The sequence below is a fragment of the Mytilus galloprovincialis genome, chromosome 5 (assembly GCF_965363235.1).
Source record: "Mytilus galloprovincialis chromosome 5, xbMytGall1.hap1.1, whole genome shotgun sequence".
Taxonomy (NCBI): domain Eukaryota; kingdom Metazoa; phylum Mollusca; class Bivalvia; order Mytilida; family Mytilidae; genus Mytilus; species Mytilus galloprovincialis.
The window spans coordinates 20,726,780-20,870,958 of NC_134842.1; the positions used below are offsets into that span (position 1 = coordinate 20,726,780).

A 144,179-nucleotide genomic window follows, 5' to 3' on the forward strand; every position below is an offset into this window, starting at 1 on the left:
TTTAATTTCCTTTCCATTAAATTATAAACACTCACTTTCATTTTTTCTGATCGAAGCGTGTCCATGAACAACACATGAAGAATGAAAAAGTTTAAAACGACACTATTTTCCAAGGTCAATGTTCTCACATTCTCTCTGTATTTTCCTAGTATGTGACTGTATTTAAACTCACAGAACGCCTGATCAAAATGTTTTTCGAGTTTATCTAGTTCACTATCCATCAAACATTCGTGTCTATGTTGTGATCCATGTTCCACTTTGCATCCCTGACAAAACTTCTTTGATAATTGTTGCACCATTTCATCCAATAATTCAGCAAAAGAAAACAGTAATATAGTTGAAAGCAGTTTTTTTTCCATACCAACTTTAATTGCCACCATTGTACTATCAGTGTTCGTCTATAAATGAATGAAGAAATAAGATGCTGTCCTTTAGATAACACAGTTTCGTCAATTTTCTTTAGTGATCAGAATCTTTTTCCCTTTAACAACAAGCTGTATTCGAGTATGTTTTCCTCTTTTCTTCACCACCACTTTTGTTGTTTCATCAATTAAACACTCGATCTGTTTCTTGAATAAATCAGTATGCAAGTGATCAAAGTCACAACCGTACACCTCTTTGGATAAATCAACCTGTGCCTGTGCCATTGATATAACTGTGTGCTTTTATAGTTGTGGTAGCGGCTTAAATTGTTCATGATGATTCATTAAGAGATAAACGAAACGTATGGTGAACGTTTCGGTCACGTGGTTAGAAGGAGGGTTACTCGAACATTTTTTTCCTCCCTTCTTTTTATGTGAATCTCATTTATATTTTATTTATAGAAGGGTTTGGTAAAATGTAACCGGTACAACCACTTAATAAACTAACCCATAGTTCTATACTCCCATTTTGTGTTGATAAATTAACAACTGCCGCAATAACAATTATGAAAACTATTATCATCTGACAAAAATACACGATCTCTGCTTTTGGTACATTCTGTCCGAAAAAACACCACTTTGTTTGAAGGTTTTCTGTGCTCATCCTCTCTAACATGTTAACTCAAAATGATTTTTTTTTAAATACACAAAATATATATATATGTCTATATTTTATAGTAGAATTTCATTAAGAAGATGTAATTTCCAATGTTCAATATGAAAACTTTTGTTATCCTATTGTTGTTTTAGTTGAAATAATGTATGTTTATCAATTGAAAGTAATAAAATGTACAATCTAGTTTTCCTTTCTTCGAAAATAAACAAGTTGTGAACCTTTTGTAGATATTTCATATTCGTTGGAGAGGAAAAACGAACTGATCATGTACAACAATAATAGACTCTTTTTGAATGATTTGTTGGTCCTTAAAAGGACCGTTGTACACATGTAAATGATATACATGGATTTTTTTCTTATTGGTAGTTGACAGGATCCATAAACTTGTAGTCTGCTAACACTGCATCAAAGTAACATCCACAAAAATATAGATCTTCAATAAACTCTGGGTGGTGTTCAAAGTTGTATAGAATACAAACAATGTAACCGTTTTTCAGAAGCCATGTTTCTACTGGACACCGAGATAGTTCTTCATGATGAAGTTTATCAACCCTGTTCCTTATCAAATTTGCAGTCTTTTTGGGATCTCTTCGTGATCGTCTGATCTTCCCTGTTAGTTCTCTTTCTCTTAAAAGTGTATACATATTAAAATTTTGGAGATTCATACTGTTTGTTCTTATGAAATTACTATAATGATGTATGCTATATAGTAAACGTTTTTCTTAGTTTATAAACTTTTTACATTTAGATTATACGTTTACAAGATTAAACTTTAGGATGTTAACGTGCATGTCTCAACGTGTATGCCACGTTTACAAGATAATACGTAGGAGGGTAGGGGGGATTAAAAAACATGTCCGTTAATTTTTTCCCCCACCGGATTTTAACCAGGATGTTAAGTACAAGTTAAGAAGATTAAGAGATTAATCCACTTCAGTTAAGAGGATTATAACCAGGATGTTAAGTACAAGTTAAGAAGATTAAGAGATTAATCCACTTCAGTTAAGAGGATTATAACCCGGATGTTAAGTAGCAGTTAAGAGGATTAAGAGATTAATCCACTTCAGTTAAGAGGATTATAACCAGGATGTTAAGTACCAGTTAAGGGGATTAAGAGATTATAGACCGGATACTACGTCATAGTTAAGAGGCTTAGCTGTGACGTGACTTCCGGTGGGGTTTTGGTGGGGGACTGACCCCATTTCATACTTCTATTACCTGTTGAAAATTTTCTGTACATCCAGCATGGCATGGTGAAAAGTAGTTGGTGTTAAGTGTCTCTGCACACACTGGGAGGTAATTATTACCACAACGGCATTGGTCCATGCAGAGCGAGGAATTAGTGTTCAGATGACTGTTAACAAATTAAAAGACGTTTCTTTAACGGAATGAACTTATGAAAACGAAGTGAGACAGGTTATTTGAAATGGAGAACATATGAAATCATCCTGGATGAAGCAACTAATTATGATTTTTTTTTGTCAATCGCTAATAGGATGAGACCGTTTGATATTCTGAATAGGATCATCAAAAATCAAATTTATGGATATTAATTGAAAAAGATACAAGATCAAAATAAAAAAAAAAAAATTCGTTCACAGCTTGTAGTGAGGGAGGCGATATATTTTGATAGATGCATACCTCATTTTGACTTACCGCGTAGGGGGAAACAGTTAAAGCGCTGTTCCGATGCTTTTGGGTATATTTTATGTCGTTCAATTAATTTTCAATCATGTATTGAGATTCCTTCTTGTCCATTAAATGCTAAGAGAACACCGGTTTGTGTAGGTGCTTTGTGATAATATGTTTTTTGAATTCACTAAATCTAAATAGTTTTTGTCTATATACTTGCATGTTATATCCAATAATGTCTGGCATTGGACAGCCTAGAGACATGTTTACCACATTAGAAATGATATCTAATAATGAAACTAGTATAAGGAACTTTATACAGGTTATAGGAGAAAACTTTTTCCTTGATGTGATAATACCTCCAAATAGTATACCCGCTGATATTGGTATTACTTGTAAAACACCTAAAAACAAATATTTGTTGGTTTAATTGGTTTTTTTTAGTATTTTATTTTTCAATCGTTGATAATTATATTAACACTAAATTTGACCTTAGGTGGACTTAGATATTTTAAGGAAATTTGTATTCATATAGCTCTACAACCGGTTTGGTTCTTATACATTCTCGGCTTTCAAATATTTCACGGTGAATAAGGATATAAGCGAATATCGTCATTTATTGCAAAATATTTTGAATAAAAACGTATTTGTAGTCACATTAATCGTTATATCTTGAAAAAGGAAGTAATCAATGAACTCATTTGGAACCCTATAATAAATATGAACATGACAAACTACAATAACAACATTGATAAAACTACTAAAATTGAGAATGGAAATGGGGAATGTGTCAAAGAGACAACAACCCGACCATATGCACCGAGAAATTCCCGCATCTGGAGGCGTCCTTCAGCTGGCCCCTAAACATATACATACACTAGTTCAGTGACAATGAACGCCATATTAAACTCCAAATTATACACAAGAAACTAAAATTAAAAATAACATCAGACCAAACAAAGGTCAGAGGCTCCTGACATGGGACAGGCGCAAAAATGCGGCGGGGTTATTATACCTCTCCCCCTATACCTCTAGCCATTGTAGAAAAGTAAATGCATAACAATAAGCACATTAAAATTCAGTTCAAGAGAAGTCCGAGTCTGATGTCAGAAGATGTAACTACAGCAAATAAACATAATGACGATAATACATAATGTTGGTTATTTGTGGGGTTCTTATTGCTCAGCCTTCAGTTTTCTATGTTGTGTTTTGTGTACTGTTTAATTTGTTTTTGTTTTTGTCTTGTTTTCCTTATTACACCATAGTGTTGTCGGTTTATTTTCGACTTATGAGTGTCAATGTCCCTTTGGTATATGTCTTCTCTCTTTTAAAGGCATTTTATGAGCAATATCCGATGACATGCACATTTTATGCTAAATTTCAATTCTAAATAGCAATATATAATCTACATATTACCTGTAAGAATACTGGACATCCAACGTTGTTGTCCAAACTGAGTTTCTATATACTTAGGTGTAAAAGCTAGTGCTCCGGCAATGGATAACAGGTCCAGTGAGCCAGACAGATTGATACTCATGTACAATTTGTTTTTCAGAAGACGCGTGATAGTCTTAGAGAACTCTTTAAAAACAATGAAAGAATTGAAATGTACATCAAGTTCAGAATTGCACAGATCGTAAACTCGAAAAAACGTACATTATTCGTACATCAAACATAATTATTCGCGATCTATCGTCACAGAGAAATTGAGCTCATATTATCTTTAAGTGCTTGTTTACACCTTGAGCAACCAATAACAAAACTATTACCGTATGCAAGATGATTGTGTAATATTTTCAACATTAACTTCCATTCTGATCATAGGTTTGAAGATGCCTGTACCAAGTCAGGAATATGACAGTTGTTGTCCATTCGTTTGATGTGTTTTATCATTTGATTATGACATTTGATTAGGGACATTCCGTTTTGGAATTTTCCTTTGAGTATTTTTTTGAAGTTACTTTTTATACCCTGTCAAGGGCACCGATCACATTGCACGTTCAGCCAGGGTAACTCACTCGAACATAATGTTGCAGCCAATTCCATTGGGTGTGTAGGCAAAAGTAATATCTTAGGTTAGCTTGCTTGCTAACTGAACCGTGAAGTTATTCTTAGGTTAGGTAAACTACCCCACTTTAAGAGTAGACTAGTCCGACAGCTAAGCATTCTATCTGTCTGTAGAACTAGCCTATTTCGAAAGGGGGGTAGTTAACCTGACCTAAAATTGACTTCACGGTTCAGCTAACAAACAAGCTAACCAAAGATATTACCTTTGCCTACACACTCAATGGAATCGACTGTAATAATTAATATCTTTAACGTTTTAATTTACCTTTGACGTACGTTGTAAGGATCATTTCAGTTTGGTTGCTTTTTTCGCTTTCATTTCGGAATATTGATTTCTTGTAGTGGTTTGGAAAGAACATAAGTGGTATTCCCGATACTATTGATAGCGTTCCAAACACTATAAAACCAAGCCACCAAGCACCAATCCATCGAGGATCTTTAGAAGACATACTAACTTCTGGCGGGAAAACAGTATTGTAAATATATTTAACGAGTATTGGTCAAGACTTTAAGAAGGCATTTTTGGACAGAGAATTCGTGATTGGTCATTTCTTTCAAAAATGTAAATACAGAAACCTCAAAAGTAAAAAAAGGTATTTACTTTGAAATTCCATCGTCATACCTGCCATCTGTCACTATTTGCTGGGGATTTCCCCCACGGAGGCTCCCAAATTTGAAATTTTTAAAGAGCAATTATGTCCACAATTTTAACAAAACAATTAGTTTTACAATGAATTGAGGCTTATAAAAGTATAAAGAAGCCAAAAAAAAAAAAAAAAAAAAACATTACATCGACGTTACGCACGGTATTGGGTCGCAAGACGTAACATGTACAATTGAAAAATGTGACGCCATATACTAACTTTGACGTTTTGTTATCAACAGCGGAGAGCCTACTGAATCGACGTTTATCAAATAAATACAATAAGCTGGAGAAATATTTCAAAATTTATCATGTATTAGGCAATTAGTAAGGATCGTTTTTATTTTCTGATCTGTAATGAGATGAAAACAAATGCAAATGTTTCCAATTTTATTATGGATAGGATACATAGCAACCTTTAAAAAAAATCTTGCTCCCGGAGGGACACATGAAAACAAAAATATAGCTGAACATTTTTTTGACCACTTATGGTATTTATTTCATAAAAATCGGTCATATATTCAACAATATTTCTTTTTATAAGGATTTTAGTTGAAATGGTTTTTTTTAAAGATTGAACTCACTTTTGTCCAGTATTTGTAATTGTCTGTGCGAGTTTTCAGACTATTTCTCTATCTTTTTAGCAATGATGGTTTTATTTTATAAATACGTATTTATTTAATTCTTTAAAAATTATAAGACCATTGTACCTCGGATTCTAATCGGTTTCTAATATATAAAGGTGTTTTAGATTTGCGTGAAAACTTTTGTCCATAAGAAATTATCCCTCGGCCCATCCCCCCTTTTCCCCATTGTCTATAAAGGGTTTATTCTTATGTTCGTGTGTTTTTTTAATCTGAGTGTTATTTTGATTCAGCAGACCATTTTGGAATGAACATTTCCCTGCATCATTTTAACTGCTTAAACAGTTCGTAAATAGGGGCGATATCTTTTTGCGCCAAAAAGTAACTCATTTGCGCCACAACCTAATCGCGCCAATACTTCTTTTCCGCCACCTAATTTTCAAAACTATAGGTATCATTTGCGCCAATAAAATAATCATTTTATACTGCCAAAATCTGCTTTAAATTTTAATAAATCGAAAATGTATTTTAAACCCATGATATTTGACTTGTATTTGTATTATGATTTTAAGAAAAATGTTTTATTGTCTCTCAAAACTCTTTATAGAGTGGCTCTTGTTGTTAACTTGTGTTTTAAAAAGCTGTATATTTTGTAAGACTTTAATAAAGCGTTGTCTTGTCTTGTCTTGTCTTGCCTTGTCATGATATAATTAAAACATGTACAGGTATGATATAGATAAAAAATATTAACAGGTAAATGTGGCGCAATTTCATTTCATTTATTGGCGCAAATAATACCATCAAAATAAAAGAGAGTGGCGCAATTAATACCTTTTCAAAACTGCAATTGGCGCAAATTGATTCTGCCCGTAAATAGTGTGTATTTGTATAAAAGACGCCACTGTGCAGAAACGTCAAAATGACGCCCTTGGACATAATGCCTAGACAAAGGGAATGCTTTCCGAAAAAAATTGTAAGGTCATCATGTTTGTGAAAACACCCGACTCATTTAGCCATTTGTATGAACTTATAGTTTGTATCTTATAAATATGTTAGTTTTGTATTATAAATGCACATTTAGTATTTATACAACATGTTTCACCTAAGGAATGGACAAACAATACGTTTGGACATAGTGGCTAGACATTCGATTTTTTAAAATTCTGCGCAAGAAAAAGTTTTTTTTTTACATTTGAAACTTTGGAAATGTTTATCTTTTTCAGAACTTTCTATTGAGTGTAGTTTAAATATGATTTTATTACTTTATAGGGATAATAATAAAACTGAAATGTTGATAAACTTTCCGCATAGCACATTAAGACAGGTTCCTCTGCTGAATATTTCGTTGAAGGCTTGCTTCAAATTTCAGCCAATACCAAAAAACGGGTATGATGTTATAATATAAACCTCGTAGGAAGCTGATATACTAAATTTCGCAGATTTTATGTGCAAAATTACAACAGAACATAGAGAAAAATGCATTTTATTTAATTTGAAATATTACGCAATTTTTAACGTAAAAGTAAGATTTGTGTGTTCAATAAAATAAATGTATGGTGCAAAAATTTATAGAATAAGCTTAAAATAAGAAGAACATGTCCGGGCCTTTCTGTGGATATATGAATGTTGGTGATTTCATTTTGTATAGGCAAATGGTTGCTGTTCTTAAATCATATAATAACGTAATTTTAATCGGAACGCAAATACCGTGCGTATAACGTCACTGAATTTAAAGGCCCCCTTGAAGGTTTTTTAGGAGTATGGCAGCCATCTTGCACACAAAAAACCCCATGGACATTTTGAAAACTTGGCAGGTATGTGATGTATGAGAAAAAAAAACAAGATGAATACTTAGTCTATTCAATTCGATTCAATATTCAATGGGAGAAAGAGCACATGAGAGGCGTGGTCCAAATACTAAGACGCCGAGGAACAATAAAAGAGAACACTATGAAAATATTAGAGATACCGATGAAAATTATTAGAGATATATATACCGATGCAAAATATTAGAGACAGGACTGCCAAAAAAAAAACAAAAAAAAAACCAAAGAAAATGTTAGAGTTACCGATTAAAATATTAGAGATATCGTTGAAAATAATCAAGATACCGACGAAAAAATATTATATATACCGTTGAAGAATATTAGATAAGAAATATACCAGAAATATACCAGAAATGTCGGAATGCTCTTGAAAATATTGTAAATATATTAATGTAGTAATACTAGTATGAATCCATTCTAAATTTCTAATATAAACAGTACAATGTAAGAGGGGTACAGTAAATATAAGAGGGGTATGGTATAATGTAAGAAGGGTAATATAGATACCTTGAAGTGTAACATGGATTTGGCTAAAATAACCTCCAAGACCATAACTAATAGCAGGTCCAAGAATAGCTACTGATGATACTACCCCTACAGAACAAGAGAGTAAATCTGATAAGTACTTTTGTTTTGTAAGATATTTTTGTTCTGTTTTGTTTGGGCTTTTTTGTATGATATATTTTCTTTTCTATGTGAATATAAAGATTTTAGTTTCTAAAAACTATGAAATGCCATATATATGAAGAATAGACACCAAGAGCATAACAATGTTTCATGTATATAGGGAATAAACCTAAAAGACACTAATTAATAAAGACAGCAGTAGTATACCGCTGTTAGAAATTCCAAAATCGATTGAGAGAAAACAAAATCCGGGTTATAAACTAAAAACTTATTAACTAGATGGCAAAAATGTTTTTAAACAAGAACTATCTTTAAAAAAGATATCCGACGTATTTAAATTTGAGTATATGTTTAAAACTATCATTTCAATAACCTTCAGAAGCACAAAGATACCATTTAAATAACGTTTTCTCTGTTTGTGTTCAGTATCGTTCAGTATTCCCGGTCCTCGTATCTTTCTGTTTACATTCACCAAAACCCCGCGGAAATCTCACATGCGTAGGTGCGTTCTAAAAGTCATGTACGTTCGTATAACAAAGTTTACATTAAAAATTATATAATTGTCCCGAATAAACAGCTGTCACGGATGCAAAGAGCTATTGGAGAAACAATTATTTTAATAAAAATATAAATCTTTGTAAGATCTAGTTCAAATATTTATAGTTTTTCACTTGCTTTCCATCACGATATAATTAACGAGACGTTTTTGAAAACACAACCAAATCACCCAAAATGACAGCATTTTGTCCAATCACAGAAAGGATTTTCGAGCATGCGTATTCTGTTGCCAGAGTTAAGCGTCCTTAAGTTCAAAGGACACAAACCGAAACTATATCGACTACGTCGGAAAAATTTGAAAATAGTCTTATTTAGAACGTGTTGTAGTCCAGTCAATCTAGCATAAATTTGACCCTAACCCGAAAGTAATTGCAACAAAAGATTTTTAAGTTTTAATCTTTAGCATTATACCCCAAATATACAAAGAAAAAAGTCCCATAAAATCTAACTTGTGGAAGACTTAAAAAATCACCATTTAAAACTCCTATGGAGATTTGCATTGAAAAGGGAGATAACTCTTGCAAAAAAGGCAGAAATATCAAGAAAAATTGATACAAAATTATAACTTTACTGCTTCTATTCATCAGAATATATTGATTCTTGATTTTTTAGCAATCTTTAGAGTATAACAAACAACTCTAAAGGTGTTTTCATATCTTTTATCAAGTTATAATCTAGATTTCGTAATTCATTAGTTGACCATTTATTGAATTTTTCAACATGCCAAGGTAAAGAATCTCAAATTTGATAAAAATAATTAAGCATGTATTCTTTTTTTTTTTTGTGGTTTAAAGTTTTGTTTAGATAAGTAAGTTGCTGAAAAAGTATAATATACAGATATAAACAATACCAAATTTTCACATTATTTTTTCAAAATGGTCACAAAGCTTCAAATTTGCAATTTCTTTAAAATGAAAAATGCATGAAAAAAATAAAACTACCCATAACATTTCGGTTTTGTACATTTCATGAGCAGAAGATTATATAGTTTAGTCAAATACAAACTTATAACCCGATCAAAGTATCATACTTTACATGTATGATGGACGTCAAGTTGGTTACCTATTCCCTATTCCCTATTCGTTACCTATTCCCTATTCCCTATTCGTTACCTATTCGTTACCTATTCCCTATTCCCTATTCGTTACCTATTCGTTACCTATTCCCTATTCCCTATTCGTTACCTATTCCCTATTCCCTATTCGTTACCTATTCGAACAAAGTTTGGAGACTTATTGTTTTTGCTCAGTTCTTATTATTTTTATTATTCTTCTTCTTCCTCTTCTTCCTCTTCTTCCTCTTCTTCTTCCGCCACTTTAAAAATGAACTTGTCCGCAGCATTTCTCCAAAACTACTTAATTGTCAGATTTACTTAGATTTCATAAAATGTTAGACTTATATGTCTAGGTGAGCCATCAATCGTTCATTTGTGCATTGGGGTCTATTAAGGGGTATTTTGAGGGGCATAAAGAAGGGAGGGGTTTACTATAGAACCGTATGGGATTTTATTTTCTAAAATTTTCAAATGAATATAACTCGAAAACTGTAAGTGATAGATACATACAGTCTTCAGAAATGATTAAAGAACAATAAAACAAATCACATGAAATATAGGGGAGTCCCTGGGGGTCATCCCTACCCCCTTCAATTCGAGAATATGCTTTTAACATGTAAACGGTCCAGATCCCCACCCCTAAACCATATATATTCTTGTATGGGACAATAAAACTAATCAAATAAAATTAAATAAAAGTTCCTGGGGGTCACCCCCACCCCGTTCAATTTGAGAATGTACTATTATCTTGTAAACGGTTCAGATCCCCACCCCTAAACCATATATATTCTTGAAAAGAACGATAAAACAAATCAAATGAAATTAAATGGAAGTCCCTGGGGGTCATCCCCACCCCGTTCAATTTTAGAATGTGCTATTATCTTGTAAACGGTCCAGATCTCCACCCATAAACCATATATATTCTTGTAGGGGACAAAAAAATAATCAAATGAAATTAAATGGAAGTTCCTGGGGGTCACCCCACCCCGTTCAATTTGAGAATGTACTATTATCTTGTAAATGGTCCAGATCCCCACCCCTAAACCATATATTGTCTTGTAGGGGACAATAAAACAAATGAAATGAAATAAAAGGAAAGTCCCTAGGGGGTCACCCCACCCCCTCTTGTTTGAAAACTTATAAACGGTCAACATCCCCACCCCTAAACTATATATATTCTTGTAAGGGACAATAAAACTAATCAAATGAAATTAAATGGAAGTTCCTGGGGGTCACCCCACCCCGTTCAATTTGAGAATGTACTATTATCTTGTAAATTGTCCAGATCCCCACCCCTAAACCATATATATTCTTGTAGGGGACAATAAAACAAATGAAATAAAATAAAAGGAAAGTCCCTAGGGAGTCACCCCACCCCCTCTTGTTTGAAAACTTGTAAACGGTCAACATCCCCACCCCTAAACTATATATATTCTTGTAGGGGACAATAAAACTAATCAAATGAAATTAAATGGAAGTTCCTTGGGGTCAACCCCACCCCGTTCAATTTGAGAATGTACTATTATCTTGTAAATGGTCCAGATCCCCACCCCTCAACCATATATGTTCTTGTAGGGGACAATAACACAAATAAAATGAGATAAAAGGGAAGTCCTGAGGGGGTCATCCCACCCCCTCTTGTTTGAAAACTTGTAAACGGTCAACATCTCCACCCCTAAACCATATATATTCTTGTAGGGGACAATAAAACAAATAAAATGAAATGTAGGTAAAGTCCCTGTGGGTCACCACCACCCCCTCCTGTTTGAATACTTGTAAATGGTGGAGATCCCCACCAGTAAGCCATCTATATTCTTGTATGGGACAAAAAATCAAATCAAATGAACATGGGACCATATGAATAGCGAGTTATGGGAGCTTTATTTGGGAGACTTCGTAACAGCATCCTGTTACAATTACTTCTTGTTGTTTATACTCTTATATCTGGTAATAGTTCTAAATTTGTTGAGGTAAAATGATCTTTTTATGACCTATTTATGTGTGTTTGTGCTCAACCGATCCTTTTACTTTATGTTCGATACTCATTTGTTCCTTATTTGATTTTTATACGTTCTACCTTTTAACTGCTTTATGTCCGTATGTTTGAAGATGGATCTTGGTTCGAAGGGATGAAATCACCGTGTTAGCGCTTGCATAAAAAAAGATGTGGTATGATTGCAAATGAGACAACAACCCACAATAGACCAAAATGACACAGAAACTATCAACTATAGGTCAATGTACGGCCTTCAACAATGAGCATAGCCCAAACCGTGTAGTCACCTATAAAAGGCCCAAATATGACAATTTCAAACAATTCAAACAACAAAACTAACGGCCGTATTTCATATACAAAAAAATAAACGGAAAACAAATATGTAACACAAAAACAAACGATAACTACTTAATTTCAGGCTCTTGTCTAGGGACAGGCACATACTAACATAATGTGGTGGGGTTAAACATGTTAGCAGGGTGTACATCGTTTCGGAGCATGCTATTACCTTGTTTAATTCGTTCCATCACTCGCTTATAATTCACTTATAATACGTGTATCATACGTTGCACCTTTTAAAACATGATTTTCAATTGTTTTGTTGTCTCTGGTGGTAGATGTGGGTTTTTAGAAGTGATATAACTCTATAAGCGCATATGTACCCGTTCCAGCGCTCGGATAATACCCTGTTAAATATTCGTTACTTATTCGCTTTTAATACGTTTGTTGTACGTTGCACCTTTTAGAAAAGGATTTTCAATTGTGTTCATATCTCTGGTGGTAATAATGTGTTCTTATAGATGAAATATCCCTATTAGCGCGTATGTACCCGTCCCAGCGCGCCGATAATACCCTGTTACTTATTCGTTCCTTATTCGCTTTTAATGCGCGGGGTAAGTATACGTTGCACCTTGAAATAAATCTTTTTTTAATTGTGTTCATGTCTCTGGTGGTAACAATGTGTTCTTAGAGAAGAAATGACCCTATTAGAGCGCATGTACCCGTCCCAGAGCTCGGTTAATACCCTGTTACCTATTCGTTACCTATTCGTTACCTATTCACTTATAATACGTTTGTTGTACGTTGCACCTTTTAGAAAAGGATTTTCAATTGTGTTCATGTCTCTGGTGGTAACAATGTGTAATTAGAGATGAAATGACCCTATTAGCGTGCATGTACCCGTTCCAGCGCTCGGTTAATACCCTGTTACCTATTCGTTATCTATTCGTTACCTATTCACTTATAATACGTTTGTTGTACGTTGCACCTTTTAGAAAAGGATTTTCAATTGTGTTCATGTCTCTGATGGTAACAATGTGTTCTTAGAGATGAAATGACCCTATAAGCGCATATGTACCCGTTCCAGCGCTCGGTTAATACCCGGTTACCTATTCATTAACTATTCGTTACTTATTCGCTTTAAATACGTTTGTTGTACGTTGCACCTTTTAGAAAAGGATTTTCACTTGTGTTCATGTCTCTGGTGGTAACAATGTGTAATTAGAGATGAAATGACCCTATTAGCGCGCATGTACTCGTTCCAGCGCTCGGTTAATACCCTGTTACCTATTCGTTACCTATTCGTTACCTATTCACTTATAATACGTTTGTTGTACGTTGCACCTTTTAGAAAATGATTCTCAATTGTGTTCATGTCTCTGGTAGTAACAATGTGTAATTAGAGATGAAATGACCCTATTAGCGTGCATGTACCCGTTCCAGCGCTCGGTTAATACCCTGTTACCTATTCGTTACCTATTCACTTATAATACGTTTGTTGTACGTTGCACCTTTTAGAAAAGGATTTTCAATTGTGTTCATGTCTCTGGTGGTAACAATGTGTAATTAGAGATGAAATGACCCTATTAGCGTGCATGTACCCGTTCCAGCGCTCGGTTAATATCCTGTTACCTAATCGTTACCTATTCACTTATAATACGTTTGTTGTACGTTGCACCTTTTAGAAAAGGATTTTCAATTGTGTTCATGTCTCTCGTGGTAACAATGTGTAATTAGAGATGAAATGACCCTATTAGCGTGCATGTACCCGTTCCAGCGCTCAGTTAATACCCTGTTACCTATTCGTTACCTATTCGTTATCTATTCACTTATAATACGTTTGTTGTACGTTGCACCTTTTAGAAAAGGATTTTCAATTGTGTACATGTCTCTGGTGGTAACAATGTGTTCTTAGAGATGAAATGACCTTCTTAGCGCGCATGGACCCGTTCCAGCGCTCGGTTAATACCCTGTTACCTATTCGTTACCTATTCGTTACCTATTCACTTATAATACGTTTGTTGTACGTTGCACCTTTTAGAAAAGGATTTTCAATTGTGTTCATGTCTCTGGTGGTAACAATGTGTTCTTAGAGATGAAATGACCCTATAAGCGCATATGTACCCGTTCCAGCGCTCGGTTAATACCCTGTTACCTATTCATTACCTATTCGTTACTTATTCGCTTTAAATACGTTTGTTGTACGTTGCACCTTTAAGAAAAGGATTTTCACTTGTGTTCATGTCTCTGGTGGTAACAATGTGTAATTAGAGATGAAATGACCCTATTAGCGCGCATGTACTCGTTCCAGCGCTCGGTTAATACCCTGTTACCTATACGTTACCTATTCGTTACCTATTCACTTATAATACGTTTGTTGTACGTTGCACCTTTTAGAAAAGGATTTTCAATTGTGTCCATGTCTCTGGTAGTAACAATGTGTAATTAGAGATGAAATGACCCTATTAGCGTGCATGTACCCGTTCCAGCGCTCGGTTAATACCCTGTTACCTATTCGTTACCTATTCACTTATAATACGTTTGTTGTACGTTGCACCTTTTAGAAAAGGATTTTCAATTGTGTTCATGTCTCTGGTGGTAACAATGTGTAATTAGAGATGAAATGACCCTATTAGCGCGCATGTACTCGTTCCAGCGCTCGGTTAATATCCTGTTACCTATTCGTTACCTATTCACTTATAATACGTTTGTTGTACGTTGCACCTTTTAGAAAAGGATTTTCAATTGTGTCCATGTCTCTGGTAGTAACAATGTGTTCTTAGAGATGAAATGACCTTATTAGCGCGCATGTACGCGTTCCAGCGCTCGGTTAATACCCTGTTACCTATTCGTTACCTATTCGTTACCTATTCACTTATAATACGTTTGTTGTACGTTGCACCTTTTAGAAAAGGATTTTCAATTGTGTTCATGTCTCTGGTGGTAACAATGTGTAATTAGAGATGAAATGACCCTATTAGCGCGCATGTACTCGTTCCAGCGCTCGGTTAATACCCTGTTACCTATTCGTTACCTATTCGTTACCTATTCACTTATAATACGTTTGTTGTACGTTGCACCTTTTAGAAAATGATTTTCAATTGTGTTCATGTCTCTGGTAGTAACAATGTGTAATTAGAGATGAAATGACCCTATTAGCGTGCATGTAGCCGTTCCAGCGCTCGGTTAATACCCTGTTACCTATTCGTTACCTATTCACTTATTATACGTTTGTTGTACGTTGCACCTTTTAGAAAAGGATTTTCAATTGTGTTCATGTCTCTGGTGGTAACAATGTGTAATTAGAGATGAAATGACCCTATTAGCGTGCATGTACCCGTTCCAGCGCTCGGTTAATATCCTGTTACCTATTCGTTTCCTATTCACTTATAATACGTTTGTTGTACGTTGCACCTTTTAGAAAAGGATTTTCAATTGTGTTCATGTCTCTGGTGGTAACAATGTGTTCTTAGAGATGAAATGACTCTATTAGCGCATATGTACCCGTTCCAGCGCTCGGTTAATACCCTGTTACCTATTCGTTACCTATTCGTTACTTATTCGCTGATAATACGTTTGTTGTACGTTGCACCATTTAGAAAAAGATTTTTATTTGTGTTCATGTCTCTGGTGGTAACTATGTGTTTTTAAAGATGAAATGACTCTATTAGCGCAAATGTACCCGTTCCAGCACTCGGCTAATACCTTGTTACCTATTCGTTACTTCTTATTTCAAGGTGCAACGCATAGCACGCGTATTTAAAGCGAATAAGTAACAGGGTATCAGTCGAGCGCTGAAACGGGTACATATGTTCGATTGAGGTTATTTCACCTCTAAGAACCGACAGTTACCACCAGAGACACAAAAATATTTTCTTTTAAAGTGCAACGGATTACACACGTTTTAAAAGCGAAAAAGGAACGAATAAGTAACAGGGTATCACTGAGCGGTGAAATGGGTACATATGCGCTAATAGGGTTTTTTTCAACTCAGATCAGAGAACACATAATTACCACCAGAGACGTGAAAGCAATCGATAATCGATTTATTTCAAGGTGCAAACGTATACAACGCGTATTTAAAGCGAATAAGAAACGAATAAGTAACAGGGTATCAGTCGAGCGCTGAAACGGGTACATATGTTCTATTAGGGTTATTTCACCTCTAAAAACCGACAGTTACCACCAAAGACACAAACATATTTCTTTTTTGTAAAGTGCAACGCATAACACACGTTTTATTTTTTAATTTAAACATATTTATTTATAGTGGATTGGGAAACAAGTTTTGCAACTTACATTTACCCCTTTCCACTTTTAGGGTGCGAGTGCTGCCTTGTAGCGTCATCAGCCTACTCTTTTTCGAAATCTACAAGGGTGTCTTCAACGTGCAAGAGATATGGCTCTCTCTTAACACGGGTCAGCCATTTATCATGCGTCCCCTTCCGACGGACTATCATCGTTTCCTGAAGACCATAGTCGCAAATGGTGTCAAGGGAGAGCCGAAAATTGAGTTCCTGAAATTTTCATCCCGAACGGGAATCGAACCAGGAACCATTGTGTTAGTAGTCCGATGCACTAACCGCTACAACACGTTTTATAAGCGAATAAGAAACGAATAAGTAACAGAGTATCAGTGTTGCGCTGAAACGGGTACATATGCGCTAATAGGGTCTTTTCACTTCAGAGAACACACAATTACCGCCAGAGACATAAAAGCAATAGATAATCGATTTATTCCAAGGTGCAACGTATACCACGCGTATTAAAAGCGAATAAGGAACGATTAAGTAACAAGTAATCAGTCGAGCGCTGAAACGGGTACATGTGTTCTATTAGGGTTATTTCACCTCTTAGAACCGACAGTTACCACCAGAGACACAAAAGTATTTCTTTTTAAAGTGCAACGCATAACACACGTTTTAAAAGCGAATAAGGAACGAATAAGTAACAGGGTATCAGTGTAGCGGTGAAATGAGTACATATGCGCTAATAGGTTTTTTCAACTCAGAGAACACATAATTACCACCATGAAACAACGTATACCACGCGTATTGAAAGCGATTAAGGAACGAATGAGTTACAGGGTATAAACCGAGCGCTGGAACGGGTACATACACGCTAATAGGGTTATTTCATATCCAAGAACACATAGTTACCGACAGAGACAAGAACACAATTGAAAATCATTTTCGAAAATGTTCATTTTTATACAAGCGCTCACCTCTTCGAACCAAGAACCAGATCTTCAAACATACGAATATAAAACATTTAAAAGGTAGAACGTATAAAAATCAAATAATAAACAAATAAGTATCTAACATAAAGCAACAGGATCGGTTGAGCACAAACACATATAAACAGGTCATAAGAAGGTCATTTTACCTCAACAAATTTAGATCTATAACAAGAGATAAGAATATAAACAAGAGTGCACACGCTGAAATGTCTCGTCTTCTTTACTAATCATTGAAAAGAAGTATAAAGTATTAAGTATAAAGTATTAAGTATAAAGCTTTATAACAACTGTCACATAACTTAACATTAACCAAGATAACAAAAACCAAATTGAATGAACCATGAAAATGAGGTTAAGGTCAGATGAAACATGCCAGACAGACATGTAGAGCTAATGTTGCTTTCATACAACAAATAAAGTTGACCTCTTACTTATAGTTTAAGAAAAAAAGACCAAACACAAAAACTTAACACTGGTCAAATAAAACCTGCGCGACTGACATACAGATCATATAATATTTCCATACACCAAATATAGTTGACTTATAGCATATAGTATCAGATAAAAAAAAAAAAACTCAAAAACTTAACTTTGACCACTCAACCATGAAAATGAGGTCAAGGTCAGATGACATCTGCACGCTAGACTTGTACACCTCACAATCATTCCATACAACAAATATAGTAGATCTATTATGTAAAGTATGAGAAAAAGAGACCAAAACACAAAAACTTCACTATAACCACTGAACCGTGAAAATAAGGTCAAGGTCAGATGACACCTGCCAGTTGGACATGGACACCTTACAGTCCTTCCATACACCGAATATACTTGCACTTTTGCTTATAGTATCTGAGATATGGACTTGACCACCAAAACCTAACCTTGTTCACTGATCCATGAAATGAGGTCGAGGTTAAGTGAAAACTGTCTGACGGGCATGAGGACCTTACAAGGTACGCACATACCAAATATAATTATCCTATTACTTAAAATAAGACAGAATTCAACATTACAAAAAATCTTAACTTTATTTTCAAGTGGTCACTATACCATGAAAATGAGATCAAGGACATTTGACATGTGACTGACAGAAACTTCTTAACATGAGGCATCCATATACAAAGTATGAAGCATCCAGTTCTTCCACCTTCTAAAATATAAAGTTTTTAGAAGTTAGCTAACACAGCCGCCGCCGTAGCCGCCGCCGCCGAATCACTATCCCTATGTCGAGCTTTCTGCAACAAAAGTTGCAGGCTCGACAAAAATTAAAAAGGGTGAGGATATCAAAAATTGAATAAGTAACGAATAGGTAACGAATAGGGAATAGAGAATAAATAACGAATAGGTAACGCATAGGGAATAGGGAATAAGTAACGAATAGGTAACAAATAGGGAATAAGTTACGAATAGGTAACGCATAGGGAATAGGGAATAAGTAACGAATAGGTAACAAATAAGTAACAGGGTATTAACCGAGCTCTGGAACGGGTAGATGCACGCTAATATGGTCATTTTATCTCTAAACACAATGTTACCACCAGAGACATAAACACAATTGAAAATCCTTTTCTAAAAGGTGCAACGTACAACAAACGTATTATAAGTGAATAGGTAACGAATAGGTAACGAATAGGTAACAGGGTATTAACCGAGCGCTGGAACGGGTACATGCGCGCTAATAGGGTCATTTCATCTCTAAGAACACATTGTTACCACCAGAGACATGGACACAATTGAAAATCCTTTTCTAAAAGGTGCAACGTACAACAAACGTATTATAAGTGAATAGGTAACAATTAGATAACGAATAGGTAACAGGGTATTAACCGAGCGCTGGAACGGGTACACGCGCGCTAATAGGGTCATTTCATCTCTAAGAAGACATTGTTACCACCAGAGACATGGACACAATTAAAAAAACGATTTATTTCAAGGTGCAACGTATACCCTGCGCATTAAAAGCGAATAAGGAACGAATAAGTAACCGGGTATTATCACAGCGCTGGAACGGGTAATATGCGCTAATAGAGGTATTTCATCTATAAGAACACATTATTACCACAAGAGATATGAACACAATTGAAAATCCGTTTCTTAAAGGTGCAACGTACAACAAACGTATTAAAAGCGAATACGTAACGAATAGGTAACAGGGTATTAACCGAGCGCTGGAACGGGTACATGCACGATAATAAGGTCATTTCATCTCTAATTACACCTTGTTACCACCAGAGACATGAACACAAGTGAAAATCCTTTTCTAAAAGGTGCAACGTACAACAAACGTATTATAAGTGAATAGGTAACGAATAGGTAACGAATAGGTAACAGGGTATTAACCGAGCTCTGGAACGGGTACATGCGCTCTAATAGGGTCATTTCTTCTCTAAGAACACATTGTTACCACCAGAGACATGGACACAATTAAAAAAAGGTTTATTTCAAGGTGCAACGTATACTTACCCCGCGCATTAAAAGCGAATAAGGAACGAATAAGTAACAGGATATTACCCGCGCGCTGGGACGGGTACATACGCGCTAATAGGGATATTTCATCTATAAGAACACATTATTACCACCAGAGATATGAACACAATTGAAAATCCTTTTCTAAAAGGTGCAACGTACAACAAACGTATTAAAAGCGAATAATTAAGTAACGAATATTTAACAGGGTATTATCCGAGCGCTGAAACGGGTACATATGCGCTTATGGAGTTATATCACCTCTAAGATCCCAAATCTACCACCAGAGACAACAAAACAATTGAAAATCATGTTTTAAAAGGTGCAACGTATGATACACGTATTATAAGCGAATTATAAGCGAGTGATGGAACGAATTAAACAAGGTAATAGCATGCTCCGAAACGATGTACACCCTGCTAACATGTTTAACCCCACCACATTATGTTAGTATGTGCCTGTCCCTAGACAAGAGCCTGAAATTAAGTAGTTTTCGTTTGTTTTTGTGTTACATATTTGTTTTCCGTTTATTTTTTTGTATATGAAATACGGCCGTTAGTTTTGTTGTTTGAATTGTTTGAAATTGTCATATCTGGGCCTTTTATAGGTGGCTACACGGTTTGGGCTATGCTCATTGTTGAAGGCCGTACATTGACCTATAGTTGATAGTTTCTGTGTCATTTTGGTCTATTGTGGGTTGTTGTCTCATTGGCAATCATACCTCATCTTTTTGTTTTTATGCAAGCGCTAACACGGTGATTTCATCCCTTCGAACCAAGATCCATCTTCAAACATACGGACATCAAGCAGTTAAAAGGTAGAACGTATAAAAATCAAATAAGGAACAAATGAGTATCGAACATAAAGTAAAAGGATCGGTTGAGCATAAACACATATAAATAGGTCATAAAAAGATCATTTTACCTCAACAAATTTAGAACTATTACCAGATATAAGAGTATAAACAACAAGAAGTAATTGTAACAGGATGCTGTTACGAAGTCTCCCAAATAAAGCTCATATAACTCGTTATTCATATGGTCCCATGTTCATTTGATTTGATTTTTTTGTCCCATACAAGAATATATATGGCTTACTGGTGGGGATCTCCACCTTTTACAAGTATTCAAACAGGAGGAGGTGGTGACCCCCAGGGACTTTACCTACATTTCATTTTATTTGTTTAATTGTCCCCTACAAGAATATATATGGTTTAGGGGTGGGGATCTGGACCATTTACAAGATAATAGTACATTCTCAAATTGAACGGGGTGGGGTGACCCCCAGGAACTTCCATTTAATTTCATTTGATTAGTTTTATTGTCCCTTACAAAAATATATATAGTTTAGGGGTGGGGATGTTGACCGTTTATAAGTTTTCAAACAAGAGGGGGTGGGGTGACCCCCTAGGGACTTTCCTTTTATTTCATTTCATTTGTTTTATTGTCCCCTACAAGACAATATATGGTTTAGGGGTGGGAATCTGGACCATTTACAAGATAATAGTACATTCTCAAATTGAACGGGGTGGGGGTGACCCCCAGGAACTTCCATTTAATTTCATTTGATTATTTTTATTGTCCCCTACAAGAATATATATGGTTTAGGGGTGGGGATCTGGACCGTTTACAAGATAATAGCACATTCTAAAATTGAACGGGGTGGGGATGACCCCCAGGGACTTCCATTTAATTTCATTTGATTTATTTTATCGTCCTTTACAAGAATATATATGGTTTAGGGGTGGGGATCTGAACCGTTTACAAGATAATAGTACATTCTCAAATTGAACGGGGTGGGGGTGACCCCCAGGAACTTTTATTGAATTTCATTTGATTAGTTTTATTGTCCCATACAAGAATATATATGGTTTAGGGGTGGGGATCTGGACCGTTTACAAGTTAAAAGCATATTCTCGAATTGAAGGGGGTAGGGATGACCCCCAGGGACTCCCCTATATTTCATGTGATTTGTTTTATTGTCCTTTAATCATTTCTGAAGACTGCATGTATCTATCACTTACAGTTTTCAAGTTATATTCATTTGAAAATTTTAGAAAATAAAATCCCATAGGGTTCTAAAGTAAACCCCTCCCTTCTTTATGCCCCTCAAAATACCCCTTGATGCACAAATGAACGATTGATGGCTCACCTAGACATATTAGTCTAACATTTTATGAAACCCTAAGTAAATCTGACCAGTAGTTTTGGAGAAATGCTGCGGACAAGTTCATTTTTAAAGTGGCGGAAGAAGAAGAGGAAGAAGAGGAAGAAGAATAATAATAAAAAATAATAAGAACTGAGCAAAAACAATAAGTCTCCAAACTTTGTTCGAATAGGTAACGAATAGGGAATAGGGAATAGGGAACGAATAGGTAACGAATAGGGAATAGGGAATAGGTAACGAATAGGGAATAGGGAATAGGTAACGAATAGGGAATAGGGAATAGGTAACGAATAGGGAATAGGGAATAGGTAACGAATAGGTAACGAATAGGGAATAGGGAATAGGTAACGAATAGGGAATAGGGAATAGGTAAACAACTTGACGTACATTACATAAATTTCGAGAAAAACAACCAAAACTGACCAAAAAAGTCTCATTTTTGCAAGAGTTATCTCCCCTTCCAATGTTAATTTCCATAGGAAATTAACAATGCAGATTTTGAGTTTTCCTCATGTTAGATTTTATGGGACTTTTTTCTGTGTATATAAAGGGCATAATGCTATAGATTAGAACTTAAAATGTTCTGTTGCAATTAGTTTGAGGTTATATCTTAGTTTGACTGGACTATTGTTTTCATACTTATTATTTAAACTGACTAATCACATACCTAAGTAAGCCGCAGTACTGGACTGTTTTACATTGGTGTCGATAAAATCAATTAGGTATGGTTCAACTGGTGATCTCACGATTCCTTGAAGTATCATCCCGGAAGCTATGATTGCCATAGCAACGACTGTATATGGTGTAGAACTTCCAACCCTTGTTATGTCTGAGGTATCCTCACACTGGTCCAGTATTTGGGGAGTTTCTGTACTTGATTGTGAACCCTCTAAGGCGTAAGTGTGGCACAGGTCTTCAGAATGACCATCAACCAAAGAAACATTTTCAAAGGATGTTTCGTTTGATAATTTGAATTCGTATTTTAATGGAGAGGCAAAATATGATATTGAACAAAGATAGGCTGCCAATCCAGCTAATACGTTGGAAATACATAAAGCACGTGGTTTGTGAACTCTCCCGGAAAAGAAACTAGCAAATAATATAAAGGAAAGAAATCCTATATCAAATGCACTTATCAATAATCCACTCTGAGTGCTAGAAAATCCAAATTGTTTCTCTAAAGTTGTTATTTGTGTCGAAACAAAAACTGTTAAAGTACTCGTAAACAAGTTAGATATGGCACAGAAGGCACAAAATACTTTCATACTGGCAAATCTTTGCATACATTGTGGTGAAAACCCGCCGACTCCACATCTAGTTGTAGGTATCATTATGGTTGCCTCAGTCTATAGCTGTCTGTTTCCAACCTGACTTTCTAGTGGAGAAATCGAAAGCAGTCCTAGTTCTTAGTTAATATATGTTGACATGAACAGGCTATTTGATATTGTATTTATATTGTGTCATATGTTGTCATGTTAATGTTATATTTAACATTGCCATAAAAGCGGGAGGTTTGGCATGCCACAAAACCAGGTTCAACCCACCATTTTTCTCTTAAATGTCTTGTACCAAGTCAGAAATGGCCATTGTTATATTATAGTTCGTTTCTGTGTGTGTTACATTTTAATGTTGTGTTTATGTTGTGTCGTTGTTCTCTTATATTTGATGCGTTTCCCTCAGTGTTAGTTTGTAACCCGGATTTGTTTTTTTCTCAATCGATTTATTTCAAACAGCGGTATACTACTGTTGCCTTTATTCATAGATCAAAAAACTTTTTCGTTTAATGTAAATGTATGTTTACTTGTTTTTGCCAAATGTCTTTTTGACTGATTTAAGCTTTTTCAATTGATATTTTATATTTTTGGTCTTTTTATGTTGAAATGTTACAGTACTGTCTAGGGTTAGGGACGGTTTTGTTTTATTATTACATTTAAACCCACTGCATTGTATGCACCTGTCCTAAGTCAGGAGCATGTTTAGTAGTTGTAGTGTGTTGATGTGGATCACACAATCACAAAAATAATGAACTCAGAGGGAAATCTAATCGGAAAGTCCTTAATCACATGGCAAAGTCAAATGACAAAACAAATCAATAACGAATGGACAAGAACTGTCATATTCCTGACTTGGTACAGGCATTTTCAAATGAAGAAAATGTGGATTAAACCTGGTTTTATAGCGCTAAACCTCTCACTTTGGTGACAGTCTCATCAAATTCCGCTATATTTACAATGATGCGTGAACTAAACAGACATAATAAATAAAATAAGTGTTTCTTGCTTCTCGTTTTTATACAGATTATACCATTGTCTGATCTCATTTAAAAAGAAGTATATTATTAAATTAACAATATTACTCACGTAGTTCCAAATATTTACCTCTTTTGACTAGGTATAAAATTGAAGTATATGATAAAGACTCAAAAGGATGATAATATATCATATACATAATGTAATCATGGTAAGAACGTGACGATTACAGCATTTCATTATTTTAAGTTATTATCTCATTATTTATTGACAAACACAACACTTAATTTGTAGTTGTAAATCATAAGAACTTATCAACGTCCACTCTGTTTTTGTAAATGTATTTCTGCTTGTATCAATCTGACGTCTAAACTAAAGAAAGTAGTCATAGACGGATCCAGGGGGGGGGGGGGGGTGCTGGGGGGCCCGGTCCCCCCTTTCGTGGGAAAAATTTGGTTGATTATATAGGGAATCACTGAAGCGTGACTGGAACGGCCCCCCCTTAGGTCAGTCAGCGGCCCTCCCCCCCCCCTTAGGAAAAGTTCTGGATCCGCCACTGGTAGTAATCGTTTGTTGATGAGGTTCGTAATTGTTTCTCAGTTGTCTTTTTAATACAGAACAGATTACGCCGTTGATTTTACCGTTTGAATCGTTGTAAACTAGTAATTTATGGGTCCCTTTATATCTTGTTGTTCAGTGTGAACCAATGATCCCTGTTGAAAGTACTTTGACCTATAATGGTTTACTTTTATAAATTTCGACTTGGATGGAGAGCTGTCTCATTAACACTCATGTACCATATATCTTCTTATATTTATTTTCCCGCCATCCATTTCAAGATAAAAGAAAAAAAGTATCTCGAAAAGGATTTGTTTGACCTATCAATATATTCAGCTTGTTTTGTTGCTACTAATGCCCCTACTTATATAAATAGTTTTGATTTTGAATTCTAGATTTTTTTCAATTTCACATTATAAGTAATTGGGCCTTTAACTGTTTAATATTTATTTAATCCTTAGAAAAAAATCTAAAAACAAATGTGCTACCTAGTATAAAAGGTAAACATCAAAATATATATCATTGCAGATTTTATTTTTATATGGTCCAATACAAATAAATACATAAGCACGTTTCATATGTTATATCCCTAAACCTTGATATAGCTCCATGCATATATATATATATATACACACAATACTTCTCCTTTAAACATAACAATGAATTTGTTCTATTCTCCTGTATGTAGTTTTTCATGTCGCTTCAGATATATTTTCTGCTTGAAGATTTTGTTACATACGGGACATTCTAAAGATTCTCCTTTGCCATGAGACCGTTCGTGTGTCTTCAAACTAGCATTAAACCGGAACGTTTTCTCACACGTAGAACATTTATACGGTTTACTGTCAGAGTGAATCATCAAATGTGTCCTTAGTGACGAATTGCCCACGAAGGCTTTCCCGCAAAACTCACAAACATATGGCTTCTCACCCGTATGTGACCGTTCGTGAATTTGAAAATTGGTCTTGAAATTAAATCCTCTCTGACAAACATTGCAATTAAAAGGTTTATTATCAGAATGGATGCGCTCATGCACGTGTAGGGATCCAACCAGGTAAAATCCTTTATTACAAATTGTACATTTGTGTGGTCTGTCACCCTTGTGAACTCTCATGTGAGTTTCAAATTCACTTTTAGTGCTAAATCCCTTTTTACAGAGAGAACAAATGAAAGGTTTCACTTTTCTGTGTGTAACCTCATGTAGTTTTAATTTATATTTTGTGCAAAATCCCTTTTCACAAACGCTACATTTAAGCGGTTTATTCTTTGTATGTACAAATTTATGATATTTCATTTCTATTTTGCTCTTAAAACCTTTATTACATACCGGACAGGTAAAAGGCCGTTCTCCGCTATGTATTCTCTCGTGAAGCTTACAACTAAAGCTGCTAGCAAACATTTTATGACATACAATGCACTCATGGCGTTTTTCTCCCATATGTATTTTTTCATGTCTTTTCCAGTTCGCTCTCCATGTGAATTCCTTATTACATATAGAACATTGGAAAGGTTTCGCACCAGTATGTAATTGTTCGTGTTGTAACAACGCATTCACAGAGGAATAGCTCTTGTCACAAAAGGAGCACTTTGTTGAAGTACGCGTGTGTACAACTTCATGTTTTGTTAATTGAATATTTGTAAGAAAACCCATACTACATGTCTTACATCGGAACGGAAGTTTACTATTGTGTATTTTTGTGTGCCTACGGAGACTGTCCTTTAATCTAAAACTTCTAGAACAAATAGAACAAGAATAAGGTTTTTCCCCCGAATGTATCCCTTGATGTAATAGCATTGTTCCAAGTCCGGCAAATGATTTATCACATACACTACAGTTATACGGCTTCTCACCAGTATGGATTCTGTCATGGTTTCTTAACTCACCTTTAGAACCAAAACTTTTGCTACATATTGCACAAGAATGTGGTTTCTCGCGAGAATGATCATGAATTTTGACGTGACTATTTAACTGTTCTTTCAATTTGAACGGTTTATGGCAGACGTGACATGGAAAAGGCCGGAGGTCAGAATGGGTTGTCTTGTGTCGAATTAATTTAGCTTTTGTTTTGAAACCTTTGTCACAATTCAAACACTGGAAAGGTCTTGCCTTGCTATGTGATAATTTGTGTGCCCTCAGGTTGGTCTTGCAACTGAAGGTTTTGTCGCAAACATTACACTCAAATGGCCTTTCACCTGTATGTGTTCTGCAGTGAATTTTTAAGCTAGATGCATTTGGAAACTTTTTATCGCAAATGGTACAACTATATACAGCTTCTCCAGAGCACATTCTTTCGTGGGATAAGCAATGGCTGTTATGGTTGAAACCCTTCTTACACACCTTGCAAGAAAACGGAAAGCTGTCAGAATGGATTATTGCATGAGTTTTCAGCTGACGTTTATCACGAAATGTCTTTTCACAGATTTGGCAATTAAACGGCCTAAGAGCCATGTGTGTTTTTTCGTGTATCTTGAATGCATTTCTTCTTGTAAACCGCTTAGAGCACGTGGAACATTCATAAGGTCGTTCGCCAGTATGAGTTCTTTGGTGGTCTCTTCTTTGTTCTTGTGTTTTGTATGCTTTATCACAGAAATCGCATATGAATGGCTTTTCACCGGAATGAATTCTTTCATGTGCTTCAAGTTTAGATGCACAAGTGAACATTTTACTGCATGTGGAACACTTTAAACCACCTTTTCCAGAACACATCAGTTCATGAGCTTTATGGTGACTTTTAACATTGAATGCTTTCTTGCATACCTTGCACACATACTGTAAACTTTTAGAATGCATACGTTCATGATTACCAATTGAAGATTTATCAAGTAACGTTTTATTACATATTGGACACGAAAAAGTTTTAGTTTCACTATGTGTCTTCTTTAGCTTTTTAGTTTCACTTTGTGTCTTCGTTTGCTTTTTAGTTTCACTTTGTGTCTTCTTTAGCTTTTTAGTTTCACTTTGTGTCTTCGTTTGCTTTTTAGTTTCACTTTGTGTCTTCGTTTGCTTTTTAGTTTCACTATGTGTCTTCGTTTGCTTTTTAGTTTCACTTTGTGTTTTCGTTTGCTTTTTAGTTTCACTTTGTGTCTTCGTTTGCTTTTTAGTTTCACTATATGTCGTCTTTTGTTTTTTAGTTTCACTTTGTGTCTTTGTTAGCTTTTTAGTTTCACCTCGTGTCTTCGTTTGCTTTTCAGTCTCACTCTGTGTCTTCTTTTGATTTTTAGTTTCACTATATGTTTCCTTGTGCCTATTGGTTTCATAATGCGTCTCTTTGTGCTCTTTATGTTCACTAAGTGCCTGTTTGCGTCTCTTAATTTCACTGTGTGTCGCCTTGTGCTTCGTAGTTTCACCATGTGTATCCATGTGTTTCTTCAAGTTTTCTTTTGAAGCAAACCATTTACCACAATCGGAACATTTGGCAAGGATTTTTCTACCATTGGCACATGTCTTTTCTTGATTAGACACAAGTAAGTGTGTTCCTTCCGTCATCTCTGTAACAAGACAATAAGAATTAGAATAATATGCAAGACTTGTGTGTGGTTTGCTAGCAATAAATAGTTTAGGCAAATTCAAAACCAGAAACAATGACATATTCAGAAAAGTATAAAGGCTTGGAGGATAGAATACATTTAATTGTGTTTCTTTCTAAAAAGTGAAGGAATGTTGATTATATATAGCATGTATAGTACGTAGCAGGTGCAACCATACATTTTCCCTTTCAACATTGAGTTTAACTAAAATAAGCTAACAACGTGCCACTTACAGCTAAACATAAGTTCATGCAAGGCATGACTTTTTTACTCTTTTATGCTGGATATCGAAAAAGATATGAGATATTCATCCAGGACACAAAATAAGTACAAATGTCCTGCACATTAAAACTACACAACAAGCAAAGGAACGTGCAGTGTTTTTATGGCTGTACTTCAACTAAAAGTCACTGCATGGTTTCAAAGAAATTCAAATGCTTCTCCACACTGTCGCTGTAGTATCTTGGAAACTAACTGGTATCCGTTTTTATTATGTTGCCCACTATAAGCAGGCATACCAAATGAAAGGATAATGTCATTTGGAAGCTTACGATTAACTGTACCAATGGACATGCACCGAATCTATATTGAACGGCTCAAATCTTGTTTTAAATAAAAAAAAACATAAATGGTGTGCTCGTGGTACAATGGTTCATTATTAAAAATCTTGAAAGTTTCCATACTAATAATTTACACAATATGCATGTTAGCATTTCATCTGAAATGTTGCATTTGTTTCTTAGTTGAAGATTTCAATATGTTTATTATGTACCAGCTAGAGCTCGACGTACTTTTGATTTATTTTTGCATGTGTATCCAATTCAACAAGGAGGTAATCTTAAATAGGCATATGTTGCTAGTTTCTGATTCCTTCAACAAGGAGGTAATCTTAAATAGGCATATGTTGCTAGTTTCTGATTCCTTCAGCCACAATGTGATTATAATATAGGGTGTTAATTATTGTAATGTATTGAATTTCATAATAAAGTATTATTATACTTCAGTGTGTTTTTTTCTATATAAAAAGTAATGAAATAGTTGTGCTATTTCATTCCACAGAACCAATTGCCAGTCAATAGTTTCAAAGACTATTACACCGGTTAATAGTTTCATAATCATCTTTCCCGTACTTTTCATGCTTATTTTTCATTGGACGATAATGATGTCATTGACTACTCTGCTTGGTTACGTATGCTTTGCAACGTCAAACTCCCGCTAATATTGTAAACGGTGGAATCTGTTTGTGTTGATTGTAATTTCACTTATAAGAAGCAATTATAAGAAAGAAAAAAAAATCTTCACTGGGAATTTTTTAAAGATCTAAAATATAGTACCTTATTCTTAATATGGGTTCGCTCTCCGTATATAAAAAGTGAATTTGCGTTTGGTGTATTTTAGCTAGAATTAGAATTTTTTTTAAGCACAGAAAGTTTAACATAAGTATTTCTTGTCTTGATTGAAATTAATGAAATATTTATTAATACAAAACGAATTATAAAAAAAAGTATAGTTCATCACGTGCATATAAAGTTATGTGACATTTTTGTTTTCTTTCAGATGATATATATATACACTTTTAGAAAATTATTTATTTGGTATATATATAAAATACTTAATGGCTGTGTTGTTCAGTATAATAAAACACCTAATGACTGGGTGTGCGGGTAATAGCAAGTTTGTTGTCCCTTCGCATACCAACTATTGCTCTCGGCTTTGCCTCGAGCAATAGTTGGTACCTCAGGGACAACAAACTTGCTATTACCCTCACACCCAGTCAATAGGTGTATATTGTTTACATTAACTTAAAAAAAAATATTATTAATGATAAATTGCATAAACGTTTTGATCTGTTCATTGTCGAAATATATTCGTGATTTTTTTAAATATATTTTTTGAAAAAGACTGTTTGCTTGCAGTCGCTTTCGTTCATACCAAAATAAACTTTGGTAACATTCGATTTACTAGAAATTTATATCATAACTTATTTGAATAATATATTACTGAAGATAAATTCACAAAACATGATATGACATTTTTTTTTTTAAATTTAATATACAAAGAAATGCAGACTTATTTGGAAACGTTTTTTAAATATATTTTGAACAACGTACAGGGTATTGTTTACTTACTTAATTCAAAGATATTCCAGATTGCTATAAACTTACATCTTCAAAGAGGATTCACAGTACAATAAACACAAAATAATTAGCGAATTTATCTAGGAAATATTTACTTAAAATGACACGTTAATATTTTTACTCACGGTAGTTAAATTAAAAAGACTTAAGGACCAATGGAACTGGTCTTATTAATAAAGAACTAATTACCTATTATTCTAATTATTTAAATCCATTGTTGAAAGCGTATGTAATTACTTTTTCGTTTTTCCATGTTGTTCAATTTCAAATTCTTAATTTAACCTCAGACACATTAAGTGTGAAGTGTACAAGAGGATAATAAACTAACATTATATAATTAATGATAGGTTGTGCCATCTTTGCGAATCAAGAGACGTAGGTGATGAATATCATTATGTTATGTCATGTAATGCTCTAAATCAAGAAAAAAGAGGTTGTTACCATACTATTGTACTCTTCGTCCAAATGTTTATAAATTTCAACAATTGATCAATGAGCTCTAATAATTATATTGTTCTAGAAAAATTATGTAGATTAATAAAAATTATAAATGTGAGGGTCACTCCTGGTTATTTTGTAATTTAATGGTGAGACTGACAAAATTCAAACAAAATAAAGTAAAATAAATTATCATGCTTCCACTCACAATTAAAATTCAATCTGATACATGTTTTTTTTTGTAAAAAAACGAGAGGCTCTAAAGAGCCTGCATGTCGCTCACCTTGGTCTTCGTGAATATTAAACAAAGGAAGCAGATGGATTCATGACAAAATTGTGTTTTGGTGATGGTGACGTGTTTGTACATCTTACTTTGCTGAACATTCTTGCTGCTTACAATTATCTCTATCTATAATGAACTTGGCCCAGTAGTTTCAGTGGAAAAAGTTAGTAAAAATTTACAAATTTTATGAAAATTGTTAAAAAATTGACTATAAAGGACAGTTACTCCTGAGGGGGTCAATTGACTATTCCGGTCATGTTGATTTCTTTGTAAATCTCATTTTGCTGAACATTATTGCTGTTTACAGTTTATCTTTATCTATAATAATATTAAAGATAATAACCAAAAACAACAAAATTTCCTTAAAATTACCAAATTCAGGGGCAGCAACCCAACAAAGGGATGTCCGATTCATCTGAAAATTTCAGGGTAGATAGATCTTGACCTGATACACAATTTTACGCCTTGTCAGATTTGCTCTAAATGCTTTTGTTTTTGAGTTATAGGCCAAAAACTGCATTTTACCCCTATGTTCTATTTTTAGCCATGGCGGCCATCTTGGTTAGATGGCCAGGTCACCGGACACATTTTTTAAACTAGATACCCCAAAGATGATTGTGGCCAAGTTTGGATTAATTTGGCCCAGTAGTTTCAGAGAAGATTTTTGTTAAAGATTACTAAGATTTACGAAAAATGGTTAAAAATTGACTATAAAGGGCAATAACTCCTAAAGTGGTCAACTGACCATTTCTGACATGTTGACTTGTTTGTAAATCTTACTTTGCTGAACATTATTGCTGTTTACAGTTTATCTCTATCTATAATAAATTCAAGATAATAACCAAAAACAGTAAAATTTCCTTAAAATTACCAATTTAGGGGCAGCAACCCATCAACGGGTTGTCCGATTCATCTGAATATTTCTGGGCAGATATAACTTGACCTGATAAACAATTTTACCCCCATGTCAGATTTGCTGTCAATGTTTTGGTTTTTGAGTTATAGGCCAAAAACTGCATTTTACCCCTATGTTCTATTTTTAGCCATGGCTGCCATCTTGGTTGGTTGGCCGGGTGACCGGACACATGTTTCAAACTAGATACCCCAGTGATGATTGTGGCCAAGTTTGGTTTAATTTGGCCAAGTAGTTTCAGAGGAGAAGATTTTTGTAAAAGTTAAATACGACGGACGCCGGACGCCGGACGCAAAGTGATGGGAAAAGCTCACTTGGCCCTTTGGGCCAGGTGAGCTAAAATACTGCGAGGTTTTTTTTTCAGGATCAATGGCAGGTTTGTTCAGTCGAACATGACATACAGATATAACATTTTTCCTAGTTATCTCACTTGTATTTGTACTATAGTAACTAGGTACAATGAATATATGTGTTTCTATGTTTTACGAATGGTGGAAATACACATTGGAATAAATGATGAAATTCGTTCCCGATTTCTTTTTTGCAAAGGTTACAAATTATTTTCTCTTTATGTATCAGAAAAGATCCATAATCTTAAACACAAGTCATTGTCTGGAAACCAAAAAATGCTTGTTTTTGGTCCCCTCTCTCTCTAATTCCTGCATGTTTGGGGGCAATTACCCCCAAACTCAATCTCAGCCTTCCCTTTGTGATACTGTATGGAACAGATCCATATACACTTACACACTTGTAAGTTATTTAATGTCCTGAAACTACAAAAAAATATGCTTGTTTATGTCGGGACCTTTTTGGTCCCTAATTCCCAACCAAATGCAAAATCAATCCCAACCTTCCTTTTGAGGTATTGAACCTTCTAGTAAAATTTCATTGAGATCCATTTACTTAAACTACAGGTATATTACGGAAACCAAATGTCAAGGTTGTCGGACGACGACGACGAAGACGACAACGCTGACGACGATGTCGTAGTGATAGCATTATACGAACCCTTAACAAAAATGTTTGCGGTCGTATAACATTTATAAATATTGGAGGAAATTTAAAACATGACTTTTCATTTACAACATGTAAATGTCATTGAAACTTTATTGACCATTTTATGTTTCTGATAGTTTTCCACATCTACATGTATGACATGTTTTAGCTGGAAAATGTTACCCATACTGCGACCAGCTGCACATTATAAGAAGTGCCTCCTACACGAGATTCAGAAGTAATTATAATACTTTGTTGGTTTTGTCTGGGTTTAGAAAAATAAGCATGATAAGGGGAAGTCTATATTCTGACACGTCGGCCATTTTTTTTTAAATTTATTTATTTATTTTTTTAATTTTTAGGACAAAGTTCAAATAGTTTAAAAGACTAAGAAAATAAATGGAGAATGTGTCACAGCTGATGTCCCCGTTTGCATGAAATTCTATAAAAGGATATTACTTAAAAACTGTAAACGTGACGCTATCCAAATTTGTATTGGCTTGATCTTTTTTTTGTGGTAGTTAGCATTGTTTATAAGTTTCGTAATATTAAGTTTGGGCCTAAAGTTAAAGAGTGGTAACACAAAATTCAGCATTTTTTTCCATTTGTAAAGATGAATATAAATCTAGACCAGTGAAAGATGCCGGCGCCATCCAAATTCAAAATTGATATGTGTTTTGTGGTAATAAGCATTGTGAATAAGCTTCATAACATTTGGTTGAGGCAAACAATTTTTTAGTTAGATAACAGAAACCATTTTTTTGGACGTACGTATGAACGGACGTACGTACAGACGATAAGGGTAAAATTTAATGTCCCCTCTACTATGGCACTGCCGCAGGGACATAAGACATAATGTTCCACACCAGTTTTAATCAGAATTGATATGGGCTCGATTTAAATTTTGATAATCAAAGTTTTCAAATTAAGATACTAATTAAGATAATTAGTATAGAAAGTCCCTGTGCTAACCGAGTACCTGTGACAAACTTCATTTGCCTTTGCATAAATTATAATGATTCTATAATGATAAACTTAAGGTAGCACTACAGTCAGAATTTTCTGACTCCAATCAACAGTCTTTAAAGATTAATTTCTCCAAAACTACTCAATGGATTTTGAAAATCTTTAACTCATTTTAAAGCTGAAATATAACTCTTTCTTAATTTATATATAAATTTATTGTTGGTTTGATTAATCTCAAAATATAGCTCATTAATTGCCAAAAAAGTGGTCTTCCAACTTGGATGAAAATGGCACATTCATGTCAAATGGTAGTAAACATTTGTTTTCATCTCTTTAATCAAGCATATACAATCTCCCAAACCGTGTCTCAGATTTTTGATATATGCCTTCAGTAAGAAGATATATTAATTTAACTGCTGGGTGCCAAACCTCATTTCACCTTTCATCTTTGGAGACCTATAAATTCATTTAGAAACAAATTATCCAAAAACTGGGACACGGTATTGTAGAAAATACACCTTTTAATCATATATATCAAAGTCAAGCCAAAGGGGGTACCCATAAAGTTTCTTTTTTCATTTTTTCCTTACAATTATCACGAAAAATTGTTCTGGATATGACCTAAAAACTGAATTTCCCCCTTAGAACCCCTATAATGTCAATGTAAATACAGACGTTCCACTGGGAACACCCCAGGAGTGTTCTGGTACCATTACTATATCAATAGAACCACACACTTTGTGTCTTTGATGCTCTAATGCAGTAAATTTTGTAAATAACTTTCTTTTCCTTGAAATGGACTATCATAAAAGGAGCTATTCTAAATATAGTATCCAAAATTAATCATGTTTTAATGTTTGACCCCAAAAACATAAATGGCAAATCTACTTTTACAGGTAAATTTTCATATTGAATGTAACGCAATCTTTGTTTTATTGTAAGACGTCTACTGTTATAATAATGAATAATCAATAAATAGAAATAAAATTAATTTTTAATAGACAGGGGAAAAAACAGACAACCTGTTATCTTTATTTACCTGATCTCTTGACCTAGCCGTTTAAACCAACCAAAGAAATTTATACACGTTTTGATCATACATATTTTTCGCGTCACCGCTTTCTTACACGTTTACACCGGTTCTGGATCCCTGTTTTAATACAATCGTTTGCTCACTTACAAAACGCACCTTTACTGGTATCTGTATACAAACATACATCGAAAATGGATTGGAAGCGAATGCTGGTGTTGCCGGCATTATTGCTAATTCTGAATATAGTTACCGCAGATGATGAAGTTGAACTTGAAGACAAAGTAGTAGTGAAAGCAGTTGTTGAAGTAAGTTTTATGTTTTTATTGAAAACCTCAGGGTGTTCAGGGCCAACAATGCCGGGCAACAGTAATAATCTGATAATTGACAGTATAAATAAGACTTTTAGCCAAAGGGGTGTCAGATCATTATGATTATTTCTATTTTATATATCTTTTTAATTTTTACTATTTCATTCCATTCTTTATTCAAATGACCATTGATTTCTATTATATCCGTCTTATACATCTTTGACACATTACCCATTTTCATTTTCAATTTTATGAAATATTTGCCACTGAACAGGCAACAAAAAATCATGCAATGGCCTGCATGTGCATTTGGTCGGTATGGGAAACCTCATGCCTTATGGGTATGAGTCATTAGTGTTTTTCTGTATGTGGCTGCCTATTGCAGTATGGGTAAATCCAGAACATTGTATACAAACATATTCATATTGTGTTTGTAAGGGATAATTTACTATGTTAACAATGTTTTTTTGTTTATTGTAGAGTTGTGGTGGATGACGTTTGAACCGACTTCCAGAGGTCAAGAGATTCATCTATGATGATATCCCTCTGTTGTATCCTTTACTTGTATTCACTAAACAGGGGTTCAAGTTTGATTTATATAAAGAAAGGTCCAGGACCATTTGAAATTCATAGTGAAACAGGGGTTAAAAAATCCACTATCCCGACGCCCGGGACTAGATCATTTACGCCTCGGGCAATTAAAATATGTAATTCGATATGCCTGACGGACTAGAAACAAAAATTCTTGACGTTTCCAAAATAGAAAGTGGAAAATCCCTTCATCACTATTCTACAAAATGTATGTTAGCCAATCCGATTCAATTAAGTCATCCGGGATTCCAAGAATTTGAACTGGTTTGTACAGATCATGTTGTACATATTTTAAAAATAGAACAAATAACTCTGGGTGGCCTGGTATCATGTGTTGATTGCAATTCTCGTACTTTAAATACCGATTTCTCATACAATGGCCTGGGGTATTTGGGGGTATGATGTATTGAATGGTATTGACCTGTCTTGTTGCACAGCTCTTGAGCACGAAACCATGCAACAAAGTATTTCTTAATATTTTAGTACGGGAACCCCAGGAACTTCGCCAGTTTCAAAACGAAAAAGGTAGATGAAGGGAGTAACGAGGGTGAAAATTCATCCCCCAAAAATGCCAAATACGACCGGGAAAAGCAGAAAACATTTTTATAGTGTCCAAGACAGCAAGCCTGCTAGCAGGTCAGTTTTGATGGACTAGCAGTTCTTCCAACAGGGCTAGTAAAATCCTGCTGCCAATAAGTCCTGGGCTATTTAAAAAAATGTAGCTGTAACAACATTTTTTAACCCCTGGTGAAAGGTCCTCCATAAGTTGATAAGAAATCAATTATGGTTGTGTACAAGGCATCAATGTAAAGAATGGTAGGTCCTTATTTTCTGAAATTTAAAATGAAAAGTTCTCTTCTAGAAAATACAGTTCCTGGATCTCAAATTTACACAAAGTAGAACTCCTTCATCATGTATTATGTAATGTCTTTAGCTCTTACTGGAAGATTCTACATGCTTTCTGTGTAAGTTGTTGCTGAACTCAATGTTTGACGTTAATTCTTTAAAAAGCAAAATAAATTTCCAAAGTATCTCAATCTCTTCTACAATGTATGTTTCCTTGTCAGCAATATTTGGTAAGATGTTTAACATGCAGATGTACACATCACTACTAGAAGCCAACAGTAGAGGGTAAATTATCTATTAGGAATCTTCAAACAAGCACCTGTTCGTCTAACATTAATTACCATTTGTAGAAAATGAATCCAACCTTTATATATATATATATATATTTGATCTAATAAATGACTATAAGATCTCACTTAAACTAATCAGAGTCAGATTTAGGGGTTGGGGATGGGGGACTGGGGGGGTGGGGGGGTCTTGGGTTTTTTCTGACAAATTTTGTTGCTTATACAGGGAATGACTGGAGCAGGCCCCCCCTTTTATGAAAATTTCTAGAACAGCCACTGCTATTTTATATTAACCTGTTTCTTTATTCTTATTGTCAAAACTATTATTATACAAATAACAAATTAATAAAATAAAATTATATATGATAAACTGATTTGAAAATTGATTTTTTTCGCTAAAAGATTCATAAGCAGATACACAATGAGTTCTTGTAACAGGTGGTTGACATATGGTGTATTTAGTGACACATGTTACCAAAGTAGACATAAGTTCTACAAAATCTGAAGTTAAAATTTTACGACAACTGTCATATATACAAAATAGTGAAAAAAAATAAATATCAGACTTATATTTTGTAAGCAACACATGAGTTTCATTTACAAAAGACTCATCAGTGACCCTCAAAGCAATACATCCTACAGTAATTAGTTTTTAGGACATTTATATACAACAAATATCTTTTTAAGTAATGTAACCAATAAATAACCTCTAATGTTTCATCATAACTTTTAGCAACTATGGCTGTGATTACACCTCAAAATTTATTATGAGTACGAACAAACCTCTTCCAACTGAAAATACACGACAGGACCTAGTTATTCAATTGAAAAGATGTATACATTTTTGTGTTTTAAAAAAAAAAATTGATTTTAAGATTTATTAATTATTCACCCCTACAGAAGATTATAACATATAAACACACATCTGAATTTTTTTTTTGAAACTATCTCATACTTATCTATTACCCGAGGGAAACATCTCAAATATTTTACCCAGATAATTTGTTATGTCAAATGTGTAGCAAAAAAAACAAACTTAACATTGTATATAATTTTCTGAAAATTAAAAGGCAGTTAATTTTATATAATATCTAGCTATAGGTTACTCATCAATGCTAGCCTAGTGTTGTGATTCATACCATTCTCATATCATTCTAAGCTAAGATGTAGGTTTCTTGTCTTGCCTTCAAACTTTAACAAGTTGCACAGTTTTTACTCAGACAGACTTAATGTAGTTGTCTTACCCTGACTATTTTTGCAAAAAAGGTTATGATATCTCTTAACATAATTGTTATTATGCTTTGATAAAACCAGTTTAGTCATATAGAATCCTTTATAAAATAAAAGATGTTAAGAACAACTGACGGGAGTCCTTTCAACCAATCATATCATTGTATTCCCTAATGTGCAAATCATATAAATTTATATAAGAATTATTATTATATTATGTTTCTCCATTGAATATTTTCCTTAACAAGTAACCAGTCACAATGTTGAATTTAAGAAGGTACCTGGTGCCCCTCCAATACTCTGCTTAAAGAATGCAGCAGACCAAGATGTGGAGGTAGGTACAATAGAATAGAATATTTTTATTTCCCAAATTACAGGGTCCATAAAGGGCATAAAATCAGATACAATTGATAAATTTACATAATTGGTAACAACAACAATAATAGCGGCATATAAATGTATATTTAGTATATAAGCAATTGGTAAGAATCGGAGCCAAAAACCACATATATACACGTACAAGGGTCTGGATGGGGTTTAATGAATAGAGAATAATGAGCATAATGTGAAGATAAAGGACAAACAATAATAAAGGAGGCAGAATTATTGGCCCAAATTATAAAAAATTATAGAGAAAATTGGTCTATAAGGCCACACCAATTTAATTTCTTGTTCTACGGATTTTTGGACTTCAAAAATTGGGGCGAGCGAGCGATTTGAAAATTTTAATAAAAAAATATTTGATTTGCAAATTTTTGAGGCGAAGCTTGAAAAGTAAAGGCGAGCGACTATATTTTTTTTTTGTAAACATAAAATAGTAGGTTTTGACTATTTTAAAACTTGATTTATCACTTGTACTTTGACCATGTTGACATTTTTTTAATTTATGAAGGATTTTTTCCCTGTTCACCAAGATATAATTACATAATTAGAATTACTATATGTATGTGTGCCAATTAATGAGACAATTCTTCATCCTAAAAACAATGTTATAAGTATCCCTTTTATGAGGGGTCAATATAAGTTATAATGTATTTTTTTGTAAATAACGCTTTTTAGTACAAAAGGGCTCATCTTTTCCCAAAGAACTATATATCTATCTGGTATTAAATGATAAAAACATGTCCAAGAATTTTGTGATATTCCTGGACCTTAGACATTTTAACACATTTTATTTAATATTATTTAAAACAAGTGGACACCTCTAGTTGTTTAATAAAATATGATGTATTTCACCTCTTTTTAAGTAATAAAATTGAAGTTTTTCAATTGATTTGTATAGAAGCACTATACAAATCCTTAGTATTTCTTTTCTACAACAGTAATATGATCCCATATGAGCTCTGTTAACACAGGGCATTGACCCAGACCAAACAGCAAGCTATAAGGGACACACAATTATAAGTAAAATTGAGAAAGGATATGGGGAATGTGTCAAAGCGACAACAACCCGACCATAGAGCAATCACAATTTGAACTGGAAAACCAACGATCTTATTTATATACATGTATACAAACGGGAAAATAACAAATAATTTTTATGAACATCAACAAACAATATCTACATTGTAACTGCTGAACGACAGGCCCCTGAAGCAATCAGGAAAGGTGCTTAAACATGCGGCGGGTATGGATTAGTTTTGTATTGCCAGCATACAATATAATTGCAGTTGAAGGCATTTCTTTCCGAAGTTCTTTGAAGTTTATTCTAACAACGAAAATTTCTTGATAGAAAATAAAAGTAAGGGGAAGGAAACCAATGTTTTGTTTTGACTGGTATTTTCCTCTGTTACACATTTCTATCGCAGCACTCCAACTTTAGTCTTGGGATAAATGTGTATCATGCTGAATCAAATATTATTTCAGATATTTACACAAATGGGGTGCTTATATGTTTAAAATCGTTATATACAGGTGAGACTGTATATATGTGTATATATATGCCTTCAAGGCCCTAGTGTCAAACCTCTAGAGCCTTGGAGGCTCCTACTGTTTTTAGCCAGTTTTTAAAGTTTAATTCAATTCACTGTATATAGTTAGTTCCACGGTTTTACTTCAACAATTTATTTACTTGGATGTCTTCTCCTGCAAACGGAACTCGTCAGAAACATATAGCAGAATCTTCAGTTTGTTGAAGGAGGCTATTACCCGACAGAAACAGAAACAGAATCTTTTTATATTTACAAAAAACGGTGCGGAAAATGGACACGATTACATTTCCCGATGCGGGAAGCGGGAATAAAAAAAAAAAAAAATCTGTTTTGAAAAAAATGGGTGTGGGCGGGTCCGTCAAACAAGGAATTAAATTGGTGTGGCCTATATTAAAAGAATACAGAAATGAAGGACCATCCATCCACACCCTCATGCATATCATCATGTATATGGTTGTTCCACATACTTTTAAGTTTTTTAATTAACATTGTATATGTTATACATTTGACAACCATTGCTATATATACATTTGTGTATATCAAATAATTTAAATGAAAGAAAATGTGGGTTCAACAGGTGATTAGCAATTCTTTAACACAAAACTTAAAAAAAAAACTTAAAAAAAATATCTACATGGAAACCTTGTCCTTGGTTTAAAAAAGTTTCAATGCAATTTGTCAAGATCAAAATCATCTTTGTTGACACATTAGTCACATTCTAATTTTTAACAGTCAATCATAAGTCTGTCTTTTAATCAACAAAAAAAAGGGGTGGATTTTCTTAGGGAGCTACCATTTGATTTTTATGGGGGAAGGGGGGGGGGGGGGGCTAGGATGAAATTTGAAAAAAATAGGCAGGACAGGAGTTTTGAGTAAAAAAAAAAGACAGGATGTGACACTTGCAAAAAAAAAAAGTCAGGACGACAATTTAGGTAAAAAAAAGTCAGGATAAACTAAAAAAAAAAGGCAGGACCGATTAGAGTGAAAAATAAAAATGCAGGACAGAGATTACAGCTAAAAAAAATGCAGGACAAAATTTTTCATCCTAGCCCCCCCTAAAAATCAAATGGTAGCTCCCTTAGTTTTTGGACAATAACTCTAAAATGCTTTGAGTAGTTTTCAGAAAAACTTTGGTGACTAATTGTCGTATTGACCTTTTATTTCATGGTAGGCATTTTTTATTTCAGTATTTGAATCTGACACGATGTATTTTTTTATGTTTTATGTTATTGTCATTGATATGTTTTAATTACCATGTGTATGTACAGCGCCTTAGAGTAATTTTTATTTTTTATATAGGGCGCTTTATAAATTTTCATTATTATTAGGTTAATTCCCGATTGTCCCACTTTTAAAAATTTTAGAGTTCTGATTGTCCCACATGAAAAGTTCTGATTGTCCCACATTATTTTATGATGTGAAATGTTCTTAAAAAAACAAAAGACTTGGTGTTTGCTTTGTTAAAATAACAAGGATTAATTACTGCCTGTTCAAAGTAGTATTTCAGGGTTATATCAATTTCATTTATATATAAATTTTGAATTTTTTTTTAAATCATGAAATTAATGCACTTTTCTATGATAAAAATATATAATTTCCGAGTGATTTTATCATCAGATTACTGTTCTTTTCATTTTAAATAATATAACATTTCCTATTTATAATATACATAAAAAATGTTACTTTTATTTATTAAACAAATACGAATACCTTTATTTATGATTTTTTTTTTATGACATTTTTTGTTTAAATCCTAAATAAATATTAAAATAATGCATACATTTAAAAAAAGAAGTTGCTTTAAATTCTTTAAAAAAAAAAGAAAAGCAATACGTAAACCTAAGATTGCTAGTCACCAAAAGATTGTTGCTGATTTTTTGTTTCCTTTTGAACTGAAATAATTGACTGTAAATAGCAGAAGATAATGGTGATGCTAAAAACTTACCTTTATTAAAACTAGCTAATTGTGTGTACATTCTTGCATACGTCAGTTAAAATTAAAAAAAGAAGATGTGATATGATTGTAATCAGATAACTCTCAACAGCGACCAAATAAACAGAAACTTACAACTATAGGTAACTGTAGGGCCTTCAACAAAGAGCAAAGCCAATACCACATAGTATGCTACGAAAGTCCCCGAAATGACGAATATTTCTACACAAAATATAAGCAGAGAGTTGTAAATAGTTATAAATACACTTAAACAGTATAAAATAATTAACATAATGATAGTTAATAAACATCTTTCTGTTTGATTATCTTTCTGCTTTTTGGACGCATTGTTTCTGACCTAAGATAACTATTTTAGACAGAATAATCATTTTTAAATTTTCTTTTTACTCTCCGACACATTCTCATGCTATGATCTAAATACACAATATCAAACGATAAACGTTAAATAATCCCAGTATTCCCAGGTTTTTTTTTGTCTAAATGCACAATTAACAGGCTATTTTTTAATATTATTTTATTTCTTTACATTATATTCTATGTTTGATGATATTTCATATTATTCAAAATAAAATATTTATTAAAATTTCAATTTATGTTCTTTTTTTTTTATATTTTACAAGAACAAATATTTGTTACCTGTAATTATCTACTGAACACTATAAAAACAGATTAATCACAATCAAAACAATTCCCGATTGTCCCACAATTAAACTTCCAAATTGTCCCACACAACTCTTCCCGATTGTCCCACAAAATTTCACTACCTTTTTACCTGTAATTTCAAAAAGTGGGACAATCGGGAAGACACCATTGTTTATACATCTATTGAAATATCTGACTTTTTTAAATTTTCTGATGTGACATTGCAAAATTTAAGAACTTCACTCTTTGGCATATTTGGAGGGGTTAAAATATGTTGTTCCTTAAAAAAAAAAGACATAGTTAAACTTGGGGTTATTTTGAGGACAGCCTAAAAATTCTAAAAACTATTAACTATTTTTTCTCTGATTATACAATCATAATTACTAACAAAATTACCTTCAGTTCTGTGTCTGAGTTTCAGTGTCAATATTTAATTCGGAGTCTTCTATTTCCTTATCTCTAGGAAACTTTTTTCAATTATCTCCACAAAGAACACAAGAGTTTATTTGGTTACAAGTACATGTTTTATGAATCTAAAAAACTTTTTTGAAGTAGAACATTCTGCCATTGGAAACTCTGACAATGATGTTATATTTGATCATATGTACATAAATAAGTCTTGACATTTATAAATCTCTAGTTAGTTATAAAATGAAAATAAATAAACTGTATTTGCAAATCTCTGGAATATCAAGTTTCACTTTCCTACAGTTATCTCAAATTCTTATCAATAAATGACAACAGTGGTCAAGCCTTAGGCAAAAGGCTACATACTGAAACAACTTAAGGAAACCTTAATAAGGAAGTATAATGTCAATTTAATACTTCTGTATAATGATCAGCTTAGAGGATTTTTTTCATTTTTAGCCAGGTGTTGTCAGTTTAATTTTGATTTATGAGTTTGACTGTCCCTCTGGTATCTTTCATCCCTCTTTTATAAACTAAGGGACAAACACTTATTTGACCACCTGTGTAGAAGTTACTGTTATCTAAACAATTAACAATTATAATCCTCTAAAAATGTCTAGGGTTGTTACCACATAATCTTCATCAACAGTAACTGGAATCCAGTCATTAAATTTCACTCACTTTGAATGATGCATTAACCTCTGGAGGACAATGACTGTAAGGGGGCTCTGTAATTATTTGAGTTACACATACCTACCAACTTTTCAAAAATGCCCATGGGGGTTTTGCGTGCAAAATGGCTGTCATAGTCCTAAACAAGAATGTGTCCATAGTACAGGGATGCCCCACTCCCATTATCATTTTCTATGTTCAGTGGACCGTGAAATTGGGATAAAACATATAATTTGGCATTTAATTTAGAAAGATCATAACCTAAGGAACATGTGTACAAAGTTTCAAGTTGATTGGACTTCAACTAAATCAAAAACTACCTTGACCAAAAACTTTAACCTGAAACTTGCACTATCATTTTCTATGTTCAGTGGACCGTGAAATTGGAGTCAAAAGTCTAATTTGGCAATTAAATTAGAAAGATCATATCATAATGAACATGTGTACTAAGTTTGAAGTTGATTGAACTTTAACTTCATCATAAACTACCTCGACCAAAAACTTTAACCTGAACGAACGGAAGGACGGACGGACGAACGCACAGACCAGAAAACATAATGCCCCCTCTACTATCGTAGGTGGGGCATAAAAACCTTCAAGGGGGCCTTTAAATACATTTCAATGATGTTTTTTGGCTTCTTCATACTTTTATAAGCCTAAAATCATTGTAAATTTAATTGTTATGTTTAAAATTGTGGACAAAATTGCTTTTAAGTGGAAGAAGACGTCAAGTCTTCTGAAGACTTAAGGGGCCGACCATTGGCTTTGAGTCTCCGTATGCCGCATTCATTTCGTGTATTACAATTTCAAAACAACTTTGATTCCTGACACCGATTTTAACACATGATTGGGCATCTGAATCATTTAATTTGTAAATTATGATTGTAAAACAATCACTATCGTAAATATGACCCTTTTATTTATGTAAATTATTAGATTTCATCTCATCTACATGAACGTAATTTGTTTACTTGTAACAGGATGTTTTAACTGTAGATATTTGTATTACGCATGCGTGAATTTGGTATCGGTACAACTCGCCCTGTTTACAAGTTCGCCCTTGAAGTTACGAATTTGCAATCCTGCAGACAAGAAGATTTTATTTTTGTATAAATAAAAAGGATATATAAAGTGTTATCTTTATTCATGGCTTTCCTTTGTCATGTGAATTAGATGCCCTTCGTAACATACATGTGAACCTCCCGTTTAGGAGAAAAAACTCCCGTGTATGAAATTTTTCAGACGCCATATTTGATCATTTCTTACTACTGTACGGGTGTAATTGACACCTGTGTTAAATTTTACCTGAACATCAAAGAAGATGTATAATTATATGGCTTCACTTTACAGCTTGGGTGTCAAACATACTGGTAATCAACGATGTTTACCTCCGGCTAACTGCCGTTGTGTTATCAAAACGATGTGTATTGGGAATATTGTAATACTTTTTTGTTACTTCCCTTTGTTTTATCCTGTTTTCAGTTATTTTGCTTTTAAAAATGTAAATGGTAAAAAGACTATAAATGATTAATATTTTCATCAAATAATCATAAAAGGATGTTGATTAAATGAATTTAAATGATTTTGGACAAATAAAAGAATTAAAATTTATAAATTATTTTATTAATTTAGACCTCCTTTCAAGGATTAAATTGAAGTTTATATATTAAATTTGTTTATAACTGATTAGAAGTCAACATACAATATGTGCAACTAGGCTAATAGTCTAGCTTCTGCTAGCTTCATGTATAATTTTTCTACCATTTAATATATATAACTAGAATTATGCAAACAGACTTAAGGAAAAGGCATGTAAGTCATGTAAGTTCATACAAATATGACACTTTTTCTAGACAATCCAGATCTTGCAAAATACATCGCTAAAAATTGTAACCTTTAATTTTGTTGTTGTGCAGTAAAAACCCATATGGGAACTTTCAAAAGTTGGCAGGTATGTAACAAGTCTTACTATTTTTATGCTCCATTTATGGGCAATATGTTTTCTAGTCTGTCCGTCCGTCCTGCTTCTGGTTATAAAGTTTATGGTCGAGGTAGTTTTTGATGAAGTTGAAATCCAATCAACTTGAAACTTAGTACACATGTGTTCCTCTTGATATGATCTTCTTAATTACTGCCAAATTAAAGATTTTACCTAATTTTCATAGTCAACTGAACATAGAAAATGATTGTACGGATGGGAAATCCATGTACTTATGACCTTTTCTTGTTTGCAGAAAAAAAAACATTTTAACGATAATGGAACAAAGCAGCCTGGGTAAGTGGGGCTGCTTTTATGGTAATTCAAGTTACCTTTTATTCACCTTCTTCCACTTCAGAGCTATCAGCTCTTTGATTTAAAATTTCAATTTTGGAGCCTCCATGGGGGAAATCCCCTGCAAATAGTGACAGTTGGCAGGAACTGGTATTTAACAGTCACTGAGTTATATCAAGGAAGTATTATAAGGACAAGTAGCAAGTTTATATTGTAACCTTCATATCTCAGTATGAAGAAAATGAAAATAAAAATTCAAAAATATCAAATACCAGGGCCCGGTTGTTCAAAAGTGTTGTTAGGTTATTGATGTTGTTAAACATTGTTTAAGTGTTGTCAGCCAGTCAATAAATTTAACATATGTTAAGTGTTGTTCAAAATTTTAAACGCTTTAAGCAGCCGTAAAATCTGTGTTAAATCTAATCATTTCATATACCTCGATTAAATCTATAACACAGTGTTAGAGATGGCCGTCTTAGCTTGGTTTAATGAACCAGTTCAAAGAAAAGAAATTATTATGACAGGTTTATTTGACAGATTGTCATTCTGTCAAAAGGGGCGTATGACATTTGCGCCGATTTTGAAAATTTTCATTCTTTCATTTGCGCCGATTTCATTTTTTCATTTGCGCCGATTTTATATTTTTTCCTAATTGGATTTACAGGTAAGTTACAGGTAAGTTTATACTTTTATATTGGCTGAGCACAGAGTATAAATACAAATCAAGTGACATTGCAATTGGTAAATGGCTATCCCAATGTTTCAGATTACCATTCCTTTCCCTAAATGAAATCGATGACTGCTTCACGTTTGATATTGTCTGACGCTCCGCTCCTTCTGATGACAAATGTCATACATTCTTAGACAACGTGCAAGTACACATTCCATAACGGTCAACTAATTCGCCAAATATAGAAGATGCGAAATCATAAGAAAGGAATATATTAGATGTGTTGCCTAAACATACTCGGCAAGAACAGATTTACGATTTGAATGTATTCCGATTTTATGGATTTGAATGCTGCACATATATTTTTAATTCGTCATTTAAGTATAAACAAAGGGCTTTTATCTTAGGTTTTTACTTCTTGATTTTAAGCAGGAAACAACAGTTTTATACATGTTATGATTGACAATTCATTACATATGTACAACTGGCTAACGGAAGAGGTCTTTTATGATAAATGAAAATAACATTACTGGGATGGAGAGTTGTCTCATTGGCACTTATACCACATCTTCTTATATCATTTCACCTGTAATTTACCTGTTATTTACCTGTAAAAAAAATCGGCGCAAATGAAAAAAAAAATCGGCGCAAATGAAAGAAAAAATCGGCGCAAATGCAAAACGCCGGTCAAAAGCTTTCGTCAGCTTTCAAATTTTCTTTTCAAGTTTACAGGTAACAGATTTAAAATTCTAAAAAATGATACATCTTCGTAGATATCTAATTTTTAATATAATTATTTTTTAACATGATGTGAATATTTCTTTTTCAGAGGATAGATATGGAACCACTAAAAAGAGATGAAATAAATGATTTATTAAAAAAATGGAATTTTTATAAAAAGAGTTCTGAAGATGAAGAGGTCCCAGAAGGAGCAGATGGACCATATGAACTTAAAGAAGAATTATAAAACTTTCATTTTATATTTTGTGCCATTATAAAATCACCATATCATGATATTTATCTTACAAAAGAATACAAACATATTTAAAATTACTGGTACTCATAGAAATTTTGGTTGTAATAATTATTTCATTAAGTCCAATTACTGTTTTACAGATGAAAAATGAATTAAGTACAACTTTTAAAGGATTTTTTTTTTAATTAACTTCATTAATGTTTTCATTTTCTTTCACCACGCAATTTTTCTATGCAAATGTACGACATATACATAATGTTATAATTGAGCTTTTGATATTTAATATAGTTGTAGACAATACATGTTTTTACTTAAGTAAATGAGCCAACCAAAATCATCGAAAATATTTTGAGGGTTTGTGAGTAGTCCACTGTTGGAAAATTCCCTGAACAATTTACATGTGGTACAAGTATGTGTGATGTTTATGGGTGCATTATTTCATATTTATGATTTTACATGTGATGTGAAAGTGTGTCAAACCAATTCAGTATGTCCTCGAAAAAATTATTGTTTATTGAAAAGATGATGTATTTTTTTTATTTTTAGAAACATCATTGAGAATATTAGCCGAAAAGTTTAACAATGACAGTATTTAAAAATCTTTTAAAAATGTTGATATGAACTGCTCTTTAAAATTACATTGAATTTCAGATGAAGTGTTTTAAATTTTCAAAATTTTATTAATGTTGTATCTTTTGTCTTCAAGTTAGTATCATTTTAAGTTTTTTTCCATGAGAATAGTAACAGTGATTATGTAAATGTGTGTGAAAGCTTAATGAAACATCGTGTAAATTTTGGTGAGAATTATAAAAAAAAAATCATGTCTAGTGTATGTCATTGATGAAATCCACAGAGATAATTGACTCTGACAAGTTAATATTTCATTTTTCTTTAAGAACCAGTGTATATGAAGTTTCTGGTCAAAACCTTTCGACCAAGAATGGATGCTTTTACTGAACTTATTGGAAAAAGAGATTTGTAATTTCTTAGAGTCATTATGTTGTGAAATATATTTCATAATAAATTATTCGCCTCATTTTTCGTTAAATGTTTTTCTTAAAGCCAAAATGATTAATTGTTGGTGTTTAACACTATTTTAAGCTCACTTGGATATATATCATGGCCGCCAGTCTTCATTGAAGGAGTTGTAAGCTCACTTGGATATATATCATGGCCGCCAGTCTTCATTTGAAGGAGTTAGCATACCAGGAAAGACTTTTTTAGTAGAAACTTCACAGAAATCCAAATACAGTGGATTTAAGCAAATATAGCTCTACCAATTTTCTATCAAAGCAAGGTGACTAATTGTTTATACATCTTTTGAAATATGTTCATTTTATATAATTTTCTGATGTGACATTTCAAAATTAAAGAACTTCACACTTTGGCATATTTAGAGGGTTATAAAATGTTGTTCCTTCAAAAAAAGACATAGTTAAACTTGGGGTTATTTTGAGGACAGCCTAAAAATTCTAAAAACTATTAACTATTTTTTCTCTGATTATACAATCATAATTCACTAACAAAATTACCTTGCTTAGCGTGCAAAACAAAACTTTGATTGACTTGCTTGCTATGTTTGTTTGCAAACAATAGGTAGGCGGAGTTTCAGTCTGTTTAATATATACTGGGATTTGATTGGACAATTAAAATTGATATATAATGTGGAACTTAACATTCAAATGAAGTTAATGTTTATTGTCCAATCAAATTCCAGTATATAGTAAACAGACTGAACTTTTAGACTACCTACCTGTTTTACAAACATCCAAACAAACATAGCCAGCAAGCTGATCAAAGGTTTGATTTGCATGCTTTTATATAAAAGCTGTTATACCCATTGCAACACAACATTATGAAGTTAAAAAACACGAGTATTTCCCATTCCAAACTAAAGGAAAAATTTTGAGACTTGGTCCTGCTTTGTTGCATAAAATAGAATGGCAAACATAGATACAAGTATCTTGTCCTAAGGAGGGATATGTTTGACACATATACCGTAATGTAAACAAGAGTGCACACACTGGAATGTGTCGCCTTCTTTACTAATCATTGATATTATGTTGATAGTCCTAAATATAAAGCTTTGTTACAACTGTCACATAAACTTTACATTCACCACTGAGCAACGAAAATGAGGTCAAGGTCAGATGAATTATGCCAGTCAAATATGTACAGCTAAAAATTCTTCCATAAAACAATTATAGTTGACCTTTTGCTTATAGTTTAAGAAAAAAAGACTAAAACACAAAATCTTAACACTTAGCAATGAACCTTGAAAATGAGGCCAAGGTCCAATTAAACCTGCGCAACTAACATATAGATCATACAATAAATCTATACACCAAATATGGTTGACCTATTGCATATATGAAAAAAAGACCAAAACTTAAAAACTTACCATGAAAATGAGGTCAAGGTCAGATGACTACTGCCAGCTAGACATGTACACCTTACAATCCTTCCATACACCAAATATAGTAGACCTACTGCATGCAGTACAAGAAAAACAGACAAAAAACACAAAAAACTTAACTGTAACCACTGAACCATGAAAATAAGGTCAAGATCAGATGACACCTGCCAGTTGGATATGTACACCTTACAGTCCTTCCATACACTAAATATACTAGACCTATTGCTTATAGTATCTGAAATATGGACTTGACCACCAAAACTTAACTTTGTTCACTGATCCATGAAATGAGGTACGCACATACTAAATATAGTTATCCTATTACTTATAATAGTAGAGAATTTATCATTTCAAAAAATCTTATTTTTTTTTCAAGTAGTCATGAACCATGAAAATGAGGTCAAGGACATTGGACATGTGACTGACAGAAACTTCGTTACATGAGGCACCTATATATGAAGTATGAAGCATCCAGGTCTTCCACCTTCTAAAATATAAGGCTTTTAAGAAGCTAATGCCACCAGATCACTATCCCTATGTTGAGCTTTCTGCGACAAAAATCACTCTGATTCAAACAAAATATTGACAACAATTGAGCTGCATTGAATAGAAATAGACCTTATGCAAGTGCATGTATACATGTATGAGACTTTAATTTTGGATCATTGAAATACAAAATAATGACTTTTCGTCTGTTTTGAAGGTTTCTCCTCACAACTCAATTTTCGAACAGTAACAGACGTTCTGTAGAGATTTTTCAACCTGAAATAGGTTAATAGAAGCTTTGATATTTATTTGCATAAGGTCATATTTGTGAGGTTTAGAGCACATGATTTTTTCAACAAAACAATTTGCATTCCCAGTTGATTCAATATTCCAGGACTTGCATTTCCCATCATGATTTACATCAGGGGTGGATCCAGCCATTTTAAAAAGGAGTGGGTGGGTTCCAACTACATGTCCCTATTCAAATGCATTGATAGTCCATAATAGGGGGGGGGGGGTTTCTAACCCCTGGAACCCCCTTGATTCGCCACTTATTTACATGTTAGGAGGATGCTACTCGCATTGGAAGCTATTGAACCAAGAGTTCCAAGTAGTTGAGTTGAAATCATCCCTTAAAAATTTAAGGACACCATCCCAATTTGGTTAACAGCTATGAACAGATATGTTCTGATTGTTGTAACCACAATCCTGTTGTCTTCCTACAATGTGACCTAAAGAATTAAGAATTGTTATTGGATTTGTACTTGCATGATCAACACGATCATGACGGACAAGAATAAAACTTCATGCTTCCTTGGCTATGGAGGGGGCATAAAAATTGACTAATTTTACAATTTATAAACTACAATTATCATTTGTTTAAGGAAGATCATGTACACAGTGCACCTCTTTCTAAATCCATGCCTGCCAGTGGCGGATCCAGAAATTTTCATAAGTGGGGGCCCACTGACTGCCAAAGAGGCGGCCTGCTTCAGTCATGCTTCAGTGATTTCCTATATAATCAACCAAATTTTTCCAAGAAAAGGCCCCCTCAGCCTGCATTAAGTCAATACGTTCAAGTGACAATTGTAGTTTCTGTCAAATAGATAAATATCAAGTAACATAACAAACAGTTCAAATCAATTTCTTTAATACAGAACATATCATGTTCTCATATAGATACATTATAACTCAAAACAATATCAAATAAACTATTTAGAAAGTAAAATATTGAATGATCAAGAGAAGTGTATAAGTATAGTTTCAATTTTGAAAAAAAACAAACTCACCAAATTTATATACTTAAGGTCAATTTTAAAAGCTGCACTGGTTTAACAAACTATATCTTAATAAACATTTTTGACTTGGTCTTTCTTATTATGTAATGTTTATAACAAATAAAATTAAATCAACTCCATGGTTAAAGTTACTTCAATTACTGGCACTAACATCTTGCTTTTTAAATTATAGTTTAATTTGTAGATATATGTATTTACATCCATGATAAATAAGCAGAAATAAATAACAGTTAGTCTGTATTGTTTTAAATTAAATTCAGTTTGATGAATATTCAACTGATTAAAATAAAATGTACAATGTATGGCGTATTTAACATCCTGTTAGTAATATGAAATCTTTCATTCAAAGTATATTTTGGTATTTGCAGTTCATGGTAAGACAAGGTTTTGTACATACAAGAATAATCAAAATTACTTATTTAAAACCTATAATACTGTTTAGATTTTTATGTTTAAATCATCAAAGGAGTATGTTCGGTAAGGTCCTAAAATGGCCCCCTTTTTGAGCGTAAATTTTAAATTCGGATTTATTGACCAATATCACAATAAATTATAGCTAATACAATGACTAGATAGGAAATAAGCCATTTTGTTGAAAATTTTACGTTTCTGCGTTTCATTATGACGTCACAAGTTGTACTCATATTGATTTTTCATGAAAAAATCAATGAAAATGGTTAAATTTCCATAGATTATTGGACAGGAAACATAGAGCGCATACGTCGACAACAAAGATCTTTTAAAATAGTGTTTGCGAAGACATTTCACATGTCTCATTTGAAAATTAAGTTTGTCGACGCCTGCGCTCTATGTTTCCTGGTCCTTGATTTGGTTGAAATCCAGCTGATTTTATCACATTTCACCAAAATCCCTTATCTTGACCTTTTTGGGAGTAAAAATCAACGTGTTAGAATTAAAATTTGACAAAAATAGTCCTGTTTAACTTTCTCACATGTCTTTAAGGCAACTTAAAAAGATTATTGTCTTATAACTATGAACTTTATAATTGGGGCCAAATATGGCCCTTTCCGAACTTACTCCTTTATACTTTCAAAGAGCAACAAAGTACTGTTATCAAAGACACCAAAACCACCTTCTGTGATTTCATCCAAATTTCAATAACTAGATGTTAATTTTTTTTAAATGTCATCGATACATGATCTTTATTGAAAAAAGAAATGTTTCAAACCTTTCAAATCATATCTGTAAAAATAAATAAATTCCAAAGACTCAACCAGGTGCTCCGCAGGGCGCAGCTTTATACGACCGCAGAGGTCGAACCCTGAACAGTTGGGGCAAGTATGGACAAAACATTCAAGCGTGATACAGCTCTGAATTTGGATTGTGATCAAATTTTTGACATTATATGTTTTTTTTTTACACAAAACAAATGTCAAGATTTTACAAATCAATTAAAGATTTCTTCAAACTTTTTAAATCTAAAATTAAATAGTTGACACAGCATAGGTTTCTGACACAGAATGAATGTGGTCTAATGAACTTAAAAAGTTGTTTTTTTGCCTTTGAGCAATTCACTATGCTGTTGAATATTAATCCTCTCAAAAAAATGTTTGAAGAAATTTTCTTTTTATTTATGAAATCTGAAATGAGAAAAATTTAAACCCCCCCCCCCTTTTTTTCACATCCCCGTTTCCCTTTTTCCAAAACTGATATCAATTCAAATTTCTAATGGAGTTTGCAACAATAACTACTCTTTTAAATACATCATAAGATATTAAAATGTAAAATAAAGTGCTTGTTATCACTGAATGGTAAAGATTGGTTGGTAGTAAAAGTGAATATACATTGTTTATTGTATAAAACAATAAAAAAAACTTCATCAGCAACATTTTATATTGGCAAATTTCCAATGAAGTTATTTACATAAAGTTATTGGCAAATAAAAATAGAAAATGACATCATAGTCATGTCTGGCAAATGTCCAACATACATTATCTAAAAACATTTTAGATAAGATAAGGAAAAAAAGCTTCATCAGCAACATTTTATATTGGCAAATTTCCAATGAAGTTATTTACATAAAGTTATTGGCAAATAAAAATAGAAAATGACATCATAGTCATGTCTGGTAAATTTCCAACATATATTATCAACTACTATTCTATACAAAGAAAGATAACTCCAATTAAAAATTAGTTGCTATTGCACAATATTGTGCAATTAGATATTTCTTGCTATTGTGCAATACTGTGCAATTGAAAATTTCTTGCTATTGCACAATACTTGATATGGAATCCTGATTTGGACCAACTTGAAAACTGGGCCCATAATCAAAAATCAAAGTACATATTTAGATAAAGCATATCAAATAAGCCCAAGAATTTAATTTTTGTTAAAATCAAACTTAGTTTAATTTTGGACCCTTTGGACGTTAATGTAAACCAATTTGAAAACGGGACCAAAAATTAAGAATCTACATACACAGTTAGATTTGGCATATCAAAGAACCCCAATTATTCAATTTTTGATGAAATCAAACAAAGTTTAATTTTGGACCCCGATTTGGACCAACTTGAAAACTGGGCCAATAATAAAAAATCTAAGTACATTTTTAGATTCAGCATATCAAAGAACCCCAAGGATTCAATTTTTGTTAAAATCAAACTAAGTTTAATTTTGGACCCTTTGGACCTTAATGTAGACCAATTAGAAAACGGGACCAAAAATTAAGAATCTACATACACAGTTAGATTCGGCATATCAAAGAACCCCAATTATTCAATTTTTGATAAAATCAAACAAAGTTTAAATCTGGACCCTTTGGGCCCTTTATTCCTAAACTGTTGGGACCAAAACTCCCAAAATCAATACCAACCTTCCTTTTATGGTCATAAACCTTGTGTTTAAATTTCATAGATTTCTATTTACTTATACTAAAGTTATGGTGCGAAAACCAAAAAAAATGCTTATTTGGGTCCCTTTTTGGCCCCTAATTCCTAAACTGTTGGGACCTAAACTCCCAAAATCAATACCAACCTTCCTTTTGTGGTCATAAACATTGTGTTTAAATTTCATTGATTTCTATTTACTTAAACTAAAGTTATTGTGCGAAAACCAAGAACAATGCTTATTTGGGCCCTTTTTTGGCCCCTAAGTCCTAAAACGTTGGAACCAAAACTCCCAAAATCAATCCCAACCTTTCTTTTGTGGTCATAAACCTTATGTCAAAATTTCATAGATTTCTATTTACTTAAACTAAAGTTATAGTGCGAAAACCAAGAATAATGCTTATTTGGGCCCTTTTTGGCCCCTAATTCCTAAAATGTTGGGACTAAAACTCCCAAAATCAATCCCAACCTTCCTTTTGTGGTCATAAACCTTGTGTTAAAATTTCATAGATTTCTATTCACTTTTACTAAAGTTAGAGTGCGAAAACTCAAAGTATTCGGACGACGACGACGACGACGACGACGACAACGACGACGACGACAACGACGACGCCAACGTGATAGCAATATACGACGAAAAAATTTTCAAATTTTGCGGTCGTATAAAAATACTATCTATGGAACACTGACACATCCAAACATAAAAAAACTTAACTTGTAAAATGATTTTTATTGTATAAATACACTGACACTCTGGTAATTTACTGTCTGTTTAGAAACCTTAAACAATATTAACAATGTATATATATAGCACTATTTAAATGTAAGGAGGCTTTAAGACTGTCATAAATGTACTCTCCAATTAGCTTTATAAACAAATCACGAGAACATTCTATTACACTTTTACTGGTAGTACTGACTTTAAACTATAGATTTGGGAGATCCTATAGTGTGTTATAATTAGGCAAACATTACATTGTTATCCAAGTAGAGTACACAATCTTTTCAATAAGTAAGTTGAAAAGTTCCATATTTTCTTTTTATTTAAGACCGTTGCTTAGGTCAGCAGTAGATTAACAGTCAAACATTGTAAAAGCTATCATTTTTTATTTATACCCAGATAGCACTAGAAAATTTTTGTCAATACACATATTTGCATTGGTAATGAAAGAGCTCTGTCTTACACAATTGGAAAAAGATACACATTGTATTAAGATAAAAGGTTTTATTTGAGTTAGAAGACCTCTGAATAAAGTATACTTATTCTGAAATATTTATTAACACATATTCTGAAAAAAGAATGACTTTTATCTCCAGATGACATCTTGTTGATTTGATTCTAAAGCATGCATAGTGAACTTTCCCCTAATTCTGTTAATTCATAATTAACTAATGCTTGGCCAAGGTGTGCAAAATTTCATATAACTTCAATTTTCATTATAAACTTTAAACAAATATGTTAGAAATAAACAATTTGTCAAATCACACAAATTTATAAAATTGTCAGTAATTAAACTGTAAATCACACTTCTATTTGAGGACTGTGTCGTCGATAGATTCCAGCGCAGATTCTGGTTGTTTACATAATTTAACAAGAGATTTATAAACCAGTTCATTTAGTGATTCTCTCATCCCTGCATCCAGGCTACCAGAAACACTCTGAAAGTAAAATTAATTCATTTTACAATTCAATTCAATTCAATATTTTATTATAGTCTCACTTCTTTCATTACATAAACATACAGTACATACAGACAAAATACAAATATAAAATACAAGTACCATTCTATTAAGAATTATGAGACTGTAAAATAATGTCTTAATAAAACTAGTCAAATACATACGATTACATTAAAACAGTAAAAAAACATTCAGTCAAGTGTTAAATAATTTCTAGAAACCAAGTAGTCTAGTTTTTAATTGGGAATATCCAAAACTAATCATATAGAGGGAAAAAGAGGTTTTTATATTTTACAGTGCTTCTTTCTATGTTTTAATGTTACACTATAGTTTCGGGTAAGGGTGAAGATTGGTACCTATTAAAACAGATAAACCCGTTGCCTTTTTTTTTTGCACCTGTCCTAAGTCAGAAACCTGATGTTCAGTGGTTGTCGTTTGTTGATGTGGTTCATAAGTGTTTCTCATTTCTCGTATTTTATATAGATTAGACTGTTGGTTTTTCAGTTTGAATAGTTTTACACTAGCCACTTTTGGGGTTCTGTAAAGCTTGCTGTTTGGTGTGAGCCAAGGCTCCATGTTGAAGACCATACTTTATTGCAGATAAAAAGGTACGATGAATTTAAACCTTATATAAATATAAATTAAAAATTATATTTGTAAATATCATTCTGCAGTTTCTAATCCTTTAATAAAGAAAGTTTATATTTAATTATTTTCTAAAATTAGGACCTTATATCATATACATGTACAGTATGTGTAATGTAGTAGGAATAACTATGTAATATATTTACCTTTAAAACTGTTTCATCTTTTCTAAGATGGAGCACAGCAACTACAGCAATTTCACTGTTAGTTTTGACAACAGTATTTTTTTCTTTAGTCCCCATGACTAATGGTGGAATCAACAGTTTGACGTGATCACCTGTGAGATTTCCCCCACTGGATAAGTGAGGGATTATCTGTGTCACTAACTGTTTTACATCATTGGAATCATTTTTCATTCCCTAAAATAAATAACAATTTTAACTTTATAAAGCATATATGTTAATCTAATTTGTGAGAGATTCAATGTTAGGATTAGTGTTCTTGTTCCATAATCTTTGTTTTTCTGTTCCTTCAATAGACTGAGTAACATGTTAAAATTCTATTTTTGTTTCACAGGTTAATTAGTAATACTAATGTAAAGACTGATTTTGTTGACTTGGGTGAATTGTATTACACAATGAAAGTGGAAGTTATATACAAATGTAATACGTTAATTTTAATTGTCACTAATATGTTAAACTTGGATTTTTCATTATATATATATCTACATGAATTAAATTTGAGGATCGCTGAATAAAATCCCTGTGAAATTTGCTAGAAAGGGACAAACTGAAAATAAAGTATCCGTGAAAATACGTTGGTTTACATTACTTTAACCGTATTACCTTGATGAGACTAGTTAGTAGTTCTGTTTTCAGTTGACCTTTGGACTGTTGGTATATCAGAAGGTATCCTAAACATCTATATCCACAGAGGCATAAAGGAATCTGTAATATGTAATAATAATTAAGACCAGTGTATGGCATCATTTTCAAATACCATACCTGCCAACTTTTATGTTGTAGTTGTGTGCTGCAGTATTTTGACCTTTTGTCTGAATTACACAATTGTGATCATGAAAATAGCCCCAAAGCACAATTTAGTGAAAATTTTATGAAAAAATATTTTTGTTCCCAATATTGAACTTTTCCCAAAGGAGACAAATCGTGATTACCTAATTTTATCAAAAGTTAGCAGGTATGAATACCTTTGATATGATAAAAAGACAAATTAATTTTTAAGGTAGCCATGGTGTCCAAATGTTTGACAATTGTTTTCTTCTTAAACTTCTGTAAAAGACTTCGGGTTCAATGTAATTTCAAATTCAATGTAAAAACTCAGGTCGCAAACCTTGTTTTAGTGTTCAAACACATTGAAAGACATTTGAATTAATGAAATCACAGTTCTTCTTTATGGGTTCTATAGGCAACATTTCTTTTATTATTATTCAGGAAACAATAAACAATAGTTGGTTAAATTTCCTTGAAAGAATTGCTTTTCATAAACACTTCTGAAATATCAAATAAAAATATGGGTCACAGACCTTATTTTCTAGAAAAATAAAACAAACCACAAATTGTCTCATCAACCTCAATTTTGTTATCTGCCCTGGATATAAATATTTTTTAAATGAAATTAGTGAATACATTTTAAGACACTCAATTATATGATGATCTAATCTCAAATTTCATGCCTTAAATGTTGTTTTTTTATATTTGAACGATACTTCAAAATTTTTTTTTGCATCATGCCAGGAAAGTATGTTAAGAATGAAACACCTGATATCCCCTAAGGCACATAATCTTAATATTGACCCATACAAATGATGATCACTGTCCTGAGTATGCATGGAATGATTAAAAAAAAATCAAAGATATTTGCTTATATTTTTGTAGGTCAGACACATGATTGTAACTGGATATCACACTGTTTAATGATAAGCTGTTTGTTCATTTTACTCTGACATCTAACCACTTTCCTGAACTCACAGAAATATTTTATCTTTATGAAGTTTATGGTCCATTTAAAACAGAAAGATTTACACCCCACTCACTGAGTTTGTATGTAAAAACCTTTGCACTAAGAGATAAGAAGGTTACTAAGAAATATCTTGTGAAGATCAGGACGTGTAAGGAAACTTATGACCATTTGAAATTTCTTGTACCTACCCTATCAGATGTTGTTAAATCTAGTACTGTTTTAGTTATACTATCTTCAAACTGTTTACATAATTTATCAGCTGATTCCCTTAAAGCTACACCTAATGCTATTCCTTGACCATGTTTTACCATCCAGTCTTGACTAGGATCAGAATCTAAAGGAAAAAAATAATAATTCATGTACACTCACTAGAATTCTTGTAGATTCAATGTTATTTGTAGTATACCAATTTCAGTGGATTTCATGGGTAAAGACTAACCAAAAAATCAAAATTTCAACTAAGTACAAAATGTATAAATTTTCTATGGATTTGTATGCACTCTTGCTAAACCACAAAATAAAAGAATTTTAGAAAAATCCATTTGTTCATAATCCACGAAAATTGGTATTAACAAAATAAACCAATCCACAGTATAAAGAACACTGAATATAAGCTCTTTCTGATTTAAAAAAAAATTCTAAAAATAGATGATAATTGTGGGATTGTTTCTTTACATAAATGTCAACATATTTTTCAACAACAATTTTATTTTACATAAGAGAAAAACAAGATATAATGTTGGCAAGTAATTATATCCCTTCAATGCATGTTTTAAGAAATTATGATTTGTAGGCCATTGTTATAAATGCAACCAATATGCAAAAAAAAGTTAAATTTAAAAATAATTGTTTTATTCAAGAACCATATATTCATATACTCTTCAAATTAAAGAAATCTTGCAATGTTTTATTAAAGAACCATATATTCATAAACTCTTCAAACCAAACATTTTTATGCAAAAAAAAAATCATTTCATTTTTAGGTCTAATTTTGTCCTATATGAAACTTTCTCTTCAATACAATATATCAGAACGATGACTTTTATAATACAGACATAAAAGACACTTGTAAATAATAATAATTCCATACCTAACAAATGGCTAATCATAACATCAGTAAGATCTACATCAGAGAGGGACCCACACATGGCCCCTAAACAAGCAGATGCTGCACTTCTGGTAGTCTCTTCCTGGCTACCAAGCATGCTCAGTAAAGAAGAGGATGCTTGTTTCTTTAAAGGTTCAGCCATCTTAGAACCAGCACCAGTTAAACAAAATCTTAATGCCTGAAGCATTGTGTCTCTAAAAAACAAATATTGCTATTAATAATCTCTAATTGTTTATTTTCTTTGTTAGAAACCTGTGTAAATTCATTGCCACAAAAGCAGATGAGTTCAGCTTTTTGCCCTGTAAATATATGCCTCTAGTCTAGAATATAGAAGTATTTTTCTGTGAATTTCAACTTTTTATGTTTATTGCTTATTTTGATCAGTGTCTTCTGTCTGAGTACAAGTTTTGCAGGTTTTTTTTTTTAAATGAAATAATTGATTTTAAATTCTTTTTCAATTATCTCATGGATTGTGAGGTTTTCAGTTGCAAAAAAGTTTTCTCATTTGCAATAGGATGACTTTTTGTCTGTGGATGAGTGAACAGAAGGATATTAATATGACATAATTTTATCCTGTTCCTGCAAGGGTCATAATATCTGTAGAAAAAAATTACCTTACACCAGTTTCTGTAGCATTCTTTATACCATTGAGTAGTTCTGTAAATAATGGATCAACTCGTACATGTATGATTATAAGTTGTCCTAAAGCTGAAGCAGCCTTCAGCCTTACTGATCGCTGAGGATCATTAAGTGCTTTTAAGAATGTTGTCTGCAATTGTGGCAAAAATGGCTTCAACATCACACCAACCTGCCAAAATATAAAAAGCTTTAACTTTATATCAAACTACAAAAATATAAATGGATGTAAATTTGTTTAAACTATCCAGATAAAAATGGCCTCAAGATCTTATCAACCTTATGAGGAAAAAATTATACAATAAAAAAAAAATTTAGAACTAAACCAGAAAACACACTGTGTTAATAAAAAGATATAACTACTTTGCATCAGAAAATTTGTTAGTTCTACAAGTGTCTTTAATTGCAAGGATAAATTTCAAAATATAATTTTGAAATTGGAACTTTTTTTATCAGACCCAGATATGGTTATTGTTCAAATAAATGGCACCAATTTCAATAAATCAGACAAATTTTTAACCAAAAATAATACAGAATACTTTTAAGATTTACCTATAATAAGACTTATTTTATAACTTTCTAAACACCTACCTTAGTCAGTAATTTAGTTAATGTGTCCAATACAGCAACTTTCAAACTCCATACAAATCTGTCACCAAGGATACGAATCAAGGGACCAGTAATATTTAAAACAGAAACTTTGAGAGCTTCAGCATTGGTAACATCAATTAATTCTCCCAGGCCTACAGCAGCTTGTTCCTTCAGTTCCTGTGTACCACTTAGGATTCCTTCCCTAAATATCGGCAAGACTGGAGTGATTCCCTGTAAATATAGCACGTCATTAAGAAGTTCATAAAATGAATGACTGTCAATACTATTAATAATTCAATCTTTTACATGAATAATTTCATTCCATTTGGAATGTGCCTGAACATATTTATTTTTAAAGAACAAGTAACATTAATAAACTGCAAGAATATTCATGCATTTCTTTACAAGTAATTAGTTTTAAAGAATTTTTTTGTTATATAATGTATTTTATCACATTTTAACTTGTATTTTATCTATCTTCTGCAAAATTCACATTAAATTAAACATGAATGGATGAAACTTCATACATTATCATAGTCCAAGAATACTTTTACAAAATTATATTTAGCCCCAATACAACACACAAGACGTCTGTTTACCTTTTTAGGAATACTGAATCCTGGTAGTTCTTTACCCTCCATATCAGACACAGCATATTTAACTGCTTGTCTCACATCTGCTATGTACTGTAACATCTCTGTAGCTTCTATTTTCTGTAATTAAGTATAAATATATACTTAATAAACTGTCAGAAATGTGCTCCTCATCATTAATGAGTTATGTAAAGAGTTTCACTTGGGATGATATAATGGCATCTCAATCATATACTCTTGGTTCTCAAACCATAATTCAGGGCTAATTTGAATTCTAATTTTAAAATGTTTTTTTTATTTTGGAAACTCCTTAATTAAAATAAATTCTTACTTCTGTACATCTTCATTTCACTGATTGTTAGATCAGAAGAGGCAAGTTTTTCTAATTAAAGACAGACTATATCAATTCCTTAAAAAAATATACTTTTTTCATAAAATCTCTTTATATGGAGAAACATAAAAATCAAAATTGAAAATTGTATGTCAGATAAGTCACTTTATATGAATCATTTAGATGTTATATTTTTGTACAATGAATAAGTCACTTAGGACAGACATAACCATGTCATGATTCTATTCACAAAGATCAGTACATATCTCACCTTTAATAGTCACTGCAGAAAGACACTCACATGAGGCTACTAACAAATGATCAATATAGAAATCTTACCTTAGTCACTGCAGACAGACACTCCCATGATGCCAGTAATATTTTATTATTTTTTCTAATAAACAGTGCAATAAGTCCTCTGAATAATTGCACCATGTAATCTGAATAATCAACATCTGTGTGTTCACAAAACTGATGAAGCACTGTAATGGCTGCCCAACACAGGTCTTCTTGTTTCTGACTGGAGGCTGACAAAAGCTCTGTAATTATGATTCTCACACCTGTGTCATCCTTCACTGATAACACCACCCTTTTACAGTACTCCATCTCCTGTAAAATGACACCATACAAGATACAGTGAAAACTGCCACAATGAAACCATCAAAGATACAGTGACAACTGCCTCAATGAAACCTTGTAAACCAAAAATCATGCTGTTTATCAAATTATCATTTCTCTGGAATATTTAATGTGTTTAATCCTTTTTAGTCCACTTTGTGATGATTTATTAACTTTGTTGATGTATTTATGTGAGAAAGATAGAAGATAAGACATTTTGCAATGAATTATATTTATTGAGAAGTTTAAAATAATTTAATTCAAAAGAAGAAAAGTTGTGTTTCAGTTTTAATAACACACGACAAAACATTCATAAATTAAAAGAATATAATAAAATGTAGTGTTTTCCCAAAATGCAAAATCTTGATCTTTATTTGTACATATTACAACTGATCATTAACTGTTTAAATCACCACTTAAACTTTCATGACATTGTTTCAGTCTATTTTTAGGCATTACAATTTTTGATGACTAACACAAGGAAAAAACATTTTCTATTATCAGTATAAAAATAACAATCACAATATTACCTAAAATAAAATTGGTATTTGCACAAGAAATGGAATATGAAAAAATAAACAAATATGACCTACTGAGGGTTCATGATCATGAAACATATTATTTTTGTTGTTTATAAACCTTACATTAATTTGTGATTCACAATCTAATGCGTTTTGGATAATACTTTCAAAAGATTACACCGAATCATTGTGATTCAACTGTTAAAAATGTTGTAAACAATGGAAATCGACCAATGATGTAATGTTATTTTCTTTTTGGTGTATGAACAATGAGATTACCTTTAGATTTTGAAAATGCTTACTGTAAACCAACTTATTTTCGCGGATACTTTATTTCACGTTTTACGATTTCTCGTCCACTTCGCGGCTATTTAATTTGGCGATTTTCTTATCTACTTGATGTAGTTTGATAAGTATAGATCCAAGTTATACATATTCGTGACGATTTATATTCGCGTTATTTTTCTACTCGCGAATGTCACGAAAATAAGTTGGTTTACAGTATTCTGAAATGACATAAACAAACCTGAGCTTCCTCTGGTGTATCCCATTTCTTACTCAATGATGACAGCAAAGCAGGAAGTATTTTAATCAGGTATTTAGTTAATGTTTCTCCCGCTACAGACGACAAAAATGACAAAGCTTTTGTGTTCACTGGTGTTGCTGTTAGCTGTAAAATAAGAGTTATTCTTATCGATTATTAAGTTGACTAACTGATTAAATTTACAGATAAGATGTGTGTAAGATGAATTCAAATTGTGTTGGAAAGTTTAAAGAAACAAATGCAAACACTTTGTGTAGAGCACTTGTATTTGAAATGCTTTCAATTTCATTGACTTCCTTTCCCTGGTGCCTGTACATTTAATCCAAAAAATAATAATTTCATCTTTTATTTTAATTGATAAAAATAGCAATTTTAACAGTTTCTGTACATATCTGACAGCTAAAATATTATTTCTAAATTTGAAGACTAATTTTCAAAAGTGATGTATATTCAATATGATTCCAATCATCTAGAATAGATGATACTGTGCAGGTAATGAATGCAAAACAATACGAAAGTCTTAGTAATTGCGAAGCGATACTAATAAAATCTCTTAATAGTATCGTTGCACAAATCTAGAGATTTCAAATGTTAATATATATAACAGTGCCTCATAGTTTTCTTAACAATTATCAACAGTCATAAAATATATTTTACAAATGCAGGTTTATACAAAACAATTTTTTTTTTACAAAAGTATTTTAATGTTTATATCAATTATTTTTTCTATAATTTTGAGTTATCTCCCCTTTTAATAACTATTGACCGTAAATGTTAATATTGCACCATTAATCCAACGATCTTGACTGCTACATTGAAGATCTGTTCAAAATCTTGTTTTAAAATTAAGAGTAGAGAATCATTGTACTTATATGTAATCTGTGATTTATTTTGCATTTGCTAACATTATTACAACACCTGATTTTATGACGCTACTCAAATTTAAAGATATATAAGCAATTAAAACCCTACATTAGTTAAGGTGTGATGACAATGCTTGCTTTAGGGGTAACATACAAGGCATGTGTTGCTAGTAGCACCCTTGGGAAGGTCTGAGACATAGGTAATCAACCCTCTTGCAGGGGGTTCTCCTAATGGAGGAGTGAGTCAATAGAAACCAGGCTAAGCTGGAAGTTACAGCATGTGATGTCTATAGACTGATGCAAAGCTTCTAGTTCTAGTTGAAAGGGACTCATTACCAGCAAAAGTAGTACAATTCGCAAGATGGTCCAAGGACCATAACTCAATTCAGACTACTCTGCCATCGCACCAATAACTTTTTGAAATGATAGAGGCATTGTTAGGAAAACTGGTATTTCAGTGTCAAATCATTCAAATTTAAACTATTGTCTGATGTTTTATCACAATACAAGAAACTAAAACTTTCATACTTAATATATTCAAATTTATAAAGGGGACAGTCCACAAGTTTCATCAATATAAAATCTAAGTCTGTCTTGCTTTATAACTTAAAACTTAGTTTGTCAGATATTTGATTCAATTTTTTTTTACAATCCTTGATAATAGTTCATTAGTGCTAAAAATGTATTTATTGGTACCTGTGGAATGTTCAATGGTAGAGATGTGTGAATTTTGGAGAAAAGGAGTCTAAATTCACACAAGTTAAATCAAATTAAAGGCATTTATTTGGAATTTCATATGTGACTGAGAGGCTTAGCTCTCTTTAAAAGCAGGTTTAATCCACCAATTTCTACATAATAAAATGCCAAGCCCAAGTCGGGAATCAGACAGCTGTTATCAGTATTTTTAATATTTTAATTTTTAGACAATACTGTAATAAATTTCAAATTCAAGTCAGTCTAGCAATGAGGAAGCCTATTCCAACAAGTAAGTCATTCCGTTCAGGGGCAGACAATTGATCTCAGAATTGGAGGTTGGGTTGGATGGTTGAATGGTTGGTTGGTGAGCGTAATTATTAAGGACATATGCTAAAATATTTTTTACTTGAAAGTAATGGGGGAAATCTTACTTTCATCTGATCAATGAATCATCAATAATTACATGATAATACTCTGCAAGAAGTTACTTTGATATTAAATTTTACCTGTGGTATCAAATATGGTAACACAACATAACTTTTGACTGTCATGACTTGTCGTAATCCATCCAATGCTCGCTCTGCTAAATCATCATCATCCTGTTAATACAATAACAAATATTGAAGTTAATATATTTAACACAGAATAAACCAGGTACTCCACAGGGCTCAGCTTTATACAACCGCAGATCAGGAACCCTGAACAATTGGGGCAAGTATAGACACAACATTCAAGCTTGATACAGCTCTAAATTTGGATTGTGATAAAATTTTTGACATAATATGAGTTTCTGACACAAAACAAATGTGAAGATCTTACAAATCTATTGTGCAATATTGTGCAATTAAAGATTTCTTCAAACTTTTCAAAAAATTTGAAATTTGAGAAATTTGAGGGAAAAAAATTGAAAACTACTACCACTCCCCTTTTTTGGCAATTAGTCAAAAACCTGACATTCCTTTATACACAAGTGTAAGAGAGGTATATCTGAACATACCCAACATTGTTATGTTAAAAAAGTTTGTGAATTACCTCCCTTACACTGCTTTTAACTTGTCTTAATTGTCCATTGACCAGAAAAATAGTTTTCCCCCTTTTTGCCCCTAATTCCAAAACATTTTGAGCCATAACCCCCAAAGTCAATACTAACCATCCCTTCATGGTATGGAAACTTGTGGATCAATTTCAGAGAGAATCATATGCTTAAACACAAGTTATTGTTTGAAAACTGCAAAAATGCTCATTTTAGTCCCCTAATTACTTCACTATTTGGACTATAACCCCCAAAATCAATCCCAACCTTCCTTTAGTGGTATTAAACCTTCTGGTAATAAATTATAGAGATCCATTCACTAAAACTATAATTATTGTCTGGAAACTAAATGTGTCTTCGGACAACGAAGACGACGACGACAACGACATGATAGCATTATACAATGCAAAATTTTTTTGCGGTTGTATAAAAATTAAAAATAAAAATACACGAAAGATTGTTATGATGTACTTTAAATAGATTTCATTTATAGCTATCTCCTTTTTCCAAACTAACAAACATTTCTATGTTGTTTTTTAATCCTTTTAGTCAAGAAATGCACAACAGCTGTAGAATTATTTTGATGCAGAAATGATTAACATTATACAGCCTAATCAAAATATTTTGCAGACAATTGTTAAATCTCATATGTTAAAATGGGTTCCAAATTTATTCAAATTTTGCATCATGTATTAGATCTAGGATTTGCGAGCATTTCCTATCAGTTCTGACAAAGTCATATTCTTATCTTTCCTAGTATAAAGGTCCTGTTTCACAAATGAGATTTATTTGTTTAAAGTATGATTTATACTTACCAGTTTTGACAATAGATAAGGTAAAATCTCATCAAGTGCTCTAGGACCTATATTAGCATGGAGATTTTCAAATGTATGAGCTGCTGCATCTCTGACTGCAGGTAACGGATCAATCAAGGCTTTCCTCACGGTAGGAATCAAACTTTCAGCATACACAGCTACCTGTAAGACAGTCAAAAAGATCCAAAAGATAAATACAAAATAAAGGATCTACATACATGACCATCAAACAGAAGGGGATCTTTAGATGTATCCACTTACCTATCGAAGACAATTATAAAGCTATGACATGCTTTTAACTTTTTAGACCAACTCACGAATTGCAAAACTGAAATATGATTTTTCAAGGCCACTCACTTATTCCTTTTGATGACATAGAGTATAAACCAAGAAAATTTGTTCATTCTCTGCCAAAAAAAAATTGAGTATAACGTTGATATGACCACAACATAATGGTAAATTGTCTTCAACTAAAACTTATAAAATACAGGACTGACAGATAGACGCACAGACAGGAAAACCATATGGATCCTACAAAAAAGTAAAATCACAAAAATACTGAACTCAGAGGAAAATCTAATCGGAAAGTCCATAATCATATATATGGCAAAATCAAATGACAAAACTGTCATATTCCTGACTTGGTACAGGCATTTTCAAATGTAGAAAATGGTGGATTAAACCTGGTTTTAAAGCGCTTAACCTCTCACTTTGATGACAGTCTCACCAAGTTCCGTTATATTTACAATGATGCATGAACTAAACAGACATAATAAATGAAATAGTCAAAATATGGGTACAGCAGTCATCATCGTGTAACAATTTTAAAAGGAACAATTTAACAGAACAGAAAAACATCTGTCTACAAACACATTCATTTATTCGTGTGTCTGACTTCAGAACATTTTATACGTCACATATATTTGTCGTTCAATGTATATACAAACAATTTTAAAATTTCACATGGGCAATGTCAGCATACAGGGTTAAAAAATCAAAAGTATGTAAGAATTACTATCAGAAATAGACTGAGTTTTAAAATAGTCCAAAAGTTATATAGAATTTATAAGAATCCACAAATAGTTCATTCCACTACACGATTGAATAATTTTGACGTTTGTGGTTCAACGTATTTTCTAATTTATAATAGAAATATCATAATGACATATAATAGAACAATATCATACTGACTGGATCTTTTAAAGTACAGAGTCACATTATAAGAACCAAAGAAACACAAAAATTTGCAAAAAGTAAACAATTGTTTAAAGCAGCTTATAAAAAAAATCTCTCAAATTAAGAACTAAACAGCCCTTGCTCAAATCAAAACTAACATATATCAATCAAATATCAAATACTTGTTTCTGACAGCTGATGGATTGCCTGATCTGGTCAAGTTTTAAGTTTTATTACATATATTTTAAGCAACACACAATACCACTATTCAATTGAATTAAAAATTAAGTCTTGACTGGCATTCTGCAATAGTTTCAGATTAAAATATTGTTGTGGTTATTGAACTCTTTTATAGACAATTCATTTTTATACAACATCTTTCAACCATTCACCAAACAATAGATAAATGGGACATTGTTAAACAATCCTGAATAATGAGTTCCAAATTATAAAATAAGTCCTCAATTAAGAGACCTTACAGATTGATCTAAGACTAAGAAATAACCTACATGATCTCTGCTGGTAGATGCCATGATTTCTGTCAGACCAATACAGACACCTTGTCTCTGGTCAGCTTGGTCAGAGTCCAAACCATGTTCTAGGATGGGTATGATCTCTGGTAATACTCTCTCTCCTAACTTCTTTACCAAGTCTCCTAACGTTCTGGCTGCCACCTACAAAGAATTATAAAATAATACATACCACATATTTCAACGATTATTTACCCCTTTTTGAAATATAGGGTGAAATAAATAAAAGAGATAAAATATTCCCTCACCATGTTAATTCTTCATGAAAACAGTTCTCTGTTAGAGGCCTAGGTATATTGATATTTGTAATTTACAAAATAAAGGGGGCAGAAGGGCAAGGGTCAAGTCAATATTTGTCCTTTTAGGATTTAATCAATAATTGATTTTTTGTTTTGACCATTGATCTTGTTTTATAGGTTGAAATAATGTCAAATAAACAAAAATGAACAGTTATAAATCTGTAAGACATAAGTTCAATTTTTTTTATAAGCAAGTAAGCTGCATATTATGTTCTCCAGCATATTTACTTTTCACGAAAATATACCATCTGCAAAATAAGTGAAAACAAGAACGTGTCCATAGTAGTTAGTAAACACATGCCCCATCCGCACTATAATTTTCAATGTTCAGTTGACCGTGAAAATGGGGTAAAATCTCTAATTTGGCATTAAAATAAGAAAGATCATATCATAAGGAACATGTGAACCAAGTTTCAAGTTGATTGGACTTCAACTTCATCAAAAACTACCTTGACCAATAACTTTAACCTGAAGTGGGACAGACAGACGGACGGACGAACAAACGTATGCACGGACCAGAAAACATAATGCCCATAAATGGGGCTTAATAAAAAATGTAAACAGCACTCATCCCTTTGAGAGTAATTTTCATACAGATTTATAAAGCCAGATAACAATCCTAAAGTCACCATAATGATATGAAATATTACTATTGATTTGAAAGTAGGAAGTGATTTCCCAAAGTAGACAATCTATGTACCTGTCTCTTGTCATGACTGGTACTTGCTAAACATCCAAGTAACAGAGTGAACAATGTTCCCAGGATCTCTCTCAATGTCTGTGGAGTGTGAGCTACAATGATCTTCCAGACATGAAGTGCTGACTGTCGGACAAGTAATGCTGTGTCAGATCGACCCATGTATAATCCAGCCAGGACACGAGCTCGTCTTTCTTTTCCTAAAGCCTTCAAAATTGCCTGAAAAAAAGTAATTTCTCCACTGAATTACATGATTGACAAATGTTTATAGCTATATGTACATCACATAAGATAAAACTTTCAATTTATGTGCAAACCAATTATTTATTCTAATTTTCTGAGTTTCAATAGATTTTAGTATGTAGATTTTTGATTTAAAAAAAAAGCTGTGTTCATACTCATATTGAATTACTTGTTTTTGCCCTGAATATGATTTTAATTTATCACTGGACATCAAACAGCCATCCGCCTCTATCCCTTTCTTTTTAATATATATCTTAAGTCATGTTGTACCAAAAAGTACTTGTAAATTACTTTGCAAAATCAAAATTTCATGATATTTTGGAAGAATATTTAACCAAAATTGCACACTAAAAAATGTTCACATTTCCATAGAATAGTTAGCTCTATAAAGCTTCTGTATGAAAAGGTATTGCACAAATGACAGTACATGTATATCATAAGCAATCTCATGCATTATATATAAAGCTTTGGACTTTTTTTCATGAGTACCGGTGAACCATGAAATTAGGAATTTAACAAATTACAAATTTTATATATCTAAAAACATGCAAGTTTTTCTCAATCCAGGAAAATTGGTTCCCAGGAAAATGAATGAATCCACAGTATTTAAATACAATTTGATCTATAGCTAAGGCTACAACTTTAAACTACTTGAATAAGTAGCAGTCTACAAAATAGAAGTTTAAGTTTTACCTTTCCTGAAGTTTCTGTTCCAAAGTTGTCATCGTCATGAGCTGTTTCTGTCGTCATCTTACCAGTGACACCTATATAATGTTAAATAAATGTAAAAATATTAACACTTTAACAATTTAATTAATTCTAACTGGGTTGATATTTCATTTTATTCTTTTTTTTCAGAACTTTTCAAATATTTAGCATCATTGAAAGCCTATTCCAATCCACAAGCCTTGTCAGTGGTTGCCTTTGTCGTATCTTTTTGGTAATTTGGATATTTTGGGAGATCTTTAATAAACTAGTGTTAATTCAGAATTATTGCTTGCTTTTATTATTGCGATTTTGTAATTTCAGAGTAAAATGCGATTTTATTTTTTTCGATATTGAGAAAAATCCTGTTTTATTCATATAAAATATTTCAAAATGAGAGTTTAAATTATTGCGATTATAACACTGCACATTTTTCGCAATAGTAAAAAACATTGCAATAATTTCTGAATGTACAGTATGTTAAATTCATTCACAATATCTTAAGACCTACACACTTATCTATATACAATCTATATAAAACGTACCTGAAATACGATATAACAGATCGCCCAACAACTGTACAGAACTATATCTAATTCTCCAATTATCATCAAATAATCCTTTCTCTAATTCTGGTAAGAGTAATTCTATAGATTGATCTGCATACAAGTTTATAATTCTCTGTCCAGCCAGAAGGGCAGTCTCTCTTACATATTCTGATTCATCTGCTAAAGCCTACAAGTAACAGTTGTAAAATAGGGTTAAAGTAAATTTTGGCCACATGTTTAATTCACACCACATTTTTTGTACAAGGCCTAAATAAAAGACCTTTTTTAATGACAGTGTTTTACATAAACAGATAACCAGGCATTATTTTCTATCTTCGTTTATATCAAATTTGGACAAATATACATATTTTAAGTATCTGGTTTTTTAAAAAATTATTGAAACCTTCATTAATGTACCCTATAAAGTCAAAAGGTTGTAAGTTTCATTTGACATCTGGGTAAAATTAAAGGCTTGTCATTGGTATTTTCTGCTTCTCCCAAAAGCCTATGACATTAAAGTCCGCTCAGTGTATGTATAATGTGTTTGGGTAGGATGACATGTGGAATGCCACCGTAATAACAATCACAGTAAAAAACATAGAAAATGTAGCTTTTTGATTTAAAAAAAAAGCTGTGTTCATACTCATATTGAATTACTTGTTTTTGCCCTGAATATGATTTTAATTTATCACTGGACATCAAACAGCCATCACCTTCACATTTGACAGCCGATTTCAATATGTGTGTAGCTAAAGGCAATATCTTTGGTTAGCTTGCTTGCTAGCTTAACCGTGAAGTCATTGTCAGGTTAGATAGACTATCCTCCTTTCAAAGTAGCCTAGTCCTACAGACAAATAGTTTGGTTATATGTCGGACTTGTCTACTCTTGAAGGAGGGTAGTTTATCTAACCTAACAATGACTTCATGTTTAGGCTAGAAAACAAGCTAACCAAAGATATTACCTTTGCCTACAAACTCAATGAAATCGGCTGTAATGTATATCAACCAATACTTGGATGTATAGATTAAGAACCTGATCTCACCTGTAGAATGGAAGGAATAATAGGTCCAATGTACTCCATGAAATCATCTTTGAAGACAGAAGGTAAATATATGTACAACATAATGTAACCATCCCTGACAAACGGAGGGATGTCTACCCTCTCAGCTGTCTGTATAATACCAGGCATCAAACGGTTCAACTCCTTCTGTCCTAATCCACCAATAACTTCAGCCAAACCTATCAATAAAAATAAATATTTTAGTGTCTGGTTGCCTTATCAACAAAGTAATTGGGTAAAACAGTTAAAAAAACACAACCAACCAGGTGCTCCGCAGGGCGCAGCTTTATACGACCGCAGAGGTCGAACCCTGAACAGTTGGGGCAAGTATGGACAAAACATTCAAGCATGATACAGCTCTGAATTTGGATTGTGATCAAATTTTTGACATTACATGGTTTTTTTTTTACACAAAACAAATGCCAAGATTTTACAAATCAATTAAAGATTTCTTCTTCAAACTTTTTAAATCTAAAATTAAATAGTTGACACAGCATAGGTTTCTGACACAGAATGAATGTGGTCTAATGAACTTAAAAGGTTTTTTTTGCCTTTGAGCAATTCACTATGCTGTTGAATATTAATCCTCTCAAAAAAATGTTTGAAGAAATTTTCTTTTTATTTATGAAATCTGAAATGAGAAAAATTTAACCCCCCCCCCCTTTTTTTTCACATCCCCGTTTCCCTTTTTCAAAACTGATATCAATTCAAATTTCTAATGGAGTTTGCAACAATAACTACTCATTTAAATACATCATAAAATATTAAGATGTAAAAAAACTGCTTGTTATCACTGAATGGTAAAGATTAATCAAATTTATCAGTTGGTAGTAAAAAGTGTATATACATTGTATATTGTATATAACAAAGATTTAAGTTGATTCTGGACAAAGAAAGATAACTCCAATTAAAAAAAATTCTTGCTATTGCACAATATTGTGCAATAGGATATTTCTTGCTTACTATTCTGGACAAAGAAAGATAACTCTAATTAAAAAAAAATTTGCTATTTCACAATATTGTGCAATTAGATATTTCTTGCCATTGCACAATACTGTGCAATTGAAAAGACTTGCTATTGCACAATACTTAATATAATAATTTTAGATCCTGATTTGGACCAACTTGAAAACTGGGCCCATAATCAAAAATCTAAGTACATGTTTAGATTCAGCATATCAAAGAGGCCCAAGAATTCAATTTTTGTTAAAATCAAACTTAGTTTAATTTTGGACCCTTTGGACTTTAATGTAGAATTTGAAATTTGAAAACAGGACCAAAAATGAAGAATCTACATACACAGTTAGATTTGGCATGTCAAAGAACCCCAAGGATTCAATTTTTGATGAAATCAAACAAAGTTTAATTTTGGACCCTTTGGACCTTAATGTAGACCAATTTGAAAACTGGACCAAAAAACTTCAATAATCAAGAATCTAAGTACATTTTTAGATTCAACATATCAAAGAACCCAACCGATTCATTTTTTGTCAAAATCAAACTAAGTTTAATTTCGGACCCTTTGGACCTTAATGTAGACCAATTTGAAAACGGGACCAAAAGTTGAGAATCTACATATACAGTTAGATTCGGCATATCAAAGAACCCCAATTATTCAATTTTGATGAAATCAAACAAAGTTTAATTTTGGACCCTTTGGGCCCCTTTTTCCTAAACTGTTGGGACCAAAACTCCCAAAATCAATACCAACCTTCCTTTTATGGTCATAAGCCTTGTGTTTAAATTTCATAGATTTGTATTTACTTATACTAACGTTATGGTGCGAAAACCAAGAAAAATGCTTATTTGGGTCCCTTTTTGGCCCCTAATTCCTAAACTGTTGGGTCCTAAACTCCCAAAATCAATACCAACCTTCCTTTTGTGGTCATAAACATTGTGTTTAAATTTCATAGATTTCTATTTACTTAAACTAAAGTTATTGTGCAAAAACCAAGAAAAATGCTTATTTGGGCCCTTTATTGGCCCCTTATTCCTAAACTATTGAAACCAAAACTCCCAAAATCAATCCCAATCTTTCTTTTGTGGTCATAAACCTTGTGTCAAAATTTCATAGATTTCTATTAACTTAAACTAAAGTTATGGTGCGAAAACCAAGAAAATGCTTATTTGGGCCCTTTTTGGCCCCTAATTCCTAAAATGTTGGGACCAAAACTCCCAAAATCAATACCAACCTTCCTTTTATGGTCATAAACCTTGTGTTAAAATTTCATAGATTTCTATTCACTTTTACTAAAGTTAGAGTGCGAAAACTAAAAGTATTCGGACGACGACGACGATGACGACGCCAACGTGATAGCAATATACGACGAAATTTTTTTCAAAATTTGCGGTCGTATAAAAACCAGAAGTACTGTGAGCAAAGCTAAAAAAATCAATGTACCCCCAGCCTAAAGCAAGGTCATTGTTTATAAGGGAACCTTACCTTGTTTAAATAATACAATATGAAAAAAATTATTACAGACACTACTAGAATTTTACTCTTTTGTTGTATTTTAAGCATTGACAGTCATAATGGTTGGCAAGTGAGATCATTAGACAATATTAAATTAGATACTATAAGCCTTAGGGTGGCTCTGGTAAAAATTTGGTTGGGTAATTTTAGAAAAGATTTTTTGTAAAACTATTACAGGCAATGAACAACTAATGCCATCTACTGAGAAAAGCTCACTTGTTCCATTGGATGATCAATACTGGGGTTGTTACTATACCTTGAGCAGCACCAGATCTGTCAACAGAATTAGCCTCAGATTTCAGTGTGTCCATCAGCCATTTCAGTAGTTCATCAAACTTAGCCCCACCAATACCTCGTACCATAGCACCAAGGGCCTTTGCCGATACAGTCCTTACTTCAGGGACAGGGTCCAATAAGGACTGCTTCAATCCTGGAATCAGTTTCTCTATATAGGGATCCAAATCCTAGCAAATAAACAAAATACATTTGTTTGTTGTACAAATATACATAAGTATATTGATTAAATGATTTTTTTTCAAGAAAAGATAAATAACAGATTGACTCATCCTTGACAAAAATCCTTCAATACAGTCGTTATTGACTGGAATTGTTTTTCTTGAAATTAATACAGTGAAACCTTGATAAACCTAATCCTGCATAAACCAAAGACCTGTATAAACCAAACATATTCTCAAGCCCTGTCATATCAAATTGAATATGTTGTGAAACTAATAAAACCTAACATCGTCCAAAACAGAACAAAATCTTAAGTCGCAAATAGGTTTGGTTTAAACAGGTTTCACTGTAGTATACAACTGACTGTTGATTTACTCTTTGTAAACTGTCTCATATTCTTGTATCCCAAATCCTTTTCAAACTTACTTTTTGGGATTCGCTTATTTTCGTGGGTGCCAATTTTCATGGATTAAGGAATATTGCATGTTTGTGGATATTTAATTTCATTGTTTTGACGAAGTGTAGCCTACAGAAAATTTGTTGTTCAATAAACATTTAATTTTGTGGATCACCTTTACCAACAAAATCTATAATTACTGGTATCCAACAAATGATTATAAATTCAAAGTGAATACAGTATAAGTTTTGATCATTGTTTAAGGCTGTATTGTGACTTGTAGTTATTTGAACCTTGTACTTCGATTGATAGTTTTCTCATTGACAAATGAACCAAATCTCCTTATTTTCAAATACTGTAAATTCAGAAAGTTTTGCAATATTTTTATTTTTGAGAAATATGCGACAGTGTTATAATTGCAATTCTTTATCAGAAGTACACAGGATTTTTCTCAATATCACAAAAAATTAAAATCGCATTTTAGTCTAAAATGACCAAATCAAAATAATAAAGGCATGCAAAAATTTCTGAATTTACGGTAATCAAAAACCAAGATTTTTATTGACCTTTTGATCAGTAAGGGATGACATATTCCCTATAATCTGAGCAGCCATTTTCCTTGTTTCTGTCTGTCTGTCCTGGAAAGCTCTCTCCACTACGGGCATGATCAAAGCAAGAGAAGGAGCATCAATAAAATGTACAAACTTTGTCTCTAGTAGTGACCTCAGACATCTCAGTGTCTTCTTAGCAGGATCTTGTAAAGCATCAAGTAGTACTGGTACAATTACTGAAAATATAGGAAAATGTTTTACAAAATGTACTTTTTCTTTGAAGGTCTATTTCAAAAATATGAAAATCCTTTGGCTATTATCTTTGGTCTAATTAACAAGTGGTACTGTGAAGTTTGATTTTTATTTTCATTTCAGTAAGTAGTAATTACAAACATTCAGACTTCAAATAGAGTTAGCACTAATTTTTTTAATTATTTTCTGAAAAATTGTCTTCAGATATAGTTCTCTCTTGCCTTTAGCCATTTTTAAAATAAGTTGACAACGATGACTAGAATACATGAGAAATTGATGTGTTGTCGATGGTAGATCTTTGATAATTTCTGTCAGATTTATTTAGAGCTTTTCTCAGAGCAATGTATAATTGACAAAGTGTGTATAAACACATGTCTTATGTTGAAGATTGTATATATTGACATCTTACTGTGGAGTCATTATTATTCGTTGGATACCAATTTTTGTGGGTTTCATGGGAACAGGTGAACCAAGAATTCAAATGTTTAACAAATATCATATTTTCAATAGGCTTTGTATACAGAGACTGGCAAAACCACGAAATGAAATATCCACAAATATGCAAGTTTTCCTCAATCCACAAAAAATTAATACCCATGAAAAATAAATGAATCCACAGTAAGCATCAATGGTAACACCAACAATTCCTTCTGTTTAAATGATATTGGTTACTATAGTTACATGATACCTTGAATTTCAGGATTTTTTATGACATCACCAATCTGTCGGAGAGCCTGAGCTCCTGCCTTCTGAACTTTAACATGAGAATCTGTCAATACTTCTGTTAACTTTGGTACAATATTGGGTAAACAGGCTGACAGTTGTTTGGGTGCACAGTATGCCATAGCTCCCAGTAACTCTACAGCACCTAGATTTATAAAAGTACATTAGGAATTGCATGACTTTTCTTAAAAGTTTTTACTACAGGTAAGAATAACAGTCAATATCAGGATAAATGATCATATGTTCAATACACCTTATCGCTATTTAGAAATCTGTCCAATTGACCAGAGAATCTGTCCCGCTTGAACTTTTGATGTCATACAACAATGACTTTTCCATTGTGGAGCTAGATATTTTCTATTATGACTTCAAAATTTTATCTAAACTTTTGTGATATCCAGTAATGGCGGTCAAATAGTGATAAGGTGTATTGCAGGTTCTAATTTGCTTTGAAAGCTATTAATGGCATGTTTCAAAATAAGAACATGTAATTGTGCAAATATATATGTTAATGTGGTTGTAGTTAAATTATCTTTTTGTGTGATTCTTTTCACTGCTGTGAGTCAAGTACATTTTTACTTGTACAATTAACATAACATACTTATAAGATACATCCTTATCATTCGTTTCTTCATAATCATCTGTTTCGATATTTTTCTGGTCTATTCAAAATAATATGTATGTATATGCTCTGTGTAAGCATCTCTTTTAAGGAGCACCACCATGATATACAGTGTAAAGCAGGACATTCTAGACCCTGTATTAGCACAGTTTAATGTAAACATTTGCTTATCAAGTTCACAAGCCTGGGTCCTACTTTCAGAAAAGTATATATATGCAATGAATCATATGTTTTATAATTAATTTTTTCCATACCACCTGGATAAGTACACAGTATTTCCTGAAATCTTACCTGCTTTTGTTCTCCATGCATCTTCCTCCAATCCTTTAAGTAAAGATGGTAGTACTAATTTTACACCATGTGCAGTGAGCATGCCCATTACACCTCTAGCTGTATCATCGGCTGCCTAAAAACAAATAAAAAATAAATAATAATCCTGAATCTATAGCAACAGTAAAGATTAGTATATTCACAATACAGATGTTTCATCTGTTGAATTTTACAAGTAGACAATTGAAAGTCCTATCAAAGAGTTTCAACATTTGTAGATCTACATAAGGTTTATATTCTTTACTTAGTAATTTTTCTATACATCAGTTTAATGAAATGAAAATAAGTATTGCTATTCGGTGTGAGCCAAGGCTCTGTGTTGAAGACTGTTCTTTGACCTATAATTGTTAACTATTTACATGTTATGATTTGGATGGAAAGTTGTCTCATTGGCACTCATTCAACAACGTCTTATTTCTTATGTATAAGTGGACGGCCTTACCTCTCTCACATACTGGCTACTATCTCCGAAACACAACAGTAAATGTGGCAGTATGTGGACAACATAAGGTTCAAATAACTTGCCTAACATAGTACATAACATCTCATAGGCAAACAAAGCACCTGCAAGTATATCAAAGGTAAATTGACAAATATTTTTTACTATTTTGTCCAGTAAACTCATAGGAAAATATTTAACCAAGTTTGCAAACAAAGGACATATCATTCATTTTCTTGTTATCATTCAGCTGTCCTACCTGTGCTTGTATTACTAGGTGAAGCACATAATAAATTTTTTCAGATAGTGCCATCAAATATGAAATTTATGCTGTGAAGAGATATCTCATTGGCAATCAATAATACTACAGCTTCTTATTTCATATTTACTGCAGAGTTTGTTACTCATGCTGTTTGGATGCAGTAGAATGTAGTGCCTGAAGTGTATGCTTTTATATTCTAAAGTTGGGGTTTTTTGGCTTATGAGAGCTGTATACATATTCCGTTATAGTTTAATATTTGTTTTACATGTGTCATTTTTTATGCATTTTAAAGCTGACTATGTGGCATAGGTTAAGCTCATTGTTGCAGGCTGTACCACGACGTAAAGTTGTTAATTTTTTTAAGTCATTTGGTATCTTCTGGAGAATAGTCTCAACGTCTATCATACCACTTCTTCTTACTTTTATAATTACTTGTCATGTTTGACCAGAACTGATCTTTTGTTGTTGCTTTTTTAAAATAAGGAAAACTATTGTTTTAAGATAAAAAAAACCAAAAAAAACAAGAATGTGTCCTCAGTACATGAATGCCCCACTCGCACTATCATTTTCTATGTTCAGTGGACCGTGAAATTGGGGTAAAATCTCTAATTTGGCATTAAAATTAGAAAGATCATATCATAGGGAACATGTGTACCAAGTTTGAAGTCGATTGGACTTCAACTTCATCAAAAACTACCTCGACCAAAAACTTTAACCTGAAGCGGGACAAACGGACGAACGAACGGACGGACGGACGGACGAACAAACGGACGCACAGACCAGAAAACATAATGCCCCTCTACTATCGTAGGTGGGGCATAAAAATCCAACCAAAACCTGCAAGCAAAATGTGATAAATTGTAACAAAATCAGAGCAGCATATTTCTTACCTTCTCGTTTTCTTGGATTCTTTTTATCCTTAACAGCATCTTCAAGCCTGGACATGATTTCTTGTTGTTTCAGAGCTGTTATACCTAAACCTCTGACCAGACCAGCCAAACCATACGCAGCACCTTTCCTTTCTCCATAATTATCAGAGTCTAGCAATAACTGCATCAGTCTCTGTACCAGTTCTGGAGCATCACTTCTGATACCAGGAATAAGGGGAGGTAAACAGTTAGCAACAGATTGTTGTACCTAGAAACATATGAACACATGTTTATATTTCATGAAAAGGAATTACAGAAGTAAGGCAGAAAGTCTTCAAAATTGTTTAAAGTGAAAGTAGCTATTAAATCTTAGGGTAATGAGGTAACATGATTATTTTTAATAAACAAATCACTTTGCACACAACAAATTTATGTATTAAGGATGAATCATTTATATATTATATAAAAAAGATAGATATGTACAATAGAACTAGCTTTTACATGTACAAGATCACATTTATATAACGTTTTGTCAATTTTTTAAAGGCGAAGTATTATTTATATGTTTCTGCAATCTAATAACATGTACCATTTGAAAAAACAAATTGAATTGAACTTATAATAAATACTAAGCTCTAAAAAAACAATGACTTTTAGGCTTAAAGGAAAGATGAGTAAGTAATTTCAAATATTTAAAGCTGGACTTTTTAACGTAACAATAACCAATTTGTAATCATCTTCTCATCCGAACTAAAATGGTCACTTATTTAATGAAAAGCCATAATAAGACTTCTAACACTTACCTCTTGTGAGGGGGTTGATAAAGCACCAATTAGCTGAGCCACGATAGGTTTGATTTTAGGATTATCTTTATCTAAATGTTTAGCTAGACATCCCATCAGGATGACTATACTCTGTCTGACAGCATCATTACTGGCTGTATCTGGTGCGCTACTTAGGAAATCTTCAAATACGGGTAAAAGTATGTTCACATTCTCCTACAAATACAAATACTGATAATAAATATCTTAATATTCTCCTACAAATACAAATGATGTAAAATATGCATTCAAAATTTTGACAACAGGTAACAAATTATTTTAACATCATCACATGTACATCTTTATATGACTGTATAAGATCAGAAAGTTCATCCATTCTTGTTTTTTGTTTTGTCCATTTGGTTATAAAAGCTTTATTCACTTGAAATTCATTAGCTACTTGTTGAGTGAAGGTTATTGTAAAATTGCAGTAAGATGTGGACACTATAGAAAATATTACCTTAAATGTCTGTTTTTGGTAGTTACATATGTAGCTAGGTTCTTGTATAACTGCTATTGTACCTGTGTCTCCATTTATTCCAATATATAAAAACTTTCCTTTGTCTAAGTTTTTAATTAAGGACATTATTTTTCCATAAAATAAATGAAATTCAACCCCAAAATTTCTGACATATTTTTTGGTATATCTGTTAATCTTACCTTTCCATGAGTATTTATAACAGCTAGTGCAGCCTCCCTCATACGGGACCTTACTTCTGGTGCCCTGTCTGATAAGGCATCTGGTACATAGAAAGAAAACAACTCTTCTATCTGATCCTGGGGTACCAGTGGAGCTATACTTTCCATGGCATAAGCAATACCACTTCTGGACTGATAATTATCTGGTGGTGGCTCTCCTATTACACGACCAAATGTGTCCAGTTCTGGTGGGGGAAGCTGTTTGAAAATAAATACAAACATAATTGTACATAAAAACAATTAGAATCTCTGAAAGGATTTTTTTTAATTTGCTGTAATTTTTGTTTAAGTTCTGCTATGACAGCAATAAGAAGAGCAAATATTGAGTTTACATTTAACATGACATTTATACCCATTGAGCCAGCCTACAGAAGCAGTTATTTAATACTAAAAATTTTACTGTTTCTTACAGTTATCCTTCATAGATTGCTTCCAAAATGCCTGACTAAGACATTTAATTTGTGTTCTCATAGCTATGATGTATACAGGACAGTTAATTGAATATCATTTAGGCTTATATTGACTTAAGTTTAACTACACTGTGATTTACTTGGTACAGTGGCTCAGAATTTTATGACTCATATAAATTATCCTGCCACTAAAAAAAAAACAAACTCTATTGATATTTATCTTGCAGAGTTTTGCTGCACTGTGATTTACTCAGGCTGTGACTCGGCTCTTTCATATAATATATCTATTGACTTGCATACTATTTTCATTATATTTCTCTTTGAGTTCTGCTGTTGTAGTTTTTATGTACTCGGAGTAAGGACTCTTAGTTGAATGACTATTATTTATTTTTGTGATTTGCATATGTAATTTTTCATATCTTTGAGTTCAACTATGGTTCATGTAACTTTTTTGTGACTTAGTGTTACGACTCTTAGTTTAATGACTAATTCATTCTTGTGACTTGCATATAATTTTTCATATCTTTGACTATTGTAGCTGTTTAATATGCACTCCAAGTTAGAACTCCTGGCTTAATGGCTTTAATTTATTCTTGTGACTTACATATAATTTTTCATTATATTTCTCTTTAAGTTCTGCTATTGTAGCTGTGATGTACTCAGGGTGGTGACTCAGGGTTTTATGTAGTGCTTTAGCTGCTGCCTTCTGGATAGTTTCCTCAGGATAAACAACATCAGAAGCCAGGGGAGTACACATGTCTTCATAGGGTTCCTCTAAATTCAGTTTCTCTCTCAGTCTACAAAATGTCAATAATAAACTTACAATTGAAGGAATCACTGGAAGATAAAAGTCAACTGTCATTTGTTTTACAATATAAATTGCCTAAACATTAATATGTAACTAGCCTGTTACCTATACTGTAAACTTGTATTTTTTTTACAGAATCAAAACAGATAACTTATATTATTGGTAAATAATGTGTGGTATATATCATCTTCACCAATTTATTCACTAAAATATATATCACATGTTTCAAAATTCCCATATTTTTCTCTTTTAAATTTAAATAAAATCTTCAGACTTTAAAAAATCTAAGTCTGATGCTAATGACTGCTAAAAAAGCTATCATTTTCAGAAATGAAACTACCTATGATTTATTTCATGTGAAAAACTCTGACACTAAAATATAATATATCTATCTATTTTCCCCCCAAGACAATCCTCCTACTTACTCCACGGCCAGTTTCTGTACATTTTCATCATTATCAAAACATGCCACCCAAACTCTCTGTGCCACTTTCAATCCTAGTTCATAATTATCATCAATATTTGGCAGTGTGCCAGATAAACATTTCAGACTTTGAACGGCAGCATCCCTTCCAGCTGTACACGGGGACATCAGTGCATCAAGTAATATATTAATTTCCTCCGAGGTAGCCTTGGCGCACCCCTCCTCTCCAGAAATACTCTCAGCAACTTCTGTTAGACCTACACTGGCCATTTGTTGTAATTTTGATACACTTGTTGTAATGACTTGTAATAATAATTTCAACATTTGTTCTTGTGGTAGCAAAGATGGATCACTCTGAAATTAAAATGTCTCAAAATTTCTTAATGGTTCCAAAATATATGTAGCTTGTTATTTTCTTCTGTAAATACTACAATTAAAGTAACATTTCAATTAGGACTTCTAAATTCTCCAGTTTGCTAAAAATAATTGATTTGTGTTTTTTTTCAATTTTGTCCGATAACAAAGCATTTGTGTCTGTGTCATCAAAGAATTTCCAAAATGAAATTTTCTGCATTTACAGTAGTTCTTACAGTATCTGCAATAATATTTAAATATGTATGCTACTTTTAACACCTTTGTCTAGCTGGATTGAATGACAAAGTGACATGCAGAATAAGTTTTTCGGACATTAAGAAACTCTCTGAACACTATAACTTGCTAACATTAGGATACCAGCTTTAAACCTATACTTACATCAGAGTCATCTGTGCTTCTCATTTCTGAGTGTGCTGAGATCAATACTATTGCTTTAGACTGTGGTTCTATGTCCTTTGCAACCACTTCACCGCCACATTTTAAAACACAACTTAATAAATAGTAAAAGAATGTAAAAGTGAATGCTGGGAAAAGTTTGTTTTCATCGTCATTATCAGAAATGGACAAGGAATACAAACAATTGACCACTCTGGTTCCCTGTTCTGCTGGTGATTCTTTTCTCCATTCAGAGTTTACTTCAGTTTCTGGGTTCTGTAAGCGCAAGGTAACATTACTGACCAAATTTCCTGAAATTTAAATAGGTTTCTTTATTTAATAATAAGTTTTAAACAGAATTTAACTTCTAAATTCAAAGACTAAAGTTTACAAATGAAATTCTGACTTAAATGTTTTTCTCATGTTCTATTTGTGAAATAAATCTAAAATTCATGCAGTGTTTCCCTTTAATTTTCTATTCATGATCCTAATATTCATTGTTACATCATCTGTACATGTCTCAGATTTTTATAATCTACAGATATCTATTTGATGTGTAGCATGAACACATCTTTTGTAGTATATATCATATAAACTGATGACATGCATACTGCTGCACTAATAACTATTCAGAATACATTTTGTTTTTCAACTTTAGCTGTATAACTATTTTTGTTTTGTTTCTTTAATATCTGCATACAGTTACAAATTATATATACTTATATGCATATTCATTATAACTACATGTACTTAGATATATAAATAATATGAATTCATTGATTCTCTCCCCCACTAGTCTTCGTAAAGAGCTTTTCTGACAACACATGCTTAAAGTAAGTATCTTACCTAGCTGTACATCATCAAATGAGGCCTGACCCAAGTCAAGGAACACCTGGCTGACCTGGGGAGCAGATAGGGGGATTGTTACAAGGTATCTTACCTAACTGTACATCATCAAATGAGGCCTGACCCAAGTCAAGGAACACCTGGCTGACCTGGGGAGCAGCTAGGGGGGATTGTTACAAGGTATTTTATCTTACCTAACTGTGCATCATCAAATGAGGCCTGACCCAAGTCAAGGAACACTTGGCTGACCTGGGGAGCAGCTAGGGGGGATTGTAACAATGATACAATGAGTTTACACAAGTCTTTCATGTATCTACATAATGACTGTTTGTCCCCTGCCAAAGCAGCCTCTAATATCTGACATCCACAGCACAATTCTTGGTTCAGCTAAAATGAGAAATGATTATAATATAGTCCAAACATCATCAATACAGCTTTACCATATTCATATTTTGATAAGTACACCTGATTCCATGGACAAAATATAATCTAAATTTTTCTCATTCTTAATAAAATTATCTTAACAGAAAAACTTAAACTGATCACTACACTATGACTAAACAACTAAACAATCAATAGTATCCCTACCTCTGTTAGTCTAGATCTGATCTTTGATTCCTTTTCTCTCTGAGCCTCCAACATTTCTTCTTGCTTCTTAGTCAACTTTGGTTTAGTTTCCTTGACAGATCTTCCTTTCTTCTTGTCAAGTTCCTATAAATTAAAAATTCAGAAATAAAATTATTTCATATCAAAGTTCATTAAATAAATTATCAGAAAGACATCATGAATATAAACTCCTTGAGAGTAAAACTAAAACATATGGTTGTCTCAATCTAAATCTTAGCGTTTTAGGTTCTTGAGTAATTTAAAAGTGATAATGCCAGGGTTTTGGTTATTGCTGTTATTTTGAAATCAATTTGCAATTTTTAGCGATTTACACCATATGTAGTATACATTTGGCTTTTGTGGAGAACCATATATTGACACCTAGATGTCACTTTTGGTTATATTGTGTTGTTTTATGGGTAGCTTTCTCACTGATATAAACAAAGTATCTCCTTCTATCCATGAACAATATTGCATAAAGCAACCTGGGTATATAAACGAATGTTATACAGTGTGCACCTACTTTTATTCTCTGAAAGTATTAAATGAATTTGTTCATATTATTAATTTATTTTGACTTACTTTTCTTAATTCTATTTCAGCCATTTGTTCAGCATAGGAGTACGCTTTATTTTCTCTTTTAATATTTGCCTGTTTGCTATCGTCATTTTTCTCAAATCTATAAAACAAATTGTACAATATGACGAAGATTTATAACAGAGTCCATTTTGTTTAACTTACTGTGAATACATTACTATTATATACCAATTTTCTTGGGTTTCGTGGGTACAGGTGAACCACAAATTTAAATATTCAATGATTACAAATTTTCTATAGGCTTTGAAAGCAGAGATTTGCAAATATCCACAAAAAAATGATACCCACGAAAATAAATGAATCCACAGTACATATAATTTGATGATGATTTAATGCTACAGTGGATAAAAATAGTTGGTGCTCTATTTTATTCTATTATTTGTAGAAACTTATAAGACAAACAGGCAAATGAGTTTGAATGTCAATTTGTCATCTTTCGCCTCTTCTACATGTTCTATACAGTACAACTCTTTGACAAAACACTATCTCCCTTGGAACAGGGCCTAGACTTCAAAAAGTCTTAGTCACTTCTTTCTTTTTCTCTCTAAAATCCAAGTTTACATGCTGCTTTGAAGATGATTTGAACTTTTACTTTTTCACAAATATTCATGGTTACGCTATTTTAGCTAGATCTTGATGTGTTACTTTTCAATTCTTATAGTAGGATATATTTTGTTTATATGTTATATGTATGTTTCAATTTAACAGCCCTTCAAAATTTACAGTATTGAAATTGGATATTTAATATATATAACAAGTCATTTCTTGTTTGAATTGTTTTAAATTTATCATTTTGTAGTCTTTTGTATCTGACTATAGAGTACGGGCTGTGCTCATTGTTGTAGGCAGTACAATGACCTATTGTTGTTAATTTTATGTGTCAATTGGTCTCTTGTGAAGAGTAATCTTATTGGCAATCACACCACAACTTCTATTTTATATTCAACATATATCAGACTTACTTTTCTAACATAGATTTATCAAATAGCTCTCCACTAGGAGTTAAAAAGATACCATATTCCTCTCTTGTGATTACTGTCAGTTCTGCGTTGCCTAACAACCGTGATACATACTGAATCATAGGTGGCAGCACTATATCTGGAGCTATTCTTACTAAGCAGGAGAAGGCATTTTTGCTACTCTGAAATATAACAAAACTATAATACGTCTTTTGATTTTTTTTTATAGGAGAATAATATATATGTTCATTAATAAATGATATAACGTGTCATGAATTTAACCTTGAAAACTTTAAGGTGATTCTATGATTAAGGTGAATCTGAGTTTTAATGTATTTCAGTAAGTGCCAATGATACATATCAGATTAATTAAAGGTGCAAGTTATGATTTTTTTAAAACTTGGTGTTTTTGTCATTTGGTCTTTGATGGAGATTTCTCTCATTGGCAATCATACCACATCTTCTTACTTAAACATTAAAACAATTATGTACTTTGGCTTTCTCAAGTCAGTTTGAAACATTGCTGTTTCCATAAAACATATATTCTATGAATAAAAAAAATAATTTTACAGATGTACATCTTTTGATCTTTACAAAGTTGCTTGAATTTTTGTATACAAAATAAAATCTTTATATCTTTTTGATCACAACATTACACAAAGACTTATAATATGTATATAAACATCATTGTGTTGTTATATGTGAAATCTGTTGATATCCTTAAAAATACTTATAGGATTTTACCCTTTCCCAAGGGCCTGAAATCAAGCATTTCATGTTTTTGGTAGAGTTGGTTCAATTTTAATGTGAACTTTATTTTACTTGTTATCTTTAATTAGTTTTTTGCCAAGGCTTGTCAGTTTTTCTCAACTAAGAGTTTTAACTATCCCTTTGGTGTCTTCTTCCTCTTTGATAAAAAGTTTACGTGTAAAAAGTTCATTTGTCTCTGATTTTCCAGTCAGACTAAACAATCTTATTCATCCAAATTTTCAAGAATTACTTTACCTCTGATAGGTCCTTTCCAGTCATCACAAATTTAAGACATTCTGACAAATGTTTTCTAACAAAATTCTTGCAATCTAATTTTAATTTGGCTACAATCTCTGTCCATGTGTCTTTGTTTTCGTAAACTGAAATAGGAAGAAAAAGATATCAATTTATGTAAACAATACAACTTCTGTGAATTAAGAAATTATTGGGAGGTTTTTATTAAGGTGAATAATGCAACTGAATGACTTTGGTAATAATAACCAGGTGCTCCGCAGGGCGCAGCTTTATACGACCGCAGAGGTCGAACACTGACCAGTTGGGGCAAGTATGGACAAAACATTCAAGCGTGATACAGCTCTGAATTTGGATTGTGATCAAATTTTTGACATTACATGGGTTTTTTTTACACAAAACAAATGTCAAGATTTTACAAATCAATTAAAGATTTCTTCTTCAAACTTTTTAAATCTAAAATTAAATAGTTGACACAGCATAGGTTTCTGACACAGAATGAATGTGGTCTAATGAACTTAAAAGTTTTGTTTTGCCTTTGAGCAATTCACTATGCTGTTGAATATTAATCCTCTCAAAAAAATGTTTGAAGAAATTTTCTTTTTATTTATGAAATCTGAAATGAGAAAAATTTAACCCCCCCCCCTTTTTTTCACATCCCCGTTTCCCTTTTTCCAAAACTGATATCAATTCAAATTTCTAATGGAGTTTGCAACAATAACTACTCTTTTAAATACATCATAAAATATTAAAATGTAAAATAAAGTGCTTGTTATCACTGAATGGTAAAGATTGGTTGGTAGTAAAAGTGAATATACATTGTTTATTGTATAAAACAATAAAAAAAACTTCATCAGCAACATTTTATATTGGCAAATTTCCAATGAAGTTATTTACATAAAGTTATTGGCAAATAAAAATAGAAAATGACATCATAGTCATGTCTGGCAAATGTCCAACATACATTATCTAAAAACATTTTAGATAAGATAAGGAAAAAAAGCTTCATCAGCAACATTTTATATTGGCAAATTTCCAATGAAGTTATTTACATAAAGTTATTGGCAAATAAAAATAGAAAATGACATCATAGTCATGCCTGGCAAATTTCCAACATATATTATCAACTACTATTCTATACAAAGAAAGATAACTCCAATTGAAAATTAATTGCTATTGCACAATATTGTGCAATTAGATATTTCTTGCTATTGTGCAATACTGTGCAATTGAAAATTTCTTGCTATTGCACAATACTTGATATGGAATCCTGAATTGGACCAACTTGAAAACTGGGCCCATAATCAAAAATCAAGTACATATTTAGATAAAGCATATCAAATAAGCCCAAAAATTTAATTTTTGTTAAAATCAAACTTAGTTTAATTTTGGACCCTTTGGACCTTAATGTAGACCAATTTGAAAACTGGACCAAAAATTAAGAATCTACATACACAGTTAGATTTGGCATATCAAAGAACTCATTTATTCAATTTTTGATGAAATCAAACAAAGTTTAATTTTGGACCCCCATTTGGACCAACTTGAAAACTAGGCCAATAATTAAAAATCTAAGTACATTTTTAAATTCAGCATATCAAAGAACCCTAAGGATTCAATTTTTGTTAAAATCAAACTAAGTTTAATTTTGGACCCTTTGGACCTTAATGTAGACCAATTTGAAAACGGGACCAAAAATTAAGAATCTACATACATAGTTAGATTCGGCATATCAAAGAACCCCAATTATTCAATTTTTGATGAAATCACACGAAGTTCAATTTTGGACCCTTTGGGCCCCTTATTCCTAAACTGTTAGGACCAAAACTCCCAAAATCAAACCCAACCTTCCTTTTATGGTCATAAACCTTGGGTTTAAATTTCATAGATTTCTATTTACTTATATTAAAGTTATGGTGCAAAAACCAAAAATAATGCTTATTTGGGCCCCTTTTTGGCCCCTAATTCATAAACTGTTGTGACCTCAACTCCAAAAATCAATCCCAACCTTCCTTTTGTCGTCATAAACCTTGTGTTAAAATTTCATTGATTTCTATTTACTTATACTAAAGTATTTGTGCGAAAACCAAGAATAATGCTTATTTGGGCCCTTTTTTGGCCCTTAATTCCTAAACTGTTGGAACCAAAACTCCCAAAATCAATCCCAACCTTCCTTTTGTGGTCATAAACCTTGTGTCAAAATTTCATAGATTTCTATTCACTTAAACTAAAGTTATAGTGCGAAAACCAAGAAAATGCTTATTTGGGCCCTTTTTGGCCCCTAATTCCTAAAATGTTGGGACCAAAACTCCCAAAATCAATCCCAACCTTCCTTTTGTGGTCATAAACCTTGTGTTAAAATTTCATTGATTTCTATTCACTTTTACTAAAGTTAGAGTGCGAAAACTAAAAGTATTCGGACGACGACGACGCCAACGTGATAGCAATATACGACCAAAAAATTAAAATTTTTGCGGTCGTATAAAAACTGGCATTATGATATCTGATACATATCTGTATGTAGAGTTACCTGAAATCACAATGATTATTTTCAATTTAGTCCCTTCAACATTTCCACAATAAAGGCACAGAAACATTTTAGAAATTACAGTAAATGGTAGACTAGAAAACTTTAACATAAACTTTTTCTGAAAAATTTGACTAGCATTTATACTGTCTTGAAATGGGAAATAAAAATTTCACATTTGAAATCTTAGGATATGCTATACAAAACATGGAATAGCACTGGTACCTAGAAAAAACTTTGTTCATACTATTAATTATTACCTATACATGGATGATGTGCAGGGACCAGAGAAGCCTTAGCTATAGCTTCTGCATCTTTTACATCTGCCTTCTCCACATAACTAACAGTCATGATGGCTCTAGCTAGTATGATTGGTTTAATATACTTCAGTTGTTCAACAGTGCTTTCTTTCTCTGTATCAAATAATTCTGGTTCTATGAACTAAAAAAAAACAAAATAAGACAGCTGAAATTTTACCTCTGGGGTAGAGTTAAGATAGCACCCAATTGTTCAAAAAAGAAATTAATATAAAAAAATAAAGTAGTTCTTAATGCTAGAAATAAACTCATCATAGATACCAGGACTAAATTTAGTGTATACGCCAGACGCCCGTTTCGTCTACGAAAGACTCATCAGTGACGCTCGAATCCAAAAAAGTTTAAAAGGCCAAATAAAGTACGAAGTTGAAGATGCCAGAACTTTTAAGACATTATAGTGGAAATCTAAATATTTAATATGAGCTCAAGCTTTTTGACTAAAATTTTTCCAATTTCTTTTTTTTCATTTACACGTACATGATTTATGAAGATGGAGTTGACTATTTTCAGCTGGAGTATTGAATGAATATCAAAAGATCATGTCAAACAGGTTAGAAGTTCATATTAAAGTAATTCTTCGTAGTTTCTATTTAACAAGATCAATACAGACTGCATTCAATCTAAATAAATTTGACCTACCTTTTGATTGGATAATAATTCTTCACATTCTGATATGAGAGCCAATGAGATAGAAGTTCCTCCCAGAAGAGACAGCAGACGTTTGATTGTTAATTCTGTATGGTGTCTTACCGATCGTGATTTGTGGGTCAGACAGTAGATGATAGCTCCATAATATGGTCTGAAAAAGAAGATTTGTATGTTAGGAAACCTTTGAAAGTTACTGTTCACAAGAAATATAATAAAATAATCTTAAAATTAAGGTCTATAAATTCAAAGATTTTTTCCCCCTATAAAATCTACTCAAAAGAGCAATTTTAGTATCTTTGCAATTACAATTGTTTTCTAATTTTCTACAATAAAAGATATTCTAACATAAGATTGTTTTTAAAACTAATTTTTAGTCAAGGTCTTTAAATTTGAAGAATAAAAAAATGTTCAAAATATTTATGTACATTACACTGAAATAAAAGTGGAGCATAACTTTTAAATTACAGATACTTTCCATATGGCAGTGTTATATAATACAATCATTGGAAGGAACTTTATTTAAAATTTGATGGGTGGTGGTTATTTTAAGAAAACATTTAAAGGAAACATCTAATTATCATTTATGCATGGTAGGGTCAAATAAAAAGAGTCTGACGAAACCCCCCCCCCCCCCCCCACAAATACATTTGGGAACAGCTCTAACCGTGAAAAGAATTAATTTTGAAAATAAGTTGGTTTACAGCAGTAACCCAAGCAATGAAGCCTCAACAACAGATAACTTAAGACAGCACACTTATTTATTATTTAACCCAAACAATTCTGTTACCTTCTTTAACATATCAAGTTTGAATAATATGGGTGATGGGGTAGAAAAGTTTACTGTAAACCAACTAATTTTTGTAAGCGATTTATTTTAGTGACTTTCAAGAAAAGAAAAAAAAATCGCAAATATAAATCACTGTGAATATGTAAAACTTGGATCTTACCTACATTAAATATATTTGAAAATCACGAAATTAAATTGCTGTAAAAATGGATTAGACAGGGCTAAAGGTAAAATAAGTATCTACGAAAATAAGTTGTATTATAGTATCCATAACCACCACCTCTCTGACATTTTCTGGAATAGCTCAAACAATAATAAACATACTTTGATATTTTTTCTGTCATTTTCTGTGGGTATTCCAAGATCAGTCTCTCAGACAAAGTTACAACATTCATCAATACTGAAATACATAATTGTCTCAAGTTAAAAATATTAGAGCAAACCTGGTATACACAGGCAAATTTCATTCACACCAATTTCACATGAATTTCATTTATAAGCTAGTTGGAGAATCTCTTGCGAAACTTTTTACGTGAATTTCGTGTGAAATTCATGTGAAATATATGTGAGCAAATTTCGCCTGTATACCAAATTCTATTGGGACTGAAACAGTGTTCAAATTCACATGTATTGTTATGCAGGCCAATTTTGCACCAAATCTTACCTTCTTTTAACTTAAAGTCTATTATTATACTATAATTGTGATTTATCATTTTTACTCATAGAAAACAAATAAGAGATAAAAATCATGAATTGACTTTTCTAAAAGTACTAAGATTTATTGAAAACAATTAATAAATTGTTTCGCTGAGTGCAACCTGATAGGATTGCAGAAGTCAAACCCTTAACAATTGAGGCAAGTTTAGACACAATATTCAAGCTTGATACTATGTGAAATAAGATTGTGATCAAATTTTTGACACAATATAGGTCTCTGACACAAAATAAATGTGGTCCAATCAAGCATCGATTTTTTTCTAGGATAAACTTTTGTTTAATACAAAATAAAATTAAAACATATTTTTCTTCTTTAAATAATAGCATACCATCATCTCCAACCTGAGACAGGAATTTGTCATTAATGAACAGCTGTTTTTGTGCATCTAACACTACGCTCCAAAATGGACCCATTTTAGATTCTGAAAAAAAGCAACATCTTAGAGAGCTATTAACTTTATCATTTAATTTAAATCAAATTTAATATGAATATTTGATAATGGAGAATACTTAAACTATTAAATATAAACATAAAGAAATAAGACAAATCAAATGTTCAATGAGTATATTTTAAGTTATAATGAAATATTCCTTAATAAAGCATCATAATCATTTCCTGATAAAATCACTTGGTAAGCATACTACTGTTAAATACACATTTTTTTTTTACACTTATAAAGTTTATTTGTATCTTTAGTAAAATCAAGATTGAAAAGTCACCAAGATTATCAAGGGATCATGTCTTTAAATTACAAGAAAATTGAAAAGAACTAATATCTTGCTTTGTCCAGAGTATGAAAATATTTACCAGCTTGAATATCCACCAATGAGAGCTTGACTAACAAACATGATGCTGTTACACCTTCAGCTACTATGTTTGATTGGTTAGCTTGTCCACTGGCCTTGGTTACAGTCTGGATTAACATTGGAATCAAATCTACAGCCTGGGGAATTGTATCTCCTAAAAAAACAATCAAGTTTAATGTGAAAAAGTACATTTTTTACTTTTCATTTTGAGTTCTTCCACATTTTGACATCCCAGGAGCTTTATTAACTTATTGTATAATCATCGTTGAAGGTCATACAGTGATCCTTAGTTTTTCACATGAAAAAATGCATATCACTTTATAAATTTGCTTTGTCTGAAGCGATTTTCTGAGTTTACCTTCACCAGATCTAGAAAAGCTCTAATCAAAATCTCTTCAAGGCAAGGGTCAACTTTTACTGTAATAGCAAGGTTTAGTTATTAAAGGCATGCAACTTATTATATGAGACACTTAGGAATTACTGGGAAGCCTACACAGAATGTAATTACATGCTTTGATATTTCTTAAATAAATTAAAATACACTGTGATTAAGCATGATATATGTCTGAGCCAAGACTTTTAAGTTATGTACATGATGTAGAGAACCTGTAATGACACACTTAAGTTTTAACAGGCATATTTTCCTGTAATAACATAAGGAATGATGCTATCATGTATACAGGCCCTTTGAAACATGTAACATACATATTTAATCACAATTTTTTGATTTTTTTGTCCACAATAACAAATGTATGTTATTTTTCTCTCATAACTCTATAGATTTTGAACCTTGACTGTATGATGATAATGGAATTAAGTGTTGATACAGTGTTGATATTGGAAAAGTTGTAAAGTATTTGTTATTTAATGTTGAGGATTATCTCGTCTGTATATGATTACCTTGGAAAGCAGCATTCATACACTGTAGATAGGCATTCCTCACAGCTGATGTTGATGTCTTCAAGGATAATGCTTTCTGTAAAAAAAAAAAGAAGCATATATTTATGAAGCATTTAACACTTTGTCAAAAAATGCAGATATGAATGCTCATTTTGAAAGATATCATTTTTTTTAAACAATTTGAGTAGAATTAATGCTTTTAATTTTGCAATGTTTTTATTGAAAAAATCAAATATCACAAATTAAATTATGGTGCCATTACATAATAGTTCATTTCACATATTCATCTCATATTCCCCAACAGCAATAATAAATGCACACAGGAATATCTAATTCAACATTTTTAGTAAATGATCAAAGCTGTTCAAATACCAACTAGTACTTAACCTCTGTTCTGTTCACCATTTTTATTTCTGACTATTTTCAATATATTTTTTTAAAACTAACTTATGCTGTTTGGTTTTTCTTTTGAAATATTTTTTACATTTTTACCTGCCTGTACTATTTATAGCTTTTATACTATATTGCATACATTTTGATCATTACTGAATGCCATTTGATGACTGATAATTGTTACATCCTCATCCTTTGGACTCAGTAGATATTTGTCTCATAGACAATCGTACCACATCTTCTTATTTTTATAAAAACTTTGTCTGTATCATGTACTAACTTTAAACCACAGGATGAGTTTATCTGGTACACATGTGTAGAACTTTGTACACCATAGAGATAGCATCTGTAGAGCATGGACCAGTGTACCTTCATGGACTGTAAAGTAAAATAAAACATCATACATTTAATAACATCTGTAATCCATGGACCAATGTACCTTCATGGACAGTAAAGGAAAATAAAATATCATACAATATTTCACACTTGTCAATGCTTGTAATTGTTATTTTGTTTTATAAATCTAACTTTTGAAATTTTCCCTATCAAAAACTTCCCTTGTATTTATTTTTGTGCTCTAATTTTACTGTACTACTGTGCATGAAACATTAAAAATTACCCAAATCCTAACATATGAATCATTGGTAGCTAGTCATTAATCAAATTTGAATATTCTTCTTTAATAGAGAAAAAATTATTATGTTTGTTCCAATTTAAGTTCAAAAGTCACTTCTGTGTGAACTTGAAAAGGTCATTTACTTTTACCAATGAAATCGATAGGATTGATTGATTGCTTGTTGGTGTTTGACACATTTTTCACACCCTTTGCTAAATTGTAGTGGTCAGTTTTAAATGGTACAGGAATCCAGAGTGCCAAGAGAGAACCACTAACCTTCCAAAGAAAAACAGCCAATCCTAGTGAATCAAGATTAATAGAGTTGAATGTACCTGCCACAATTCTCAGTGTAGACAGGCTAGCAATATAGTTGATGAACTATCCAATGAAATCCATAGGAAAGTATTGGGAGAAAATTAAGGAATCTACAGTTTTAACAGCAGTGAATATATGATACATTAACCTACCTTCTGCCTGAAGTAAGGTAAGAAAATTCTCTGATACATTGGTACTCAGGTTCTGTAGAGTATTAGCACCACTGACTGCATTCTTGCTGACATTACCAATGGCTTGGAGAACATTGATTCTCTGGTCAGCCATGCTTAGTTTTCCTTCTGAACCTGCATCATAAGAATATAATGTGTATCAATACCACACTATGTGTCTTTAACTAATATGCTTTGTCTGTATGCCATTTGTGCTTCTTTGTTCATGTTTGTATGTTTTTTAAGTGATTAGGATTATAGCACAATGTTGACTGCTGTATTTTTGACAATTTTACGTATAGTGTCTGTTTGTTTTGTTTTTACATCTTTGTCAATATAATGGAATTTGATGTGTCTGTCATACAAGTGAGCTACACAAAGGTTCCTGGTTCCATTCCCGTTATGGGATGAAAATTTCAGGGACTGAACTTTTTGGCTCTACCTTGACACCATTTGTGAGGATGGTCTTAGGGAATGATGATAGTCCGTCAGAAGGGGACGATAAATTGATGACCCGTGTTAAGAGAGAGCAATATCTCTTGCACGCAAAAGACACCCTTGTAGATTTGGAAAAAGAGCAGGCTAATGCTGCTACAAGGCAGCACTCGCACCAGCAAAGTGGGAAAGGATTAATATAAGTTACAATAACTTGTTTCCCAATCCACTATAAATAAATATGTTTAAAAATTCAAGTGAGAGGTTTAGCTAGCTATAAAATCAGGTTCAATTCACCATTTTCTACATAAGAAAATGCCTGTACCGAGTCAGGAATATAACATTTGTTATTCATTAGTTGATGTGTTTGAGCTTTTTATTTTACATTACGGACTTTCCATATTGAATTTTTCTCCAAGTTCTGTATTTTTGTGATTTTACTATTTTTGAACACCAAAAAATTATACGACTGCCTTAAAACTATGTCATTCTATATAATAACAATACGAAGTACATATTTCTTATTATAATATCTTGATTGGTTTAATGGTTTTCTGTTTCAGGCTTATTTTTAAAATGAGATTAATTTTCAACATTATTGCAATTTCCACAAAGATTCTGTAAATAAGTTTCTAACAAGCAACGGTAACCTACCATTCAAGACAGCAAACAAATGTGTAACAATTTTTTCTACTGCTTCGTGATCACTACATTGTTCAGCTAAGCTCTTAAATGCATGTGCAGCCTCTTGTCTGGTATTCTCCTCCTTAGATCCAAATTGTGCTGCAAAAGAAAAAGGTTTTGCTGTTATTATCAACATTTGTCCTTTATACTTATCTTTCTGAAATAGAAAAAAAAAACTTCTACATTTCAAACATATCTGGTAAAATTAAATTTATACTAATTTAAAATTGTGTTTCTCCACAATTCAAACAATTAATGTTATATGTTATACCGCTTAAACTCATAAACCTTGTTTCCTTTATCTTCAAATGCTAATTTTTCAAATCATATTATCTAATAAAACTTTTGTGATCAGACATTATGTCAGCTGCAAATATATAGTCAATAGCTAGGTCTGTAAATCTCTTTACATGTTTAAGTTCACTATGCATTTATTGTATTTGTGGAGAACCAAAATATGTCTGTAGTTTCTGTGGGTATAGTTAACATTAATTAGACTACAAACTTAAATATCCAATGAAAGTGTAAATTAGATGCTGTCTTGAGAGGTATAGGGGGAGGGTTGAGATCTCACAAACATGTTTAACCCCGCCACATTTTTGCGCCTGTCCCAAGTCAGGAGCCTCTGGCCTTTGTTAGTCTTGTATTATTTTAATTTTAGTTTCTTGTGTACAATTTGGAAATTAGTATGGCGTTCATTATCACTGAACTAGTATATATTTGTTTAGGGGCCAGCTGAAGGACACCTCCGGGTGCGGGAATTTTTCGCTACATTGAAGACCTGTTGGTGACCTTCTGCTGTTGTTTTTTTCTATGGTCGGGCTGTTGTCTCTTTGGCACATTACCCATTTCCATTCTCAATTTTATTGAACTTAAGCACAGTTTGGCAATTCCACAAAACCAAATATCATAGAAAATACAATTTGAAATTTGGTACCCATGAAAATAGATGTATTCCCTGAAAGTTTAACTAATATAAGATCTAGATCTATTTATAAACAACTTACAACCAATAATCTTGGACAGATCAGTAACATATTGACCTAAATCTAGAGATAGCCCTGACATCAGGTAATCCACACCTATAAAGTATAATCAATCATATATAAACAAGATAACTAAGAATTTCTAAATGATCTATCTAACTAGAAATACACAATCAAATATCATGCTTGCCTTTCCTTAGAGATATTCTTGCCTATTCTTATATTTCTACATGTTCTATGTAGCACAAAATAGGTTATTTAATGGATGTGTGTTTTTTGTTCAATTACTTCCTGGCTGAAGGTACAATTTCTATCTGATATATGATAAACATTACCTTGCAAAATGATATATATCGACTGTTTTCTATTCAGTTGGTCATAATCTTGGACCTCTATCAAATCAGTCTTTGAAATGACCTTTTGGAGGCGTTTTCAAACAAGTAATTTAAAAAAAAAAATCAAACTGATTACTAGCAAATTACATTTTATGCAATCAAAAATATTATTTTCTGAATCAATTTTTATACATTCTTGTTTTTTTATAAGATAATAAAGAGATACTATTAAAACAAATATACAAACTTTCTAATATGACTTCTGGATTCCTCAACATAGATTTCTGTGCCGCTGGTAAAATCTGTCCTTTCATGTCGTCATGACTACAGTGTCTTAGAATATCCTTACAACTGACCTATAAAAGAAAAAAGGTTTTGATAAACATTGCAAAATATGCGAGTCTTAAGCTTCTAAGGAAGATGTGTGTTGTCTGCTGTCTCCAAATAATATAAGATCAAAAATTAAAATAAAACGGTAGAACTTCCTATTCTGTAGAAGCTGTGCAAGTTCATGAAGTTCGGATCAATTACTCAAAAGTCATTTGAAGGAGTTGTAGTTTAACAAAGTTTAAAGATGATTACAATGAAAGAAGATAAAAAAGGTCATTACTATCCTCACGATCCTCCCACCTGTTATATTTATATATACATGATATATGACACACTAGTTATTATCCAGTTGAATTTTTATCTTCACATTCTAGGTTTAACAAATAATGATGGCAAATTATATGTGAACATTCATTCTGGTGCAGAAGTATATGAAGACAAGAGGCTCTCAAGAGCCTGAATCGCTCACCTGGTAAACAATGCCTTATTGAACATATTGAACCATGCCAGGCAAACATGTACAGCTAACAATTCTTCAATATTACAAATATATATGACTTACTGTTTATAAATAAAGAAAATGAGACCAAAACACAAACACTTAAAACTTAGCAATGGACTGTGAAAATGAGGTCAAGTTCAAATAAAACCTGCGTAACCGACATATAGATCATAAAATATTTTCATACACCAAATATAGTTGACCTAATGCATAAAGTATTAAAAAAATAGACCAAAACTAAAAAAGTTAACTTTGACCACTGAATTATGAAAATGAGGTCAAGGTTAGATGACACCTGTCAGCTAGACATGTACACCTTACAATCATTATATACACCAATTTTAGTAGACCTATTGCATATAGTATAAGAAAAACAGACCAAAACACAAAAACTTACCCCTATGTTCTATTTAAAGTAAGGGCGGCCATGTTTTTTGACGGATCAAAAATCCAAGCACACACTTTGTGCAGGATAATCTAAGGAACTATCATGCTAAGTTTCATCCAAATCCATTCAGTAGTTTCAGAGGAGAAGATTTTTTAAAGTTAGCAAATATGATGAACAAATTGTGAAAAATTGTCATTAAAGGACATTTACCCCTTAAGGGGTCAATTGACAATTTTGGTCATATTAACCTATTTGTAGATCTTACTTTGCTGATCATTTTTGCTGTTTACAGTTTATCTTTATCTATAATGATATTCAAGATAATGACCAAAAACTGCAAAATTTCCTTAAAATTACCAATTAAGTGGCAGCAACCCAACAATGGTTTGTTTGATTCGTCTGCAAATTTGAGGGCTGATAGATCTTGACCTAATGAACATTTTTACCCCATGTCAGATTTGCTCTAAATGCTTTCGTTTTTGAGATATAAGCCAAAAACTGCATTTGACCCCTATGTTCTATTTAAAGTAAGGGCGGCCATGTTTTTTGACGGATCAAAAATCCAAGCACACACTTTGTGCAGGATAATCTAAGGAACTATCATGCTAAGTTTCATCCAAATCCATTCAGTAGTTTCAGAGGAGAAGATTTTTTAAAGTTAGCAAATATGATGAACAAATTGTGAAAAATTGTCATTAAAGGACATTTACCCCTTAAGGGGTCAATTGACAATTTTGGTCATATTAACCTATTTGTAGATCTTACTTTGATGATCATTTTTGCTGTTTACAGTTTATCTTCATCTATAATAATATTCAAGATAATGACCAAAAACTGCAAAATTTCCTTAAAATTACCAATTAAGTGGCAGCAACCCAACAATGGTTTGTTTGATTCATCTGAAAATTTCTGATAGATCTTGACCTAATGAACATTTTTACCCCATGTCAGATTTGCTCTAAATGCTTCCGTTTTTGAGATATAAGCCAAAAACTGCATTTGACCCCTATGTTCTATTTTAAGTAACGGCGGCCATGTTTTTTGACGGATCAAAAATCGAAGCACACACTTTGTGCAGGATAATCTAAGGAACAATCATTTTAAGTTTCATTCAAATCCATTCAGTAGTTTCAGAGGAGAAGATGTTTGAAAAATTGTTAACGACGACAGACGACGACGACGGCGGACGCCAAGTGATGAGAAAAGCTCACATGGCCTTTTAGGCCAGGTGAGCTAAAAAGGGGGAAAAAATCAGGTAACTTACAAGTAACTGTATTTGTGGCTTAGTTCTACTTCCAAGTAAATGCTTCACAAATATCTCCAAGAATGGAGCCTACAATGCAATAAAAATGTAACAATCTTAATGTTATAAAAAGTCTAAAGATATGTTCAAACTGTTCATATTTGAATGGTAAAAGTAAAAAATTTAGTCATATACAATTGAAAAGAACTTTGTCATGTTTTCTGGCAAGAAGGTTTCAATAAAACAAAGAAAGAGATTGTTTTTATACTCAAATTCAGTGGAAACAGAAATCCAGTTAATTTACCAGTCAAGACTTTAAATCAGTCATTCATAAGTGGGTTTTATTTATTTTGTAAGCATAGATGACCAACCTTGACTTAACAGCTAACTGTCAATCAAATATCATCCCAAATGCTTACCTTTAACTTAGTAATCAAGTCCTGATTTCTCTTGTTGTAGAGATATTTCATGAGTACACTGGCAGCAGACAGAACAAACATAGAGGGTTCAACATTCTGTAACATCTGTCCATACTCTTCTGGTACCTTGTCACCCTGAATAAAATAAGTATAAATTATGTGAAAAGTTCTTAATTTTAAAAATCCTAAACAAGAATGTGTCCATAGTACACGGATGCACCAATTGCACTATCATTTTCTATGTTTAGTGGACTGTGAAATTGGGGTCGAAACTCTAATTCAGCATTAAAATTAGAAAGATCATTTTATAAGAGACATGTGAACTAAAGAGCCTTCCTTCTGTAATATATCTACTACCAGCTGAAGCTTGCCTTTGGGTGCGGGATTTTCTTGCTGTGTTGAAGACCCATTGAGGCCTTCCGTTGGTTTATGCTCTTCCGGAGTGCTATTGTCTCTTTGACACATTTCCCATTTCAATTCTCAATTTTATATGTATTTTATTATACCCATCCTTAAATCTTATTTCACAAAGAAATACAGTTCTCATACAAATGTGTCGAAGACCGTACTTTGACCTACATAAAGGTTTAATTTTATAAATAGTGACTTCGATGGAGAGTTGTCTCATCTGCACTCTTACCTCATCCTTTTATATGTACTTACACTTTTGAACACATGAACCATCTTTTTGTACACAGCTTTACTAATGTACTTATTTCCTGCTGCTAGAGCTCCATATACAAATCCACACTGAACTGAAACCTAAAATCAAATGTCTCCTAATTATACGTGTATTTTGGTAATTCATGATTATCCCCCACACAACCAACTTGCAAAGCAGAATTAATATGATCAAATAATATGCTGGATTTTTTTTAAAGTTTAGCTACAAATATAATTACGTAATTTAAGGCACTGTAAGCAAATTACAGAAAAGGGTAATTTAAAAAAAAATAACAGACTGAAGAACTGACAACATTAAATGTGAACGAAAGAACCATGGAAATGACACAAATTAAGTTGACTTGAAACTTTAAAATGTTGATCATTTTAATGTAACATTGACAATATAAATCAAAAAAGTCAAATGAACTTCAAATCAAGTTGACTATTTTATCTTATACATATCCACGTACAAGTTGTTTAATGTCATCTGATGGTACTTGAGCTTTGTTTCGGTATATTTCTTTCAACACAACACAGATCCATGCCAAAGCGTACAAGGACTCTCCTGACAAACTGTGACTACAATTAAAATACTGTCTTTATATATATAGAAAACAAATACATGTGCATGTAGTGTTTGCAAACAACATAATATTCTTACAATTTTTCTTCCATCTGAAAACAAATACTGTTAATCATGTTAATTCAGAAATTATTGCATGCATTTATTATCGCGAATTTTGAAGAATGAACAAAAATGCAAGATGAAATCATGATCATTGCGAATTCCAGAAAAACTGCATACATAAACAAGAAGATGTGGTATGATGACAATAAAACAAATTTTATACCTAGCATTTACAACATTAGTCTGGAGAGAAGACTTTGAACTAAGAACAATAGCTGTATTCTTTACAACTACTGCAGGAAAGGCCTTTGTTAATATCTGTATTATCTTCAGAACAGCTCTCCTAGACTTGGCATCTTGATATGCTCCAACTGACTGGACAAGATATTTCAGAATTCCTTTAACTGCATTCTCTGGTAAATCTGAAAATACATTTTAACAAGTTTAAAATTACTAATAATTGTTAGTTTTTAACTTTTGAAAGAAACTATATATTGCATGAAGATGGTCAGTCAAATAAAAAATAAATGGGCAATGTGTCCATGATGCCCCTGCTTGCATATCATATAAAGTTATAAAGCGACTTAACTTAGGAACAATTACAGTCATGACAGTGACGCTACCCAAATTTGTATTTGATCTTAGTTTAGTGTATAAGTTTCATAACATATGGTTGTGGTATACTTAAGTTGGGGAATAGAAATGAAAAAAATCAGCAATTTTTCCATTTGAATAACTCTGGAATTTGTTTACGTGACACCACCAAAAGTCAAAATTGAACTGTTATGATAAACATTTTGTTTACGTTACATAACATTTGGTAGAGGTGAACTAATCTAAGAGTGAAGAAACCATCTTTGCGACAAAATATGGAGAACCGAAACAAAAATTCAGCATTTTTACCATTTGAGAAGTGACAAAACTCTGGAATGGTTTTAGTGACACCACCAAAATTCAAACTTGAACTGGAGTGATAAACATTTTTTTTAAGTTACATAACAATTGGTTGAGGCAAACTTACTGGCTTCCGAAGCTGCACAAAAAACCTTACAAATATAGATTTATTTCATCTTCCAGCCATTGTTCAACTACTAAATTGTCTGTTTTACTTACTAGTACACTTGGTACAATAAAAAACCTGATAATAAATTGTTCAAATAAGGCCTTTGAAAATAGTGGAATTAATTACTTTTGGAGTGTCAAAAACTCGTTGGAAGTACTTGATAAATTGCATGCATATATTGGTGATTTTGAATCTGTTCAAAGTTTTGATTTTTCTACCCTATATACCACTTTGCCTCATATTCTTATTAAGAAAAAATTCACATCCCTAATTAACTGGGCATTTAAAAAGTCGGAATGCGAGTACATATGTTCAAACTCTTTTAGATCATTTTTTAGTAGCAATAAACAAAAGAACTATGTCAATTGGACATGCTTTGATACTATTTATGCACTTGAATTTTTACTTGATAACATTTTTGTTCGCTTTGGAGATTCCGTATATCGTCAAGTTATTGGAATTCCAATGGGGACTAACTGTGCACCACTTATTGCGGACCTGTTTTTGTATTGTTATGAGTTACAATTTATGACTAAAATTAGCAAAGACCCATCAAAACAACATTTGATACAAAAATTTAACAATACTTTTAGATATTTGGATGATATATTGGCTCTAAATAATGACGACTTCAGTATGTATACTAAAGAAATTTATCCTGTAGAACTTACTTTAAATAAAGCTAATGATAACAATGACCACTGCCCTTTCCTCGATCTTGATATCTATATCATAAACGGGAAGCTTAATACAAAAATTTATGATAAAAGAGAAGATTTTTCATTTCCTATTGTTAATTATCCATTTTTAGATGGTGACGTTCCCTTGTCACCATCTTATGGTGTTTATATATCTCAACTTGTACGATTCGCTCGTGTATGTAACAATGTATTAGATTTTAGCGAGAGAAATTTATGTATTACTGAAAAATTATTACACCAGGGTTTTCGATATCACAAACTGGTCAAAACATTTACTAAATTTTATCACCGGTATAAGGAAATAATTCGTAAATATAACTCAACATGCAGACATCTTATACGTTCAGGTATTTCACATCCAAAATTTTATGGAAATATTCTTTATAAAGCACAAAAATGTCAGTATTCTCCTCAGAAACTAACAAAACCTTTAAATAGACTTATTAAAAGGGGATATAGTTACGATACTGTTGTCAGGTCATTAAAGATTGCATATTTTGGCTTTAACATTGATTCACTGATAGGGTCTTTGCATCGGAACTAAACACATTTATTTCTAAGAAAACAGTTGTTGGCATGACACGGGTTATGTTCTTCTCATATATTTTATGATAGTATGATACTAAACCCCTAACGGGAGGGATTGTACCTGATATTCATATGATGAAGACATAATCTTTCAATCAGTTTAATTGAGGTCTGGAGCTGGCATGTCAGTTAACTGCTAGTAGTCTGTTGTTATTTATGTATTATTGTCATTTTATTTATTTTCTTTTGTTACATCTTTTGACATCAGACTCGGACTTCTCTTGAACTGAATTTTAATGTGCGTATTGTTATTCTTTTACTTTTCTACATTGGCTAGAGGTATAGGGGGAGGGTTGAGATCTCATAAACATGTTTAACCCCGCCGCAATTTTGCGCCTGTCCCAAGTCAGGAGCCTCTGGCCTTTGTTAGTCTTGTATGATTTTAAATTTTAGTTTCTTGTGTATAATTCGGAGTTTAGTATGACGTCCATTATCACTGTACTATTATGCATATTTTAGGGGCCAGCTGAAGGACACCTACGGGTGCGGGAATTCTCGCTACATTGAAGACCCATTGGTTGCCTTCGGCTGTTGTTTGCTCTATGGTCGGGTGGTTGTCGCTTTGACATATTCACCATTTCCTTTCTCAATTTTAAAGTTGGATAAGGGACATGAAAAATTCAGTAATTTTCCATTTGTACAGGGGCATAACTCAAGAACAGTTAAATAGACCCTATCGAAATTCAAACTTGAACTGTTATGAGAAACATTTTGTTTAAGTAACATAACATTTGGTAGAGGTGAACTTAATTAAGAGCAAAGAAACCATCTTTGAAACAAAACATGCAATCTGAAACGACCTGACAACAGTATCGTAAATATATCCCTTTTTAAGAAGTCTGTTTCAAGGTTTTATTAACTTTTGAGGTGAATACTGACACTTTTGTGCTTTGTAAAGAATATTACCATAAAAGATTGAATGTGAAATACATGAACGTATGAGATGTCTGCATTTTAAGTTAAAATGTATATTTACGAATGATGTCCTTGTACCGATGATATAATTTAGTAAATGTTTAGACTAGTTTTTGATAACGAAAACCCTGGAGTAATAATTTTTCAGTAAAACATGAATTTCTCTCACTAAAACCTACTGTTACATACACATATACACGAATTGTGCAAGTTGAGATATATAAACACCATAAGATTGTGACTGCACAACTTTATATCATCTGTGACAACAGGACAATTGCTAACTTTGCGACCTGAAACATGCAAAATCAACTTGTAATAACCCTTGAGCTCCAATGTAAACATATCACTTGATATTATACTCTCATCTGACTGTAGAAAAGGGGGGAGGATGTCATAAACATGTCTGGATCATGAAGGTGAATTGTTTTCAAGATAAACATATGTGAAAATGGGATGACATAAATGTTAATTCCTTTCTACTTCACATAATACATGCCTAACTTATTACCTTGTTTGCTTGAACATAGTGCCACATCATTCAGACTCTCCAATCTCTCTTTAGTGCTCGGATTTGTCACATTTTGAGCAAACTTCTTTAAAATATCAGCACTCTGCAAAAAAGTAAAATATAATTTATTGGATGGCAAATATGCAATAACTGTGAATCAAATAAATGTTTTGCTAGTTTAATATATTTACCGAAATCGCCGCATGTTCCGCCATGCTGGATGGTTGTGCAATGCCCGGTACGGCAAATTCGGTGGTCAATTGAATATATGATAAGATGTTGGAAGTTGATTCTAGGGTAAATGTTGTCGTAAAGACTTATTTTTCAGGAAATATTTCAATTTATATCTTGTTTCTTTGTGGAAATCATTTTTTTCATAACATCGTGTAAGGAACTCTTTTAAATTAAAGACATAAAAGTGTAATCGAAAAATAAGAAAAAAAAACAATATCGGATTATTATCCGGAAAACCTATGGAAATCTGGCAAAAAACAGTCATGATCAGTCATAAAAGCTTTTAATTTGGAATGGCACATCATATGATTTCATCAAAGAAACAAAATTCTATGCTTTCATCAAAGAAACAAAATTCTATGCTTTCATCTGATATATTGAGAGTCATTGAAGATCTTTAATACACAAAAATATCGATTTATATAGAGTTCTAACAAGGATTTGTATATACTATACAAATCCTTGGTTCTAATGCTATTTTACCAGTCTTATTATAAAATTACTAAGAAGTATACAGATTAAGAATAGAACTATAAAATATAGAAACATACACTTGAACCAGAAATCTTTCAGCAAATAAATTTTTTAAAACATTTTTTAAGCAATCATATTGAAATTGATACAGTATTTTTTTTCTTTAACAGGAAGTCTGTAAAAATTATGTATTAAAAATTTGAAGATATAATACTTATTTAGCTATAGCAAAGCATGCAAACCCATATTAAAAAAAAATCGACATTCTAATTAATTTCATAAAAATATCCTATTAGGGACCGTTCAATATTTATCAGATGGATGGGCCGGTGCAAAATGGGGCGGGGCAAGCACTTTTTTTGTGGAAATATTTGGATGGGCGAGAACTTTTTTTAATATATATAGTGGATGGGCTAGAACTAATTTTATTGGAAAAAAATTGCTATCAATTTTATCAGTGTGTAGGAAATTCCTTTTGCAGGCACAAAAAACATAAGGGACATGGTCTCAACAATAATTTTCAGTTTAGGCCAAATCCAGATAGTCATCTTTAAATTTTTTTATAACTTTTTCAAATCAACTTGGATTTTCATTTATATATTGATCTTACAGAATGTCAGGTTGTTTGGTAGTTTGGTGAATTGCTGTCATTCTATGAATTTAATAAATAGGAAAAAATAATCTAAAATTTTCAGTCTTGGCTAAATCCAGTTAGTCATCTTTAATTTTTTTTGTAACTTTTTCACATAAACTGGCATTTTCATAAAACTCTACAATTATTTCATTTATATATTGATCTTACAGAATGTCAGGTTGTTTGGTAGTTTGGTGAATTGCTGTCATTCTATGGATTTAATAAATAGGTTTAATAAAAGCTAAAGTTTTCAGTTTTGGCTAAATCCAGATAGTCATCTTTAATTTTTTTTATAACTTTTTCAAATCAACATGGATTTTCATAAAACTCTATAGCTATTTCATTTATATATTGATCTTACAGAATACCAGGTTGTTTGGTAGTTTGGTGAATTGGTGTCATTCTAATGGATTTAATAAAAAGGTTAAAAAAGCTTAAATTTTCAGTTTAGGCTAAATCATTGGATAGTCATCTTTAAACTTTTTTATAACTTTTTCAAATCAATTTAGATCTTCAAATAACTCTACAGCTATCTCATTTATATATTGATCTTACAGAATGCCAGGTTGTTTAGTAGTTTTACTGTCAAATTTACGGAATTAATTAATAGGTGAAAAAGGGTGCATCAAAAGCAATAATATGTCTGCCTAAATTGCTTTAAAAAAACATAATTTCTTTTTTGAAAAGTAGATTAGATAAAGGGACATTGGTATTTGAACTATACTTAACATGCTGTTTTATTAAGACAATAATTAGTAATTCAGCATATGATAATATTTTTACTAGTCCAAGAGTTATTGTCCTTTAGTTTAAATTATTTCCTTTATTTAAATCAATATTGTATCTTAGGCTGCAAATATAAAATCAAATATATACATGTATATTCATACTGGTTTTAAAAAACAATAAAATGTATGGTTCTGATACACACATTAATATTTATATATAAATGGAATTAACTAGCACAATTTAAATTTTGTATTAACATCAAAGTCTATTCTTTGATTTGAAGACATAAACTTGCAAACTTTAATTGTTTAAGTTTTAGAGGGGCAAGGACTTTTTTTATAGATTTTTTTAGATGGGCGAGGACTTTTTTTCAGAATTTAAAAGGATGGGTATTAACTTTTTTAATGAATCAATATTAAGAATGCACCGGCCCATCCATCTGATAAATATTGAACGGTCCCTTAGTTTTGATAAATGAAAAAAAAAGTAACATTCAACAACCTCGAAATGCTTTACAAGCCTTACAAAAGCAGTGCCTGGCTTTTGGTGTATTTTTTTTTTAATTTGAAACAAGAAAGAGACATGAGCTGCACATAACATTTGTTTCAGTCTTCTGCGTCAGAGTGTATCAGTTTTGCAAAAATTGCAAATATACATATTATATATACATGTATTATGTTTATCTTTCATAGAATACATGCTGACAATAGATGTCCATACATCTTCTGTACAATATCAAAGTTAATACTTTAGACTAGATTATTATTTTTAAAGTTTTATTTGGTGCTCTGGTTTTCATGAATTTTATAGTCCTTACTTCGAATCAGTTTTTAACAGTTGCACATAGTTGTCGTTTTCTGCTGTAAATAACAATTGGTAAGAAACCTTGCCAAGTGGAAAGACAGTACAATTTGAGGATGGAAAAAGGATACAGACACTCTGTTTTGAACCTGTAGTAAATATGTGAAGTAATTAAAGTAATCAATAATTATATGAAAATATTCAAATAGCAGTCATTTGTGTATGTGTTGCTAAAAAGCTTACAAGGAAGGAGAACGTGAAATTGACAAGATCACAAAGGACTGCCTTCATAATTACATACAGACATATTGAAGCTCATTAACAAACAGATAAAAGTGTTTAATCTAAACATCAACACTTAGACATATTTTCATTAAATTTTTCTAACAAATATTTTTGAATATTTTATTGTTCACATGAAGTCACGTTCTAATTAATTCTCTGCAAATGCTAAAGTGCCGAAGCACTTGTTTATACAAAACAAGGAAAAAGATTGTAAAAATCATTTTATATTTCTGTTATTGGAACTAGAAATATAAAGAGAATTAATTAGATGCAACACTAAATGACAATAGTTTACTTAAAGTACTTTTCTTTTTTTTTTTAATTGCTATATTGTCCTTTAATTGAAGAATTACACTAGCAATTAAATATACATTTTTTTTTAACGTTAAAACGAATAATAAATAAATTCTAATCATCAGCGACAAAATCACCTGTCATAAATTTATATAATATGAACACGGACACAGATAAGGAGTATTGTGAATTCATTGAAAAGGAAATGAATATTCGAAATTGTATCACCGTCTAATTATTTCCGGTTTGGTTAATTTAAAATCAAAATCACGTCAAAAAGTGAAGTTGACGAATGTTTATTGAAAAAATAACTGAATAATACCGGCAAGTAAGTTTTTCGTTCAATTATCATTTTCGAAAACAAATATAATTCAAAATGTAACAACAATGACGTTGTTTAATAGCATTGAAGGACTTAAAAAATTGCATGCGTTAATGATCGACGTTTCTTCTTTAAAAGTCATATTACACTAGTTTCTTGTAATTATAATTCTACCGACATTATTAAACCAATGCATGCATATACTATATAGTTACTAAACGTAGTAATGTATGCATGTATTTTATAATTATTACGAATCTTTAACGTATCAGCGACAAAGAATATTTCATTCAATGATTGTTGAGCGTAAGTCTATCAAAGGGGCATTAACTACGAGATTAAAAACTATGTAATATGATATTTTTGTTCAATCATTAATGGAAGAGGGACGAAAGATACCAAAGGGACAGTCAAACTCATAGATTGAAAATAAACTGACGACGTCATGGCTAAAAATATAAAGACAAGCAGACAAATAACAGTACAGAAGACACAACATAAAAAACTTAAAACTTAAGACTAAGCTACACGAACCCCACCAAAAACTGGGAGTGATCTTAGGTGCTCCAGAAGGGTAAGGAGATCCTGCTCCACATGTGGCATCCATCGTGTTGCTTATGTTATTACAAATCCGGTAAATAGTCTAATTCGGTAGGTAACATTCGTAAAAAGAGAAGAGTATTGCAGTTACGACATAAGATCACATAAGGAACATAACCCATATCATCTGTGAAACAGTTATTCCACAACGATCAACCAACTCGTGGGGGCGTCCGTAAAATTTACGAAGGAATGATTTCAACTTCACCATGTTCAACATATGGAACTCCTTGTGAGCAGCAAAACTTCATAAAGAAAACCATAATACGAAATACAAGCCCGGGAATATCATATCAATTGGGAGATATATACTCCGTATGCAGGTGCTGCTGAAATGTTGCTACAAAGAAATGGAAAGTTCACAATTGGGAAGCTGAACTCATCTCTTTTGTCGTAACGTTTTGTTTTCAGCCGACCCTCATTGTCAATTTCGAGATGTACGTCTAGATATGAGACAAACTTAACTATATCTGTTGTATCCTTTATCTCTAGTTCGATGGGATGGATTCATTCAACATAGTCACCAAATTTTGTATTATTTAGTAAGAGATCATCATCTATATAGTGGAATGTATAGTTAAAGGATAATGCTAACTTCTTATCTTTTTTCCTAAGAAGTTCCTGTTGTATGAAGTCAGCCTCATAATAATAAAGAAACAAGTCGGCAAGAAGAGGGGCACAATTGGTTCCCATTGGAAGTCGGACTGTCGGTTGAAAAACATGTCCCCCAAACCTAACAAATATGTTGTCAATCAAGAAATCAAGCATCTTTATAATGTCAATTTCAGAGAATTTTTTTTTAATCAGACTGATTTTTTACAAAATAAGATTTATCCCTCCCCAAGACAAGATACTTGTATCTACGTTCGCCATTCTTTGAAAGTGAATTGGCGAAAAAGTATTTCACTTTCAAAAGCCAATTTGGTTCACTATTATCAAGGAAAGCTAAAAAAAAAAATTATACCGCTGATGAATTTTTCGATTCCAAGTGAGTAATTCGACGTCATTGAATCCATATTCATGTGACCTTTGCTTTGATCCTTAACTTGAGATGGGTTACACATGAATTAGGTGTGTGCAATTATCATAAGAAAACGAATGTCAACATTAAAATTGAATGAATGGTTAACCTTTGATTGAGTGGTTGATCACAAAAACTAATTCTTATACAGGTAAAAACCATGAGTAACAAATATTTCTAACCTACATGTATAATAGGAAATCGAACAGACCTTCAAAAACTCAATTATACGAGTTCGTTATCTATTGATATCTATATTTGTGTTTACATCGTATTATATTGCGTCGGCAGTCTTTGGAGGTCACCTCAGTGTTTAATTTGATACGTTTTAATATGTTAGAATTTTGAGTCAGTGAAAATAATTTTGACAGATAATGCCCCTCTAACTTTCGGGTTTGTTGCCGAAGTTTGCTGGATCGTGACATTGATACACAATTAACACTTTTTCACTGTTCATAATCACGATACAGTCTACATAGTAAAATTAATTCGTTCTGCTGTATGTTTTTTGCCGTGTATTTCTTTCAACAGTAAGATATTGTTAAATAAATTTGCGTACGAGTTGCTGTAAAACTATGTAAATCTATAAAAAAAAATAACCTATAATTGACTGACATAAAATGATTTAATATTTATATTTCAGTTGAATGATTGCATAAAAACCTGATAAATGATTTGGAACATATTTTTGATTACTTCGATTTTTCAAATTGGCAAAATATATACTGAGTCGTGTCCAAAGTACTGTAAATGCGTTTATGGAAACCAAACCAGTCGCCATACCGGAGAATGTAGAGGAAAGCCGGTTAAACTGACCTATATACCAAAATTTCCTACATATATTACCGATATTGTGTTCATCAATAATTATTTATACAATATATCCGCAATAACATTTAGAAATATATCAAGTCTAAATATAACTCATTTAAATCTACAGAAAAATAGGATAACAGTTATTGAAAGAAATGCATTTCAAGATCTTAAATTCTTGGTCCGGTTGGATATATCTGGAAACAATGGTACTACCCTGGAAGATGTTCGAGAAAGCCTGAATAGCTTACCGAAGTCAAGCATCAACGAATTGAGACTTAACCATATGCTTTGGAGTCCACTTAATGATATGTCTGGTATTTTCGACGGATTAAACGGAAGCAAAATTAACAGGATAGAATTGAGTCATAGCTACTTACATCCCTTTAATGGTACATGGTTCGCTAATCTTCCTTCCTTGCAACAGCTAGACATTTCATGGAATTCTATAACTGATGATTTACAATTGTCTGGACTTCCGAATCTAACACGTTTAAACTTAATAGGGAACTACTTCAATTTTGTTCCAAACTTTTGTAAAGCGAAGTTATACAAGTTAAAGACATTACTTCTATCTGACACTAAATTGGGTACTTTGAAGCATTTAAAAAACCATACTCGATGTTTAAATAAACTGGAAAGACTATTTTTGAACGGAATATCAGTACCAAGCATACCAAATAATGCATTTTCTGATATTCCGTCTTTGAAAGAGCTGATGCTGAGGAAACTGTCAACACAAATGAAAAAGATTGACCCGCTTGCGTTTAACAGCTCTTCTCTCATACATCTAAGATTTTCAAAATGTAATGGATTCCTTTTTTTTCGAGGTTCTATCAGTCACGGACTATTTGATCCTGCAAATATTTTCAAATACTGCCCAAATATCGAAGATCTAGACCTGTCTCACAACGTTATAGAATTTACACTTGAAAAGATCAGAAATATGTTCACGCCATTAAAAAAGCTGAGAGTGATACGGTTGCGATTTTTAAATTTGGCAACTCTGCCAGGCAACTTCTTTTACCGTTTTCCAGATTTACAAGAAATACACATAGACCATAACATACTTTTGCCATGGAAAGACGGTAACTCTATTTTTCATGGGTTAACAAATCTTTCAGAACTACATTTACAAAACAATAAAATTGGGATGATACAATCTTCATCTTTACCAGCCTATATAACTAAAAGTCTCCGTGTATTAAATCTTACAAATAATCACTTCATTTGTACCTGTGATCTTATGTGGTTTCGAAATTGGATGAAAAATACCCACGTTGATATAATTGGAAATGACAATTATAGATGTGAAGGTAGTACGAGACTCATAGATTATAATCCAACTGAGATCGAATGTAGAAACATCATACTAATCAGCACGACTGTCATTGGAAGTAGTTTTTGTTTATTTTTATTCATTACTATTCTCGTCTACTGTTGCAGATGGCGTATTCGATTCCAAATTTATAAAATTCGGTCACGAGCACGTTATTATCAGCAAATAAATGAAGAAGATTTTAAATATAGTGCTTACGTTATATATTGTTACGAGGACATCAAATGGGTCAAAACTAATCTCATACCTAAACTAGAAGAGGAAATAGGAGTTAAGCTCTGTATTCCTCACAGGGATTTTGAAGTAGGAAAAGTGTTTATTGACAATATTGTTGATAACATGAATTTAAGTAAAACTGTCGTACCAGTACTTTCAAATAACTTTACTCAAAATGAATGGTGTGTTTTTCAGCTGAATGTAGCTCGTTCCAAGTTATCAAAAGATGGTACTGTGTCTATCTTGCCAATTATGCTTGAAGAAATTCATTTTAAAAATATGAATTCAGCTTTATACTCTTTGATAAAGTTATCAAGTTATGCTGCATGGAGTGCAGACGAAAATGCCTTGGAACTTTTCTGGGATCAGATAAAAAGTCACGTACAATAATTATTTTGATAATTAATCAAACGTTGAGCCTGATGATTTACCAACATATTGTATATTTATACATAAAATGCATCTATTAAAAGTTTTATTTGTTTTCGTTGTTGAAACTTTTAGTAATTAAGTATCTCCTAGAAATGAAGGTTTTAGAGCGATTGCCAAGGAAATTTCCGTTTTATTGGTATTTCCAAGAACATAAATTTAAAAAGATAGTTGATTGCCACTGGTTTGCAAACTTGACCGAGACATCGCTGATATAAACAATCGATATAAATTTCATAATTATGTAGCAAGAGGTGTATAAATGGAAGCCATTACAATACAATTTTCTATAGAATAACTATTTTTATGAATTATAACTCTTGAAAATACAAGTGATTAGCCCTGATCTTCGAACTTGTTCCAGATATTGTTGATATAAACCTGTGATATGTATTTGATTGAAAATCTGAGAAGAAGCGTACACTTGAAAGTGCTAATAACTCGATTTTGAATTATGAATTACAAATTAAAACAAGTTTTAAGAAACTATATATAGCTCACACTTCCTGGCTCAAAGTTGACCTTAGATAAATTTCACTATTTTACGTCTCTTCTTGGTCATATTTACGTGTTTATCTTTTCGACTTCGGGGTTTGAATGTCTCATTGATATATTTCGCCTCGCATTTGCATCAATAATGTATTTGAGGCAATGTTTTTTTTTAAATAATTAGCTTCATTTGGACAAAAATGAAAATATACAATTGCACCAATTCTTAAGTACAATTTTATTCTATAACATTTATAGTGCTTCTCATTTACAGACCATCCGATGGATGCTTTAACGCAGGGTTGGCAAAAACCCGGGTTTTATGAGTATTGCCCAGCCCAGTGGGAAATACTGGGAAAACCCGGGTTTTACTGGGTTTTAGTGGGTAATAATGGTCAATACTGGGTAATATAAAATACTGGTCTGAATTTAATAGAGTATTCAGTGATAAAACACAAATGTTATACATTCAAGATATATATTACCTTTTTTGTTTGTTTGGATTGGTAAAACTGTAAATATAAAGCAAAAAATTTTTTTTTAAAATAAATATAACTCCTATTAAGGATTAACAATTAAATGTACATGTAAGAAAAATTATATTTACATAATGTCTATGTACTGTCACTAATTAGTAAATAATTATTCAGATTAGAATGCAGATTTGTTTATGTAACAATAATCAGCCCTTTCAATTCTATATGTGTTAATGGCATGACCCTTTAGGGTGTTTATTTAGCAATATGAATGTATAACATTTGAAATGAACAATTCACTAAAACATTGCAATATTTTTTTTCTTTCAAAGTATGGATTAATATTGAAACAATGCTTGGTAATTAACAAGGTTCCTTAAATGTGCAAATCCTGTATTTTGTCTATATAGAAGGGAATGAAATTGAATTTTTCATTCTTTTAGAAATGACTGTCAATGGTTATCTGTATAAAAAGTATATATTTAGCTGTAATACTATGCAACTACACCAAGACTTTACTATTTTGTGTTAAAATAAGCTTAAAAAATCATATTGCCCAGTATTGCCCAGGATTCCCCATTTCTGAGAGTATTGCCCAGCCCGGGAAAACCCGGGTTTTCCCACCCGGGAATTCCCGGGCGGGTAATACTTTGCCAACCCTGCTTTAACGTCATGTTAATTATCTCATGTAGGTGACAGGTATCCGAACAAAACCATCATCATTTATTGCCCGTCTTTATACTCTAGAAGTACAGTCTCTTGTTGTACAACAACACATTATTACTTGCCTCTCTTCTCCGAGCGGGACAATTAAAATTTGGAAATTATAAGTTTTCCGCACCCTAGCACCAATAAACCAACTTCACCTTTATATGAGATAATTATTTCCGAACGAATTCAGTATTCAAGAGCTTGCAGCTATTACTCGGACTTAATAAAACGTCACCAGTGTCTGAACAAAAAGTTGATGAGCCAAGGTTGTCAAAAAACCTCTCCTCCAATTTCTAAGAAAGTTCATTGGAATTTGATATTATATTATATTAAGTATATCGAGTACCACATGTAGAGCAGGATATGCTCAGCCTTCCGAGGCACCTGAGACCACCTTCCGGTTTTTTTGTTGGGGTTCAAGTCGCTCTGTCTGAAGTTTTGTGTTTTGTGTATTTTTTTCTGTTTGTTATTTTCTTGTTTTGTCATATCGTTGTCAGTTTATTTTCGACTTATGAGTTTGAATGACCCTATGGCATTTTCGGCTTTCTTTGGTGACAATCGAATCTTTCATAATTCATATAATAATGAAAAGACCAATTGGCGCAAAACGACCGTAGCTATTAATGTATGGTTTCTTTTTTCATTTGATTTATAACAATCTAAACTGACATATTTAAATTGTTGTGTAAAAAAATATTATTAACGTCATCGGATCTATTGTTATTATGACTAGAGAAAATAATCACCATTATCTCCAAGGAAGTAATTATTTTATATTTTTATTTTAAAGAAGTTATAAAATAGTGATTAAAAAATCTTCCTTGTACTAAAGTACTTTAAAACATAGTTAATAGTTTTAAAGATTTTTAAGGTTAAAAGCGGGGGCGAAGCTAGGTATTCATCCAACTGTAGGCACAAATCGGCCAGCAGGTCCAGGGCAGAGCCCTGGTAGGGGGTTCAGGGGGGCGAAGCCCCCCGACGGGAAACGGATTTCAACGTTTTTGCTGCAAAATTTTATGCACAAAAATATTAAATTTTCTGGTTATTTAATCATGATAATTATAATATACATGATGAAAAGTTCGAAGAATTGTGAATAATTTACCATAACATCTGAATGGTGAATTAAATAACGCAGTACAATGAAAATCAAATATTAAAAAAAAATATTTACAATATCAGGGGCGTAGCTGCCGTTAGGCACTTTAGGCACGTGCCTACACATAATTTTTTCACAAATATTTTTTTTTGAAAAAAAAATACGAACAACGTTATATGTAGATGAACTCCAGTGAAGTTGTCACAACTCTAATTATCGAATGTCATATGTACACTAGTCTCTCGTCCTTAGTGAATGGAATATTGGATAGAATTGAATGTTTTTTTTATGTGTATACCTTATATAGAAACTATAAACTAGAACTTTGGTTCAGATCATTTCAATTCTATCAACAAAAACTTGAATGAACCTCAACTTAGACACATGAATTTTTAATAAGTTGTTGTTAGTTTTCAACTAGCTTTCCACTTTGTCGTCACCCGACTTGCCAATGTTGGTCGTCCGTTTGGCTGTGCAGGATGTATAAATACGTAGTCACGTCTGGTCAGAATGGGGACATTTAATCTTATGCCTAGTTGTAGAGATAATGCCACTCTTTGAGGAGTTCGTAGTTGGTCTACTGAAAGGCAAAGTTTCTGCTCCTATCCAATAATCCCTCATTTTCCAATGCATGGCATTTTCAAATTTCCAGACCTTCGTCCTGTACAACACCTATTACAGGACTAAGCTCTCTGTTGTGTTTATTGTAAATAATCAATTTGGTTTTTTTTTTTCTAAACTTGCATAAATATTTTACACTGGATGTTTAAAAATCAATCTATCAACTAGCTTCCAGTAGTTTTGAGTACTCTCAGATCTACGTGTAATGACCACAATTATTCAAATTCCTAAGCAGGTAGGAATTTTACAGTAGAGCGGGATATAAAGAAATACGAATTTCTTGAATTTTGTTACGTTAGTATGAACAGAACAGAACTTTTGCATAAGGCATCGACTATGTGTGTATGTGTTTGTGTGGCTAGGGTGAAGGTTTAAGAATCAAAAGATTGATGGTGAATGTCTTTCTAGCCAAAAGGATAGTGTTATTAGATAGTAATATCAGTGTTTACGTGCACGTGCCTATTTTTTTTAATGAAGGATCGTCAATATGTACTATCAATTAAGTTAAACGTATATATCGATCATAACGGAATAGTTTTGAAAATACCAAACAGGGTGTACTGGATACGCGGATCTATGCTGGGCAGTACATATTGTAAATATTTTTTTTTAATATTTGATTTTCATTGTACTGCGTTATTTAATTCACCATTCAGATGTTATGGTAAATTATTCACAATTCTTCGAACTTTTCATCATGTATATTATAATTATCATGATTAAATAACCAGAAAATTTAATATTTTTGTGCATAAAATTTTGCAGCAAAAACGTTGAAATCCGTTTCCCGTCGGGGGGCTTCGCCCCCCTGAACCCCCTACCAGGGCTCTGCCCTGGACCTGCTGGCCGATTTGTGCCTACAGTTGGATGAATACCTAGCTTCGCCCCCGAATATGTACTGCCCAGCATAGATCCGCGTATCCAGTACACCCTGTTTGGTATTTTCAAAACTATTCCGTTATGATCGATATATACGTTTAACTTAATTGATAGTACATATTGACGATCCTTCATTAAAAAAAATAGGCACGTGCACGTAAACACTGATATTACTATCTAATAACACTATCCTTTTGGCTAGAAAGACATTCACCATCAATCTTTTGATTCTTAAACCTTCACCCTAGCCACACAAACACATACACACATAGTCGATGCCTTATGCAAAAGTTCTGTTCTGTTCATACTAACGTAACAAAATTCAAGAAATTCGTATTTCTTTATATCCCGCTCTACTGTAAAATTCCTACCTGCTTAGGAATTTGAATAATTGTGGTCATTACACGTAGATCTGAGAGTACTCAAAACTACTGGAAGCTAGTTGATAGATTGATTTTTAAACATCCAGTGTAAAATATTTATGCAAGTTTAGAAAAAAAAAAACCAAATTGATTATTTACAATAAACACAACAGAGAGCTTAGTCCTGTAATAGGTGTTGTACAGGACGAAGGTCTGGAAATTTGAAAATGCCATGCATTGGAAAATGAGGGATTATTGGATAGGAGCAGAAACTTTGCCTTTCAGTAGACCAACTACGAACTCCTCAAAGAGTGGCATTATCTCTACAACTAGGCATAAGATTAAATGTCCCCATTCTGACCAGACGTGACTACGTATTTATACATCCTGCACAGCCAAACGGACGACCAACATTGGCAAGTCGGGTGACGACAAAGTGGAAAGCTAGTTGAAAACTAACAACAACTTATTAAAAATTCATGTGTCTAAGTTGAGGTTCATTCAAGTTTTTGTTGATAGAATTGAAATGATCTGAACCAAAGTTCTAGTTTATAGTTTCTATATAAGGTATACACATAAAAAAAACATTCAATTCTATCCAATATTCCATTCACTAAGGACGAGAGACTAGTGTACATATGACATTCGATAATTAGAGTTGTGACAACTTCACTGGAGTTCATCTACATATAACGTTGTTCGTATTTTTTTTTCAAAAAAAAATATTTGTGAAAAAATTATGTGTAGGCACGTGCCTAAAGTGCCTAACGGCAGCTACGCCCCTGAAAAGGTATGTTTAGTTTTGCTTGTTATAAAAGTAAAAAAGGTTTCTTTTTTAACAGTTGTTGACAATCAAGGAAATGTTTTCTTAATGCTCTTCAACTTTGTATTTGTTTTTTGCTTTATAACTATTTTGGTCTGATCGTCACTGATGAATCTTATGTAGACGAAACGCGCGTCTGGCGTATTAAATTATAAGCCTGGTACGTACCTTTGATAACTATTTCTTACAGTTATTCATAACTTTCAGAACCACTCTGTTTCTTTGAAATAAGGAACAACAAAATGAATTTGACAAAAAGGGGTACATAGAACTGAGAGGAATTATTTTAAAACCGGCGATAAAAAAGAAAATTATTATTAGTTGAAATAGTTGTTTGTTGTTATAGTTTTTAAGATTATAAAACAATGTTGACTGCAGTATCCCTCTTTTTTGACATTTTTACCTATAATGTCTGTTTATTTGTTCACCAATCGTTGTCAATATAATGGCATTCCATGCGACTGTCATGCAAGTGAGAGGTTTAGTCTACCTAAGAAAATGCCTGTACCAAATCAGGAATATGACAGTTGTTGTCCATTTGTTTGATGTGTTAGAGCTTTTGCTTTTGCCACTTGATTAGGGACTTTCTGTTTTGAAATTTTCCTGGAGATTATTATTTTTGTGATTTTAAACGTTTTCTTACAGTTATACAACACTTTCATAACCATGTAGTTTCTTTGATAAAGGCATAACAAAATGAAGGTGATAAAAAAAGGTATATAGAACTTTAAGAATTGTTTCGAACCGGCGATTAAAAAAGTAATGTTTTCATTTGTTGATACAGTTGTTTGTTGTTATAGTGATCAGGATTATACGATAAAATAGACTGCGTACCCCAATTTTTGACATATTTACCTATTATTTCTGCTTTTGTTTTGCTTACACATTATTGTCAATATAATACAATTTTATGCATTTGTCATACATGTGAGAGGTTAAGCTAGCTATAAAACCAAATTCAATCCACCATTTCTACGCTGCCAAAAAAGAAATAAAAAATACCAGATGTTCTTCCGTCCTGTTTTGTTAACGCTTTAACAAATCTTACCAGATAGTTTGAAAATTTATTTCAGCAATGTCTCAAGGAAGTTTGCGAATCATTGCCGACCAACCATTCCAAAAAGTTATGCACCTTTGGATTATCAATTATATGGACAAAAGTAAGCGCATTCAAGCCTACATTTCTCTAAGATACTATGTAAATGTTTTTAGCAAAGAAATGGTCAGAAATATGTTGAAAGTAATTGCCGTTCGATAGATTAAATACATAATAATAATGAGTTTATTGACTACCTAACGTATCATAACTTGTAACTGATCCCAAAAAAGTTCTAAGGTATTTTTGTCTTCACTCCATGCAGCATAGCTTGACAGTTTTATCAAAGAATATAAAGCTGAATTCATATTTTTAAAATGAATTTCTTCAAGCATAATTGGCAAGATAGACACAGTACCATCTTTTGATAACTTGCTACGAGCTACATTCAGTTGAAATAAACACCATTCATTTTTAGTGAAGTTATTTGAAAGTACAGGTATGACAGTTTTACTTAAATTCATGCTATCAACAATATTGTCAGTAAATACTTTTCCTACTTCAAAATCCCTGAGGAATGCAGAGCTTAACTCCTATCTCTTCTTCTAGTTTAGGTATGAGATTAGTTTTGATCCATTTGAAGTCCTCGTAACAATATATAACGTAAGCACTATATTTAAAATCTTCTTCATTAATTTGCTGATAATAACGTGCTCTTGACTGCATTTTATAAATTTGGAATCGAATACGCCATCTGCAACAGTAGACTAGAACAGTAGTGAATAGAAATATACAAAAACTACTTCCAATGACAGTCGTGCTAATAAGAATGATGTTTCTACATTCAGCATGTTCAGTTTCAGTTGGATTATAATCTATTAACTTCGTACCATCGTCGCAGTTGTACTTTTTAATTCCAATTATTTCCACGTGGGTATTTTTCATCCAATTTCTAAACCACATAAGGTCACAAGTACATATGAACTGATTGTTTGTCAGATCTAATATACGGAGACTTTTAGTGACATAAGCAGGTAGAGAACCAGGAGTAATCATCCCAATTTTATTGTTTGGTATATACAGATTAGTAAGATTTGTTAATCCATGAAAAATAGAGTTACCGTCCCTCCATGGCAGTATTATGTTGTGGTCTAAGCGTATTTCTTGTAATTCCGGAAAACGGTAAAAGAAGTCTCCGGGTATAGTTGCTAAATCTAAATATTGCAGCCATATCACTCTCAGCTTTTTCAATGGTGTAAACATATTTCTGATCTGTTCCACCGAAAATTCTATTGCATTGTGAGATAGATCTAGATATTCAATATTTGGACAGTATTTAAAGATATTTGCTTGATCAAATTTTCCCTGAATAATAGACCATTTCAAGAAAAGAAACCCCTCACATCTTGAAAATTTCAATTTTCTCAAAGATGAGCTGTTAAAAGCTAGTGGATTTATCTTCTTCAGTTGTGCTGACAATTTTGTCAGTTGCAGTTCTTTCAAGGATGGCAAATCAGAAAATGCATGATTAGGTATGCTTGGTATTGATATTTCATTCAAAAATACGCTATTTACTTTGTTTAAACATCTAGTGTGGTTTTTAAAATGCTTTAATGTACCTAGTTTAGTGTTAGATAGAAGAAGTGTTTCCAGCTTGTATAACTTGTAATCACAAAATTTTGGAACATAATTGATGTAATTGCCTATTAAGTTTAATCGTCTCAAATTCGAAAGTCCAAACAAGTTTAAATTATCAGTTATAGAGTTCCATGAAATGTCTAGCTGCTGCAAGGAAGGAAGATCAATGAACCATGTTCCATAAAAGGGATATAAGTAACTATGGCTCAATTCAATATTTTTAAGTTTGATTCCATTTAAACCGTTAAATATACCAGTCATATTTTCAAAGCATATGGTTCAGTCCCAATTCTTTGATGCTCGACTTCGGTAGGCTATTTAAGCTATCTCGTACATCTTCCAAGCGTGTTCCGTTGTTTCTAGATATATCCAATCGAACCAGATGTTTCATGTCTTCAAACGCATTACTTTCAATAACTATTATCCTATTTTCCTGCAGATTTAAATGAGTCATGTTCAGTCTTGTGATATTCCTAAATGTTTTTATGGATAATTTGTATAAATAATTATTGATGAACACAATATCCGTAATATTTTCAGGAAATTTTGGTATAAAGGTCAGCTTTCTTCCTGTACAATTCCCAGTATATCTCCTGGTTTGGTTCCTAAAAATGCATCCACAATACCTTGGACACGATGTGGTATATATCGTGCCAAGATTCGATGTAATTAAAATGGTCCGTATCATTGTTCAAGTTTAGATGCAACTTTTCATCTGAAACATAAATATTAAATCATATCTTTTTGGTCATATTTTCATAAAGTTATTTTACATAGTTTCATAAACGTTGTTATTTGAAATCAACCTCTGTCCGAATGTCTTGCTTACTAATTATCTGTAGCTTTCATAATTAAAATAAACTGATTGGAAGATAAATAAAATAGAAAGAAACAATGGTCCCATGTCAATGTCTCTCGAAAAATTACTTGTTAATATTTTTTTTTAGTTGAAATGATGAACATATTTTGAGTGGGAACTCACTGTTGTCTAATGACTGTACAATTAAAAAAGAGGGACGAAAAATACCAGAGGGACAGTCAAACTCATAAATCGAAAATAAACTGACAACGCCATGGCTAAAAATGAAAAGGACAAACAGACAAACAATAGTACACACGACACACCATAGAAAACTAAAGAATTAACAACACAAACCCCATATAAAGTCATATGAAACCCCAAATTAAACAGAAATAAATATTTTGTATATATTTGAACGTTACACTTGAAGTTTAACGTATGTGAACTTTCGTGTAAAAGAAACTCCTTTATATCATCAACATCATTAATGTACTGCTAATACATTGTTGTCGTCTGTGAACTCTTATTCGCCGATGTTTTCCCGTATGCATGACATCAAAAACGGGACCTCTCGTCAGAATTTCCTCCACTGTACAGCGCAAGTACGTAAAGGGGTGACCGACAAACGAATATAAAAAAGTGAACTGGAAGGTATATATCAATAAATGTTTCTTCAAATACACCAAATCATTCAATAACTTCAAGGAAAAGTTTATATTTAAAAAGGGAGAGGTTGAAAATAAAAAAAAATAATAGTGGCTCTATCAGTTCTCTTACTTTTTACCTGTTTCAGGTGCGCTAGGTTGATTGGTTATTGATATCGCGATCATGTCAACCTCGCTAATCTACACAAACGTTAATTTGCTAGTGATCAAAGAAATATTAGTTGTCGGTAACTATACGTTATAGATTTGTAATAAATGGGGAAAAAACGTGTCAAACTGGCCTAGTACCTAGTTAAGTTTATCTAAATGCTTTGGTATAATAATTTCGATATAATTATTATAACAAGAAGTTCGTTCCTTACGATTTCATTAGAAACAAAATGTTGATCCTTAACACTATACCAAAGCGTGTAAATTGCTTGAGTTATATCTTGAATGATGTTAGTTTTCGGAATTGACAATTTAAAACAAGTACTTACTTGCCGCTAACATTCATGAAACGTCTCCAACTTCACTTTATGATGAGATTTCGATTTTGATTGCCATAAACGGAAATAATCAGTCGGTCCAACATTTTCAATACTCATTTCCTTTTCAATAAAAGAACAAGACGTTGTATTCGTGTCCGTGTTTTTTTTATTAATAAAAGAAACATTTTCTGTTATATATCTAAAAAAATAAACTGTTGATGTAATTGGAAGCGTATTTTTTTCATTATTACACATAATCAATTGACAAACAATAAAAAAAAATCATTGTTTTGTTGTTTAAATAAATTCGAATTAAGTTTCAGTATCCTTTTCCTTGTGTCGTGTAAACCAATGCCTAATCACTTTAAAATTTATAGCGAAATAGTGAGAAAGCGACTTCAAGTGAATAATGAAAAAAATTTATAATATTTGTCAGAAAGTTTGAAATATCGTGAACTGTAACAATGTTTATAAAAGATCCACCGGAGACTTACACTTAGTTATACATACAATAAAAAACATAAAAATAAGTCTGTTCTGGTTTGCATCAGGAAACATGTTTTAATACATAATTCAGAATCATACTTTTACATAAGACGAGTTACCATTACAATAAACCATGTCAAAATATATATTTTGTTAATGTCTTAATTTTTAGCTCACCTGATCCAAAGGTCCAAGTGAGCTTTTCCCATCACTTGGCGTCCGTCGTCCGTCGTTGTTAACTTTTACAAAAATCTTCTGCTCTGAAACTACTGGGCCAAATTAAACCAAACTTGGTCACAATCATTATTGGGGTATCTGGTTTAAAAAATGTGTCAGGTGACCCGGCAAACCAAAATTGTTTATCAGGTCAAGATCTATCTGCCCTGAAATTTTCAGATGAATCGGAGAACCCGTTGTTGGGTTGCTGCCCTTAAATTGGTAATTTTATGGAAATTTTGTCGTTTTTTTGTTATTATCTTGAATATTATTATAGATAGAGATAAACTGTAAACAGCAATAATGTTCAGCAAAGTAAGGTATACAAATAAGCCAACATGATCAAAATGGTCAGTTGACCTTTTTAGGAGTAATTGCCCTTTATATTCAATTCTTAACAATTTTTTGTAAATTTTTGTAATCTTTTACAGAAATCTTCTCCTCTGAAACTACTTAGACAAATTTAACCAATTTTTTTCACAATCATCATTTGTAAAAGTTATTCTGCAAACGATGACGGGCTGCAACTGGCCCCTCAATCTACCTCGCAGGTATTTGTAAGAGCGTGACATACGATAGTATCAAATCACATAGGTTTGATTCTAACATGGTGCATCATCAACATGGTGAATACCTGCAGGACACATACACTACAAGTTCGTCTCAAAATAAGATACTTGAAGGCTCTATCAATTTTTGACTTCATCATGTATCACAAACTATTAGAAAAAAAAAACATTCTATAAGATTCAATAGGTTAATCAAATTATTTGTGTATATAATTTACCGTATTTAGCTATAAAAGCTCTATTATCAAAGAATTTTTGACTTGTTTTTTATGTCATTTTATTACACTTACATATCACAAATAAGCAATCAAAAATGTAATCATTTATAACATTTACAATTCATACATTGATCTTGTTATTGGTAAAGATAATCAATACGTTAGTACAAAGAGAATAACTGAACTTCAAAACTTCAAAACCAAACTCTAAAACCGAATAGAATACAATCGCAGTACATAGTGTCTCTTTATATTTCATTAAACATTGCATATGCTGAAACATTTACGATAAAACTTTCAGGAATTTTGGTCCTCAAAGTTCTGCAACTTCGAACATTATTTGGCCTTTTTAACTTGTTTGGATTCGAGCGTCACTGACGAGTCTTTTGTAGACGAAACTCGCGTCTGGCGTAAATACAAAATTTAATCCTGGTATCTATGATGAGTTTATTTACAAGCACTGATACACAAATAAACATCGGGAACAAGAACAATGCTAGAAAAAGAAATTCCCATTTTCATTATAAAGAAATATTTCATATTTTGTTTCAAAACTATCCAAAATTGGAAGTTGTATCAAGTAGAATAACTCAATAACTTAAAAAAAATCCAATTGCTTCTAAAGTCAAAATCTATTTTACATAAATACAGTTTAAACATTCCGCTCTATAAAATCGAATAGTTTAGATTAATGTTTTGACATTCAAGCATAGACATATATGCCAATTTTTATATTTAAACACAGAAAGTATTAAACCTTGTCATTCACATGAACAAATATATCACTGAGTTAAGGTAAAGCAGCAGTAATTTACCGATGTTAAAAAGTCACAAATCTATTAGGAAGACAAATCATGTGACAAACAATAATTGATGGCATCCATGAACTCCATAACAAGTCTTCTTGAAAGAATGCTGTACAAATGCTAGGACACTGTTTACAGAAAACAAATGATGTTTGACCATAAATTTACATTGCAGAAAGGATAGATAGATAATATAAATAGCACGGGATTTATATCTGGTTTCCACTTATGATTTCGTGTCAAATGGTCCTTTTACGTAACGTTTAAATTTACAGATAATGGAATTATTGGCATAAGATTGCATTAAGTTTTACACTTCGGTGTTGAAATGAATATCAATTATATGGTCATTTTTATAAATTTCCTGTGACAAAATTTTGAATTTGTCGAAAAAATAAGAAATTTTCTCATCCCAGGAATAGATTACCTTAGCCGTATTTGGCACATCTTTTAGGAATTTTGGGTCCTCAATTCTCTTAAACTTTGTATTTGTTTGGATTTACAACTATTTGGACCAGAGCGTCACTGTTGAATCTTCTGGCGTATTAGATTATAATCCAGGTGCCTTTGATAACTTTTTACAATTGTTTATTTGTACATTCACTTTGACCTAAACGATGGAAAAAAACCTGGTTGTGTTTCAAACTGTAAAATTTAACCTTAAAATACAAATGGTAGTTACATGAAGTATATGTACTGTGTTAAAAGCAAACGACCTCTTTTTATTTCTGAAGTAATTACTATTATGACATCTTTATATGAAAATGTGTATAGTTATTTTCTGTTTATCTGGTAGCTGACATACATGATATATACATATATTAATTTATTAATATCATTAAATTTTCAATATATGCACTTCAAAGTTACCAAGCGCAATATTTAGCACTCTATGTAGGCGTTTTGTCTACACAAGGCCCATCAGTGGATCTCTAATGAGCAGTTTGAAAGCTAATTAATGACAAGACTGGATACTATACTTTTCGTTAAATTTGATTAAGGCTACAAATGACAGGAATATGATAAATATAAATGTATAGCATAGTTGCTGTCGTTTTATGAACAGTCATTTTGAGGGTATCACCAGCCCAGTAGTCAGCGCTTCGGCGTTGACATAAATATTAATTATATGGTCATTTTCTTAAATTTTCCAGTTACAAAACTTTTTTTTCGAAAAACTAAGGATTTTCTTATCCCAGGAATAGATTACCGTAGCCGTATTTAGCACAACATTTTAGAATTATGGGTCCTAGGTGCTCTTCAACTTTGTACTTCGGTACTGACATAAAACATAACAAACCTATATAAAACAATTTGTTTAAAATATTTAATAATGTAGAAACTAAGGATTCAAATCATACGGGCAAGGTTTACCTGCAATAGATTTGGCTCATCATTTTAAGCCCTATATGGTTATGTTGCTCCGTATCTATTTCGATCGATTTTATACTTCCTTGGCTTCCAAATATTTGGCTTTGATCTTTCCTGATAAATGAAAATAAGCGCTTCGGACGCATAATCATATTAGATCCTCTTAAACGCATGGGTCAAGCTTATTTTGAATTTGAAACCATTCAATTAGTTTGTCATTGTTATCTGTATCTTTATAATGGTTTTATGAGATTTAAACGTGTGGTAAATTACTGTTCCTAAAATTGAACATAGAATTTTTTATTTGTCGGTAATATTTCAATGTTTTTCAAATGGCTTCGATTTTATTGAAGTTTGCTACTCATGGTTTTGACGTTTTATCCGTATATTTAGAATTCTGTAGTTTTATTGATTTACTGCAAGCGACAACCTTGCCAACTAACTCCTATTTACTTTCGATGATCGTATTACATATAGTTTTAAAGCTGACATATATGAAATTTGATAAAATAATTGTTATTTTTCATAGTTTTTTAAATAAAAAATAACAATGTTAAGCGTATGAAAATTGTAGAGAAAATAGTTTCCAGCCAATTATATTTTGATTATATCTTAAAAACAAGTCGTATCATTGTAATATTTTCCTGCATTTTAAGCTCACTTATCGATACACTTTCATTTTATAAAAGTCTTTTAACGGCTTGATATTTTGAAACGGAGGAGCGAATATACTGTAAAACGATTAAATAGTTATCAAAAGTACCAGGATTATAATTTAGTACGCCAGACTCGCGTTTCGTCTACATAAGACTCATCAGTGACACTCATATCAAAATAGATATAAAGCCAAACAATACAAAGTTGAAGATCATAGAGGATCCAAAATTCCAAAAAGTTGTGCCAAATACGGCTAAGGTAATCTATTCCTGGGACAAGAAAATCCTTAGTTTTTCGAAAAATTCAAAGTTTTGTATTTGGAAATTTATAAAAATGATCATATTATTGATATTCATGTCAACACCGAAGTGCTGACTACTGGGCTGGTGATACCCTCGGGGACGAAACGTCCACCAGCAGTGGCATCGACCCAGTGGTGTAAATAGTTATCAAAGTACCAGGATTATAATTTAGTACGCCAGACGCGCGTTCGTCTACATAAGACTCATCAGTGACGCTCATATCAAAATAGATATAAAGCCAAACAATACAAAGTTGAAGAGCATAGAGAATCCAAAATTCCAAAAAGTTGTGCCAAATACGGCTAAGGTAATCTATTCCTGGGACAAGAAAATCCTTAGTTTTTCGAAAAATTCAAAGTTTTGTATCGGGAAATTTATAAAAATGATCACATTATTGATATTCATGTCAACACCGAAGTGCTGACTACTGGGCTGGTGATACACTCGGGGATTAAACGTCCACCAGCAGTGGCATCGACCCAGTGGTGTAAATAGTTATCAAAAGTACCAGGATAATAATTTAGTACGCCCTGAATGATCTATTTCTCATACATGTGTATACATTGTCCTTAATCCGAACGATTGGAAACACTAGTTGTATTTGAAAGGTAAGATTTGACATTTCATGCTATAAGATAATTTTCTGTAGTACATGTATGATACAAAACGCAGTGGTCCTTTATTTGATTCGGACATAATTATTGGTATGACATCTTTATAAGTAAATGTGTATAATCATTTTCCCGTTTTTTCCTAGATGACAATTCTTTATGGTAATAATTTAAGAATTCTAAGTTAAACATTTAATATTTAGCGCTTAATTTGTGCATTATGTTAACGCCACGCTAATCAGGGACCTCCCATTGAAAACGGGTTTTAAGGCCAAAATAATAAAAAAAATAACTGTCTGGCAAACTACAAAACAATTATTTTTTCAATAAAAATTATAGCTCATCATTCAAAGTGTAACTTATATTGCCCCTCACTATCATCTTACAATTTCTTACCTTATGAATATATTCCAAACAACTGGTTTATTATTAATAAAAAGTTGTTAACAGCGAATTAGATTTTCGGCTTGGAATTTTTACTGTTGATTTGATTTCGTCTTGAATTTTCTTGAACGCAATGCATGTTTCATTAACAATCAGATACTGAATAATCTCATGTGCTTGGGATGGGTAAGCAGATAATGCTTCACACGTGACATTAAATGTCTTGTCAATCAATCATTTTTCAATAGTATAACGTGCTGTATATATCAGTATGTGTTTGAAAAAATAAATACAGGAAAATATGTTAGAATTTATAGAAATACAATAACATTAACAGAACTAATGTTCCTGCACCAGATATGCATTTGGACACATTAGATACATTGATTTCATAGTCACTTCGAATTGCAATCGCTGAAAATACATTGATTGTGCAAGTGTGTAACTGGTGATGTAACATTAGTAGAATTGAAGTTATCATGCAACAATGATAAAAGATGCCAGGCTTATAATTTAATACCAAATTTAGTTTGACTACGATTCGTCACTGCAAACTATGTAGCCGAGGGAAAATTATGCTTTTTGTTTTTGTTTTTTATTCCAAGAATTTTTAGGGCAATACGTGAGAAAAACGAGATTTGTTTGTAAAATTGAAATTGAGAATGGGCATACCGAAAGACAGAAAACAACTAAAAGGCTTTCAATGTGAATTCAACCCAGCGATTAAACTCGCAGGTGAACTTCAGAGGGCTACTATACAAAATGTGTACTAATTAAGTGTAAATGGACGCCACAGAAAACTCTAAAACAAAGACGGGAGGGATTGTGCCTGATATTCATATGATGAAGATCAATCAGTTTAATTGAAGTCTTGAGCTGGCATGTTAGTTAAATGCAAGTAGTCTGTTGTTATTTATGTATTATTGTCATTTTATTTATTATCTTCTGATATCAGATTCGGACTTCTCTTGAACGGAATTTTCATGTGTCTATTGTTATGTGTTTACTTTTCTACATTTGCTAGACGGGAAGGTTAAGATCTAATAAACATGTTTAACCCCGCCACATTTTTGCGCCTGTCCCAAGTCAGGAGCCTCAAGCCTTTGTTAGTTTTCTATTTTTTTTCTAATTTCAGTTTCTTGTGTATAATTTGAAGTTTAATATGGCGTTCATAATCACTTAACTATTATATATATTTGTTTAGGGGCCAGCTGAAGGACGCCTCCGGGTGCGGGAATTTCTCGCTGCATTTGGAATCTTTCCTTTGCCAACAAAGGTATCGATGGCGTCAACTTAGGCAACATCCTTCATCATAAATTAGTTCAATCGAAAATACCTGGGAGTCCTTATTTCAAAGACCAGTCTGTACCAATCATTTCTTATACCTATACCAAACCTATTGCAACTAAAATTTTCAATTACAAACACGTTTTGCAGGATCTCGATATTGACGACTTCAAGTCTAAACCTCCTGATTGCACTTGTGCTAGTTCCCAATTCACATATAATCCTGCTGGCCACGTTATTACCGGTGACCTCAACATTGTTAATAACACTTCTCTACGAAATGTGTTATCGAAAGGTCCGAAATATCGTGAGCCTAAATCCATCAATTGGAAATACAACTTTAAAATTTTAATGGATTCAGTTGAGGATAATGCCAGGCAATGGGCTAAGCGCGAGAAGGAAGACGTAGACACTCTTTCCGAATGGATTAAGGCAGTGAGGTCGTTGATACAAATCAGAATTAAGAAACTGAATGGGTCTATCAATGCCCATGCTACGTCAATCTTTAAAGACCCAAATGTTGCAAAACATCTATCCTACCTCCATGACAAATATGTTGTTGTCCCCGCAGATAAAGCCCCAAACAACATCGTTTTTGTATGTAAAACTCATTACATTAACTGCTTGATAAACGAATTAGGTATTGACAATTCACTTGGAAACTCAACATATACCCTCACGACACTTACCAAAGAGGAAATCCTGGACAATCATAGGTCTGTTCTGTGTTCCTTTGAAATTTCAACCAAAGATGAAGAACTGAATTTGCCATCACTGTATTGGATACCTAAACTACATAAGTGTCCTTACAAACAACGGTATATTGCTGGGTCTTCCAAGTGCTCCACGAAACCTCTTTCTAAATTATTAACATCTATTTTATCAGTAATCAAATACGGGCTTCAAAGTTATTGTGAAACTGCCTATTCTAGAGGGGGCGTGAATCAGATGTGGATACTTAAAAATTCCAAAGATCTTTTAGAGTACATACAATCTAACTGTCTTTCATCTTGTAACAGTATTAAAACATTTGACTTTTCTACTCTGTACACTAGTATTCCACATTCCAAACTAAAAGACAAATTGAAAGAGTTGGTATTGCTTTGCTTCGTAAAAAAGAATGGCCAACGTAGATACAAGTATCTTGTCTTAGGGAGGGATAAATCCTACTTTTTAAAGGATCACTCTGATTCGAACAAAAAATTCTCTGAAACTGATATTATCAAGATGCTTGATTTCTTGATTGACAACATATTTGTTACGTTCGGAGGACGTGTTTTTCAACAGACTGTCGGCATTCCAATGGGAACAAACTGTGCCCCTCTACTTGCCGACTTGTTTCTTTATTATTATGAGGCTGACTTCATGCAGGAACTTCTTAGGAAGAAAGATAAGAAGTTAGCAATATCTTTTAACTCTACTTTTCGCTATATAGATAATGTTCTTTCACTAAATAATTCAAAATTTGGTGACTATGTGGAACGCATCTATCCAATCGAGCTAGAGATAAAGGATACTACAGATACAGTTAAGTCGGCCTCGTATCTTGACTTACATCTAGAAATTGACAATGAGGGTCGGTTGAAAACAAAAGTTTACGACAAAAGAGATGATTTCAGCTTTCCAATTGTGAACTTTCCATTTCTAAGAAGCAACATTCCAGTAGCACCTGCATACGGTGTATATATCTCCCAATTGATACGATATTCCCGTGCTTGCATTTCCTATCATGATTTTCTTGATAGAGGGTTGCTGCTCACAAGGAAGCTATTAAACCAAGAGTTCCAAATGGTGAAGTTGAAATCATCCCTTCGTAAATTTTACGGACGCCATCACGAGTTGGTTGACCGTTATGGAATAACCGTTTCACAAATGATATCGGATATGTTCCTTACGTCGTAACTACAATCTCCTTCCCTTTCATGAATATGACCTACCGAATTAGACTATTTACCAGATTTGTTATCACATAAGCAACACGACGGGTGCCGCATGTTGAGCAGGATCTGCTTACCCTTCCGGAGCACCTGAGATCATCCCTAGTTTTTTGGTGGAGTTCGTGTTGTTTATTCTTTAGTTTTCTATGTTGTGTCGGGTGAGCTGTTGTTTGTTTGTCTTTTTCATTTTAGCCATGGCGTTTTCAGTTTGTTTTAGATTTATGAGTTTGACTGTCCCTTTGGTATCCTTCGTCCCTCTTTTAGAACCTATTGGTGACCTTCTGCTGTTGTATTTTCTATTGTCGGGTTGTTGTCTCTTTGACACATTCCTCATTCCCGTTCTCAATTTTAAATGCTATAAAAAAAAAAAAAAAAAAAAAAAAAAAAAAAAAAAAAAAAAAAAAAAAAAAAAAAAAAAAAAAAAAAACTAGATTAAAAAATGCAAGAGGCTCCTGGCTTAGGACAAGCGCAAAAATGCAGCAGAGTTAACCATGTGTGTGAGACCTCAACTTTCACCAATAGCCCTATCCCATGTAGTATAAGCAAACACACATGTCACGATCAGTAAAACTCGGTTCAAAAGAAGTCAGAGTCCAATGTCATAATAGGTAACAAACAAACTAAGCAAAACGACAATAATACACAAATGAACAAAAAACTACAAGCAAGAATTGGCATGCCAGCTTCATACCTCGTTTAAAATGATTGAAAGATTATGTCTTCACCATATGATCACCAAGTACAATCCCTAACGTTGGGGGTTAAGTATCATACCATCATAAAAATAAATGAGAAAAACATAACCAATATCATTTCAATATCTGGTTTAAGAATAAATGTGTTTTTTCCAGCACAAAGACCCTACGAGTAAATAGATTTTAATACAAAAATATGCAATCTTTAATGACCTGACAACTGTATCGTTACAATATCCCTTCTAAATAAGTCTATTGAAAGATTTGGTGAGCTGAATGCCGAAATTGTTGATGTATGTGAAGTAAGCAGCCGGTTCGTTATTCGATATTCAAAATTCAGTTGAAAATCATAAAAAATTTACTTTATAACATTAAAAGTATGATTTTCATAGTTAAAATCTGATAAGATACATAGAAAATGGTTTCATGACCTCTTCAAGCTGCCATAAATTCTCGTTGTTCTCGAATGTAAACCCTTTTCTAACTTGCATATTTGTCTTTATGTAATATAGGATGTTGTCAATAAAAAACCTCAAAGATACATTTATACATGATATTTTTTAATCAAAAAGATAAACTTCTAACTCTAGAAAACATTTAGGAATATAAATAAAAATATTTATGTTTCGTCCCCGAGGGTATCACCAGCCCAGTAGTCAGCACTTCGGTGTTGACATGAATATCAATTATATGGTAATTTTTATAAATTTTCTGTTTACAAAACTTTGAATTTTTCGAAAAACGAAGGATTTTCTTAACCCAGGAGTAGATTACCTTAGCCGTATTTGGCACAACATTTTGGAATATTGGGTCCTCAATGCTCTTCAACTTTGTATTTGTTTGGCTTTTTAACTATTTTGATCTGAGCGTCACTGATGAGTCTTATGTAGACGAAACGCGCGTCTGGCGTAAAACAATATAATCCTGGTACTTTTGATAAGTATTATGGCAAGCCCAAAAAAAGAAATATATAGTGAAAACCTACCTGAGAACGCTTAAATAAGGATGAGACCCCCTGGTCTTTCAACGTCCATAAAAATTAAGTAAGTCATAGACTCTGTATATATAAAGGTTGTATTAGAAGGATTTCCCAGAATAATGTCATATTCGATATCTATGGAGGGCTTATATTGTCACTTTTCAGCTAAAAATAATCGAAATTTTAGGACAAAGGGCACAGGGCAATGGCGGTAGGACTCTGATCTCTCAATCTGTCTAATTTTAAGCAGACATTTAGTCAATAGGTAGATACAAACGTGACTAAAAGGAATTTGGGTACACTTCCTGTCTTTCATGTTTACGGAGGGCCCAAAGTGCCAGTTTGATATTCAAAATATATAGCGAAAACCTACATGAGACCGTTTACATGAGGATTAGACCCCCAGTCTTTCAATGTCCATAAAATTTTATTAATCATAGGCTCTGTATATATATAAAGGCTTTATTAGAAGAATTTCCCAGAATTATGTCATATTCGATATCTATGGAGGGCTTATATTGTCACTTTTCAGCTAAACATTATCGGAATTTTAGGACAAAGGGCACAGGGCAATGTACCCAAATTCCTTTTAGTCACGTTTGTATCTACCTACTGACTAAATGTCTGCATAATATAAGAAAGATTCAGAGACCAGGGCTCTCACCATTGCCCTGTGTCCTTGGTTCTAACATTTTGACATGTTTTGGCTGAACATTTGTTTTTTGGGTTTTCCATAAATTTATTTATTTATAATTCTAAAAGTTTCTAGAGCTATGTTTTTCTTTTTGCTTTAAGAAATATCATATACAAAAGTACATCTTTAAAGTCGTTTTATTGACAAAAATCTACACTACATAAAGACAAATATGCAACTTAGATAAAGATTTATATTCGAGGACAACTAGAATTTGCGACAGCTTGAAGAGGTCATTTAACGATTTCATACGTATCTTATCAGTCCTATTAAGTATGAAAATCATGCTTTTAATGTTATCAAGTAATATTTTTTTATGATTTTCAACAAAATTTTAAATATCCAACCGACTGCTAGCAACCGGTTGGATATTGAATATCGAATAACGAATAAGGAACCGGCTGCTAACTTCACATACATGAATTTATGTATCAAGATTGTATAGAATATTACCATAGAAGATATTTTCATGTTGATTTGTATTTACGAATGATGTCCTTGTAACAATAATTAAATTTAGTAAATGTTTTGACTAGTTTGTGATGTCAAAAACCCTGGTGATATATATTTTCAATAATACAAAGATTTTTATTTTTATTGGAAATATAAATCACTCGTATTGTTTTGTAATAAACGAGTAAATCTCTGTACTCTGTGTTGTGTTACTTTTATGATCAAAATATGTATCAAAGGTACCCATACAACTGTATAAAGTAATGTTATAAACATAAGACGTGAATAGGGGAAACATTACGTTAAATATTTGCACTATATTTTCATCTCGTATATCTGTGATAGAAATTCTCTTTGTTCTATAAACGTATTACTTTGATTGAATTTAGCATGAGTAGATGTGTCCAAAAGAGGGACGAAAGATACCAGAGCGGTAGCCAAACTCATAGAATAAACTGATAACGTCATGGCTAGAATAAAAAGACAAACCGACAAATAATAGTACAGAAAACACAACATAGAAAACTAAAGACTAAGCAACAAATGTATAGATCTTTTTACTTCTGATGTGTATTTTGAAGCTTTATACTGAGTAACCGTATTCAGCTTTAATGTGTCACCATATTTTGATGTTTTATGTTTGAGTGCATCCTTCGACGGAATAATATTGTTTGACTTCAATTGTAAGGCCGTATTTATACCAAACGTCTTGTACTGTTCATCTATTTACAAGTAGTTTCATGTAAAGAATATTGGTTTCAAATTAAATCTGTTTTGATAACCAGTACATGAATATGAAATTGTTGACACCAGTTAACAAAATTTACATGCAATTTACATGTACATCACATTGTATCAAAATACAAATATATCATTAAGGCGCAGACCAATTAAAACTTTTAAAATTGTGTTTTGGGATGCGTATTCTATACTTTGTTTTAAACTAATTTATGCTCTTCAACTTTGTATTGTTTAGCTTTATAACTATTTTGATATGAGCGTCACTGATGAGTCTTATGTAGACGAAACGCGCGTCTGGCGTACTAAATTATAATCCTGGTACTTTTGATAACTATTTACACCACTGGGTCGATGCCACTGCTGGTAGACGTTTCGTCGCCGAGGGTTTCACCAGCCCAGTAGTCAGCACTTCGGTGTTGACATGAATATCAATAATGTGATCATTTTTATAAATTTCCTGTTACAGAACTTTGAATTTTACGAAAAACTAAGGATTTCCTTGTCCCAGGAATAGATTACCTTAGCCGTATTTGACACAAATTTTTGGAATTTTGGATCCTTTATGCTCTTCAACTTTGTATTGTTTGGCTTTATAGCAATTTTGATATGAGCGTCACTGATTAGTCTTATCGTAATAAATTATAATCCTGGTACTTTTGATAACTATTAATTAAAATCTTTTTGAAGAAACTATTTGTTTTGAGCAGAAGTTAGAAAAATTGTTTGATTCCCTTTGTATTTGTACAGATAATCGATTTATTAATTTAAGGTAGGTTCTATAGATTTCATATTAACAAAAGCTTAATAGCGTAAAACAGACGAAAAGTCACAACAATGTGTGGACAAAACAAACAAAGCTACATAAATTGTAAAAAAACATCATAAACAGGGATACAGCAGTCAACATTGTAATATAATATTAATCACTATAAAGCAAACCGCTATGCCAGCAAAGAAATTTCTTTATTGTTTTTATTTTATTTTAACGGCAGTCATACAGGACCAAGCATCAATGTACATTGTTTGCCATGGGACTACGGTTATGATTTCACCGTAGATAAAATACCGCACTACTGTTACTGTACCACTGTGATCATATGTGTTCTCTCCGTTATGTTCAGCAGTGTATCCATATGCAATTTTATACGAGCCATCATTTATTGAAAAAAAGCCATTGTTTGTTTGACTTATTATCGATGCCGATACAAGGTATAAACCCTTTGTTGTTATTGTGAACTTTCCATTGCTTGTTACACTAGACATATCGACATTAAAGCTCGACCGTCTTAATGTAAATGGTATTGGTTGACCTGCTGATATTGTTGATCCATCACTCTTACCAATACAAGCCGTAAAACCAACTGAAAAAATATAAACCATTATCTTGTATAAGTTGAAATCAATTTCAATCATCTTAATTCGTACATTTTTTTTAAACAAGTATGCTTTACCTTTCTCCAATGAGTCATATTTATTTGTACTCGCTATAATTTCCCAAAATATTTAAATACATTAAATATGATACAAAATGGGCACTAACGAGGTTCCCGATTTGGGACAAACCAATTAATATGTGTCAGGATTAAAAGTTCATGAAAATAAATCAGTGCAAATTCAAAAAAGTAACCTATTGTTGATAACTTTTGAGCAAGTTCATAAAATGCGTTTTTCAAATTTTTATGATTGAATATTTGACAAAATTTTTTATATAACTGCAACATAAAGAAAAATTACAAAACAAATTTTAGATATTTCATATATTTTGGATAGTTTTGCGGTGTTTTGTATATAATATCATATTTTTTTTTATCATATGTAATAACTTCACTCGATTGCATTAGGGAGTGGTATTGGTTTCTAATAAATAAAAAAAAATGGCGAGTACATGTATAACTTGATATATATACTAGACAGGTACTATTGCTATAAATAGATAAACAATCATCCACATGTACTGTATATTGTGCAATATAAAAATAATATTGAATGATTTCAAATTGATATTTTACTCTTTAATAGTTGAAAAAGATTGAACGCTCGCAATTGATAGTTGTGAAACAAGTATTTTGGAAAAACCCAGATAGCCAACGTTTTGACTAATGCTGTAAAAAATTATATGCATTTATCGTATATGTAGCTGCATTAATGGTGAAAAGTTTGGCCCCTGTCACCTTAATCTGCCTCGGGTTGGACCTTCGTGAATAAATAAGATACTGAAATGAAATGATCATAATGTAATGCTCTTGGTGTACGGTCAAACCAAATATGGACAGCTGTCTGATCAAAAACGTGTTTTACTAGAGGCTTTAAGAGAAGTTGATTCTGAAGCGATAATCAACTAGAGACATATACGCGCGTTGATTGTGACATTTTTCGAAACCACTATTTAATGTTCAATCCAAGATGGCAGACGACACCAAATCTACGTTTTGGGAAAACAGGGAAAACAGGCGGAAGATATTACAGAGCATTCCAAATTTATAAGTCGAAATAATTTCATCGTGTATATAATCTATGATCAATCTGCTTTATTTCATACATTTCCCAGAGCATTGACATTACCGTGTTTCTCGTTTGAATCAAGACGACTGAAAGCTCTACTGATGTCTGAGGAAATTGAGTTCTGACGACTTTTTACATGGTTTGTGTCGGAACGAATCGAATTGTGCTCTTCCTCTAAATGGTGTACCTTGTCGTCGACAATAGAAACTAAAACAAAAGACATTGAAAGGATTATAATACAACTTTTGATTTAATCTTAAACAAATAGTCCCCGTTGTTGGTGACAGTCCTATTTAAAAGAACAATTATGTACCAATAATAAATTGGAGGCAAGGAAAGCTTATGTTCAATTAATTATATTAGCTGCACTCCTCAAACAATTATAGATCATTGATTATTGTCATTTTGCTTTGTTTGTTAGTAGTTATCAAAGGTACCAAGATTATAATTTAGTACGCCAGACGCGCGTTTCGTCTACATAAGACTCATCAGTGACGCTCATATCAAAATATTTATAAAGCCATACAAGCACAAAGTTGAAGAGCATTGATGATCCAAAATTCCAAAACGTTGTGCCAAATACGGCTACATTACCTATTCTAGCACCGGACTCTGACTTCTTTTAAACTTTGTTTTACTATATGTATTTATGTGTGTTTGTTTCTTTTACACTAGATGTGGAATTGAAGGGATGATATCTCACAAAACAAGTTTAATGCCGCTGCATATTGAACGCCTTTCCTAAGTAAGGCACCTCTTGCATTTGTTAGTCTGATGGGATATTTAAATTTGGTTCCTTTGTATAATTGTGAATGCTGCTGAACAAGTATACGTTATTGTTAAGGTGACAGCTGCAGCCATCTTCAGGTGAACGATTTTATTGCTGCGTCAAAAACCAAATGATGGCTTAAACAATTTTTCTGTTCTTTGTTCAGGTTGTAGTCTTTTGAACAATCGTGGTACGGTCGTGGCGACATCAGGACGTAGTAAAAGCGTAGCGAGATCGTAGTTAGGTCGTGATATTATCGCAATGGTCGCTGTACTATCGTAGCGAGAGCGTAGCAAAAGCGCGATTTTAGTCAGACAGATTGCACTACGATCTCACAGCGACGTTCATACAACCTCACGACGACCATCACATTCTAGCACGCTCGTATCGTCCTCGTCACGTTCGTCACACGACCTGACTATGTCTTTCAACGACTATTTCGAGTTTTACCCATGCTCATTGTCATTGTCACATAAAACATATAAAATCTCTCCATGTTTTGTTTGTTTGAATGTAAATTTGACCTTATGTCCATAATTTCAAACAGCTCAACCATGCTTGACACAACTTGGGTCAATATCTTTAATTGTTTTTATATAGGCGGTAATGGTAACGTTTTTTCCTCTAGCTCAGTCCATATCGTAAAATTGGATATGTATGATAGCTCGTTTCGAAGCTGTGACATTTTCACATATGTGGTTAAATTTTCGGGGTACGAAGTGAGATGACTTTTTCTGTAAATTATCATACCCGGAACATCCTTTCGTGATGCGGCTTCTTGTGGTAAAAAATCCCCTTTTTAACACAACAAGTTCTTTGAAAATGTAATACTTTGAACACATTAAATAGCTCTATAGTTTTTACACATTTATTCTATGTTCCTCTGCTTTCCTAATCACCACACATGGTTAAGCTCAGTCATTTGTAAAAAAATAGAAAATGTCCAATATCACTATACAGAGATTTTTTACTTGACTTGTGAGTTCCTCATTTCGAGGCCCAATAGGGATATCGTCCCATCTGAATCATTCCCACTATTGTTCAATAAAATATCATCCTTTGATATTGATGGATCAGCAAAATATTGTGATTCAGGTTGGACTGGTTGATCAAATCTCTACTGGATCAGAATTCGTATCAGAGGTTCATCTGACTCTACCTCTACTGGAACCCTACCATCACGCCCACTGGTGATCTGGTAGATTTTGGTGGCTTTCCTGTTATGCTTTCGAAATTCTACGTATTAATGACGATAAGATAATGGGGCAGCATTTACATGGAACATGATTTTGATGTTTCTGTTGAGAGCGTAATTAGATCGCGATATGAACGTTATAAGATCGTAGAATGATTGTAAATAGAGTGTGCTATAATCGCAGAATAAACGTGGTATGATCGTGTTGCAATCGGATAGATCGTGATATGATCCTATTGAGAACGTGATGGGCGTCGTAAGATCGTGATAATCGCAGTGAGGTCACATAATAAGCGCGGTGACAACGAGGTATACCCGTAGCGGAATGTAAATGATGGTTCTCTTACAATATTTTAGAATGCACGGATACGAACGGTATAATTTGTTCATATACACATTTTGATTTAATCTATAATAAATCTTACTTTCGTGTTTCGTTACTTAAATTACCTCACCTTTTTGTTCATTAACAGATATTCTCTTGACAGCCAAATCAATGTTTGATGTCACTGATGCTTGGAATGTTTTTAAAAGTTGGACATCGTCTTGGTTGCCAGCCAGTTGAAATTCCAAAGTCTTCAATTCATCTTTAACTTCTGCTGTGAAATTATCTTTAAAAAAATATAAAAAAAATACCTCCCACAATACAATCATATTAAAAAAACACCATTTAATAAGTTAGTGAGGGAATAAAAAAAATCATCATAAATCATTGCCATAAATTACATTAGACATTGACATATCTTTAGAAAATGATCATCAGAGAAATACGGAGAAAACGGTCAGCGCAGATTAAAGATGTTCGTTACTTTATACGCCTTTTGAATGTCTGTTATAAGTTGATAGTCTATATATATTTAAAGGAACTAAGAATACAGAAAAGGGAAGGTTCCGTGTTCTTGTTTTCGAAATATTTGATTTGTTAACTTGGCTATAAATAATTCTCTTTTGATTTTTTATACATTTAACAATTGCACCTTTTAAAAAAAAACTATGAATAATAAAAACACGTGTTAATCAGAAAAAAATGTAATGGCAATTCATGGAAAATCACATAGGATTTCGAATATCTGGTACGATTTCAAAAACACTAGAAGCGAAAATCCCTCTTGTGAACTCTGGAATTTCTCGCTACATTGAAGACCCATTGGTGGCATTCGGCTGTTGCTGCTCTATGGTCGAGTTGTTGTCGCATTGACACATTCCCCGTTTGTTAGAGGCTGACAAGATAGGGGAAACAATGTTTTCATAAGAAAGCTTCATTAGCAGCTTTCAAGGATTCGAGGCAAAATAGAATTATTTTATAAACGATAGAAATATAGTTTTTTTGGGAATGGTTTCTTTAATTGAGATTAAATTGTTTAGCATTTTAGGCTGTCACGAATTGGGGTTTTACAAAAATGAATTCAATATTTCTTTTTATCAAGAGTATATTAAACATATGTTTTCAACTCTAGATCTTGTTTCGAAGAGGGATATACACTTCGTTTTGATGACGATGATTTTTATACAATTTATCTATCTGGATCTTGGAACGAGACCACAACATCTTTACTACCGATTCAAACACGATATATAACAAAATAAATCATTCCGTATTCTATATCTTTTGTAAATTCAAGTAAACATTATTCTAACATAACCTTTTCATCATTTTTAAATAGATAATATAAAGTTAAGAAGATGTGGTATAATCGCCAAGATAACTACTTGTACATACGCATGCACATTGAAAATAGCCTATTTTTAATAATGAAATCGACGACTGCGGCCCTTCATCTACTTATTACAGAAATACCGTTTACACCGGTTGAAATCTTAGGAATAGAGGAACAAATGGAATATTGTCAATGTATGCCACAATGTCGATTACGGGGGACCTCAATGCTACAATTGGCGTAAAAATTATACACTAGCTTGTTATAGAGATACATATTGTGCCTTTTGCAATTTTATTATTAATAATTTAAAAGTGTGTTTCTATATGTCTTATGAATTGATTCCACGACTTAATGTCGAAAATAAAAATTACTTTATTATTGTGCTCTTTCTAATAAAATATTGAATTGCATTGAATTGAAATGAATTGAGTGTATGAACTATCATGATCAACATCTTTAAATGATATCAAAATGATTTTACCTTTTTCTTCTTTTGTAGAGATTACTGATTCTTTATAAAGTTTCAAT

General features: G+C 32.4%; 4 protein-coding genes and 2 long non-coding RNA genes across 7 annotated transcripts in view; 2 read left to right on the plus strand and 4 right to left on the minus strand.

Moving 5' to 3' along the window:
* Nucleotides 1-2,241: 2,241 nt before the first annotated feature.
* LOC143077027 (solute carrier organic anion transporter family member 2B1-like) lies at nucleotides 2,242-24,588 on the minus strand. The gene is made up of 7 exons (XM_076252916.1): nucleotides 24,539-24,588; nucleotides 22,846-23,553; nucleotides 8,298-8,384; nucleotides 5,003-5,194; nucleotides 4,087-4,251; nucleotides 2,891-3,074; nucleotides 2,242-2,392 (listed from the first exon to the last, which is right to left on the minus strand). Exons 2-7 carry the CDS (start codon nucleotides 23,507-23,509, stop codon nucleotides 2,242-2,244), a joined length of 1,443 nt encoding a protein of 480 aa, XP_076109031.1. The 5' UTR covers nucleotides 23,510-23,553; nucleotides 24,539-24,588.
* A 924-nt stretch (nucleotides 24,589-25,512) lies between these two features.
* Nucleotides 25,513-28,491, minus strand: LOC143075370 (uncharacterized). Its single transcript, XM_076250763.1, has one exon. It carries the CDS (start codon nucleotides 28,470-28,472, stop codon nucleotides 25,656-25,658), a length of 2,817 nt encoding a protein of 938 aa, XP_076106878.1. The 5' UTR covers nucleotides 28,473-28,491; the 3' UTR covers nucleotides 25,513-25,655.
* A 6,886-nt stretch (nucleotides 28,492-35,377) lies between these two features.
* On the plus strand, nucleotides 35,378-48,066 carry LOC143075371 (uncharacterized). Its single transcript, XR_012978296.1, has 4 exons — nucleotides 35,378-35,585; nucleotides 36,069-36,139; nucleotides 38,798-38,876; nucleotides 47,921-48,066. It is a non-coding gene; the product is annotated as an uncharacterized LOC143075371 (long non-coding RNA).
* Nucleotides 48,067-55,831: 7,765 nt separating this feature from the next.
* On the minus strand, nucleotides 55,832-107,105 carry LOC143075372 (stalled ribosome sensor GCN1-like). 2 transcript variants are annotated; one of them, XM_076250765.1, is made up of 51 exons: nucleotides 107,048-107,105; nucleotides 106,857-106,959; nucleotides 103,302-103,500; nucleotides 102,921-103,029; nucleotides 102,448-102,546; nucleotides 101,785-101,919; nucleotides 101,387-101,455; nucleotides 99,150-99,258; nucleotides 98,589-98,663; nucleotides 97,552-97,680; nucleotides 96,445-96,597; nucleotides 95,642-95,739; nucleotides 94,969-95,044; nucleotides 94,070-94,222; nucleotides 93,591-93,683; nucleotides 92,869-92,944; nucleotides 91,749-91,908; nucleotides 91,053-91,233; nucleotides 88,269-88,393; nucleotides 87,267-87,445; nucleotides 86,290-86,386; nucleotides 85,690-85,812; nucleotides 85,296-85,488; nucleotides 84,259-84,566; nucleotides 83,507-83,859; nucleotides 82,878-83,070; nucleotides 81,825-82,061; nucleotides 81,147-81,341; nucleotides 80,365-80,611; nucleotides 79,216-79,337; nucleotides 78,735-78,849; nucleotides 77,787-77,966; nucleotides 76,862-77,082; nucleotides 75,699-75,906; nucleotides 72,952-73,148; nucleotides 71,906-72,095; nucleotides 71,349-71,419; nucleotides 70,416-70,631; nucleotides 69,396-69,560; nucleotides 67,711-67,872; nucleotides 66,369-66,461; nucleotides 64,286-64,429; nucleotides 62,960-63,229; nucleotides 62,296-62,409; nucleotides 61,697-61,927; nucleotides 61,084-61,277; nucleotides 60,452-60,663; nucleotides 59,550-59,695; nucleotides 58,227-58,328; nucleotides 57,588-57,800; nucleotides 55,832-56,775 (listed from the first exon to the last, which is right to left on the minus strand). In XM_076250765.1, exons 1-51 carry the CDS (start codon nucleotides 107,069-107,071, stop codon nucleotides 56,647-56,649), a joined length of 7,986 nt encoding a protein of 2,661 aa, XP_076106880.1. In that variant the 5' UTR covers nucleotides 107,072-107,105; the 3' UTR covers nucleotides 55,832-56,646. The 2 variants fall into 2 exon arrangements, with proteins under 2 accessions (XP_076106880.1, XP_076106879.1); XM_076250764.1 differs by having other exon boundaries at nucleotides 67,711-67,868; nucleotides 69,392-69,560.
* Nucleotides 107,106-110,535: 3,430 nt separating this feature from the next.
* Nucleotides 110,536-115,101, plus strand: LOC143075374 (toll-like receptor 4). Its single transcript, XM_076250766.1, has 2 exons — nucleotides 110,536-110,635; nucleotides 112,894-115,101. Exon 2 carries the CDS (start codon nucleotides 112,921-112,923, stop codon nucleotides 115,006-115,008), a length of 2,088 nt encoding a protein of 695 aa, XP_076106881.1. The 5' UTR covers nucleotides 110,536-110,635; nucleotides 112,894-112,920; the 3' UTR covers nucleotides 115,009-115,101.
* Nucleotides 115,102-138,468: 23,367 nt separating this feature from the next.
* LOC143075375 (uncharacterized) overlaps nucleotides 138,469-144,179 on the minus strand; it is a 6,995-nt gene continuing 1,284 nt past the window's right edge. The window contains exons 2-5 of the long non-coding RNA XR_012978297.1: nucleotides 144,133-144,179; nucleotides 142,446-142,601; nucleotides 140,087-140,233; nucleotides 138,469-138,885 (exon numbers count right to left, since the gene is read on the minus strand). The exon at nucleotides 144,133-144,179 is cut by the window's right edge and continues 79 nt beyond it. This is a non-coding gene — a long non-coding RNA (uncharacterized LOC143075375). The remainder of the gene's footprint in view (nucleotides 138,886-140,086; nucleotides 140,234-142,445; nucleotides 142,602-144,132) is intronic.

What these genes read in the sequence shown, in the direction of transcription:
- LOC143075370 (XM_076250763.1), bottom strand. Translation starts at nt 28,472, where the DNA reads ATGACGGAAGGAACACACTTACTTGTGTCTAATCAAGAAAAGACATGT.
- LOC143075372 (XM_076250765.1), bottom strand. Translation starts at nt 107,071, where the DNA reads ATGGCGGAACATGCGGCGATTTCG. An exon ending in TACCTTACTTCAGGCAGAAG is followed by an intron (nt 95,740 to 96,444) that starts GTAGGTTAATGT and finishes TTTACTTTACAG; the next exon opens with TCCATGAAGGTACACTGGTC. An exon ending in TTATAAATACTCATGGAAAG is followed by an intron (nt 81,342 to 81,824) that starts GTAAGATTAACA and finishes TTGTATTTGTAG; the next exon opens with GAGAATGTGAACATACTTTT.
- LOC143075374 (XM_076250766.1), top strand. Translation starts at nt 112,921, where the DNA reads ATGATTTGGAACATATTTTTGATTACTTCGATTTTTCAAATTGGCAAA.
- LOC143077027 (XM_076252916.1), bottom strand. Translation starts at nt 23,509, where the DNA reads ATGATACCTACAACTAGATGTGGAGTCGGCGGGTTTTCACCACAATGT. An exon ending in CAGTACTGCGGCTTACTTAG is followed by an intron (nt 8,385 to 22,845) that starts GTATGTGATTAG and finishes CTTGTTCTGTAG; the next exon opens with GGGTAGTATCATCAGTAGCT. An exon ending in GACATTATTGGATATAACAT is followed by an intron (nt 2,393 to 2,890) that starts GCAAGTATATAG and finishes ATTTGTTAACAG; the next exon opens with TCATCTGAACACTAATTCCT.